The sequence below is a fragment of the Crinia signifera genome, chromosome 4 (genome assembly GCF_055691185.1).
Source record: "Crinia signifera chromosome 4, ASM5569118v1, whole genome shotgun sequence".
Taxonomy (NCBI): domain Eukaryota; kingdom Metazoa; phylum Chordata; class Amphibia; order Anura; family Myobatrachidae; genus Crinia; species Crinia signifera.
The window spans coordinates 192,400,709-192,542,652 of record NC_139220.1 but is presented as its reverse complement, the minus strand read 5'-3'; the positions used below and the strand labels follow the sequence as shown (position 1 = coordinate 192,542,652).

The 141,944-nt window shown below is 44.8% G+C and overlaps 2 protein-coding genes across 4 annotated transcripts; one reads left to right on the top strand and one right to left on the bottom strand.

Annotated features, from left to right (window-relative positions):
* Positions 1 to 25,480: 25,480 nt before the first annotated feature.
* LOC146074800 (carboxypeptidase A2-like) lies at positions 25,481 to 88,672 on the bottom strand. Of its 3 annotated transcripts, none has more exons than XM_083183309.1 (11): positions 88,528 to 88,672; positions 64,271 to 64,352; positions 62,176 to 62,310; positions 56,514 to 56,612; positions 54,991 to 55,092; positions 50,382 to 50,480; positions 36,333 to 36,443; positions 34,230 to 34,320; positions 31,529 to 31,728; positions 31,238 to 31,322; positions 25,481 to 27,230 (listed from the first exon to the last, which is right to left on the bottom strand). In XM_083183309.1, exons 1-11 carry the CDS (start codon positions 88,563 to 88,565, stop codon positions 27,043 to 27,045), a joined length of 1,230 nt encoding a protein of 409 aa, XP_083039435.1. In that variant the 5' UTR covers positions 88,566 to 88,672; the 3' UTR covers positions 25,481 to 27,042. The 3 variants fall into 3 exon arrangements, with proteins under 3 accessions (XP_083039435.1, XP_083039434.1, XP_083039436.1); XM_083183308.1 differs by lacking the exon at positions 88,528 to 88,672 and adding an exon at positions 67,677 to 67,795; XM_083183310.1 differs by lacking the exon at positions 88,528 to 88,672 and adding an exon at positions 67,141 to 67,268.
* A 345-nt stretch (positions 88,673 to 89,017) lies between these two features.
* TMEM209 (transmembrane protein 209) lies at positions 89,018 to 133,070 on the top strand. Its single transcript, XM_083183307.1, has 15 exons — positions 89,018 to 89,374; positions 90,003 to 90,144; positions 90,349 to 90,407; positions 92,343 to 92,474; positions 93,300 to 93,541; positions 94,966 to 95,170; positions 96,071 to 96,246; positions 106,776 to 106,847; positions 107,097 to 107,193; positions 109,302 to 109,427; positions 115,994 to 116,091; positions 125,504 to 125,618; positions 127,074 to 127,171; positions 128,464 to 128,537; positions 132,027 to 133,070. The coding sequence occupies exons 2-15, from the start codon at positions 90,005 to 90,007 to the stop codon at positions 132,082 to 132,084; spliced, it is 1,692 nt and encodes a 563-aa protein (XP_083039433.1). The 5' UTR covers positions 89,018 to 89,374; positions 90,003 to 90,004; the 3' UTR covers positions 132,085 to 133,070.
* The last annotated feature ends 8,874 nt before the right edge of the window (positions 133,071 to 141,944 follow it).

The following is a 141,944-nucleotide window of genomic DNA, read 5'->3' as shown; positions in this document are numbered from 1 at the left end:
TATTAAAATATTCCAAAATACGGAATAATCCGTTATCCAAAATTCTCCTGGTCCCGAGCATTTTGGATACGGGATACTCAACCTGTAGTAAAATTATATATTTTTTTCATTGTACATATGAAAAAACATTGTGACAAACAAAGGTTTTATATATATGGTAACTTCCATAATACTTGAAATTGATAATCATACCAACCGCTCATCAAATACTCACCGGCTCACTAGTTAGGAATCAGTGACTCTCTGTCTACTACACAAATATGTATAATATAAAAAATGTAATTCTAAGAGTTTTTAAAAGATCCAAAATCTAGAAAAATATGAAGCATGCATCTACCCAATAATTAATATCACTTTTCAAGAAAATAAGCTAAGCATCCAAAAGTATTGTAATAAAAAATGATACTACTGGGTTACATAATAGTATTATTTATATTACTGATATTTTGCGCTTCACTCTGGTGCTAAAATAAATGGCACACTCACCCAACAAAAGTCTTCTGGCTACACACAGCCACTGAGACAATGCTCAGAACAAGCAGGACCCTCATTTCTGCTATGATCTAACTGGAGTGAACTGGTGACACAGATGCTATTTATTCGTAATGCTCCTTTTGAACCTCTATCAAGGTCTTTTATATCAGTGTCCATTACTCATTTCCATGTTACAGTCATACGTACTACACTGATAGGTGATGCCCCAAAAAGTGTTTTTTTCTTTCCATATGAATTGTAATTGGTATTACTCATGTATTTATTTGTATCATAATTGCATTTTTTTTGTAAAATATAATTTATTGGATTTTACAGACAAAATATTTACAAGCCAAAGGTATGAAATGATCAGCCAACAATATTACACATCGGTTCATAGTATAAAAGAAACAGAGTCGGTCCGTATGAGTCCATAAAATGCAGTCCTCCTAGCGGTTCTGAGATAAATGATAGACAATGTCTAGGTGGACAGTCACTATGTCGACCATTTATGGTCAACAGAGATTAGGTTGACTCCTTAAAAATTGTCAACATGCACTAGGTCAACAATGACACAAGGTTATCACAAGCAAATAGTAGACGGTATGAAAAAGTTGGTTGACAAAAAAAATTCCTGAGGAGGTTTGTTGAGGAAAGGGAGGGGGAGTACATAGGGGTAGATGTATGAAGTGGCGATAAAGGAGCGAGGAGAAGTGATAAAGTGCCTGGTATCACTGGCCAATCAGCTCCTGACTGTTAAGTTACAGGCTGGGTTTAAAAAGGGACAGTTACTAGCTGATTGGCTGGTGATAAAGTACCAGGCACTTTATCACTTCTCCTCCCATATCACTGCTTCATACATCTACACCTGAGTGAGGAATAACTACTGCAGTAAATTCAGAAATAGTTTACAACACTCTATCGGTTATATTAAGTCTGTTGCCTGTCCAATGAAGATAGAGTGGATTTATATAACCATCCATCTGTCTTTTCAAAAATGTTTAAAAGTTGAGATTGCACATGACTATCTATTGGATGTGTACACATGGGGCAATTTACCCTCCGATTTTGACTATATAGATCGAATCGGGATCGCATAGATATTGTATGGAGCTAGAACATGTTTTTATGCTTTCTATCCTGATTCGATGCCGATGCGCGCTCCTGTTCAGATGAAATCAAAAAGCCAAATAGACATTGCAGCAATGACTATATAGTGCAGACTGAATGTTGATAGTATGAAATGTATGTAAATAGCACAAGAGTTAGCAAAAATTGCATAGCAATCAAATCTTATGCTGTGTACACACGGTGAGATTTGATATTAGATTTTGGCTATATAGTCAAAATCGCATGCAGATCGCACATGTTTTTTACCTTGCGATACCGATGTGCGCTCCCATTACAGCACAAATTGAAACCCAGATAGACGGGGCAGCAATGACTATATAGTGCAAATCTAATGCAGATAGCATGAACTGTATGTAAATATTACACAGTTAGCAAAGATTGCATAGAACTCGAATCTTAAGTAGAATAGCAATGGAATCTCACCGTGTGCACACACCATTTGGCAGGGCTGGCCAAACCTGTCCTCAAGATCTACCAACAGTTCATGTTTCCCAGGCAACCTGTGGATCTATAGTAGGAATGAATGCAGCAGGTTTGAAATGTGACAGTTATTAATGCACCAGCTGGGTGATTTGGAAAACGTGGACTGTTCATATATCTTGAGGACCAGTTTGGCCTGCTCTAATCTAAGGCATCAAAATAGGATCCCTATTTTCTGTAAAAGAGGATCACTCTTTTCTCAACACTAGGTAAGGGAGATTGTCATAGTATAGAAATGAAAGAAGTAAATCATTTACCGCAATAAGTGAGGGAGGAAATCTCAATATCCAATGTTTAAGAATGATTTTTTTTGTTGTCCTAATAACTATTATTATAAGCATGAATGATCCCAGCATGCATTTTTTGTAACTGCAAAGAACGCGGTATACTCATTGTCTTATTATATAATGTGTGATAGTTTGTTCATCAAGGTCTAGAAAGTGCAGATCACACTTTCAAGCTGCACTTTTATATTCCCAGACATTATCACTGGATGTATTTAATAAATCCAGATATAACTATCGGGTTCTGTAAGTGCTTTTTCTAAAGATTCTCAATAGTTTCAATATGGGATCATAAATCCCTACTAACTTATAAACATTGCTTGCAGAGTGTGTTATCTGTAGATAAGCATATTTGTATTGTTGTGTTAAACTATAATGCTTTAGTGCCCCAAATGAACACTTCCTCCCCCCTGGACCAAAAACATCTTCTGTTAAACTAATTTCCTTATTTCTCAGTCTGGCAAATGTGCTATCTTTCTTCATGTCTTCGAAACCTCCCGCTTGACAAGTAAAAATAAGTGTCCAGAAACAACAGGTCTTTTTGGGGGGATTTTTTAAATTTAATTTAGTAAATAGCACATCGTAATCTGTTCTAGCTTTGATATAGCTCAAATTAGTTGACTGGTTTGGATATGAGTGGTATTTTTGATATGCCTCTTGATATGCCTCTTATACTTTGTTAGGCAAGTAAATTATCAGCGGAGAGAGTTTTCGAATGAGCCATGACATAAGATATAATAGAAGCTCTTATTACTACTTTGGTTGCATGCCAATATATTTAAAGGATTGTCATTAGAGAATGTAATGTTATTTTCTTTATACTCTTCACACTCTGCCTCAACCCTGTTATGAAAACTAGGTGATTGGGAGAGTCCCAAACGGAACCTCCAGACCTTATAAGGCCCCATGTCTAAGTCAGTATGGAGCATTACCATGTCAGAGAGTGTTCTGATATAGTTTACATTTTGGGATCTCTGGGAACAGAGTAGCGGAGAGATTTTCTGGGCAGGGTGCCATGTGCTGCCCATAGGAAAATGAATTCTCTGTCTACTAGGTGGAATCCCCTCCAGATATACAATAACTGTAACAGCCTCATAAAAGTAGAAATTACACATTTTGGTAATTTGTTAGAATCTTTTCTTATGGAATTGTCTATCAAACTGAGTAGAGGTAATTAGATTGAAATCACCACAAAGTATAAGTTGTATGTGCATATAAGGATGCAAGACTGGCAACAATTTTTTAAAGAATACCTTAGATTAGGTATTTGGGACATATCTGTGCCAGTTTTACCTCACAAATATCTACTTTCAGTGTCAGTGACAATGGATAGCAGTTCTACAGAGACATGGCTTTTCATTAAAGTAGTCACTCCCCTTTTTACATAAAAGAGGCAGAGCCTAATTCTAACTAAGTTCTACGTTTCTTGAGAGGGCAGATGTGTCTCCTGTATAAATGTAACATCCAATTTCATTTTATTTAGGTATAATAGTATCTTCTATTTTTTGGGGGTGGGGAAGTTTATACCCCAAAATTCCAAGAACCTAATCTGAGATTTACCATATTAATCAAAAAAGTTGGTTCCTTTGTGGGGCTCGTTTTTATGTTTAATTGATGGTGTGTATTGGTTTAAAACTTAACTTTAATCCTCCTACCCTTAAAATATGTATACAATAAATTTAACATCACATTGGTAATCCTATCACCTGTATTTAACATCATCACATTGGTAATCTTATTATCATTAATATAATAACAAATTTATTCCAACAAATTTCTCATGGTGAGAATGATTTAAACTCCTCACAGGATTTAGTAACACTTTAGTTTTTTCATTGGTGTGTTCTTTTGGGCTTTCTGGGTTATGATGATTGTTTGGTGTTTAAGTCCTTTTATATCACAATTATGTTGCTCTTTAAAATGTATGGAAATGCTGTGCGTTTAAAAACCTTTCTTCACATTTCTTACGTGTTCTGATAAAAAAAATTCAACATTTTCCCCCTCCTTCCTTTTGAGGTGATACAAGTAGTTCTTTTTGTGATAGGGAGTGCACTATAAACTAGAACATCACAAAGGTTCCTAGCCTTTCTGTATTTAAATTTTGGTTTATAACCTATACATTCTTTCAAAGATGCATTTCAGTTAAGTAGCTCCAGTATTTTCTTACAATATGTTCTAATTGTTTATATTGGGAGGTATATTTTGTTATAAATCATATATCCTTATTGTATACAATATTATTTTTACTTTTAGTTTTGGTATTGGATCTTTTTCCTGTGTTTAGCACTTCAAACCTTTCTTAGTTTTACTTTTTTCTTTTGCTGTTTTTATTATTTTTGTTTGTTCCTCAAAGACATCTATATTAGTACAGGTACTTCAGAGTCTTTGGAACTGACTGTTAGGTATGCTTTGTATACACTTCTATTGTGATTACGAATGTTGTTAATTTAAGAGTTATGATTGGTAGGTTTGGTGTAGTTCTTTGTTGAAATACCTCAATATTCTACATAAATCATTTAAATCTAGAAAATTTACATTGATCATTTCAGAGGACGGGTCTATTTGTCAATCTCATTTAAATACTGTCAGAAAAGGTCTAATATAGATCTCTCTCCTCCGTTTTAGGAACACATCATCTATATAACGTATCAGGAGCTCTAGGCTGGCACTCCATAGAAGACCCATCCACACCTGTTGATCTTCCCAGTTTGCCATAAAAAGGTTGGCATACAGGCTTGGTTTTAAATATGACAGTTAGGAGCTGACTGGCTGGTGCATTATCACCTTCCACTTTATTACTTAATAAATCTGCCCCTCAGTGTCTTGTAGCCTATGGGTGCTTTGGTCAATTTTGCTAGTGATATCCGTAGATTGCATGGCTTGGAGTGGTTTAACTGCTTCCCTGAAAGGTATCCATATCCCATAATTGAACAAGGTGTCTGGGGCTGACAGTGTTCTATATGGAATAAAGGGAGCTTAGGGAGAGTTTATAGGGTCCCCCACATCATTACCCAGCTCAGTAGTACGACTGACCTGATCCCCATTATGCTTCATAGAGTTCTGGTGTCCGGCACCAGTTTGGATTACTCCAAATTTGGGTCATGGGAGGCAGGAGAAACCTGTCCATACAGAAGGCAGAAGAGGTGACTTGGCATGGAGGCTTATAAAGCCATAACAAGGATGAGTTTGACTGCGGTGACGATGGAGGTGTTCTGATGTGTGTCTCCCATGTCAGGCTGGAAAGGCCATAATTGCATTTTAATTATAATTGTTGTTTTTGGACACTTGGTGTACAATTAGATGCTCCCACTCCTTTTTCTTTGGCAGTGGTCATTTATTTTACTTGTCAACAAATGTAGGCTGATATTTGGGGGAAAGCCTCACAGGCTCAGAACTAATGTGACTGATTTCATGGCCTGACTGTGACAGGAAATTACTGGGTCTTACCTGGGAAAGTAACCGTTAATATATGTTAATGCATAGAACCTCAAAACCAGGCAATTTATCAGGGATTTTTTTGGGGGGGGGCTGCCTTCAGGGCTAATTGACTACCCCTCTGCTTGAATAAGTGGTTAATTGATCTCCTCCCTTGTCATCTGACTGTTTACTACTGTAGGTCACATTATTGATGTGTATATATTGCAGATTTAGTGGTTTCTGCACAGGCCATAATAACAGCAGTCCTAACTAATGCGTACTTTTTTATAATAAGCATCGCTATAATTTAGCCAAGATCATTTACGTATGAATAATTTCTTTGACTGCAGTTAGATGGACATGAATGAATGCTGGCTCAACTACAGATAATGCATTAAAGTTCCCTATTTCTTTTCTGAGAATCTGTAAAATCAACCACAGCTGTTCCCTTCAGACACAGAGATAACACTGTACTTTTTGTTCACTCATGTGAACCTTTAATTTGTTTGCTATTCCATTAAAGGCTACTAATAATAAAGATAAACTAAATAATATATTAAAGTTAGCTAGCTGCAAAAAGCTAGTTGAGAGCAAGACTCCAGGGGACTGGTTTAAATATTCCACAGTATTATCATTTTATTATATAGATATATATATATATAGATATATATATAAAGAAAAAAGGGTATAGAGGTGCGCTTAGATGTGTTTCACCAACATTAGACTTTTCTTAAAAATAGAATATGTTTATTCGAGACAATAAAAAGTTTTCATATAAAATATATATAAAATAAAATACAGAATACAACAATTTTCCAGTAAGTGTTTTCACATGGGTGTATAGATTCCTGATTCGACCTCAGATGTCTATTGGTCTGAGAAACCCTACGCATTTCGTCCCCTAGGGACTTCTTCAGGGGTAATACACCAAGATCTATAAAGGTGAAACAATGCCGTGAATGGATAATGTTTTAATATTCAATGAAAGAATAGGACGGGAGGAAGGAACATACGAAAGAAAGAAGAGGGAGGAGAGTAGAACCAGTGATCTTTACCGTGGAGGATGGAATTGGACGGAAAGAGATGAATGAAAACCAGGGGTGACATTCTATGGGATGAGATAATCTGACTTTGGCGAATTTTATCGCAAAAACGGCAGTTTTCGCACTTTTTCCCTAATTCGCATATTTAATGAGATGCGAAAATCGGCAAAAAGTGCGGTTTTGCCGCGAAATCGCACTTTTTAGAAGTGTGATTTTTAGTTTTCGCCAGAACTCGCATCCAGATGTTTTCACATTGAAAAGTATACAATTCGCATATTTAATGAGATGCGAATTTGAAAAATGTGTCTAAAAATCTCAAAAAAATCAGACCAGGTTCTGATATGCGATTTGGCCAGAACCCTGCACAGATCATAGAGATCTGTGCATGGCCCTGTGTTAAAAAATGTGGAAAAGTGTTTTTAGACATAGAGACAGAGGTAGAGGTGGCATGAAGACCAAGCAACAGTAAGGATGTAGAGGCAGAAGGGGCATAGACAGTGACAAAGGGGGCATGTAGACAGATGCAGAGGGGGCATGGATGTAGAAACAGGGATGGCATGGAGAGTGGCAGAAAAGCAGGGTGGAGGGTAATGGAGACAGATGGGGGCATAGAGGCAGAGGAGGCATAGAGACAAAGGGGGCATGGACACAGGCAGGGGAGGGGTGTAAAAAGGTGGATGGGAGTATGGAAAATGTTGAGGGGGCATGGAGACAGGTGGGGGGCATGGAAATAGGTGTATGGGGCATGGAGACAGGCATTGGGAGCTGGGAGGACATAAAAGAGGAGAGGGACCACTGCACTCCAGCTGTACTTTGAGGAGACAGCTATTAGGAGAGGAAAGGGCCATGTATGGTTCACTGGAGTTATATAGACACTTCCCCTGCTGCTGCCCGGCCCAAACCACAAGCATCCTCGGCCTCTAGTGCACTAGTGCAGTATAAAAGGGGTTGATCGCGGTCAGGGACTCTGTGGATTACTCACCAATGACCCCGGCGCTGCCGCTGCAGACCACACCGGGGAGGAAGATGGGAGGCCTGAGTCACGGTACAGTAGAGAGAGCCGCTGCGGAGCTTCCTCCATTCTCGCGAGATCATCATCTCTGGCTCTCTCGCAACTCAGTTATAGGCACTTTCAGCAGCTCCGGAGCCAGGCAAGTTTCACTGTGTGTGCGTGACAGTAGCACGAGCGGGCTGGGCGACGCTGTTCAGGCAGTGTAGTAACTACAGAGGGTGCTCTATGCAGCTGCTATGGGGCCCCCCAAGCCCCCGGGCCCCATAGCAGCTGCATCCCCTGCACCCTCTGTAGTTACGCCACTGGGGGTCCCCCGTATTTCTGAAACCAGCCCCGGACTCTTGGACCGGTCCTGGTTCCAAAAATACGGGGGACAAAAAATCTGGGGGTCCCCCGTATTTTGAAACCAGCACCGGGCTCCAACAGCCCTCGGTGTCATGCCACAGCCGGGGGACACTTTTTATATAAGGTCCCCCGGCCGAAACATGAGCACCGTGGCTGGTCAGCCTTGGACGGGGTACCTGGAGGAGTGGGGACCCCCCCATAAAGGGGTTCCCCCCCCCCAGGCTTCACCCGTCCAGGGCTGAAGCCCGGGGCTGTCACCGGTGTCCGTGGCCAGTGGACGCCGGCCTGATAGTGTTAAATCTTCCATACATAACATTGCTTGATACAGAAGAACTACAAGTGCCAGCAGACCTCCCCCGCATGCTGGGACTTGGAGAACCACAAGTCCCAGCATGCGGGGCATTAATGGGCCCGCTGGGACTTGTAGTCCACCTGTAAAAAGAATGTTAAAAAACACACACACAGAGAAGTAAAACTTTATTACACACACACACACCTCACTTTTACACCCACATACTCACCGATCCAGGATCCAGCGCTGGTCTCCCTTCTGCTGCAGAGCCGGCTACCCCCGCACTGACAGCGGGGACAACCGGCTGTCTCCGATGCCGCTAACAGCCTATGTAGCGCTGTCCCAGCGCTACAGAGGCTGAGAGCGTGATTGGCCGATGCGTCTCCATGGAGAAGCATAGCTCAGCCCTGATTGGCTGAGCTATGCGTCTCCATGGAGACGCATAAGCCAAAGACGCTCTCAGCCTCTGTAGCGCTGGGACAGCGCTACATAGGCTGTTAGCGGCATCAGAGAGAGCCAGTTGTCCCCGCTGTCAGTGCGGGGGTAGCCGGCTCTGCAGCAGAAGGGAGACCAGCGCTGGATCCTGGATCGGTGAGTATGTGGGTGTAAAAGTGAGGTGTGTGTTTGTGTAATAAAGTTTTACTTCTCTGTGTGTGTTTTTTGTAACATTCTTTTTACAGGTGGACTACAAGTCCCAGCGGGCCCATTAATGCCCCGCATGCTGGGACTTGTGGTTCTCCAAGTCCCAGCATGCGGGGGAGGTCTGCTGGCACTTGTTGTTCTTCTGTATCAAGCAATGTTATGTATGGAAGATTTAACACTATCAGGCTGGCGTCCACTGGCCACGGACGCCGGTGACAGCCCCGGGCTTCAGCCCTGGACGGGTGAAGCCTGGGGGGGGGGACCCCTTTATGGGGGGTCCCCACTCCTCTAGGTACCCCATCCAAGGCTGACCAGCCTCGGTGCTCATGTTTCGGCCGGGGGACCTTATATAAAAAGTGTCCCCCGGCTGTGGCATGACACCGAGGGCTGTTGGAGCCCGGTGCTGGTTTCAAAATACGGGGGACCCCCAGATTTTTTGTCCCCCGTATTTTTGGAACCAGGACCGGTCCAAGAGTCCGGGGCTGGTTTCAGAAATACAGGGGACCCCTATGCTTTTTGTCCCCCGTATTTTTGGAACCAGCTCCAGCTCAATGAGCCCGGGGCTGGCTATGCTCAGGAGGGGGGACCCCACGCCAATTTTTTTTTTGGGATGAACAAAAAATCGCACATTTCCTTAAATTCGCACATTTTCATGCCTAAAATTCGCACATTTTCATGCCTAAGATTCGCACATTATCGCACCTAATCGCACTTTTCATTCCGGAATTCGCACCTCATTAAATATGCGAATTCGCGGCAAAAATGCGATATTAAAAAAGTGCGATAATGGGCGATTTTGAAAGTGCGAAAAAATCTCATCCCAGAATGTCACCCCAGAGCTTTACACCCAAGTGTGGCTATCATATGTTGGTGGATAACATACCATTTGGTTTAAGCGGTTATCACTCATAGATATACTGTGAGAGGAACCTTAGAGATGTACACGTTAAAGTGTGTCCGAAGTAGGTGTTCGTGAGTCACGAAACGGCTAGTATTCGGTATCACAAATATTTGCGTTCTCTGAAATAAGTTAACAAGGTGTCAATAAGCATAATCCTCAGATTAGCCCTTGTTCGCGTCATAATGGGTTAAAATGTTTACCATGGCTATCTCGGTATTAAACCGTTTAAATAAAACTTCCAATCTTAAACAAACAGTTATTCAATTTACAAAAAGACAAATTACAGCTGGACCAACACTAGCATTCTTCCGATCTAAGTGTAAGGAGGATAACTACGTGATTCAACATATAGGAATTATTCACACTGTGCTATTTTCAATTCATAGTGGTGCAGAATATAACATCAGATGTTTCAGTCATTACCAGGGCAGCCAAGAGGAATGCCGGGCCCCGGTAAAATTTTGGGGGCGTGGCCTAAGTGTGTGTGTTGTGGGAACCTCCCACACTCAGGCCACGCCCCAAAAATGTTTAGAGGAGGGTGAAAGAAAACTCTAAAAACTGTAATCTCAGAAGTAGCACACATCTACAGCATGTGCTGTGCTGACTGCAGGCTCAGCATGACCTCTCACGCTGTCAATGAGACACTCATGCTGAGCCTGCTGTCAGCACAGCACATGCTGTAGAAGTGTGTGCTACTGTTGCTACCCGGGAGGGATGGAGGGGGAAGGGAGAGTTCAGACCAGGGCCCCTGCGGGGCCCCTTCAGCAAGCGTGGGCCCGGGTAATTAGTACCCGCTCCCCCCCTCTCTCGGCTCCCCTGGTCATTACAGAATATACGTCTAATATTAACATATCTTTGCCTGATAGGAATGTTCACAGACTTAAGGTATCGTATCATAATTGACTACCAATGCAAACTGTATTAGAAGCAAAATGTACATACCAGAAACGAACAACAACAAAAACACCTCTCCTGCTGTGTCCTTTCCAATTCGGTATATTCTAAAAAGATGATGGTAATAAATACTGGTCTATTAGGGTGTAATGTCACTCTTTTAACTTATAGTGGGTTGCGGTTAATTTTGCACATAATATATAATAAAAATAGATGTACATTTCTAGATCAAACTGTTACATAGAGTCCAATATACCACAGAGAGTATAACACTCCACAGGTGTGACTCTTTTCCTTAATGGCACAAAACTACTGAAAGTGTAACTAATTTTATGGTTACATCGTGATCCATAACATGAACCCTTCATATAGTTACATAGTAATATTAAGCCATACCAGAGATATCTACATGGAACCATTACTCAGGGTCATAGTACACATTAAGGGTAATTCTAGAATTGTAATTACAAAGTGGTATCCTTTCAGAATGGAATACCTTCCAATATATAAGATCAACCCAGTGCACCCTACCAGTGTCTATGTCGAATGTGGTGTCCGCAGTCCAGGAGGAGAGATAATCCCTGTCTGATCTGCTGGGTTTAAATACCCTAGTGGGGCTGACATATATATATATATATATATATATATATATATATATATATATATATATATATATATATGTATATTGTCCATGAGTCCCCAAAACACTGCCATCTGCTGGCAGAGCGTGAAACTACATCTCTTTCTAACACATGCACAAACACACAAGGTAGCAGACTAGTGTTCAAAGCTATTGCTTCGAGCAGGCTTACTGGTCTATGTATAATTCTAAAGATGATGTACAGTATTTAACTCAGGTTAACTGTGGGGGTTATTTAGACCTGATCACAGGGCTGCTAATTCTCAGGCTGGGGGATTATCAATAGACTGCGCACGCATACTGATTGTAGTGTGCATGTACAAGGCCATCCAGTGATAAAATCATAACCATTTATTTTAGTCACTGGCTGTACACAGGAATCTGCCATTTTTGGGTGTCCCCCAACCAATTTTCTGGGAGTCTCAGGGAAAAGGCAGGCATGCCCACGCTTTTGAGGGGAGAGTGTGTGATGTCAGCTCCAGCCCCGATCCAACTGCTTCTATAACAGTGGTTGCAGGTGACAGACTGACTGCCATTCTTTTTGGTCTATATTTGTTGCCCTTGTAGTGACTCCTAAAGGGCATGAACCAGGTGCAGAGTTAATTTTAGGATTTTCTCTCTCACCTTCGCTATTATACAGTACATCTGGGACCGCCATGGGTTCTAATTTAGCACCGTGATTCGCTAACCTTTATATGGCGGCATATGGGACTATGCACATTTTGAACAGGTATAGCACAAACATCTTACATTACATGCAATTTATTGATTACTTATTTGTGGTCTGGAAGGGTATGGAGGGATCTTTCTTCAAAATGGTGACCCAATTGAAGGAGATTGACTGCCCTATCCGCTTTACAGCAACAGCGGATAGATATAGCATGAACTTCTTGGATGTGATAGTGATTGATCGGGGTACATATCTCAATTATAACAGACAGAAAAATGACCAACCTCCCAGCTTCTAATACCCTTCAGAAAAAATTCAGGTACAGAAGTAGCAGAGAAACAGTTAAAGGAGTGTTGTGCAAGATTTCATGTAAGGGGATATCAGAAAACTGACATCCGGAATAGCCTTAAGTGGGCAAAATAATCCATGATTCTCCGACAGTAAAGATAAGTGCATAAGTGAACGCATGAAAGAGGTGATGAAATGTGACACGAGATTGAATACAGTTGAAGGAGCCATAAGAAAAAATTGGCGCATACTGGGAACCAATCCGGTAATAAAGAAGGTGGCAAAGACACCACCATTGATTGGTGTCCGGCTTGGACAGAGTTTGAAATATATCCTCCTCAGACCAGATGTAACACCAAGTCCCACTACCAATAAAAGGTGGCTACAGGTCAAACCAGGTTGTTAAAAGTGCCTTAGTTGTACAACCTGTAGAGGCTTAATATGTTGTACTTCATTCCATCATCCATACACAGGGTGCAAAATCTATATTCGCCATAACCTGATGTGCACTTCTGGCAGTGCGTTCCAACTAGTTACTCTGACAGCTGGGCAGAAGTGCTGGGAAAGTTTGAGACATGCAGGTCCGCATGGTATATGGGTCAGTTATAGACTTTAGGAGACGGTAGTGGGGGCCTTGAAAAAGGTCTGAAGGCAGACCAAAGCATCGACATTTAATGTAGACCATAAAAAACAATACACAGTATAACCAAATAGGACTCATACCAAGTTAAAAACAGCTGTGGGCTGGTTACCACAAGATACAAATTTTGTAAACCCTGGCAAGCTCCTACCACCGTCCGGGGCACTGCAGAGGATTAGGCACCAAGCCATCGGCCACATAGAACCCCACAAGATCAATGCACATCAATGCACATCATATGTACACATAAAGTATAGAATGCAAAAATATATTAAAAAACACTATTATTAAAAATGGATTACCACAGTATATATGGATCATTTTCAACACTCAACATTAAGTCCAAAAATAAAAAAATGTTACTTTAAAAATTTGAGGTAAATTTTACATTGTTAATATTGAGCGCTAACATAAATTAATAAAACTTGTCCTCGTTACCTGTCCATATCTTCTATATAGTGGCAAAAAAAGTATATTTTAGAACTCCAATCTCCAACAAGTTACTTGGTTTCCCATTCTCCCATGTAGAGATTAGTTGGGCTTTGGGCCCATTGCTGTCCCCTATATTTGTAGAAACCATTCCCCCCAAAATTCTAAATAATTGTGTGTCAGTACAAACTCAAAACAATCACACACAAATTCTCTAATCGATTGGGAAATCTGTGGGTCGCGGGCTAGGACAGTTCTAATAGCAGCCATCCCCCCCCCCCCCCTTCATGAGGGATTGCCATATACAAGGAACTGAACAATGATTCTGGCCCAATTTAAACCATCTACCCACTCAATATTTTTAACCATTTGTAGCATCTGTGTAGAGTCCCTTCTGTGGGATTCCAATTTAGGTACATAATGTTTAATAATCAAGTCTACAATTTCTGAGACTCTTGATGTCAAAGATCCAATTCCGGCTACTATTGGGTGTCCGGGGGGGGCTTTTCTAGCCCCTTATGGATTTTTGGTAAGTGGTAGAAGGTCGCCAGCAGTGACGTAACTACAGAGGGTGCAGGGGATGCAACTGCTATGGGGCCCGGGGGCTTGGGGGGTCGGGAGACCAGCAGGCTATCCCCTGCACCCTCTTACTTTTGTTTTACAGCTTTTGATTTTAAATAGTACGGTGCAGGTTGCAGCATGCACTGGCTGTGCCCATGTCTTGAGTCCCCCTTCAGTGGGAGCAGGGCACCAGGCACTGCACAAGACACCACTAGCTGTGCAGTGGATGCCAAGAAACACAGCGCCACTGTCCAGAGGGAGACAACACTACAACTTCCTGCTCCTCTCTTTCCCCTCTGCATCTTTTTAAACTGATTGGGGTGTTGTTTAATCTGTTTTGGGGTTTGTAACCGTATATTGTTGGTTCCTGACCTAAAAAATTAGTATTGTCACCATCGTCAGGTACCGACCGTAATCTTTCAAACCTATTATTATGCACAAACCCTCTCCTTTCTCTTTCCAAAAATATTTTGCCATTATGAGTATCCCTACCATGACCTTTTATGAATGAGGGTTTCCTATTTCTATAGGGTACTTGTCTCCAATTGTTATCTGAATTGCAATAATTATTAAACTTGGCATTATTTATTTCTATAAGTATCACCAAGGCTTTTCAACAAAGGTCTGTATATCTCAATTTCTTTCTTCTGGATTTTTATGATCACGCTGCCAAGATCTTTGTTGGTTTCATAATCTAATTTGTCACTATGATATTTTTTTTTGTTAGGTGTCAATGACCTTATTCTCAAGGTTAGTGACATTCTTATCAATTTCATATTTTTTCTTTTTAAATGACTCATCATCCTTAAGTTTTTCTAACTCAGGTCTAAAGGTCCATACACACTGGGTGATCGTTTGCATCTGGCTGTGACTTATTGGTGTTGAAGACCGCCGTGTGCCACTCCCCCCCCCCCCCCCCCCACCGCTTGCCGGAGCAAAAAATAAATTGTGGCTGCAAGGCCTCCTGGAGGGGGCACCGGGGCATCTACCACTGGTTTATTGGAGTGCCGGATCACCAATGTATTTATTTATATATATATATATATAATGCGAATAGTCGGCACTCGCTCTCCCGGTCAGCTGCGTGGTGCTCGGGGCAAGGGGGTATGTAGGAGTCGATAACTGAACATGTACAATTGTTGAAGGGAATTAATGTGAAAAGCGCCGGTTGTCACAAGTGCACAGGGTGCACCACTTGCAGCCATATGATCGCTGGAAATTTTTTTCACCATCCGCATAATGGCACCAAATACACAATTAGACATCCCTTAACATGTAGTACATCATATGTGATATACCTGATCAAATGCCCTTGTGGCTTAACCTATGTAGGTAAGACCATACGCTCTTTTAAAGAGCGTATGGCCATGCATAGATCTGCAATAAGAGCTGCACTACTAGGTAAAGGTAATGACCAACCAGTCGCCAAACATTTTTTAGAAAAAAAGCACAATATCTCTTGTCTAAAACATATGGTGATCGATCATGTACCCGATGACCACAGGGGAGGGGATCGTGGTAAAAAACTGTTATGCTTGGAAACAAAATGGATCCATATTCTTGATACCATGTTCCCGAGAGGGTTAAATGAAAATCTGAGTTTCAGTATGTTTCTATAACGCGATTAACACAACATCGATCTGACCATGCTGCATACTGTAGTTAAGATGTACGGCGGTATATCTCAGCTTTGTAGTCACTCTCAGAGACACAATCTTTCAATCTTGGAGCGCAAAGCTCTCAAAGACCTGGGGTCCTACTCTGACATTGTAATAAGAACTGCCGACAAAGGCGGTGCGTTGGTGGTACAGAACACCAGTGACTACAAAGCTGAGATATACCGCCAACTGTCCGAGACATCTGTCTACAGGGAACTCAGATCTGATCCAACCAAGCAATTTAAAATTGAACTGGACTCTCTGCTGGCAACGAGTGTGCAGGCATCCATCATCCCGCTGAAAATCAGCAAAGCCCTCACAGATGACCATCCCAAAATTCCCCTGCTATACACCTTGCCCAAAATCCACGAGGATTTATCACACCCACCTGGCCAGCCGATAATATCGGCCAGAGACTCTCTTTATTACATTGTTTCGCAATTTCTTGACTTATTTCTCCAACCTGTTGTAACCACCCAATCTACGTATCTGAAGGATACCAACACCTTTCTCAATGAACTCATGAAACAACCAGCCCTGCCGGACAATCATTTATTATGTACTATTGATGTTGTATCATTATATACTTCAATTCCGCATCAACGGGGTATTGAATCCGTGAGACGAGCAGTTGTTTCCAGCAACATGTACACTGGCCCTGACACCAATTTTTTCATCCAACTACTGGACCTGGTATTGTCCAGGAACTATTTCTATTTTGACAACAAGTTTTTCCTGCAATGCTCGGGGGTGGCGATGGGGTCTTGTGTCGCCCCCAGCCTTGCCAATATTTTTATGCATGAGGTGGAACGTGATATTTTTTCTCTGATTCCACTACTGCTGATGCCATCAAACTCTATTATCGCTACATAGACGATATATTCGTAATTTGGGCCGGTAGTGAAGCATCCTTTCATGACCTCATGCATTCCGCTAATTCTAGTGACCCTGACATTAAATTTACCTACACCTGCAGCCCCACCACCACTAACTTCTTGGATGTGGCAGTAAGCATTTTACCCAATCGCTAAATTGCCACTTCCCTTTACAAGAAACCCACCGACAAGAATACTATTCTTTTGGGCTCCAGTCCCCATCCCCCCTCTCTCAAGTGGGGCTTACCCTATTCCCAATTCCAAAGGGCACGGAGAATTTGCAGTGACCCCATAACTGCAGAAATCGAAATCACCAAAATGCTTGCTGACTTTCTGAGTCGTGGTTACCCCTACTAGCTTTTGAAAAAAACTAAAGAAAAAGTGTTGAGTCTTGACAGAATGCTGGTACTGAGCTCCTCCCAGAAACAACCACTTGACAACAAAATCATATGGACACAAAAATTTACAACAGCCAGCAATAAACTCATGAAAGCTGCACGTGAATTCTGGCCGGTGATTTCCAACAATAAAACATTGCCCTCCTTAAAAGGTAGCTCGATTCTACCCTCATTCAGAAGGGGCAGAAACATAAAGGACATAGTTGTCCATAATGACATCAGTACATTTACCCCAACCCCCAAATCGTTTTTTTCCACTCGCAAAAACGGCAATTATAAGTGCATAGGCTGCACTACTTGTTCCAGCCTGGAAACTGGAGATCATTTTTTCCACCCACACACAGGTGAAAAAATACCAATTAAATTTCCCTTGACATGTAGTAGCAAGTACGTCATTTACTATATAAAGTGCCCCTGTGGGCTACTTTATATAGGCAAAACTATTACCCAATTCAAAGAAAGAATAGCCAACCATAAAATCAGCATAAGAGCTGCGCTATCTGACAAAGGGGTACTTATGTAGTGACTGGGCTGCCGATTTTGAAATCGGGTCCATCGCATCGCAGCCGACCATATCGCATGCGATGCGATGCGATGCGATGGACCCGATTTTTCCATAGGATTCAATGTTAAAATGGACTGAGTCCATTTTAACATGAAATTCAATGGGAAAAGGGGTTCTTTTCATACCCCTACTATCCAAGTGGGCATGGAGTTGGATATAAACTTGTGGCGAGCGCAGCGAGCCACCGAGCCCGAAGCGTGGCGAGCGTAGCGAGCCCCGCGAGGGGACACAGAATACCGTCCCCTCGCGGGGCTCGCTTCGCTCACCACGCTTCGGGCTCGGTGGCTCGCTACGCTCGCCACAGGTTTATATCCAACTCCATGCCCACTTGGATAGTAGGGGTATGAAAAGGACCCCTTTTTCCCATTGAATTCCATGTTAAAATGGACTCAGTCCATTTTAACATTGAATCCTATGGAAAAATCGGGTCATTGCATCGCATCGCATGCGATATGGTCGTATGCGATGCGATGCGATATCGCATCGCATCGCATCTGATTGTATGCCTTAAGTTAAGGCATACAATCAAAAAATCGGCAGCCCAGTTACTACATAAGTACCGACAAAAGCTCTGACCAGCCAGTGGCTCGTCACTTTAAAGCCCACAATCATCCACTACCATCTATTAGATATAAAATGATCGACTGTATCCCAGCTAGTGTCAGAGGAGGTGATCGGAATCGTCTGCTTCTCAGATGTGAAGCTAGATGGATACACCGTCTGCAGACGGTATCCCCTCTTGGATTGAATGAGCAACTTTCGCTCACTAGCTTTCTGTAACTTCTCCCGTGTCCGTCACGTATTACACCTGAGCTTTGCACGTCTTGCTCAGTGTTTACATACGGCACTTTGACGAGGTTGCCAGTACCGCATTCTGACTAGCTACATTAATTGTTTCCGCACTCATTACATTAATTGTTTCCTTGATAATTGGCCAACTAAGTGGCTGGGTCTTTGCACGCTTATTGATTGCGGCCCCTCATGTACCCATTGTTGCTTTTTTGTGCTCTGCATCCCCCGGACTGTGTTATTCCCCCCTCTCCAATGTATTTGATTATGTATTGCATTTCTGTTTGCATCATAGATATTATCCGCTCATGCCTCATGTTCCCTATTTTAGATGTCACTCATTTTGTCACTATGGTTACGGGTGCACGGTGTTCGGCACGCCCCCTGTGATGACCGGACTGATCGGTGCTAAGGCGCAAGGATGACGTCATAGTACTCCAGGAGGCCAGCGCGAGACTGAGCACTGGGTGGGTTTGTCACTGATATCACCTATAAATGTAAGTACTGTCTTTTATGTTTGTTCTGTCTTGATAAAGGGTCAGAGACCCGAAACGTCGACTGCACCTCCGTGTGTAGACTCTTCTTTCCTGATTGATTGCATTGGTTGTGTATGCGAGTGCCGTCCAGCATCATTTTGTTTCTTATGTTTCCCATACGGGAGGACAGGACACCGCAGAAGTTGGAGTTTGGTTGTGCAGACTGCCGGGCATCATCTTTATTATATATAAAGTATATATATATATATATATTAGGGCGGAGTGAAAAAACTGAAATTGAGAAATTCTAAATCGGCTAGTGTGGAAAAGTTGTGACTTGACTTGAATAAGAAACGTGCAAAAGCATTTTGATCTGAGTCAACATCTTCTGTTCTGGCAAAAGGCCTAAAGTTTCACTTTTTTGGTGAAAATGACGAAAACTATGAAGATGCTCCGATCTAGTTAAAATTATGTCAGGATGTCTTAGAGTGGTTCATTAATATACTTTAGCATAGTAAAAGAGAGTACGAGATTGTCCTAGTGCAAAGTGACTGACTTTGGTGGGAGAAAAAAATCCCTAATAATTGACCCATTTTCATGGTCACAATTGTGAATATTGTGTGTTTTCTCCTGAACGTGTTTATAATAGAAGAAGCACAAATACTCTAAATGGAATTTCGGTGACACTGTGTGAAATATAACACTGCATAATAGCCCTTAATCAGACCTGATCCCAGTACAAATTTGTTCTCAAAATGGGCAAAACAAATGCTGCATTGCAGGTGGGGCAGATGTAACGTGCTGAGAGAGTTAAATTTGGGTGGTGTGTGTTGAAACTGAAATCTAAATTACAGTGTAAAAATAATGCAGCAGGTATTTACCTTGCACAGAAACAAAATAACTCACACAAATCTAAAGGTGGCCATACATCTACAGATCGATTGTCAGATTGGGCCGGTTGGAACAAACAGCTAGTAATATCTGAATGACAGTTTTTCAGCATTTCAAAGCAAATGGTCAACTGTCATTTGCTCTCATCTTTTACCAGGATTTTGTTCCAACCAGACAGATCGGACAATAAATCTGTAGATGTATGGCCACCTTAAATCTCTCTGCACATGTTACATCTGCCCCACCTGCAGTCCAGCATTTTTTTGCCCATTTTGAGAACAAATTTGTACGGCGATCAGGTCTGATTAAGGGCCATTATGCAGTGTTATATTTTACACATTGTCACTGAAATACATGAAATTGAATTTATGCTGCTCTCTTTGCAGTGCATATACAAAGATAGACAATCCTGTGTACATAAATAAGAAATAACTGTTGCAGTATGTTATTGAAAAACAGTAACTGTTACAATAAGTATTACAAGTAACAGTGTAAACTGTCTAATGTATCATTTTACATATCACTTCTGTTTATAAGAAACTGTAAATAAATAAATAAACAAATACATCTAATGTTTAGGGGGAAAAAAAAGGGTACTTGTTTCCTAGCACGGCCACAACGATTTAGATCGTTGTGGTCGTAAGATAAAAAATCGGATCGATCGCATCGCATGCGATTTGGTCGCATACGATGCGACCGATCCGACCGACCGATTTTTCACCCGATTTTTTTTTTTTTTCACCAGATTTGTTTCAATTGCCCCCCCAAATGTTACTAAGTGGGCTAGACCCCACGATAGACGTCAACCCGAAGCGTGGCGAGCGCAGCGAGCCCGCGAGGGGCGGCGGTGCGCGTCCTCCGACCTTTTCATTCCCCTACTATCCACTAGGGCGTGGAGTGAGAATAGAATAGTGTGGCGAGCGCAGCGAGCCACCGAGCCCGAAGCGTGGCGAGCGCAGCGAGCCCCGCGAGGGGACGCGTATACCTGTGAAGTTAGACGCGTCCCCTCGCGGGGCTCGCTGCGCTCGCCACGCTTCGGGCTCGGTGGCTCGCTGCGCTCGCCACACTATTCTATTCTCACTCCACGCCCTAGTGGATAGTAGGGGAATGAAAAGGTCGGAGGACGCGCACCGCCGCCCCTCGCGGGCTCGCTGCGCTCGCCACGCTTCGGGTTGACGTCTATCGTGGGGTCATGGCGGGCACATAAAAAATGTGAAATGGGTCATATTGGGCCATTTCACCTTTTTTATCATTTTACCCTATGTGAGATGGACTTAATCAAGTCCATCTCATCTTGTGCCATTATAATGGCACAAGACCGACGCGATCCTCCCGATTTCAATGTTAAAAGTTTTTTTAACATTGAAGTCTATAGAAAAATCGGGTCAATCGGTCGGTCGCATCGCGGCCGATTTTAATTGGTCGCGACCGACCGATTGACCCGATTTCTGTCAATCAAAGTGAAAAAATTGTAAAAAATCGGCCACATCGTGAGGATCGTGTCCCTTAATTAAGAGCCACGATCACTCACGATTGTGGCCGTTCTAGGAAACAAGTACCAAAAAAAGAACATGGATTCAAAAAATAACAGTTTAATCATTTTATGAGTGGTGTCCAGCAGTACATATATGCCAATCACTGTGTTTATTTCTAGGCAGCAGGGCCGTCTTAGCAGTGTGGGCCCCTGGGCAAAGCAATGCACTGGGGCCCTTACCCATTCTCCACTTCTAGGGGTGGGGGGGTGCTATCAGCAGCAGCTTTGATGTCCCAGGAGTGGCAGGGGGTGCTCTATCTTCCATTCAACATGTAGGACCTGGAGCAGTAACTTCTGCTAATTACTCCTTTACTGCACAGGTGGTGGGAGGGTGAACACTAACGTCTGGAAGGGGGCACTGCGCTGAATGAAGGGACCCTTGTAAATGACTGCCAGGGAGGTAGGGGGTGTTTTATACACAGGGGACGGTTGGATAATGGAGTGGGCTTAATATTCGTCATTTTCTGGTGGAAGTGCAGCTTGTTTGACTGCAGATATCGCCATTATCTGGAAATAGATTTCTTAGCCTAGTTTAAAAACCTAGAGTCCCAACTTTCAGGAGGTGCTGGGAACTTGGGGATCAGAGATCAGGGGTGAAATGTAATAGGATGAGAGATTCAGAAAGTGAGAGATTTGGTAAGAAATCTCCAGGTTTTTTAAAGCGGAAATCATTTACACTTTACAATCAAACTGCATTTGAAGTGTAAATGATTGCTGCTTTAAAAAACCTGGAGATTTCTTACCAAATCTCTCACTTTCTGAATCTCTCATCCTATTACATTTCACCCAATGAGTCAGAGCAATCCATTGACAAAAATATAAAACTACACCAGACGTTTGGAGCTGGAGCAGGGACCGGCTGCTGGAAGGCTGATATCTCTGGTTCTGGGTATGATAGACACAAGCCGCTAGTGTCCCCAGAAAAAGGAGAGGGGGGAATATACTCGCAGAAAAACTGTACGTTAGAGAGAACCTGAAAAATATGACTGGGATTTGTAATGAACAGGTCGGATGTGGACTGCTGCTTTGAAGTTGGATATCTGCAGTTCCCCAGGGCCGATTTTCAAAATTCTGGTATCCCTGGAAAAAGGGCTATCAACATACAGCCCTTATACGCCTGGGGCCCCTGGGCAAGTGCCCATTAAGCCCATACAAAAAGACGGCCCTGCTAGGCAGGATTGATCAGCAATACTTATTACAGCATAATGCACTTTAATGTATTTAACTGTTAATATATTGGCTTATCTTTGGCATAATTATATGCTGTAATGCAGCTGCAGGTGGGGCAGATGTAACATGTGCAGAGGGAGTTAATGTGGCCATACATCTACAGATTTATTGTCCGAACTGTCTGTTTGGAACAAAATACTGGTAATGGATGAGAGCACTTTGCTTTGAAATGCTGGAAAACTGCCAAAAACTGTCATTCAGATATTACCAGCTGTTTGTTCCAACCAGCCAGATCTGACAATCGATCTGTAGATGTATGGCCACCTTTAGATTTGTGTTGAGTTATTTTGTTTCTGTGCAGGGTAAATACCTGCTGCATTATTTTTACACTGCAATTTAGATTCAGTTTCAACACACCCCACCCAAATTTAACTATCTCAGCATGTTACATCTGCCCCACCTGCAATGCAGCATTTGTTTTTCCCATTTTGAGAACAAATTTGTACTGCAATCAGGTCTGATTAAGGGCTATTATGCAGTGTTATATTTCACACAGTGTCAATGAAATTCCATTTAGAGTATTTGTGCTTCTTCTATTATAAACACGTTCAGGAGAAAACACACAATATTCACAATTGTGACCATGAAAATGGGTCAATTATTAGGGATTTTTTTTCTCCCGCCAGTCAGTCACTTTGCACTAGGACAAGCTCGTACTGTTTTTTACTATGCTAAAGTATATTAATGAACCACTCTAAGACATCCTGACATAATTTTAACTAGATTGGAGCATCTTCATAGGTTTCATTATTTTCACCTAAAAAGTGAAACTTTAGGCCTCTTGCCAGAACAGAAGATGTTGACTCAGCCGATTTTGAATTTCTCAATTTCAGTTTTTTCACTCCGCCCTAATATATATATATATATATATATATATATATATATATATATATAAATATACAGATGGAGCCCTCTTCATCTAGCCCTTTAATAGATTAAGTGAGTAATAGGATTACTGGTACCTGTGTAGTTTCACGGCGCCAGCATGGCGCCGTGCGTCTGAGTCCCCTTGCCATGCTGGCGCCGTGAAACTACACAAGAACCGGATTACTCTGCTAATCCCCTACTGTAGTAGTAGTAGTACGTTTATTTATAAGGCGCCGCAAAGTGTCTGCAGCGCCGTACATAGCAAACAAAAAAACAAATTACAAGGTAACGTACAGGGTGTGTTGAAAAATACAGAATGAATAGGGGTTTAGCTGGTAGAACTAAAATCAGCATCAGTTCAGAAGTAGGTGTCAAAATTGTCGAGGAGACTGAAGATGAAGTAGAGGAAGGGAAGAACAGGGCAGGAGCACAGGTGAGGTAAAGAGGTAGGGTGAGTACGTGAGCAAGGAGGACCCTACTCATAAGAGTTAACATACTAAAAAGTTGTCCATGTTGAGCTACGACCTAAGGACACACACAAACATACATACATAGGGGCAGATTTATTAAGCTTGGAGAAGAGATAAACTGGAGATAAAGTGGAGAAAAGGTAAAAGGAGATAAAGCACCAGCCAATCAGCTCCCAACTGTCTTTTTCATACACAGCTGATTGGCTGGTGCTTTATATCCTTTTACCTTTTCTCCACTTTATCTCCAGTTTATCTCTTCTCCAAGCTTCATAAATCTGCCCCATAGTTTTAACTTCGTATAGTTAGAATTCTCATGCTATATATTCAGGAGCAAATAGCTCCATCAGTTAGGTGTCTGCTTCTAGTCATGGGTTCTAATACTGTATATGACACTTATTAAATGTATGTTTATAATAAAGCAAGTGTGACGTCTAAGGTGTGATGGAACAGAAGCTATAGCGATAGCTATCTGTTAACTGATTGAAACGATTGAACGGCAAGAACTTGGTGGCAGATGACTCCATTGTCTCCCCCAATTCCATTTCTGCTAGTTACTAGATCTGTGTGTGTGTGTGTGTGCTTGTGTGTTAAGAAGTGTTAAGTTGGGTACACACTATGCAATATATGAAAATGATATGCACAATAAAGATATTGTTAATGATATTATCGTGCATATCGTCTAGTGCACAGGTTCTCAAACTCAGTCCTGTTTTGCAGGTCTCCTCACAGAATCAAGTGAAATAATTAGCTCCACCTGTGGATCTTTTAAAATGTGTCCGTGAGTAATGAGTGTACCTGTGTACCTGCCAGGTGTCCTGAAAAATGTGAACTGTGTGGTGTCCTGAAGACTGAGTTTGAGATTCCATGGTCTAGTGTGCACCCACTATATTGTTAACTTCCCCGGGTGGTTAACGACCACCACACACGCCTATATAGTTAACAACAGCAGGTTAATCGGGGGGCCGGGTGACTTCACTAAACAACATTGTTTAGTGTTTAAGCTCTATATCAGGGGCCGCAAACTATTTTGCTCTGGGACCCCATCAGACAATAAAAATAATTACGGGACCCCAGAAAGTTACTGCAGAAGGTCATCACATCACATGTGTAGCAGACAGCACATACATGGCAGCACTGTGGAGGCACTAAATGATGGGAGGAGTCTAAAATAACAGATAATTCAACAGATATTCAGACTCCTTGAATCACTGACTGAGATTAGAAAAGTCATTAGCCTGATGGTCAGCAACATGGAGTTGTGACCCACTTTGGGGTCAGGACTCGGGACCCACAGTTTGAGAACAGCTGCTCTAGATTGTTCATCCGGGGACCAACCCCAAAATATTAACAAACTAGTGCAGTGTGTACCCAGCTTTAGGCTTTTATTATATTGGATTTATTGAATCAGTTTGGTCTCAACAATAACCTAGAAACTGGCAGCATCTCAGTCACTTAGGATAAATATACAATTTCATTACCACCAAAAAATAATGTAATTTCTCCAAACAGATATTAATATTTCACATTTATTTACACAGTTATGTGGCATTGATCTCACAGCCTTGGAAGTTCAGCAAGAAACTTGGAGAATATGACAAATTAATGTTTTTAATCCAAAAAATATTTCCAAGGTATGATTAGAAAAAAATATTACAAACATAGACATACAAATTATATTGCAATTCGTTTCAAAAATAAAGAAAAAATCATAATCGTTTCTATTATGGGGGGTTTCAGAAGGATAAGAGATATGAAGCATTCCCAGCTTGTAGCTGATCCCCAAAGAATGAAAAACTTTCTTCATTTCAACAGACATTTTATCCCTGAAGGAGGCTGCAGCCTCGCAGAGCCCTTTTGTTCTTACAACACAGGGTCTACTTGGCAAACTATCCTGGTGTCTTATCACTAATATCATTACAGGTAGTTTTTATGGTTTGGTCAGGAGATTTGCCTGGAAACAAGTTTGTCAGATCTCTCCTCCTCAAGACATTTTAGAGGTCATTCTGGTTGACTCGCAAAGCTGCAAATTTCACAGCTTTGCGCGCCAACTAAAAGCCGTCAGCCGCCCGCACGAACGTCACCCCCCCCCCTCTCACACTGCTAATATCCCCAAACATATGCGAATGGATGTTTTGCATAAACATCCATTTGCAGCCTTGCATGTGATGATTTCAAATGATTTCTAAAGCATTCGCAAAACTACAGATGTGTCCTCATACATCGTGGCTGCGTACCTCATAGTGGGCGTTATGCGAATCGCGCCAGCTCCTTGCGCTATAAGTCCCATTATAAATCGCATTATAAACATAATATTGTAATTGTAACCTGCAATACTACTTTGTGACCACCAGATGTCACTTTTCCTAAACAGTACAGCGCATGCCTCAATGGAGCATTCCTAGCGCTGCCTGCTTATTGGCAGACACACTTTCTGGTGACTCAGATTTGCGGTGCCCTGGTACGTGATCAGGGCGGGCAGCTGACATCCAGTGAGGTCAGCTGCCCGCCCCCGGCACCTGTGTCATGAGCAAATTACCATGGTAACGCCCAGCATTTTCATGGGGACGCCCATGAAATGCTGGGCATTCCCATGAGCGTGACCCGTGCCCACCTCCACGTTCCCCTCCTGCACTGCTCTGTGCAAACGGGACAGAAAACGGAGCCTGAACATGCGCATAAATGCTCATGCGCAGTAGCAAAACATTGCTTCCCTGTCCGAATGACCTCAGGGGCCACAGTCAGTGGTGTCTGATGGAGGGGCCTTGGTCAGCTGCTCATATATATGATTTAGTAGTAGAATATCACGAAATACAATTATGTTGTTGTTTTTTTTTAAAACATTCAGTATTGTGATGGCGGTTTGTTTTTGGTGATTTTAATGACATCATTCTTATAGCAATAAAATCTAAAAATTCCTTATTATTTCTAGCAGTATTCAGTCCAGATCTGCAAACTCTAGAACAGAATAGGTTTAATCATTTACACATTTTGGAACATAACTGAAATTTTAAGAAAATTGTAACTATGAAAAGAATAGAAATCTAGAAGATTGTTGGTTGCATGAAATACACAAGAAAAACAGGATGAGTATTTTATTGATGTTTTGGTACAGACGGTGACAGGCACTTTGCAATATGGCATCGTGTTTAGTAAGGGTTGTCACGTATGTGCTCCATAATCTTCATCAGCGCCAGCCAGGTCTCCTCTGCTGTTGGGATGATCTGATCGGCTGGAAGCAGAAAACCATGGACTCCAGTGTCCCTCAACTCAAAGGCAAATGAGTATTTGATTCCGTATTCATAGCTCCAATCGATACTTGAACCACTAGCTTGGTCTGAAAGAAGGAAAACAACAAGATACAATTCTTATTACCAACAATGCAATTATCTGAAATGTTTCAATAAAGCCTTAATGTATCTCAAAGTAAGCTAACGTGCACACAAGCACCCGACATAGGGCTGTGCTAGTGTCACTGGCGATGATGCACCAATAGTGGCATTTCAAGATGTACCGATGGTGCGAAGCTGGCCATACACTAGAGGGACACTTTTATCCGATTTTGACAGATCGGTCCAAGAAATTGGTTGAAAAGGTTCAAATCATATGTGTTTTATCGCCGATTCCGATGTGCAGTCCTGTGCGCAACGGATCGGAGTCAGAGATCGGAAATGCTGCACATAAGATATGTCAGATCGAACAGCCTTCGGCAACAGTGAATGGGATTGCATACGATATATCAGATGCAAAAGGGCTGCATATGATAAATCGTATGTGAACCAGCCGCTGCAGAGCTGCCTGGTCACTTGTCAGGGTATTATATGTGATTCTTGTAGCATGCAATACCTCGGCTTAGTTTATGGAGGCTTTTACAGTGTGCAGAGATGCAGAAAGTGGGACACTCAGTGCTTGCACTTTCAAGAGCATGGATGTACACAAGGGGAAGGCCTCCTCAGTGAGTGGAGGAGCAGCATCACAGTGCTCATCATAGGACAGGGACAACCCACAAATGCAACTGAGAACATCCTAGATTGCCCTCTGGTGGCAACAGTGTCAAGCATTGCCTATACTTGCTCTCTAGCACCTTCAAAAGCAACATAGGTTTTCTTATTAGCAGCTGCATCCTTATTCAGAATAGAATTTTATAGTGTATTCTACATTACAAAACTAATACTGTAGTGCTGTAAAAAAGGATACTAGTCAAATGAACAGGCAATCTTAGTTTTTAATGATAGTATTATTTTAGATGTTACAATATACATTTTAGAAACTTTTTCACTACAGTGAAACAAGCTTTAAAAAGTAAAGAATACCCCTTTCAGACATACTACCTGGGATTTTAAACCCGGTTTAACCCCGGGTTTTTAGTTGAATAAAATCCTGGGTAGAGCCATTCAGACATATGCTAGTCCTGGGATTATGCGTGTGTCCCGGGATTTTTGTGTATGTCTGAAAGGGGTATTAATGTCTCTTTACAATGTTACAGTAGCAATGTATATTATAGTGCACCATATAAACAAGGCATGATACGGTGTTGAAGACAGCCCTGGATTATATATACTATTTTTTTCTTTTATGTGAAATTATAGTGCAACATGTCAATGTAACTTTCCCAGAGAACTATAAATGGAATGCATTCTGAATCCCAGCAGTTTAAACCCTAAAGGTCAGGATGCCGACAGTAGCATCCTGACAGTTCCAGACAGTAAGTGCTGGGGATAGGATCAGGGTAAGAGTTATGCGGGGAAATTTAATAGGATGAGAGAATCAGAAAGTGAGAGATTTGGTAAGAAATCTTCAGTTTATTTAAAGCGGCAATCATTTACACTGCAAAACAAGTTTGATTTGGAGACACAGGAGTCATCGCTCCATGGTCCACAGCCGGAGGAGACACAGGTGACAGGCTTGTGCCGCAGAGCAGACCAGAATGAAGGTAACAGGTGCAGCTGCAGATGCGATCGCGCACCGTGATTTGTGACACAAGGCTCCCTGGTGAAAACCATCGGTGAGTTAGACTCCGCGCCCCTGTTCCTGGTCTCCTCTAGCCCTTTGGTACAAGCTGTTCCCTGGTGTCCCAGTGTATGTCCTCACAATAAATAAGACAACCTTGTTTCCTGTTTCCAGTACCCTCCACTGGCCCACCCAGGTCACAGCCGGGAACACAAAAAACAGGTAACTTATACATTGCTGGCCTGTAACTTATACATTGCTGGCCGGAGCTAGAGCTCCGTTCTACCTACACCCCTAATACTGGCATATAAAGAAATGTGCACTGGTGGGCAGTGGTGCCAGTACTAAATACATTGCTGGCCTGTGCCAGCAATGTAAATATTACTGGCATAAAAAGAATTGTGCATTGCTGACCAGTGGTGCCAGTAACATACATTGATGGCCTGTGCCAGCAATGTATACAGTATTTTACTGGCTTATCAGTAAATACCACATTGGTAGGCAGGGCCGGCGCCACCACTAGGCAGCATTAGGCATTTGCCTAGGGCGCCGGCCACTGGAGGGCGGTAATGAGCAGCACAGAAGATAGCATCAGCAGCAGCTGCAAAGCTTCGAGTCCTGCCGAGGAGAGCAGGAAGAAAGGAGCTGGGAGCAGGTGAGTGGGATGAACCTCCACCCCCCCTGGAGTCTGACCCCCTGTGCTGGTCATAGTCACTGTCCCGCCCCCTCCTCCGCCTCATCTCCCGCCACCAACTCCCATCCCCCCTGTTAAGCGCAGCGGCGGATGCCGTATGACACCCCCCCCGGAGTGCAGCGGCGGCCGCATCCTCCCCCCCCCCCCAGAGCGTGTGAGGGCCGGGGTGCTCCGGTGACTGGCACCAGCCCTGTTGGTATATAGTGTACTAGAATGGTGGTGCTGCAGCGTAGCAGGGGGACAGAGCGGGTGGCCTGTACTGTGGTAAGTATGGAGCAGGGGAGGAAGAGATCGGGCAGCATGTATTGTTCTCCGTATGGAGCAGGGGAGGGAGTGGCTGGATACTGACAGCCAAGTTGGATGGGGGGAGGGAGGAGGATGGACCACAGGGACACTGGTATTCTCCGCCGGGCTGGCACTGGTTCATATTTCAGCCATCATCACGCAGCGCCATACACACTGAGCGATGACGGTTGAAAAATGAACCATCATCACCCAAACATGCTGGTGAAACCAGCAGACTAACCACTTTGCTAGCGTCTGGAAATGGGGGTAGTGGGAAGGAAATATTGCGCTAAACCTTCGCTGAGGGATATACTGGAAAGTGTGGGTCACCTACTCACACCAAAAAGTGAACAAATTGGAAAGAAATTACCAGTTATCCCCTTAGCGCTGGTTGGAAATAAATTTCTTGTTTTCTTATTGGTTTACCCAAAGAGCAAAAACAGAAAAATGGCACAATAGTGTAATACAGTTATTTTTCCAGTGATATTGATATATATGACACCGGTGATTGAACTGACTCGTACCCTTTTCTTATGTCTACTAACATGTAGACATTAGCGTTTTTGATAGGGGAGCGGTCACGTCACCGACGAATAGAATCTTTATCTCTTGCTCATAGAAAAGAGAAGGTACTGGATAGTGTAATACAGTTTTATTCTCTATGACATGGATACAATTGGTAAAAAGGTAGCAAGGTGGACTCTCACCGAAGCGTGTGGTCCACACACGTAAATGCAGACAAATGCGCAGATGTTACAAATGTTTGTGGAGGGTCAAGTGAGCTGGAGTGAGGAAGCTTGGTGGGACTACATTGCTGGGAGACTGTCAGGGACGCCTGGGACCCTCCACAAACATTTGTAACATCTGCGCATTTGTCTGCATTTACGTGTGTGGACCACACGCTTCGGTGAGAGTCCACCTTGCTACCTTTTTACCAATTGTATCCATGTCATAGAGAATAAAACTGTATTACACTATCCAGTACCTTCTCTTTTCTATGAGCAAGAGATAAAGATTCTATTCGTCGGTGACGTGACCGCTCCCCTATCAAAAACGCTAATGTCTACATGTTAGTAGACATAAGAAAAGGGTACGAGTCAGTTCAATCACCGGTGTCATATATATCAATATCACTGGAAAAATAACTGTATTACACTATTGTGCCTTTTTTCTGTTTTTGCTTTTTGGGTAAACCAATAAGAAAACAAGAAATTTATTTCCAACCAGCGCTAAGGGGATAACTGGTAATTTCTTTCCACTTTGCTAGCGTCGATGCGGGAGCGCGCATCATCGCTAGTCGGGATCTCTGGCCCATACACACTTGCTGACTTTCAGCTGAAAATCTCTCAAAACGGTAGTTATTATAGGCATAGAACTAAAACAGAAGGTCAGCGTTATGTTACATATTTACTTACAGATCGTATTGCAGATTGTTCCAACTGTGTATGGAGTGCCATACAAGGAGGTCAGTGCATTGGCTGCGGCAATACCAACATTGTTCTAGAAAGATAAAAATAAATATGCAGTTTATAATAATGAACACTTCCCAATCAGTGTATAACACACAGAGATAACAGCACTGCTTTCTTATGTTTTTTCCTTAGATTCGAATTTCATATATGGGGATGCCCATATTATTGGCTGCAAACGTAATGCCCAGGTATAGGGAAAGGAAGATCAGGATCATGAGACTTCTACTAACTCACCAGTTCAGTATAGTCCTTAGGGAGGTCGCACGTGTATCCATAAGGGAAGAGAAGGTACTGGTAGTAGTTGTGGATGCTCACATAACCTTTGAAATTGCCATGTCTCCTAATGAAGTCTGCAATGGTTTTTACTTCCAGCTCAGACTCAGCTCGAGGCCCATAGTATGTATTAGAACATGGATCAGAGCTGGCTCCAGGTCCTGCAAAGAATTCATATATGAAAAAAGTAGGTGATAAATCTAAATTACTGCTATGTATGTTACACTTTAAGGGTTCACAAAGAGAAACAATATACCTTAGCTTTGAGAACACTTTGGGGTAGATTTATTATAGCGGCGCTATAACACTTCCTGCTTCGCCTCAGTAGCGAGACGAAGCAGGAGGGGAGAGCGACAAGATCTACTAAGATCTTGCCAGCTGAAGCGGGGGAGTGCAAACTCCACCCTCCGGCGATGCCTCCTCCAGCCGACAGCGCTTCAGTTAACACTGACGCGCTGTCTGCTTCTCCCCGGCCGGCTGGACTGGGCATGTGCGGGATCTTGCTACTCACGCGAGATCCCCAGCGCAGCTCAGAGCCAGCAGCATGGGCAGCGCTGTCCCTGCTGTAGGCATAGCTGTAAAAGTCGATAGCTGCAGGAGGCGGAACGGTCAGCGATGCTGACCGTTCATAAATCAGACAGGAGGCAGGCGCGCACTACAAAATATTGTAGCTGCGCTATGCCTCCTGCCCCACACCGCCACACATAAGACACCCACTCAGCGGGTGTCATAGATCAGGGGAAGCGCTATCCCCTGTCATAAGGCACGGGGATAGTGCATATTCCCCTGATCGTCACTTAATAAATCTACCCCTTTGTGAAGTATAAAAGTATAAAAGTTAGGACATTAAGGGGGTTATTCAATCTCCCCTCGCTATTCCCGATGGGGAAAATAAATTAGTGGCGTGCCCCAACAGCACTGAACAGGGATCTCGGCAGAACGGCCCCGACTTTAGAAGTAGAATGAGAACGGCCATGGATTGTCGAGCTCCCAGGCTGCAACTCGATGATCCATGCCCGTATCTAGCACCCACGCCCCCTTTTCGGCATTCGGCAGGCGGGACATTGAATCCCATCTGTGGATTGCCAGTCAAGCTAGACAAGAACAGTCATGACCCGGGATTGAATATCCACCTAAATATTTTTGATAACCATGGATGGAGGGAAAGTGGAGGACATGGATCCTGGTTTACACCATTCTATGTGGTAAATTTACTAAAAATCCTTTCATCAATCAAACATGGGAATGTACTATTTTCCTGTGTTTTAATTAATCATGTATTCTGTATTCGTGTTTTGCTGCCAGACATGAAGCATGCACAGATCAGTAAGTTATAGTGTGCGCGGCGGTCGGTTGGGGGGGATGTTTTTTTAATTAAGGATGCCAATCCTGGGATTGAGCAGATTTCAATCCCAAATCTGGGATTGATAAAATGTCCCTGGATTGGCATCCCTAGTGTTGACCTAAGGCCTATCGACCTTCAGTAATCGGCCTTATGAATGGGGCGCGATATAACATCCCGACGGTCATTAGCGCAATGTCAGAATTCCGACTGCGGGGACTCAGACAGCGGGGAGATTGCAACGAAGCCCCTTGCTGGCTCGCTGTATTCACCACGCTGTGGGCGTTATCGTCGTGGACCCCAACGAGGGAAAATAGTCGCTGCCCGTGTGTCCGGCTTTTAGCAGTCAGGATTCCAACGTCGGGGTAATGACTGTCAGAATCCCGACTGCCGGTGAGTCCTCCGGTACCCAATGAATGTTGGCCTTCCTGTAGTCAACTCAAAGAACCCAACCCTTTGCTACACCACTAGATGGCTACCTCCGGAGTGTGCATCAGCAACGATTTTGAGTGTACACATTAGACTTTTTTTAAAAGTGGTCTTTTGTGTATAGGGCTTAAGTTTTGTTTCTTTAACTGGCTGTAATACTAAATCTATATACTATGTTTAATATCGGTAAAACGACTTTGAGTCCTATGGAACAAAAGGGCTACATAAATAAAATTATTATTAATAATTATATTATTAATTTCCACATTTTTTCTGTAGGATTTTACTCATGTTTATTTTTAGCTACAGTAATTATTTATTATTCTAAGTATAAGGGGTAAATCTAAGTATAAGGGGTAAATTTACTAAGATTCTTGTTTTAACTAAGTTGGGTCTAAGTTGGCGATTGATGGAAATTTACTTTGAGTTAGGTTTATCAGAATTCAGGGGGATAGGGGTGCCAATTCTCCAAAGAGTTTAGGTACTGTTTTGGGCTAGGATGCATGAGGTGACTGTTCAGTTTAATATGATTATATGACATTTGTATAATTTGAGTCTGTATACAGCGCAGAACAAAGCTTGTATTGAAAAAAGCTGCGGATGCTACAATGTATCACTTTGCAGATTTAGAGACTTCATATGGCACCCTGAATGCCATAAGACTGGAGATGGTGTCAGGCAGGGCCGGCTCTGGGCAAACTAGGCAATTGCACAAGCCTGCAGCAGGATGGAGTGTGCAGCTGCTACTGCAGGAAAATAGATAGTCCATTATTATTACTTTTTATGAACTTAAAAACAGTATACTCAGGTAACTAATATAGGCAATACAATACATTGCTTGTAGGGGATTAAAGGGTGAATAGGAGCCATGTCTTGAACAATAATATTTACCCCCAAATCCTGCATCAAAGTTTCTGTTGGGGTCAACACCAAAACATCTGCTACTGCTATGAATGGAACGGGTTTTACGCCACATCCGGTCCTAATAGAACATACAATAGGTAGATAAAGTAACAAGAATTCACAACATCTGGTAGGTTTATCATTATACGAAAGTTTCATAAATAGTCTATATAGACATTATTGGGGCTATTTCAACTAGCACTGCAGACCTCAGAAAATCACTAAAAGGCAATTCCCGGGGATCTGAGCATGCACGCACGTACCCCATTGTGCAAGCACAGAAACTGCAGTCATGCTGCAACCAGAGTTGCCTACCCTCCCGCATTCAGCGGGAGGATCACGGTTTTTACCAGAGCCTAACGCTGCCCCGCTAAGTTCCCCTATCCTCCCAGTTTTTGCCGGGTCCTCCCCAAACATACAGACTGCGCATGCGTGTCCCGAGAGTACTGATGGCATTGTGTGCGTTAGCAACCCTGGTACTCTGGGCATTGTGCACATAAGGGACTCTAGTACTGCAGGCATTGTGGGCGTAAGCGATGCTACTACTGTGGGCATTGTGTCTAGCCCTGCTGTGCAATGAAGCCGTGATGTCAATGTATAGCAAGTACTGTGCTTTGTACTTTCGTTTTTGCTTGCTACCCCTAAGTTACAATAGATACACCCATAGGAATAGGTAGACACACCCCCTCAAATGGACGCTGCACTGTACATTATAATGTGAGTTGTAATCTCCATGAAACAATTTTTCAAAAGTAGGCAAATATGGCTGCAACTCTAGTTTAAGTAGTGACAGGGGGCAGCAACATTGCAACTGGGCGGTGACCAAGTGTTTTGTGGGAATGGTCCGGACAACACAGGTTTGTCCATACCATTTGGGGGAGGGCCTCTGTGTTGTCACATGCAGCCTTGCATCTAGCTTTGCAGCTACAGTAGGCTGCACAGCCAAGAGGCAAGCAGTGATGTGCAAGTGTTTTACTGTATAGCGACAGGCTCGCATAATAGCAATGTACCCACAACATTTTGTGTTGCATGCCCTGTGGCCTCCCTGCTGTGCCCTCCCTGCTGGCACAGGTTGTAAGTTTGTGAGTTTTCACAAAACTACAACCCAAGATGAATTAGGCCGATAATGTGCAAAATGTACTTTTACATCATTATTATAGTTATGTAATACATGAGTGATGTTAATATATCTTTATGAACAGTGAGTTTTGATGTCATCATGTCAGTGCTCATTCAAATAACTAGTGAATTATAACTTACTAGCTAATGCTGGTACTTAAACGGAGCTCAGCTGTGTGCCATCTAGTGGCTGCCAGCACAACATCGAGGTGATTAGGATTTTAGTATATAGAATAATACACCCTAATGTAAATTATTTTGCATATTAGAGGTAACTAACATGTAATAGGCCTACAATCTCATGGTTTTATGTTGGCAGAGAATTTCTAATTTACCTCTCTAATCCATAACATATATAGAAGGCAGCAGTTCATCCTACATCTAGTGCAAGTGATCAACATCAAAACCAAAATCCCAGTGCCCAGAGGTGGAACTACTATTGGTACAGCAGGTGAATTGCACCTGGGCCCTTGAGGTTAGGGTGACCAATCCCTTTAATACAGGACACATATTAATAACACATTTTCTGTGGCTGGCTTTCACCTGGTTTTAAACTGCCACAGAACCAGTGTAATTAATATGTGTCCCGGATTAAAGGGATGAGTTGGTAACCCTACTTGAGGTCTAAGGGGCCCACTGCTGTCCCTGTCATGCTATTCCTGTCACCTACTGTTTTTCCCTGTTACATTTTGCCTCCCCTGCCTCTCCCTGTTACCCTCTGCCTCTCCCTGTCTCCCACTGTCGTGTTGCATACAGTGAACTTGGGTTGGGGTGGAGCAAGGGGGCCCAAAATACATTTTTGCACCTGCGCTCATCACCACCAAGTTCCGTCACTGCCAGTGCCTATATAAGATTCTTCTCTATTGTGCCCTCTCTTTTTAGCTGTACAATATTATGAATAGATTAAACTAGTTTAATTGTATTCAATAAATAAATTAGTAGCAATACTAAGACACAGAACATGACACTTACCGTTGTGTGATTGAATGCATATCCATCAGGGTTTGCGACAATCATGAGAAACACGTCATAACTGTTCAATAGCGATGTTACAGATGCATCCTTCCCATAGTCAGAGGCAAGCTTTAAAAAGAAGATTACTACTTGTAGGCAAAACAGTTTAATTAACCCTAATTGCAGACATTTAAATAGCTCAGGAATAAGCAAATAAAGCTGTTCTGCACATTAATGTCATAATGATGTAAACATGTAAACAAAATGTTGAAAAACGCCATGGACTCCTACTTCCCATTCATGCACATCAGATGGGGTTGACACAACAAACAAAGGTTGACATGCATTGGGTCATCCACTGAAATCCGACATGGGCTTAGGTTGACACCTCAGAATGTCCACACGGGGTTAGGTCGACACAAGCATTAGGTAGGTCGACGCTCAAAGGGTTGACTTTTTCCCCCCGATTTTGTCCCGATTGCCGACACAGTGAACATGGTCACCGTGTTGGTGCATTGCGTCCCCTCGCATAGCTTGCTGTGCACGCCATGCTCCGAGCACGGTGCCTTTCTACAATCACTATTTTATTCATCCTCCACGCCCTAGTTGAGGGTAGGGCATAAAATACCGCCTCAAATTATTTTTGAAAAACCCATGTTGACCTTTTGACTGCCGACCTTGCCCATGTCGACCTAATGACCCTTGTGGAAGTCGTATTGCATCCACACCGCACTAGCATACTATGGCCACCAATTTATTTAGCATATTTACGTAAATAGTGTATAGAAGCAAGTAGGACTATTGTGCTAGCTCAAAGGGCAGCCATACTAATACACATAGACCCATACTCCACGATCACAAATAATAAAATATAGTTATATGGTTTAATATCGCTACACGTGGTATTAATGGAAATACACCATCTCCCCTGGACATTTTTTGTATCAATGTGATCAGTCTCTCACTCGCAATTTTCCGGTGCTTATCTGAAAAGTGCAGCATATACCAGTCAGAAGTTATGGACAATATATATCTTAAATGATGCATTGCCATGAGGAAGGAACTGAAAGAGATCCAGTTGAAACCAGATGCACAGCATGACCCCTGGATATATGATGACAAAGCCTTGTACAAAGACACAGCTGTGCATCTTTACTGTACCAATCAGGAGAAGCGAAACCTGACCTCTTGGCCAATGAAGAACTTTACTGTACCCTATTGTCTGGACCCTATATATTGCTGCGCATGGGCTAGGGACGGTCTACTTGACTGTGCCTTTGTATTGTTGTAAATTGTACTGTAGGTGATTGTGCTTGCATTTTTTCCCCCTTTTCCTTAGTAATTGTTAAGAATTGTATCGAGATTTGTATATGGTGTGATTGTTTCATATTCTGTTACCCATTTGTCCATTAGGGACTAAATACATACGGTGAAGGACTTTGTACCCTTACTCCGAATTTATACCAAGTCTCGTGTAATGTATTCGCAATAAGCGGAAGAGTCTACAGGAATAATACCTGGTACATTGAGAGTGTGTTTAAGTACATAATACTGTGAAGGATACCGCCATAAGGGTATCAGTGTAGCGTGAGATACGCTGAAATGGTACACTATGTGGCGCTACGCATTGGTTCGCCCGTAGTTAGGAATGAAGGGTAAAAGTTTGCGGACACATTATGTAAACTGCAAAACTTACTTATTGTCCATCGATTTGGGATTTACTAGGATTTAACACCCTATCGACCTAACCCCATGTCGAATTTCTGTGGTTGACGCAATGCATGTCGACCTTAGGTGTGTTGACCTAATGACCATACTATCACGTTTAAATATCAATATTAGAATAAATGATCTTTCCATTGTTAATGTTGCATACCCCCCAACTACCCCAATTCAGCAGGACAGTCCAGGGTGTTGGCCACTGTCCCGCTGGCACACTCATTGGCCAAGGTGTCTTGCATGCGGGGTTGGGGTTGTAGGTTGGGGAACCTCTCTGTAGGAGCCGCTCTGCAAGTCTGCATAACTGAGCGCCACTGAGGATGGGGGGGCTGCTCAACAGCTCCCAAAGCATTGGACAAGCCCCATGGCGAGAAATGGGGTTGTGACATGTGGTCGTACACCCAAAACATCAAGCACCAGGGGAATGGTCCTGCAAACACAAACTTGCTCCCCGTTTTGAGCGTAACCACCTGTGGCATGCAAAGTCCCGCTGCTGGGTTTTCAAAATATGGGCGCTATGCTGTCGTATGGTATATTGATAGTATCATTTAATTCAAGCCTATTTCTTATATTGTAGTTAAGGTAGAGACGTGCACCGACCCTCATGTTTTGGTTTTGGATCTGTATTTTTTTTTAATTGATAAAACTACTAAAAGTACATTTTTGCTTTTTCATTTCTACAGTATAATTAACCCACAATGACATTTATAACAAGTCATTTCCATTCAATGTTGACCATCATACAGCTCACAATATCATTTTTATCCAGTTTAGGCCTAGAGATTGCAGAGTTTTTTGGTCTTATACCTAGGCACCATAATTACTTTCTTTTTATCACTGGCAAGAACTGAACTAAATTACACAAACAATATCATTAACATCCTCATACTCCTCATTAGTGTCAGATCTACCCAATTATCCCTCTCATCATGTTTCACATCCACACAAGCACCTCAATTTCTGTTATGTCATCATCACCAAATGTTCTTAAACTGCTCCCCCATGTGCAGATGGTGCATAAATGGTGGAAAGAGGTGAAAGAAGCTTTTCCACGAGGACAGTGCGAGACATGTCAGCAGTGGCGGATTCAAGGGGGGGCACCCGGGCACGTGCCCCCCCTGTCATTCATTTTGTAGATGAGGACCAGAGCTTTCCAACGAGCCTAGCCCCATGTCTCTAGCCCCCCGGGAACCGGAGATATCGCCTGGCAAAGCTGTAAAATGTTTCCCCCATAGGATAATATGGGACCCGTCAATTCCGACCCCCACCCGGTTCCGACAGCTGCCAGTTCCCCCCCTGGCATGACAGGAGCTTGTGATTGATGTTATTCAATTCCAAATCGCTGGGCCTTCAATATGATACCAGGATGGTCCATATCGGTCAATCGGTTCCAGAGATATAGCGTGTAAATCGATTTTTTTTTATTTTTGAAATGTAATTTCATGGCTGTTCATGTTCTTTGAGGGCAGATTACTCTGGAACCAAACGTTCCAGTTTTACTGGACCAAAATCATTCAAAGCCCACTCAAAAGTTCTTCAATATGATACTTGTGTCATGTAAATGGGTCAGTTAGTTCCGAAGATATAGCCGGTTAAATGAGATAACTGGTTAAAGGGGGGGAGGGGTGGTTTTCTCTCCCCCTCACACCAGAAAATGCAGGGACTAGGCTGGTGTAAAAGGGGCCAACCTGGGAATGCATTTTCTGGTGTGAAATGGGTATTATTTCAAATAGCTGGGACCTGCAGTGCTCGGAATACAGCCAGGCTCTGCCACTGTCAGTAGCTATCACTTCTGCCTGGTGGCGGCTGTCCCCCATTTACCACGAGCATGTATTCCCCATTGGCAATGAGCATGTAATCCCACATGGCAACAAGCATGGAACCTCTGGCAATGAGCATGGAACCCTTGGCAATGAGCATGTAGATAAGTAGCACTTACTGTATGTAGCATAATTTTTAATAGGCATTATGGTGTTTGGCATAATACATAATGGACATCATGCTGTGTTACTTAACGTGTAATGGACATTATGGTGTAAATGTTTAATGCGTGCCTTTGGTAGACAATGTCCCTGTTTATGAAGCGTATTGTGAATTTTGTCTTAATCTGTGTGGCATTATGTGAATTCTGGCTCAATCCGTGTGACATTATGTGAATTTTGTCTCAATCCGTGTGGCATTATGTGAATTTTGGCTCAATCTGTGTGGCATTATGTGAATTTTGACACAATCCATTTGGCATTATGTGAATTTTGGCTCAATCCATTTGGCATTATGTGAATTTTGACACAATCCATGTGGCATTATGTGAATTTTGGCTCAATCCATTTGGCATTATGTGAATTTTGACACAATCCATGTGGCATTATGTGAATTTTGACACAATACATTTGGCATTATGTGAATTTTGACACAATCCATTTGGCATTATGTGAATTTTGGCTCAATCCGTGTGGCATTATGTGAATTTTGACACAATCCATGTGGCATTATGTGAATTTTGGCTCAATCCATGTGGCATTATGTGAATTTTGGCTCAATCTATGTGGCATTATGTGAATTTTGGCTCAATCCGTGTGGCATTATGTGAATTTTGGCTCAATCCATATGGCATCTTATGAATTTGGCTCAATCCGTGAGGCATTATGTGAATTTTGGCTCAATCCATTTGGCATTATGTGAATTTTGACACAATCCATGTGGCATTATGTGAATTTTGACACAATACATTTGGCATTATGTGAATTTTGACACAATCCATTTGGCATTATGTGAATTTTGGCTCAATCCGTGTGGCATTATGTGAATTTTGACACAATCCATGTGGCATTATGTGAATTTTGGCTCAATCCATGTGGCATTATGTGAATTTTGGCTCAATCTATGTGGCATTATGTGAATTTTGGCTCAATCCGTGTGGCATTATGTGAATTTTGGCTCAATCCATATGGCATCTTATGAATTTGGCTCAATCCGTGAGGCATTATGTGAATTTTGGCTCAATCCATTTGGCATTATGTGAATTTTGACACAATCCATGTGGCATTATGTGAATTTTGACACAATCCATTTGGCATTATGTGAATTTTGGCTCAATCCATTTGGCATTATGTGAATTTTGACACAATCCATGTGGCATTATGTGAATTTTGACACAATCCATTTGGCATTATGTGAATTTTGACACAATCCATTTGGCATTATGTGAATTTTGGCTCAATCCGTGTGGCATTATGTGAATTTTGACACAATCCATGTGGCATTATGTGAATTTTGACTCAATCCGTGTGGCATTATGTGAATTTTGACACAATCCATGTGGCATTATGTGAATTTTGACACAATCCATGTGGCATTATGTGAATTTTGGCTCAATCCAGTTGGCATTATGTGAATTTTGGCTCAATCCATGTGGCATTATGTGAATTTTGACACAATCCGTGTGGCATTATGTGAATTTTGGCTCATTCCATTTGGCATCATGTGTAAGGGGCAAGTATAATGGGGTCTAGTATTTTGTTGTATAATGTGTAGAAGTTGTATATGGTGTTGTACACTACAGTCAAGGACATGCCCCCTGTTGAGTGGCCACACCCCCTTTTCCAGAGCGCGCCTTCGGCGCGCGCACAACTACATCCTTCACTTTTGTTGCCATGGTGGGCCTGCGTACTTTAAAAGCCAGGGCCTATTTTTAATCCCATTCCCACCCTCTCTCTGCCGCTCTCTTAGCATGTACACTGGCACCACTAACACTGGCCCTCCCCCACCTAAACCCTCTTTTATCATGGTGCCCCCCCTGTCATTTTATCCTGGATCCGCCCCTGCATGTCAGGCTCACTTGTACCCAAGGAATCTCTGTTTAAACATTCACACTAGAACTGCAGCCAATGCTGCCTAGGGATGGCCATCGACCATCGGCCATTCCCTCCATCGATGGAACAGCAAAACTGATGTTTTGCTTATGCTTTTTTTTCAAAGTGCTGGGACACAAGGCATAGCTCCGCCCCACCCCCATCTTTTGATTGTCCCACAGGTCAATCAGTCAATAAAATGGATGACCATCAATATGTAAAAACGTTGGGATACTGTCGTAGTGTTGACCTGACTTAGGTCGGCAGTCATTAGGTGGACACCGTTGGGTCGACAGGCAACAAGGTCGACAGGGTTCTAGGTCGACATGGATGAAGGTCGACAGGTGTCTAGGTCATCATGGGACAAGGTCGATGCTGTTTTAGGTCGACAAATGCGTTAGGTCGACATGGGTTAAGTCGACAGGTCACAAAGTTGACATGGGTTTTTTCACTGTTTTTTGAGCCGACATGTGCCGACAGACGGTATTTCATCACTAGGGCGTGGTGGGAGAATAAAAGGTACTTGTGTATTATCACGGCGTCCAAGTTTCTTACGTACGGTATCGTAGGAAAATCGCATCGCATGGGCCATTTTAACGGCCGTGCAATGCGATCCGATTTTCCTATGTCATTTATTCACTGCTCTCTTAGCCCCGAGGGATCGCATCGCATCGCACCTCCCGCATATATATGTTGTACGATGCCATTACATTACCTATACAATTATATCATTGTATGACATACAATGAGGTTTTAGGCACCCCCCTCCCACTATCCACGCCACCCCGAAGCGTGGCGAGCGGCGGCGGAACGCGTCCTCTGACCTTTTCATACCCCTACTATCCACATCGGCGTGGAGTTGATTTTATATAGCCCGAGCCCGAAGCGTGGCGACCGGACGTGGATTACTTTACAAATAGCTTAGTGGGCACTGAAGTATTGCAAGCATAGAGAGCGATGCGAGGGGCTGCAGTTGACTTCCAACTGTGTCCATGTCGACTGTGTCAACATTCGGGTCAAAAAACTGTAAAAAAACCCATGTCAACCTCGCAACCTGTTGACCTAACACATTTGTCGACCTAAACCCATGTAGACCTAGACACCTGTTGACCTTCACCCATGTCGACCTAGAACCCAATGGTGTCGACGGTCAGGTCGACAATACGATCCACACCCAAAACATTGATGGTCATCCATTGTATATTTTAACACTATTGATGACCAGTTGCACTATTGCCATTGCTGGCAATTGCAATGATGGCCATCCCTAATGCCGCCTAGAGCTCTTTTCTGGACTGGGACTGTGAGGGTTAAAGCCCTTAACTGGTTGCCAGGCAACCAATGCAGCCTGAAAGAGAACCTGGAGGTGTCGTTTCCCTGCAGAGTGGGAAACCCAACAAATGCCCCGATTGGTGGAAGCATGGCATGAAACGAAGGAGGTGGACTCGACACCGTGGGAGGAGACTGAGAAGGTCCAGTCTTAGAGAGCAGCAAGTCAGGCACGTGAGGTCATGTGAAGTCGGAACTGGCAGCAGGCAAGTAAACAGTGTGGTGCATGGAGAACACTATTATATTCCCCCTCCAGGTATACGTGGACCCAGGCATGATGGGAAATGTCAGAATACTGAAGTGGTTCTAGCCGCAAGCAAGGAGAGCAGCTCACATAGAGGTCGCCTTACAGTGGCGTAACTACTGTAAGGCAGCCCCAGCTGCTGCGTGGGGGAGCAAGCCACATTGGGGTCTATGTGGGCGCCAGCACCTGCTGGACACACTGACAGCCGCAGCGCAGGTGCACCACAACATTTTTGGCAGGGTGGAGCAAAATTTATAGTTACGCCACTGTCGCCTTAGTAGGAAGACACGGTTGACCACAACACCATGGGAAGCATACTCTCCAACATCTGAGGGTCAGAAATTGGTGCAAAAAACTCGTAGGGGCATGGCTACGGGAAACCTGCCCTGCTCCTTGTCCCCCGCCCAGCGCTGGTCCTCTCCTGCTGCGCTGTGCTTCATTGTCCCTGAAGCCCTGCACAGTAAACACTCCAGCATGACGTTTCTTCAACAGTCTACTCTATCCCCAAGCAGGAGGAGGCGGGCCTGCCGTGCCCCCCCTTGGTGCACCTTTGGAGTTGTAGTCTTTTTTGGCAGCTCCCCCTCAAGCTCCCTGGGGAACAGCCGACAGTGTCTGAAACGACAGCTCCCAGAGTCCGGCCTCCTCTGAGAGATAGGTGAAGGAAGGCGGCGCCTGTCAAGCGCTGCAGCTAAAAAAACAGTACAATCTGTACAGGGGAATTTAGCCAGTACAGGCCATTAGAACACGGTACTGTAACGGATAAATCGGTACCATTGGAGGGTATGCAGAAGTAAAGGTGCCCATACACGTTATAATTATTGTATTCAATATTGTATACAATATCGCATCTCATCGCATCTCGGTTTTGCAATGAGATGAGATCAGATCAGATCTAGTACAAAAGGTATGTGCTGCACATACTTTTTGTACTAGATCTCATCTCATCGCAAAACTGAGATGCGATGAGATGCGATATTGTATACAATAATTGTATCATGTATGGGCACCTTAGTCGCAGCAAACAGAGTCCCCACACTGGTGTGTGCAGCCGGAACAGTTAGGAGAGGTGAACAGCAGGAGCCCGCGTCTGACTCAGGTGCCATAAGGCCACACGGCCGTTGCCGGCCCCCAGAGAGACTGCGTAGCCTCCACCCATCGGCGCCCCACAACACACCTGGAACCCTAATAGAGCCCAACAGGCCGAACTGACCCCCTTCTTGTCCTAAATCGTGTGACATCCCTGTCAGGTACTCCCTGCTAAGCCTCCCACAGGATGGTGGGACTCCAAAAGAGGGACACAGGTCAGGGACCTTTGTGGTACATCTTAGGGCAGGCTCAGTTACATAAATTCACAAGCTGCTATTGAGCTCCGTGTGGGGCTATATTGACCACAAGACCTACAGGCAGGCTACATAGGGCAAGGGAATCATACGACTCCGTTGAAGTGTATAATTTACCCCTACCAGCTGCCAATATAACTTTGTATGAACTGTAATTGTTGTATGCATACCTAGTGGCTTGTACCATGTGACTGCATTTTCAGATTGCTACATTTCTTGGAATAACATTGTTCTTTATAACTTTCAATAATCATTAAAGCACATACTGTAGCTCTGCCACGTGAACCTGACTTTCACTGGGTATAAATTCACTGATCAGTCTAGTATAAAACCCGGAAACCCCTTTTTGCAAGTATTTATTGGACACATTGATATTGTCTCAGTTACTCGCACTTGATGAACAGGACCTAGTAGATAAAGACACTAATACTACTGCGGAACCTAAAATGCAGTAATTGAACATGCTTACTTGGTGTATAACACCACCCAGTAGACAGTTTGGATATTATGCCAGTTTTAATGATAATATACATTCCTTGCCTTTACGTTATTTGATGCTGATGATTATCTTTAAATGTTTGTTAGCGTAAGTGATTTCTGCCATTTGCCAAACACCTTTTTTTCAGTGCCTTTTTGACTATGTAAATTTGATTGCAAACATTGAGACTACGATTATCATTAAGTAAGGTGCTAATGTTTATTGTATGTGTTTAACCTTAACTCCTATTGGCTTGCAGTGGTGATCAGATAATAAATATTATGAATAATAAATTATTGTCATTGTCACTTTGTGTAGTATTCTATCTGTGGTCAGCGGTGTAGCTAGGTGCTATGGTGCCCGGAGCAAGGACATATTTTGTCCCCCCCCTCCCCCCGGTAATGAATTGGGGGAGCGGCTAACATGTGTTGGCATGTTACATACGTAATCTGCTGCGCTATATAAGACGCTGTAACGGAATCTGCTGCGCTATATAAGACGCTGTAACGGAATCTGCTGCGATATATAAGACGCTGTAACGGAATCTGCTGCGCTATATAAGATGCTGTAACGGAATCTGCTGCGCTATATAAGACACTGTAACGGAATCCGCTGCGCTATATAAGACGCTGTAACGGAATCTGCTGCGCTATATAAGACGCTGTAACGGAATCTGCTGCGCTATATAAGACACTGTAACGGAATCTGCTGCGCTATATAAGACGCTGTAACGGAATCTGCTGCACTATATAAGACACTGTAACTGAATCTGCTGCGCTATATAAGACACTGTAACGGAATCTGCTGTGCTATATAAGACGCTGTAACGGAATCTGCTGCACTATATAAGACACTGTAACGGAATCTGCTGCACTATATAAGACGCTGTAACGGAATCTGCTGCGCTATATAAGACACTGTAACGGAATCTGCTGCGTTATATAAGACACTGTAACGGAATCTGCTGCGCTATATAAGACGCTGTAACGGAATCTGCTGCGCTATATAAGACGCTGTAACGGAATCTGCTGCGCTATATAAGACGCTGTAACGGAATCTGCTGCACTATATAAGACACTGTAACGGAATCTGCTGCACTATATAAGACGCTGTAACGGAATCTGCTGCACTATATAAGTTGCTGTAACGGAATCTGCTGCGCTATATAAGACGCTGTATCGGAATCTGCTGCGCTATATAAGACGCTGTATCGGAATCTGCTGCGCTATATAAGACACTGTAACGGAATCTGCTGCACTATATAAGACGCTGTAACGGAATCTGCTGCGCTATATAAGACACTGTAACGGAATCTGCTGCGCTATATAAGACACTGTAACGGAATCTGCTGCGCTATATATATATGTATATATATACATACAGATAAAGAATAAAGATAAATACAGCACACAGCATGGCCGGGGTGGCAGCAGAAGCCAGAGAGATTCACTCTCTCCCTCTCCCTCGGCTCCCCCCCCCCCCCCCCCGCCCCACGAATCCCAAACCCCAAGTTTATTATGTTTATTTCTATTTTTAAATACATTAATTAGTGTTTTAAAAAAAAAAAACCTTCATTAAGGAGTAACAGGGCGGCAGCAGCAAAACTTCTCCTCCTCCAGGGCGGCTACAGCCAGCTCTTGGTAAGGCTGATTACGCTGCTGTAGCCAGGGAGGAGGGGGTGAGTCTGGGAGGAGTCAGTCTTTGGTGCTGCTAAGCTGCGCTGCCCGGAAGCCGGACAGGGCAGCAGCAGCAATTTAGAAGATAGAGGATTCAGCCCGCCGCCCGGCCTCACCGTCCGTGACGCTTGGCGGCAGGGGCCGGGCGAGCAGGGCAGGACGGAGGCAGGCGCCGGGTAGGGCAGGGCAGCCGCCGGCGCACGCTGCCCTACCTGGCATACTTGAATGCGTGAAGGTATCATTTGCGAAGGGGGGGCGGGCCGGTGGCGCCATTCCACCAATCGGCGCCCGGAGCAGGAGCTCCGGTGGCTCCGCCCTCCCTACGCCTCTGCATGGGTCCTCAGACTGCGGCCCTCCAGATGTTGTGAAACTACAATTCCCAGCATGCCTTGCCACAGTTTTAACACTCCCTTATAAGAAAACTGTGGCAAGGCATGCTGGGATTTGTAGTTTCACCACATCTGAAGGGCCGCCGTTTGAGGACCCATGCACTACACCATGACAGGGGTGCTATTACACATGTATAGTTAAGGTGGACACCCCTATACTCTCCTCAAGAATGTGTTAGCAGCTCTCTTTTAGCGTAGCCCCGGCTCCCACATCCAATAATCCAGGGGCTGCCGAATCCCAGCGTTTGTCTAGGGATGGTGCATAAAAACACGCAGGGGGTGATGGTTGTTGTCACTTGCTGCTTGGCAAGGAGGACAACGGAAGACAGCGGCATCCCTGGATAACTAGTAACTTCAGGAAATGATTCTACATGCAGCACTTCACCTGTCAATAGTTTTATAATTAAATACCTGCCCCCTCTGGGCCTCCTGTGATTGGTGGTCTTTAAAATCCCCATCTGTTCAGCACAGCCCAGCCGGTTATAGTTGGTGTTTGACACTCCTGTTGCTGATCCGTGGCCGTAAGGTTACCTTTAGTATCCACCGGGTTACTCTGTTTGTCTAACTGCAGAACCACCACAGAAATAAAGGCAGATCTTTTCCCACCACTGCGTGTGGTGAATAGAATGTTGAGAATTTTATGTTTTTCTGTAGCAAACTTTTCTTAGATATGTTTTCTCTATTTCCAAGTAAAATCGTATTTTTATTTTATTTCAGATGCCGTGACTTATATCATCTATGCCCTTGGGCATCGGCATTAGTTGATGACCTTGAAGAACTAGTATCATCATAAGTGGTGGCAACAGTGCTAGTATTTGGTTGCTGCTCCTGCTCCTCTCTTGACTGATCATTAGCATTATCCATACTGGTGAACACACATAAGTTGTAAACTACATTTCTCATACTTTAAGAGATGACAAGCATGTCTTATATTTATGTGAAGTTGCGAACATAGCAATGCGATACAGAATGTAGCAGCTGTACAAATAAATTAACAATTTTTTTTTTTACTTTTTGCCACAATACTAACTGCATTGCAGTGTGAAGTTGCAAACAAAGGCACTCTAGTACAAAATACACACCAGTTCCCATTATAAATAAACAATATTTTTAACTGTCTTTTGTAAACAATTGTTCACACCGTGTGGAGTCAGTGTGGACCTCAGTGTAAAGGGGTATGGCCTGTGGAGTTACTGTGACGCACCAGTACAATAGATGTATAATATATTCCTGCACTATAAAAAATAATAAAAAATTTGCTAAATGTCAGTACTGTAATAACCTATCTCAGACAATATTATACTAAGGAGTCTGAGGGAACTGGAGTCGACGTAGGTCAGCTCAAAAAACTGGACAGGATGACATACATGGAGTCACCACAGCAGCCAGGAGTGGGTAGAGACAGCATGGAGTCAGCAAAGCAGCCAGCAGTGGATGGACACAGCAGGAAGTCTGCACAGCAGCCAAGAGTTGTACACTACACACAACATGGAGAGACAGTACAGCAGCCAGGAGTGGATGTACCCACACTGCGTGGAAAGACAACACACAAGCCAGAAGTACAGTAGATGCACATAGCCTGAAGTCACATAAAATGGTGCTAAATTACTTATGGGGTCACAGCTATAGGATCCAAAACCTTTGGCAATCTACCCCACTCCCATAGACAAAACCTTTAGCTAAAAAAAAATATATATTTTAAATACATGCTAACCACAGGGGGCCCTAGATAGAGAGGGGCCCATGGGTACTGACCCTCTGAGCCCCCTCCCTTGATCTGGCCCTAACTGGACCACATGTTTACCCAGCGACATCTTGCATAATGGGACCAATGCTGCATTCCACAGCATGGCTCACACTAACAATATCATCCGTTGGCCGGCAAGTACTGATGAGAGGATGTCGCTGAGGACGCATGGGGGTGCATACACACTGGATGACATATTTTGTCTTTCTGACTTGACAGAATCAGCTAAATCATTTTAAAATGTCATCCAGTGTTTCCCCAGGATCATTGAATAAGTCATCCCTGAAAAAGTGTCTTTCACTGCACAATATGCATTAGAATGGAGACTATGGGTGAAATGTAATAGGATGAAAGATTCAGAAAGTGAGAGATTTGGTAAGAAATCTCCATGTTGTTTTAAAGCGGCAATCATTTACTCTGCAAAGCCAGTTTGATTTTGAAGTGTAAATGATTGCCGCTTTAAAGAAACTGGAGATTTCTTACCAAATCTCTTGCTTTCTAAATATCTCACCTTATTACATTTCACCCTATATGTAATTAAGATACAACTCCTGCAGGATGCAGCAGAGCCAGAGTGGCAGCCACGGACAGCCTAAAAAGAGACACCCAGGCTGAGGAATTCTGTTGGCCACTGGAGGTTGGGAAAGACACTGTTGGCCACTGGAGGTTGGGAAAGACAGGGTGAGCATATAACATATTGCAGGACATCCACCAAGCATTTTCTTTTTTATTTTTATATATTTATTGGGTTTGCAGGTACAATGGTACATACAAAATACAAAGACTTACACGTCAGGTACAAAAAGGAACCAACCATTTTCGTAAGAGGAAATTGTAAACTACTGTAAGAACTAAACATTATTTGTATAGATGCCACTCATTTAGCTAATTCATACACATAATTGAGAGCTCTTGTGCTATTTTATATATGTACCCAGCTTAATTTGATATATTGCTGTTACTGTAATCACTGTTGCTAAGAAGTGGAATAATATGTTTACATAATAATTATGTAGAATACATACCTCCCTTACATGACCCTCTCCAGGAGGGACACAATGCTCTGTTTCTGGACTTCCCTCTTAATGTATGATTGCCAGCACCTGTTTTAAACAGGTTCATTGATAAGAAAGGTGCTCACACAGGTGATTGTAACCATAAATTAAGAGGGAAGTCCAGAGACAGAGAAATGTGTCCCTCCTGGAGAGGGTCACATTGGGAGGTATGAGAATACTTTTCAGCACCTTCACACGATTTACCCAACTCAAGTTATTTTGTAATAGATGACAATTACCTTGTGTGCACTCCACAGTCCAGTAGCCTGGGTGACCCATTCACGGGAATGAATGCCTGTATCAATCCAAATAGCAGGTCGATTGTCGCCAGTGCTGAACTGTAAAAGCAAATCCAACATATTAATAATGTAAGCAGTCCATAATATACAAATGATGCTTATATAGATATAAACTCCTTTAAGCAACATCTGTATAAACATTGAATTCTTATGTTTTGGTCATTATTAAAGAAACATTTGTATTACAATAGGTAATGAGGCTCCTAGTGTAAATATTATGATTATTTTTAGTCACTTTGGATTTATGTGACATGTAGAAAAGCATGTGGCAGCTAATCAGTGCTTCAGTGATTTCTTATCCAATTGTTTTATACCATGACCTTACTTGTTATAAGCCTTGGAAATTAAAGTGTCCCATGAATACCATATACTGTAGGAGGGGTGAACGGTAAATGAATCTGGGGGCCTTGATAAGGTTCTTGTACATAAACTAGCATATGGAACTTAACCGTAGACATGACCAGAATGGATTAGAAGGTATTAGTGAAACCAATCTTTTAGTAAGCATGCAGGTGATGTAACAAACAGCAGCAGATGGTAATGAGACTTGGCAATTTAATATTACAAATAAAATGCAGAAAGGTAATCACGTGCATCAAGTCATAGGCAATGCTGTAACAACATTAATGTTGAGATGCAATATAGGTGCAGTGTGAATACACTAATGAAGCCCCAATAATAATGGAAAAAGCTGCAGAAGACTCAACGGATAGTTGGCAATGTGTTACTGACCGTTGTAGACTACCACGATACAGGTGCTGATGGGTATTGATGGCAGGACACCAACCAATAGAGGTGAGTATCAAGGGCAGAACACAGATGGGGCAGAGTAACGATGGTAGAATACAGATGGAGCAGAGTATCGATGGCAGAACACTGATTAAAGTGAGTATAGATGATGGAACACCGATGGAGCAGGGTATCAATGGTGTAACATGGATGGAGCAGAGTATCGATGGCAGAACACTGATGGAGCAGAGTATCAATGACAGAACACAGATGGAGCAGAGTATTGACAGAGCAACACCTATGGAGCCAGGTTGTCACAAACCTGACTTGGTTTACATTTGTTTTCTGATTTCCAATGTTTCCAGGTTTGTCTGTGTCCATGCTGCTGCTACAGCTGCTCTGTATTCCTCCTTGATTAAGCTCCTGGCTTCAGCACTGGTCAGATGATCCAGGTGTATTCAAGTAATCCCACTTCCTGGTTGTGACCTACTTGCTGCTGCGGTCAGTAGCCAATCCCTAGCTACTTAGGGGGATATAAGGACTCACTTGAGTTGTTCAAGGCTCAGGGCCTTGAACAACTAGTCTGGTCCCTATGTTCATCCAGAAGTCAGCATCCCAAGGCTCCAGGTTCCTGTCCAGAGTCCTTGTGGTTTTCTGTGCACTCTGCTGCTGCTACCTACTGTTACCAAAGCTCCCTGGCCGCTCCACCTGCCAGGTTACCTTCCTTGCTGTTACCATCTATAGCTCCCAAGGGAAGAGGATAGAGCACTCCAATATCTCACAGCAGAGTTTGCTACTGGTCTTAAAGGGCATCAACGTCTTCGACGCCCTAGTGGACACAGGCGTCAACTCTAAACCTCACTCGTCATTCTCCTCAGAGTTTCCCAGAGACTGACTCCAAGGCTCCTGAGTACCTGTTACAGTAAACCTCTTCCTGTTGCTTGCCTGGTTAATTCCACCTGCTGTAGCTGCTGTTATATTATCTCATACTTGCCTACCTGACCCTCTACTTCAGGGAAAAAATGCTCTGTTCCTGAACTTCCCTCATAATGTAGGATTGCCAGCACCTGTGGGGAGCTAGGTAATTGACGATAAAGGTGTTTCACCACAGGTAATTGACTCTCAGGTCGACGCTGCCGTCATCGACTCTCAGGTCAACGCTGCCATCATTGACTCTCAGATCGACACTGCCATCATCGTCTCCCAGGTTGACGCTGCCACCATCCCCAGCTCACAGGCTGAAGAATACACTATTGGTTCCCTGACCGACAGTGCCCCCCTGGCTCCTAGGCCAGATAGACTCTCCAATGGCTCCCAGGCCAATGTACCCCCCTCCAGGCTCCTAGGCCGGACAGACCCTATTGGCTCCCAGGCCAATGTACCCTCCTGGCTCCTAGGCCAGATGGACTCTCCAGCTGCTCTCAGGCTGTCAACTGCCCGTGTTGGCTCCCAGGCTGTCAACTGCCCGTCTCGGCTCCCAGGTCGTCAAACAGCACGTTGACTCCCAAGCAGCCAAACAGCATGTCGACTCCTAGGTCGTCAACACCCATCCGGCTTCCAGGCCGTCTACAGTCCGTGTCGACTCCCAGATCATCAACACCCCCTCGGCTTCCTGGCCGTCGACACTCTGTGTCGACTCCCAGGCCATCAACACTCTGTGTCGGCTCCCAGGCCATCAACTTCTCGTCGGCTCCCAAGCCACTGTCATCTCTCCTGACTCCCAGGCCAACTCAGACCAAGTTCCAAGTTCCTCAGCTCCAAGCTCACTGCCACTAGTCACCGTCCATCTCCCATGACTGTCCAGTTAGCTGTGGGGAACTCAGGTCAGAGAGCCACAACCTTGCCACTGAATGCAGCAGAGTCCAAACCTCCTTGTGGGGATCCGTGGTGAAAGCCGTCGGTGGTGTTAGACTCCGTGCCTCTGACCAGAGTCTCGTCAACTCCCCCACACCTAGCTGTGCCCGCAGTGCCAGTGATCCTCGTATGAACTGTCCTTGCCTCTAACCCCCAGTGTTCCAGTTCCCAGCGTACATCACTGGCCCACTGCTGCCACAGCCGGGAACACCAGAGACCAGAGTCTTGACACAGGTCCTACTGCAAGTTGGAAGGAGTACAGGTCTAGGGATGGAACAGAATCCACAAGAGCAAGGCAACCTGAAAACTGCTAAAATCAAGCAATACAGAGTGGGACAAACTTAGCATTGGTGATTTGGTAGTTCTTACCCAGGATCCTTATAAGTAGCCAGTGTGTGGTGATTAGCTGGGGCAATGAACTGGAGAGAAGGTCACAAGGGATTGGCTCAGGTGATTGGTCCAAGCATGGATGGGGAAAGGAGGGAAAACCTGTTTGTGTGAAAGAAGCACCGCCCCAAACCAATGTTAGAGTGGTTTGCAGAATTTTGGCACTGAGGGTGACATGTGTCCACCATTACCAAGGACAATGTTGCTTATGTGTGGACCATAGTTGAGGTGGAAAGCCAGGGTGACTCATTGGATTTCATACTCCACGAAAGCTTGGCCTGAGCAAGGTTTCTGCATGCTGGTGTTGCCCCATCAGCTGACTCCAGAATAGAAGAAGGCCAGGGTGACAATGCCGTAGTTTGATGGTAGGTACTCAAACTCTGGGAAATCATCAGTGGTGATGAATCCTGGATCTAGTTTTAATGCAAGGGGCATTTTTTATTTCTGTCTGGGCGGCTACTTTTTGATTACAGGCAACTGCTTTTTCTCTAATTAGCAGTCCTTGCTGAATTGTGGCATTGTAAATTGAGAAATCTTTCAAAAAGTCATATAAGAATTAAAATATAAAGTTCTTGGTTCTAGTCAGTATGGTTGGCATCATTTCTGTTATCTACAATATCATGAGAGTAACTGGATGACTATTACATAGGGCCCAATTCGGACCTGTTCGCTGGGCTGCATGTGTCTGAAGCCCAGCGAGCAAGTTAGCGCAGCCCCGCCCCCCTGCGAATGCATGCACCCCCGCCGACCGAGCCAATCCATTCACATGTGGCCGCACAGAGGAGAAATCACTCATTGGAAACTTACTGTACCATCAAAGGATTACGTTTCCTCTGCACAGCACCCGCAGCTGCCGCACAACCCAGGAGTCACTCGGCTGCTGCTCATATGGATGCAATTTCGGGGTGGGCGTCGACGTCATGCGCCCACCCTGAACAGACAGTGGTACACCTGCGTTCGCTGGGGCCTGCCCAGCATTTCTATGGGTGCGCCCACCGTTATTGTGGGAACCTCGATGAAACGTTGGGGGTCCATCCCAGAACACCCACCGCCTGTCAGTCACCTGGCATATGGCCAGTGAAGGCTACCCTTCGCATGGTCCATACACAAGGGGACACCGCACATGCACACAGCGTACCGTGCTCATGCATGGTTTATCAATGTTTGGATGAGCTGTGAACTCTCAACCCTCCAAACGGGTCTGAATCGGGTCCATAGTGTCTGTGTCTGTGTGTGAGTGTGTGTGTGTGTGTGTGTGTGTGTATATAGGCATGGTAAAGAGCCTTGCTTAGTAGTAAGCATGTGTTACATGTTTACTTATTGATCAGTGATCACCAGAAAAACATGGTAAAAAGCTAAATGTTTTATTCTCCTTCATACAAAGCTTTTTATGAAAAAAGTATTAAGCTCATTCAAAGCAAATGCTTCGAAAGCTAGTCTGCTACCTTGTGATTGCTTCTGTGTTTGTGCATGTGTGAGAGAGAAAGAGATGTAGCTTTGCTCGCTGCCACCAGATAGCAGTGTTTTTGAGACACACAAAAGGACACTAGACATATAGATGACATTTATGCATGTTTACCTTAAGGACATACAAAGGGCGCCCTTCATATGAAAACCCCAACTGATGTTTGCTGACTAGTGGCTTGTAATCCAGTACAATCGCGTCAATAGCTCTGAAGATCTAGGATTGAAAAGAATATATCTTGGTAAGTTTTTCACCACAAAATTCACATTAACACCCCCCCCCCCCCCCCCCTACACACACACACACAAAAACAAACAACAAAAAAACTGTATTCATGCCTCTGTCTATAGTTAAATGTTCATCAATTGATGGATCCCTTATTTGCCTAACCAAATATGACAGAGGCACCGGTGAGCACAGGAGAGGGTGAGCGCTTACCTCCAGATCCCAGTGGGTGGCTTCACCTTTCCAAGCGGTCAGCTGCTGTAGGATGCTGTACCATCTTCCATCCTAGGACCTTATTCTGGTCCTTTTACTCCCCTGCGTATTCGTGCAGGGGAGCAATGTTTTGCAATGTTTTGCATGTGCAGACGCTTTGTGCGGTAAACTGCTTCTTCACCGTCCCGCTCGCACCTAGCAGTTCCCAAGTAATGCTGGGTGTTCCCATGGTAATTTTGAGGGTGCGGGCAGTTGAGATCGGCAGATATCAGCTGCCCGCCCGTTTCCTGCACAGGGCGCTCGCAGATGTAAGACATCAGAGAGGTGTCTTACATCTGCAAGCACTGTAGAAGTCATTCGATGGTCAGCGACCATCAAATGATTTTCTCCCCGCGCGCAAGCTGCCAATGGATGTTTATGCTAAACATCCATTCACACGCATATGGGGGAACTCAGTGTGTGAGGGGGTGGGCGCTTCAATGCCTCGCAAAGCTGCGAAATTCAAAGCTTTGCGAGTCAACCAGAATAAGGAAAGGTGATGCTGCCCAGAAGTATGTGCTCACCTGCATAGATGTGGATGGTGCATGAGCTCTGTCGGTCAGTGGCGTAACTATAGCACTGCAGCCCCCGCGGCCGGGGGGGGGGGGCGCTGTGCATGTGGGGGCGCTGGGGGGCTGCGGTGCTATAGTTAGCCCCCTCCCATCCGCCGCTTGCCTGCCTGCCGCCCGTCCATCGCCCGCCCATCCGCCGGGCGCAGCCTTACCTGTCTTCAGTGGTGGACGGTCATTCTTCTGCTAGTGAGACGGACCACAATAAAATGTCCGCCCCATATAACAGACTGTTCTCTGAAACTGTCTGCTGTATGGGGGCGGACATTTTGTGTTGGTCCGTCTCCATAGCAGAAGAATAAAGCCAGCAAGGGTGCCGGGACCAGCAAGACAGGTAAGGCTGCAGACGGGGGAGGGGGATGCGGGGGGGGGGGGGGGGGCGCGGCGGGGGGGTGCCTCCCCAATTCATAGTTACGCCACTGCTGTCGGTGTGTGTGTGTGTGTGTGTCTATCTGTCCCACAAGCACTGTCTAGTGGCTGCCAGCACAGGGTTAGGCTTTTACTATATACAGTAGGATATTGTCAGCCATATTTTGGGATCCAGCATAATATGAGTGATAGATCTGGGTTTGACGTGGATGTGATTCTTACATTTTCCAGAGTATGAAATGCTCCATAGTTGAATTCTCCGGAATTGCGTTCCTTACTTTCATTGAGTTCCATCTCCTGTTTCTCTGCATTAATCACTTCCTGCAACACAATATCAAACAATTATTTGGTACTTGTTTCCTAGCACGGCGCCCATCGTATGCCATCGCATACCACTAATTAAGGTATGCGATGGGACCTGAATTTCGGGTCCTAAGACCCGCACTGTACAATTTTACTATCGCGATGTATCGCATGCCTTTTCATACCCCCACTCAGGGGCAAACACAGGATTTTCAGAAGAGGGGGTTCCAGAGAGGGGCAGAGCAAAGCATGGAGATGGACACTTAGGTGACTTAGTAGATGCCGGTCAGTTAAAGTATTAGAGATAGACCAAATGTATATAAATAATAATAATTATATAAATATATATATATATATATATATATACATAACAGCAGAGTAGACCCCTGGGCATAGCACTGTATTGGGGCACCTACCTATCCTCCAGTGTTAGGGGAGGGGGTTGCTAGGAGCGGAAGCTTTTATGGCCCGCGGGTGGTAGGGGGTATTATATCAACCACTCAGCATGTAGGGCCTGGATCAGTAATTTCCTCTTATTACCCCTTTACTGTACAGATGGTGGGAGATGAGGTGGGAGAAGGGGGCATTGGGCTGAATGAAGGGGCCCTGATACATAACTTCAAGGGTGGTAGAGGATGTTTAATATGCAGAGGAGGGGTTTATAGTGGAGTGGGCTTATTATTCATAATTTTCTGTTGGGAGGACTGCTTGCTTGACTGCAGATATCTCCAGTTCCCAGAAATAGATTTCTTAGATTTTAATGGAATTAAAAACTAGATAATCCCACCTACCAAATTGGGGACTAGGGGATCAGAGTTCAGGAGGCAGAGCAATCTGCCAACCAGTATATTAAACTACATACCAGGTGTGTGGAGCTGGAGCAGTAACCAGCTGCTGGAAGGCTGATATCTCTAGTTCTGGGAACAGTAGAGGCAAGCTAGTAATGTCCATCAAAGGGGGAGAGTCCCAGCTTTTGGAAAAACTCTAATGCTGCTTTCAGACCGCATAACTGGCTTTGACCCTGTATTTGAAAACGTTTCCAAAAACGGGTCTGCCAGGTTTAACCCCTTTCACACCGCATATCTTAAACGGTATATTACCGTTTAAGTGCCGTTTTTTTACCTGGCAGACCCGTTTTTGGAAAAGCTTTCAAATACAGGGTCAAAGCCAGTGCAGGCAGCCCCCCCCCCCCCCCCCCACACACACACTTCTGTTCCCCTGCTCCTATTTGAGGAGACCCGCTGTGCAGTGGCCGGCAGCGGTGGGACCAGTATACAGGTGTCCGTCCGTCCCCCCCAGAACCCCCGGGCTGCAGCGTCCACCCCCCCCACACACACACACACTTCTGTTCCCCTGCTCCCATTTGGGGAGACCCGCTGTGCAGTGGCCGGCAGCGCTGGGACCAGTATACAGGTGTCCCGTCCCGTCCCAGAACCCCCGGGCAGCAGCGTCCACACACACCCCATCGCAGCCAAGCCTGAGCCGCCTGTCCCCGCTCACCTCCTCGGCTCCCCTGTCCATTCAGCCCCCCTGCCGGTCACTGCCCATCATGCGCCCTCACACGGAGCTGGGGGGCGGCGGCATGATGGGCACAAGAGGAATCTTCGCCCAATTCCCTGCGCTGCCCAGGGAGGGGGGGGGCGGCACTTTTCACAGGGGCTGCTGCTACTGCTGGCGCCGAGGAGGTGAGCGGGGACGGGCGGCTGTCTGCCCTGACTCACCATCAGCCTGTAGGTTCCGGAGCGGGGCAGCAGCGGAGTGCGGGCAGCGGGAGCCCGATGTGGATGTCCCGCTGCCTCCTCACCCTCTGGGGGGGGGAGGGTGGTGGTGGTGTGGGTACCACTTTTCACTATGATCGGAGAGACACAGGCAGCAGCAGCGCAGGGTGTGCTGATGATGAGAGGGACGGAGAGCAGCCAGCGGTGCTGCTGATGCAGAGCGGGCAGGGGGGCACATGGTGAGGTGATGCCCCCCCCCCTGCCCGCTCTCCATCAGCAGCACCGCTGGCTGCTCTCCGTCCCTCTCATCATCAGCACACCCTGCGCTGCTGCTGCCTGTGTCCCCGGAACCTACAGGCTGACGGTGAGTCAGGGCAGACAGCCGCCCGTCCCCGCTCGCCTCCTTGGTGCCAGCAGTAGCACCAGCCCCCACTCTCACCCCGGACACTTGCAGGGACCCCCTGCCCCCAGCGCGACCATTCCCTTCCCTGCGCTGGGGGGGGGGATACCGTTTCAGACCCGTTCTAGACACCAAATAAACAGGTCTGAAACGGGTAGGACCCTCCATATTTACAGTTTCCAAAAACCGGGTTTTTGGAAACGGTAAAATCACTTTGCACCTTTCAGACCGCACACATTACCGTTTTGAAACTGTTAAAAAACGGCAATATAACGGTTAATAAGTGCGCTCTGAAAGGGGCATTAGTCAGACAGAAACTGAAATATCTGAGTGGGAGAGTAATTAACAGTCTTGGATGGGGACCACTACTTTGAAGTCAATTATCTCCGGTTCCCTAGGGCCGATTTTAAAAATTCTTGGTCCCTTATATTCCTGGGGGGGTTGATTTCATATAGTGTGGTGAGCCTGAAGCGTGGCGAGCAGACGCGGAATACATGTGAAGTAATCCGTGTCCCCTCGCGGGGCTTGCCACGCTTCGGGCTCGGTGGCTCTCCACCCTATATAAACTCCACGCCGACAGGGATAGTGGGGGTATGAAAAGGTCGGAGGACGCGTACCGCCGCCCCTCACGATGCGATCAAAACGATGGCATAAGATGAAAATTGTGGGCGCCGTGCTAGGAAACAAGTACCAATTATTTTAACCAATTTAACTAATTAATCTGTTAAATGTTTGAAAGTCCTCCAGCCACACTCCTGCCCTGTTTAGCGTGCACGCATATATAAGTGACTTTTCAGTTACTTACATTTGCGTGTACGCTGGCGTGGATATGGGCGGGCAGCTGACATCCGGTGATGTCAGCTAACCGCCCCCCACACCCGCGTCACTGCCCCCATGGAACGCTGGGTGTTCCCATATGGTGATGGGGCAGCCCGGTGCCCCCCGCCGATCTCCGGCCCCCTCCCCCACGCCGGCATGGGTGCGTGCACCCGGCGACCCGAAAGGTCGCCGTGGGTGCACGCACCATACGCCTGCACATGCGCAGATACCCGCCTGCGCATGCGCAGACGTGCAACATCGGTCGAATGGATCTGAATCAGGCCCTAAGTCCACTACACTCATGATTAAAGATATTATTGTAGCAAGGTCAGCAGATACAGATAACACAAAATTGTGCAACGTCCCAATTCAGGCATCTGTATTTTACACTGAGGACTGTAACATGCAATATGTCATTTTACTCACACATAAGGCTGTTTACCAAGCGAAACTAAAGGCCCATACACACTGGGCGATTTTGAGCTGACAGCAGTGCACTTCAACCGTTTGAGCTCAAAAGCTGCCTAGTGTGTATGGCCGCGCGATGAGTGGTGAGCAGTGATGCGCGCTCCCACATCATCTGCTAGTCCTGCTAGTCCATTGTTCATCTGCTAGTCCTGCTATGGAAAGCCATGCACCGTGGGGAAAATCGTTTGGATGGGTGAAAAAATTGTTCAGTGTGTATGCAATGAGCGATTTTAAGCCCAGCAATTTTCCCCTTTATCGCTGTGCATACATGCTTGGCAAAAACACCCAGTATGTATGCACCTTTATATACATCTCTTCACTTATATTAAAATATCTCACAGCACTGTTATCACTCACCTTGGGCCTCTTGGTATGCTCTGGGTACCACCCAGTACCAAAACTGTTCACAGCTATAGGAATTTTTCTGGATGCACGCACAATAAGAGTTAAGGTGCCCATACACTGCTGCGATGTGTCGCAGCAGTGTTCGGACACCCGATACCCTGCAATCCGCCGGGACCTTCCCGGCATCAGGAACGCATGCGTCTCCTTATCACCCTTGCATTTATCTCTTGTTAAGGCTTAATACATCTGCCCCATTGGGCAGTATTCAATGCCGATTTTCGGCATGTGCAGCGAATCCTGTTTAAGATTCGCTGCACATTCGCTGCGTTCCAGAGGGCTGGAGCATTCGTGCCAGCCCTCCCTGTCGCCCTATTCAACGCCACAGGGGCTCGCTGCCCCTGAAGGCGAATTTTAACAGCGGCAGGCAGGGAGATGTAAGTCTCCCTGCCTGAACCGGAATGTGTGATGGGAAGGAGGGCTCCCAGGGACACGGGCAGCAACAGCTGCCCCCCCAGAGAGCTGGCAAGGGATGCGGGTAGGGAGCCTGAAGTGAATACATAAGTATGTAATGAGCGGCTCCCGGCCACCTTAATTTATTTACTTAATAAATGTATTATTGATATACAGCGCAATGTATTATTGATATCTTTGGCTCTCCGCCACCTGCTGGCTGTTATGTGTAAAAAAAATTATAATAATAAAAATATATACATAGTCATGTGCAGCACGCACATGAATAAAAATAGCATTCCCCTTCACAGGAAAAAATTACTGATTGTTTTACACCAAATTAAAAAATATATATATATTTTAAAAGATAACATTCCAGTTCACCTTAAAAAGATGGCAATTGCTACATGGTGAAGCATGGCGAAAATTACGCTGAAAGCAATGCTGAAAGTGATCTTAGCACTGAATACATTCAAGGTGAATCATGGTGAAAAAATCCATTGGAAAACAGCAGCGAATTGCCATCAGTGAATTTTGAGCGTTGAATAGGGCGAATCACTTTTTCAGTCAAAAGATACGCCGTGGAGCACGAAAATAGCACACATTTGCTGTAAAAAGTGGTGAATCAGCGGCATTGAATACTGCCCCTCTAAAAACAGGAGAAAGTGTACATTTTTTGGTTATGGTATAAGTCATAGACAGACTCATCATAGACAGTCATATGGTCGACCACTAATGGTCGACAGGGTCAAAAGGTCAACAGGATCTTAAGGTCGACATGGTCTTAAGGTCGACAGGTAAAAGGTTGACATGGTTAAAACATTGACATTGAAAATGTCGACATGGTCAAAATGTCGCCATTCAAAAGGTCAACATGGGAAAAGGTCGACATGCACTTTTAATGGTGTCTATGTTGACATACTTTAGGTCGACATGTAAGTGTAACGCGTCCCCTCGCATGGCTCGCTATGCTTTGGGCTCGGTGCCTTGCTGCGCTCGGCACACTATTTTGATCTCCCTCCACACCCTAGTGGATGGTAGGGCCGTGAAATACCGCCTGTCAGCACATGTCGGCAAAAAAAAAAAATTGTACAAAAAAATGCATGTCGACATTTTTCAAGTCGACCTTTTGACCATGTCGACCTTTTCTTTGTCAACCATTAGACCCTGTTGATCTATTGTGTGTTAAACTTTTGACTGTCGACCTTTTGACCCTGTCGACCTTGTGACTGTGGACCATTAGTGGTCGACCATATGACTGTCTATGATGAGTCTGTCTATGACCAGTCCGGATACCGATTTTTTTCACCTGGTGACTACCCCCTTGTGGGAAATTTGCTGTTTACAAATATATACACTGTATACATTTTGAGTGTCTTGCCTGCAGATCTTCTATCATTACGGAGTACTCAATATTGTTGGATTCCAGGTAAGCCTTTACTGGTTGGAGACTTTCATATGGAACTCTGATGTCGACTGGTTTTCTAGGGCTGGAAGGTCCTGCCCAGAAATCAAGCTAGAAACAGACAGAGATGTTGTGTAGTTACTGTTAGTAACAGAGCCCATACATGCTCCGATAGCGGCGTGCGTTCTGGGCTTAAATAGCATCCACAGATCGCAATGCGATGCGATGTGATGAAAAGCAAGTACAAAAAGTATGTGCAGCACATACTTTTTGTACTGTGCTATGAGGTGCCGCGGGAGCACGCACCCCAAAGCACACATCGCATCGCCGCTATCGGAGCGTGTATGGGCTCCTTCAGTCTTATACACATTGGCAGCAATGGACCCTAGGGTAACACATTCAACATTACATACATTCCCAAATCTGATTGTACCTCCTCTTCACTACCTCTGGCAGTTGGAGTACCACAAGGCTCAGTCTTAGGTCCTCTCTTGCCATACTAATCAACTCTTTCGGATTTCAGTATTATCTGTACGCTGATGATACTTAAATCTATCTATCCTTTCCTAAATTGTCACCATCAGTATTGCTCCCTGTCTCTGAATGCCTTTTTGCCATTTCATCTTGGATGTCTTCTCGCCACCTCAAACTTTACATTTCCAAAACAAAATGAATTATATTCCCACCAGCCATCATCAGAAACATTGTACAAGCTGCACATGGATTAAAGAAAGTCTCTGAGTGCCACTTTATTCCTTTATCTACAGATGGAGCGCCTCTCGTTCAGAGCCGGTGCTTGCCAGAATGCCCCCGCTGGCGAGATGGCGCTCCATCTGACTGGGACACGCAAGCAGATGTCAGTGCAAGCAGCGTCGAAGGGTTCTACTGTCGCTTCCGGGGAGGGGGGTGCTGCTGTTAGTGCTGGGGGAGTTGAGGGTTCAGCACATCCTGGCACATTGGGCCTGATTCACACGACGGCAGTGGCACACAGCGAGTCAGTCAGACTCAGCCACACACAGGTGGTGCACAGTAGACGGCCGGGCCGCGAGGGTCACTGACAAGCCAGCTAGTACAGGCAGCTGCCATGACAGAGCATGGAAACCCCAGGGCCCTTCAGATCACTGGGGCCCATCACACTTGTCCCCCTTGAGCCCCCATGTCGCCTGCCCTGCATGTCAGAGCAGTGATGGTGGGCAGGTTGGGGTGCAGGGACTGCTGCGGTCAGTGATGGGTGAGGGGTACAGCTTTCAGGTCAGTGATGGATGGGGAGGTACAGCTGTCAGGTTAGTGATGGGGGTGCGGCTGTCAGGTCAAAGCAGTGATGGTGGGGGTGGGTCCAGGTGCAGGGCCTTCAGCAGTCAGTGATGGGTGGGGGGTACAGCTGTCAGGTCAGTTATGGGGGTGCAGCTGTCAGGTCAGAGCAGTGATGGGAGATGTCCGAGTGCTGGTGTGCAGCTTACTGATCGTCTGACACTGCTGGTCTACTTATCGGGCAGTTGGGAGTTTTTCCCATCTAGTTGGTCCCACCATTTTGGTCTGTTTATCAACGTTTTTGGCCATGTGGGAGCAAATGACTGACCACACACTATAAAGATTATCATTCCAACTAGCCAAATAGTTGGCTGGTGTATGGCCCAAATTAGAAAGTGCGGAGCAAATTCAAGTATCCTGGAAGTGTTCCTACTGAGGATGACCCTGGTGCTCTCCCCCCACAGCCCCAGATCACCATGAGGAGTAGGCCTGGGAACAGTCCTGGTGTTCTCAGCTGGAGGGGTCGTGGGCCTGGTCCAGGTATTCTCATGTCAGAGGTGAAGAGAGGCCACATAATGATCCTGTGTTCTTTTATTGTAATGCAGTCCTTCTGTAGTAATGTGTCCATCCTGATTACTACCCCACCCAGCAAATCTCCCCATATACTATAAGCCTGAATTAAACTGGGCACAAATGCTGCAGTGCTGCCAAAATGAATACATCTTGCGATGTGTACAACTCAGCATATGGGTGTAAATATTCCATGTATATATGCAGAATAAATGTAATCCCATAAAAGTGCAAGTTAAATATTTTGTACCTGGAGATGTGTGAGCGATTGCAGAGACTGTAGCTGAAGGATTTGTTCATTGTTGCTGGCTTTGATCCGTAGCACTTGCTGTCTGAGGAAGACAATTAATAGTTCCAGAAATTTGTAACAAAAAGAAAATTGCACAGCACCGAATATGGATACACTGTGAATGCCTACAGCCTGTAGCACGCATGCGCAACACCTGCTATTGAAGAAATTCTGCTATTTTTCCCCTTTTATATCCGTTTGCAAGGTGATTGAAGTAGGATTTTGGACACTTTAGCTCAGCTGCGGTTATTCACTAGACACACATCGATTACATACACAATAATAGGCAGGATTCTCCTGTGTCTCCAATCATCTTCTGGACCAGGCAGCATAGACATTGAGAGCCCCTTCATTTACACAGGCACTGTAGGAGCTGCCACTGACTATTAGCCATAATGTACCTGAATGGATCTTGCAGTTTATTTTTTCTCCTGTACACCAATTGTCAATTATGGGGGAACTTTGAATACTTTTTCAACAAAATTCTGAGTAGATTTTTCTTTTTTTTAGGAAACAGAAAAATATATTTAAATCTTTTTTTAAATTCTTTTAAAATTGCAAACATATTTTATACAAAATATCAGTTCTGTGGTGTGACTCCCATCAAGGTATCTTTGTATCACACAGGATTGATCGTAAAAACTATTTTTATTGGAAATACTAAGTGTGAGAATGTCAGGATGCTCTGTGACCTATATGAGATACATTGATGACATCTTTTTCCTGTGGTGAGGAAATAGGAACCAATTAAATACCTTCTGCAGTTTCCTTAATTGAAACGGTCAAAATATTAAATTGACATAATGGTTTACATCAAAGATAACATTATCACACTTTAAGAACTTCACTGACTCAGGCACATACATACATACATACAAAATAACAGTTGCCATCATAGAAACTGGTATTACTTCTGTGTGAAAGGTGATCAAGGACAACGGTGTAAGACCCTGCAGAGCCCTGGGGAGGGGTTTCTGCCTATAACAGCCACCCTCAGATGACAACAACGTGCAAGCTGAGTGTGACTGACTGGGCTTGTGGATCCACTCTGGGTGGCTGATCAGGTACTGGTGGGTTGACTGGAGTAAATTTAGCTGGGCGAATATATTGCCTAGATGGAAGCCCAAATGTGTTGGCTTAACTTGCAATCATAGGGGCGGAGTCTAGTCGAGCAGTGGTTTTCACCAGGAACCCCTGCAAGGGGATTTGGACTTTGTGGCATCTGCCTGGCAGGTCGCGGCCCTCCGAAGGAAGTACCTTGGGAGTCCCGGGCAGCAGACATTACTGTGACTGTAGCGAGACACACTTGAAATAACTGAGACAGCATACTTGTCGTATTATGAAAACTGTAGTAGCCCAACTGGTGAGTAGGTCACTTGACGTAGAGATGTATACTGAAGGCGGCCCTCTTGGCGATAATACGGGAACTACAAGTAGCACAGTTAGCAGAAACTGAAGGTGGCTCTCTTGGCATAATAATGGAAACAAAAGGTAGCACACTTGGCATAAACTGAGGCTCAGAACCGTCTGCTGGAGATGGGACAGAAACCTAGCGAGCAAGACTGTAGTGATCCTGCTGTGAGGACCCACAAAGGACTCTGGGAAATTATTCCAGCAACAGGAAGCTCCTGGTCCAGGAGTTTTATACCTCCTGCAGGGCTGCAATTGGCTCCAACAACTACCAGAGGTCAGAAGAGACCCAGAAGGCGAGCTCCCTCCTCAAGCTCAGGCAAGATGGTGGCGCCCATACCTGGAGCCGGCAGGAGATGCACCGGCCCCACAAAGAGACACCTCAGCCACCTGCTAACTGCCGAAGACTCACAGCCGCCTGCTGAAACAGCAGAGGGACCGGAGACGCCATATGGGTAAGTATGGGAGTGGCCCTCTACGGCGGGCCGTGACACTGAGTGCGGAGGAGGATGAGGAAGGCAGACAAGAACTTAAAAATTTCAGAGCAGGACAGGAATTCAGGTGAGGTACTGATGGAATAGCTGAAAGGCAGGGAATGTGGCAGATGGTATAGTATCCAAGCACGGATCACAAGTTCACACCAAGGTACAAAATATAACTGTCAGGGTCTAGCAGGACTGACTGCCTTTTAAAAGACAAACCAGGAGAGCCAGCGAGTATAGGCCCCTCTTAATAAAAACAACTCTGTGCAGCTGCAGAGCTGCATGCATACACTCCCGGCTGGCAGAAAGAGAGGCAGCTGCAGCATTCCCTGAGGCCACGCCTCATAACACCTTCCCTTTTTCTCAATAAATAAGATTACACAAAAAATGCTGTATACTTTTTAAAAAGTGAATATGTTCCATTCCTCCCAACTGTACCAGTTTTAAAGGTATCAGTGTCTTGCGGTGGGGGTAGGGGGGCAGTTTGTATACCCCCTGTCACTCGATTTTGCAGAGCAGTAAGGAATAGATGGTGTGCACATATTCATGGGCAACAGAGGGGCTGGGGGCATGCAAGCAACTCACAAAATCACTATTATTTGAGAGTTTTGCTACCTAGCAAAGCACTTGCATCACAGGAGGAGCCTCCTGGCTGCGAAGGGGATGCAGTCAAAATCCCGATGGTCAAAATCCCGAATGGGTTATAATACCGACAAGGACAAAATCCCAACATTTTAAATACCGACAAGGACAAAATACCGACATTTAAACTGAAATCAGCCGTGAGAAGTAAAAGTATTTTCACACCAAGTTCACGAATAACGAATAATGATGAATTGAATAGATTTCAGTAATGTATAAAAAACATTCCACTTAGAGCTCCCTCTCTTTGTCTCCATCCTCAGACAAAGCTGGTTATATAAAAATATAATAACATACTTCTGCTGTGGGTTAACCATACTCCTTTCATATACAGGAATATAGGGCCTAATTCAGATGCATTCGCAAAGCTGCTATTGTAGCAGTAGCGATCTCACTTGAACCCTCTACGTCCTGGGAGAGCAGCTCAGCCTGCGTGACTACAGGGGTTCTCATATCATATTCTTTGTTATGGCCATATTAGTAACCATGGTACCGATGTTTCAGCAGTTATACGCGGTCGGATGGAAATGAAGAGACAACAGTGGGCGTCACTATGTTCAGGTTAGTTTCTGCCAATATTAGCATATAACTGCAATTGCGTATGGCAAATGATAGCAACAGCAATACAAAGAACAACCACATCTGAAGTAGTTCCATACTGTAATACTGATACTGTGTATCTTGGAGAAAAAGAAACACTTTCAGGACAAATGTAACCCAGTGACTTGATATCACAAAACAGTCAATCGCATGGAAACACTGACATCTTACATTAACTTTTGGGTACATCATATAATATGAAAATGTAGCAAATATGAAAGCTGTGTACGTACCCAACAAACTGTTCTTCAGACAGGACACTTGCCACCAGGGCAGTGAGGAGCAGCAGAAGATTCATGGTACTGTAGATGGGATTTCTGCACAGTTTGTGTTTGGTATTTATAAGAACAGAAGTATAATGCTATGACTGCATTCAGTACAGTGAGAAGCTGCAGATGGTCAACTTTATCTCAAGGTAATGTGCTGATATGGGACTTCATTTCTCAACAGTTGGTGTTCTCTCTTTTTTGTTGCTGGTATAATGCTGGGTACACACTTAACGATGTGTGTATCCAGCGATATCGGAGTTAATTGGACCTGGCGTGATGTAGGCATCAGAAAGTGCATACACTCGCAGTGCCTGATTAACCAATAGGCTGATAAGGCTGCAGTCATAGGCATGCACAGCCCATTTTCTTAGGAGGTGCACCATTTCTAGGGGAGTGTCCATCACCACCTACTGGGCGTGTCCATCAACGCCTATTTAGCATAAATGCAAACTAAATAGAAGGTGACTTATTTATGTATATGCACTCCAGAATGAATTATTCCCCCCTACACATATCAGAAACAGGTACAGTGTGCGCTGCAGTCACGCTGCAAAAATATAGACTATTAGACCATTACGCATATTGCCACACATTGTAATGGCAATAACATATAATGCCCCTCACACATAATGCTACACACAGTAATGCCCATCACACATAATGCCACACACCGTAATGCCCATTACACATTATGCCTTGACAAATTTTTGAAAATTAGGTACAGTGCGCACCGAAGGCATGCACCAATAATGTACACCGTAGTGCCTATTACTCGTCACACAGCCATTACATAGTATACCACATGCTCTAATGCCCATACACGTTATACCACACACAGTAATGCCCACGTAGTGATGCCCATTACACCTCACTCCGTAATGCCAATTACATATTAGGCTACACACCATAATGACAATTACCTATTATGGCCCACACTGTAATACCAGTTACCTATTACGGCACGCACCGTAATGCCAATTACATTTTACACCCCACACCGAATTGCCTATTACACATTATGCCACATGCTGTAATGTCAATTGCACATTATGCCACACACCAAAATACCCATTACACATTATACCACATGTATATGTATATATATATATATATATATATATATACACATTAAATATTATACCACACACCATATTGCTCATTACACATTATGTCACACACCATAATGCCCATTACATATTCTGCCATATAAGTGTGCTTACCTACATGCTCATTGTCAGGAGTTATATGTTTTATGCCAGGGTTTACATGCTCCTTGTGAGGCGGTTACATGCTCCTTGACACGGGGGGGAGTGTTGCATGCGCATTGCCACAGGGATTACATGCTTGTTGCCCAGGGGGATTACATGCTCATTGTCTGGGGGATTACATGCTTGTTGCCCACATATAAGGCCCCCCTTAGTTCTGTATACAAATAATGCCCCCCCCATAGTGTTACATGTATAATGCCAACCATAGTGCCACACGCATAATGCCCCCTGTAGAGCCACACGCATAATGATCCCCGTAGTGCAACACACATAGGGGGTTATTCTGCTTGCTACGGTGGGACCGTAAACGGGCGGATCAGTGTTTTTTTTGTTCTGCGCATGCGTAGCTTTCGCAATGCGCAGGCGCGCCAACTTTACACCGCTCACGGATGGGTCTTTCCGTGCGAAAAAAACTGTCTGCAAGAGTATGGTCATTGTGGGCGGCATTGGGGCGTGTTGAGCCGAAATAATGAGGAAAACTGGGCGTAAACATGGGCGTACACGGGGGTGTGCACCAAAAATGTACGGTGCTACAACCAGTCGATCGGCGAACGCGCCGTGCATTGGGGCCAGAAAACAGGCGGACGCCAACGATACCTCCAGACCACCCCTAGAGATACCGTATGAGAGCGGACGCCTGGGTCTGCTAATTAACGCTGATTACTACTCAAACTCATACAGCTGAATGTAATAAGCAATGCTGCAGCCTATTAAGTCACAACCATTATTTCACTACCTGCAAGCCACACACAGCCCACAAACACATTGGAAGCATATCTTTCTACACTTCTCTACATGTAAAGGTTGGTTTAATTGTAGGTAAGATTCATTTTAAGACCTGCTTATATATGCCAAGGTAGTTAGTTTATAACCATTTACACACAATCAGTAAGTGTTTTTATATACTTTAAACAGCAGAACATTCAATTTACAGAAGTCGACATGTGTCAACTTTTTCACTGTGGGCCTTATTCTGGTCAGTGCGGTCCATTCCGAATTCTTTCGGAGGGCGCGTTTTAGCCGTCTGTGCATGCGTAGGCAACGCTATGCGCATGTGCCACGCATGGTCTCCGTACTCGTTCTCACTAATACCGTACAGAAATGTGCACCGAATTGACTCGGGAAATATGGGCGTAATATGGGCGTCATTTGGACCTACACATGGGCGTGGATTCAAAGTGGGAAAAACTGGGCGTAAATACTGGCGTACACGAGGGAGTGCACTAACCATGGTAGGCGTGCATTTGGACAGCACATCGACTGCAAACGAACCAACACGCATGAAATATGCGGTCTTCATAAGCAAGTTTCACTTTGCGGAGACCACTTGTTCATGTGCTAGGCATTCGGTTCGCCTAATTAGTACGCCCACACCTGAAGCACTCTCAGCTGAACATAATACAATCCACTCCTCTACTCATTATTGCTTAATTACCCTCTTTTCATAGCTTCAATTTCAAAAGCTGAAAACACCACTGCATGCTTGCTATTTTACACACATTTACACTGCAAGCAATGGACAGAAATTGGTACCACTAATATAATTTTACATGTCACTTTTACATTCAGCAATAACAGCACACATTTGGGGGTAAAAATAACATTTATTAAATTTGTGGAAAATATATGAATTTTATAGCATGTTATTTGGCACATGCCAAAAAATAAAGGTAATAAATGAATGAATAGCACTTCACATGATGTAAGGGTTAATGTAAAGTGGTAGTAATGCAATTAGGAAGTGGTAGTAAGTATCAATTAGGAATTAATTGATTACAATCAAAAAATCCTTTTTTTATGAGGTTGGCTAATTGCATAAGTGTGTCATGTGGCAGATGTATGAGTTCAGATAACAGTCGTGAGTTTTGCGGAAATACCCCGCATCGGTGCGTATGGGCAGCTTCCCGTCCGTTCTGACGCTGTTAGACTGTGCAGAATCTTTGAGTTGCCACCGCACACGCACGGTTTGGTTGTTGTCCGAAAACACACCCTCTTCTTAGAGAGTGAGTCCGTCCGAATGCGGAGGACCTGTGGGCGTTTGTTATTACAATCTCTGAACAGCGTGGCGTTCGGTCAGCTCCAAAAGAATTCGGAACGGACCGCACCAACCAGAATAACCTCCTGTATCACCAACATAACTTTATTTAAAAGTAAAACCAAAGTGGGGACACATAGATAGTGATTAAAATGCCACATTAGAACATAATAAATATACATGTAATGAGGGTTAAAATGTTGTTTAATTTGGTTGTTCATTAAGGTAGACAATTGAGGTAATAGAAAACAATAATTGAATAAAAATTAGAATAATTAATTACTTGTCTTAATTATAGTTGAAAGGCTAGATTAGCAGGTCCATATATGTGAAGGGTATGCCACCGTGCACGGACGTACGCTCACTCTCACGATCGGTGACACACGCTGAGTTTTCCATTGAAAAAAAGCGAGACCCGTCCGTGCACTGTGGCGTACGCTCAGATATACGCAAGATGTCGGTGGGAAAACGGACGAAAGACATCCGTAAACGGTGGCGTACGCTCTGTTGTACGCCAGTTATCGGTGTCTAAGAGGAGATCCGTCCGTGCACGGTCAGCATTTGAGCGTACGCCACTCCCCTTTGTTGGTGTTTGTGACCGTCCGTATGCGGATGTTTTGTGGGCGGACTTTCGCTCACCGTCCGCGTACAGGAAACGTACAGTGAAACGGACCCTGCGTACGTTTGGCCGACCGAACCAGAATAAGGCCCATAATGCTGACCCTTTAGTGCCACACACAATTCCCCAATAGTGCCACATACATACTGCCCCCCATGGTGCCACACACATAATGCCCCTGTAGTACCACACACAAAATTCTCCTGTAGTGCCACACAGATAATGCTGACCCTTTAGTGAAAACACACAATGCCCCAATAGTGCCACATACATACTGCCCCCCATAGTGCCACACACATAATGCCCCTGTAGTGCCATATGCATAATGCCCCCTGTAGTGGCACACACATAATGCCCCATATTGCCACACTTATAATGGCCCCATAGAGCTCTATACACAGGAGCTGCCTGGAGCCTTCGGAGGGAGGGGAGAGCTAGCTGCCACTGCCGCAGTGTGTGGGGACCAAGCTGCAGCTGCCAGGCGGGGGGAGAGAAGGAGGCTACCGCTGACGGGCGGTGGAGGGGGGGAACTGTCATTGCCGGGCAGGGGAGAGCATGCTGCCGGTCAGAGGAGGGACATTTGCAGCTGCCGGGCGGAGGGGGCGGCAGGCAGCATCTGGCCAGCACTCAAAGGGGAAGGATGCGGGGTTGGTGTCATTAGGAGGTGCCTGTGCACCTCTGGCACCCCCCGTGCGCACGCATATGGCTGCAGTGTAAGGTGCCAGGGCATAGGGGGTGACTTACAGGGGTGTGGTACAGGAGTCCGACAGTCGGGATCCCGACAGTCATTAGCCCGACTGTCGGACCCCTGTACCATAGCATGGTGAGCGCAACTAAGCCCCTTGCGGGCACGGCTCCCCTCCTCGCTAATGACAGCCGGATTCCATGCTGTCACAGCGCTATACAAGCACTTAGCCGTGATTGGCTCTATGCGTCTCCATGGAGACGCTTTCAGATAATCTGGGCTACGAGGCTTTCCCTTATTGGCTGAAAGCGTCTCCATGGAGACATATAGAGCCAACCACGGATGATTGCTTGTATAGCGCTGGGACAGCGCTATACAAGCTGTCATTAGTGAGGAGGAAACCAGCTCACCCTGCAGCCAGTGAGGGGGTGAGCTGCTGCGGAGACTGTCACAGCTGGAGCCTGGAATGGTAATGTATAGTGGTGTAAAATGAGTGTATGTTTATTAAAGTTACAGATGGAGTGCCTGTCATGCTTGTATGTCCTGGCGATTCTATCAACCAACTGCCAGGTCCCGCCATCAGACAGAAGGGGGCGCACGAACACGAGATGCTCACGTGCCCCGTTCCATCTGAGCCCAGTGCCGCCCTCCGCCACCTCCCCACCGCTACCCCGTCGCTGCCTGCAGCCCTCCGCACCCCCCCCTAACCCTGTCCATCTCCCAGAAGCAGAGACGGGCAGAGATTCCGCTCCCTACTGCCGAGTGATGGAGAAGCGCGATTGCAGGGTCCCCACTCCGTCCAGGGCTGACCAGCCACGGTGCACATGGTACAGCCGGGTGACCTTACGTAAAAGGTGTCCCCCCCACCCCCTGTGGCATGACACCACGGGCTGTTGGAGCCCAGTGCTGTTGGAGCGGTTATGGACTGAGCAAAGCGCGCCATGCAAGATTACACTAATTGGGTATGCACATTCAGGTGTCAACATTAACACCCAAAAAATGTGAAATTATCCTGTCAATATTTCCCTGTGTTGATCTTCTGTGTGTCGACCTTATCCTGTGTTGATCTTTTCGCAGTGTCGACCTTGTGCATGTCAATCTTCTGCTGTCGACCTCGGCATTGTCTGTGAGCTACATCACAACAGTCACAGAATGTCACTGCCACAGAATAGCAAGTAAAAATAATATACTGTTTTGCAGAAGATATTTATTTTATTTTCATCTATTTCACCTTGGCACTAGGACTTCTCCTAGCTGACCTGTATTACAGGATTCTGTTGTGTATATTCTCCCCATGCTTGAAGCAGGAGAACGCCCAGCATTTTATAGGCACACACATAGAAACACTGGGCGTTCCCCAGTGAACGCAGGTGAATCGATGCCTGCTTGGGACGGGCGGCTGATGTCATATGATGTCAGTGCCCCCACCTGTTTGTTAGGCAGGGAATATAGGCTGCCTAGCGGACAGGTCTGAATCAGGCCCATTGATTGTCAATAAATAAAATAACTAATTTGCACTTGCTGGATCATGGCATGCAGTCCAATGAGGAAACATACTTTACCAGGGACTGGAAGCCCACAGCTTGTGGCCCTATATCTGCTACACAACAGTGTAACCTGGGATTTGCATGTGGAATGTCAGAGCATCTTATCAATACATAAGTCAGGAATATATAGACAGCAGAAGCCAAGAGTCAGGGTCACAGATATAGATTCATTAATAGTCACTCAGGCAAAGGTCAGGAGTACAAACAAACTTTCCTTTACGGATATTCTATTGGTATCGCCTATTGGTGTATAATCTGGGTGGTATAGATACCAGCGGAAAGTTCAGTGGAGTTTAATCCACACAGAAGATCCTTCACCAGGTTTGGAGGTTTAATGGTAGCAACAGTAAAACAGAGGGGTTAATAGTGCTGACTAACGCGGGGTAATAGCAGTAACAGGGTAACGGGTCTCACCAGTATGAGCACGATTGCAGTGCTGTGCCACCTCTATACAGTGGCGTGAGCCGGGTCGCATCTAAGCAGTGGCACAGCAATGAGAGTGCTGGAATGCACTCTACACTGTAATTTTGCTCAGGACTGTCTCTGATTACATTAAAAAAAATTAAACTTTTACTTACTCCTTGGTACAGCATACCTCCCAACATTCCAGACAAGTAAAGAGGGACAGCTGCGTTGCTTAGAGACAAGGGACATGGCCTACAAATTGCGTAATGCCTGTGAGGCTATCCCCACAATTTTGCCGGTGTGGGGGCCTGAGTAGCGGGCTCTGTAAACTGCTGGCCAGCCCCCAGCCTCTCTACTGCAGGAATAGATGGGGCAGATGACAGGGGGGAAGCCCAACTGCCCCCCTTCCCCCTCCAGGACACTGCCGGCACGCGGAGGTGACCCCAAAAACCGGGAAGTTCCGGTGGTAAGCGTGACAGTTGGGAGGTATTTGTAGCTAAATTCACAGGATTGTGCCACAAATCAAATCTATTTTCTATCTTCCCCTGTTACAAGGGTTATTCTAAAAAAAACTGACCCGATTGCTGGGCTGCAAATTTGCAGGCTGAGAGATTATCGAATGACCACGCATGCACACAGTACGCAGTGCACATGTGCAGGGTACCCCTGTGAACTAAGCCAGCAATGGTTTGCCATCACTGGCCACTCACAAGGTGATTGACAGCCGGAGGCTGCTTGTGGGCGGCACGCCGCCGGTTTCTGATAGTGCCCCAGAAAACACAAGCATTACCCCGCCGTTGCAAGGGAGAAGCGGCCTCCTTCTTCCCATGCCCATTTCAGCGCTGAGTAAGTATAGACATATTCGGTGCTGCAAACTTAGGGAAAACCATTTGATGGTGAGTGATTGCGAATACTTCTCCCCCTGTGTGCACGGCTGTGAATGCATTGGCAGCCTGTGCACAGGGGCAGGGGGAGACCTTGGGGGGTGATATTTACCTGATGGCTGATTGGTGCCATCTTCAGTCCGCACAAGAAATTCAGACAGCACAGATGTGTCCATTCAAATAGTGTTTATTCAGGTATTATATTATCATTATATATTTATCCTTATTGCCTTTTAAGTTATAAGACTGTCTCCGAGTCTTACTATTCAATTGTATACATTCTTGAATGTTTTTTTATTGTATACCTTCCATGTGTGGGCAATCACTCTTTAACGAGGTCAATCCAGACCAATTAAGGAGGGTGCTTATACCCAGACCAAACCTTGTGGCAGTCACCTTGAAAAAGCTGTCCTGGAGTGACAGCGAAACGCGATGGTGTCACCTCAGGGACCTGTCAGAGATTTGCCAACCCCATCCTGCTGAATTTTCTGGATCTGCACCAGCACTTTCCTGGCATTTGGACCAGCACATTGCACTTTATTGAGGAGCATATACCGACCAGTCAAAGCAGACTGTGAACCCTCTTGAGAGCAGTGAGGAGAAGTAACATTTGGGAGTGCCATCAACAGGCATAACAGTCTTCTAGAGAGGATCCCCCTTATCCACAGCCCCAAAAAGGACTGGGACATCTCCACTAATTGCTTGGATTACAAACTTTGGACTCCACCATTCTCCTCCTGTACCAGTGCCGGGACTCTATCAGTGACCAGAGCAGGTTATATCCATAGGCGAATCTAGGGGGTGGTCCGGGGGTGCACAGGACCACCCATTAGCACATTTTGTAGCTGAGGGATGGGGCTTTCCAACGAGCCCAGCCACGTGTCTCTAGCCCCCTGGGAACCGGAGATATGGCCAGGCAAAGCTGGAACATTTTCCCTTTACGATAACATGGGACCCGCTAATTCCGACCCCCACCCATTTCAACGGCTGCCAGTTCCCCCGTCGGCATCACTGAAGCTTGAGGTTGATCTCAGTCAAACCCAAATCGCTGGGCCTTCAATCTGATACCAGGCTGGATCCATATGGGTTCATTGGTTCCAGGGATATTGAGGTTAAACAATTTTTTTAATTTCTTAAATGTAATTTCATGACTGTTTATGTTTTTTTGAGGGCAGATTTCTCTGGAACCAAACAACCCAGTTTCACGGGACCAAAATCATTCCAAGCCAACTCAAAAGTTCTTCAATATGATACTGGTCTCATGTAAATGGGTCAGTTGGTTCCGAAGATATAGCTGGTTTGTTAAAGGGGAGTAGGGAGAGGGGAGTGGTTGTCTCTCCCCCCTCACACCAGAAAATGCATGATCCTGGGACCATATTCCCGGGTAAATCCCTGCATTTTCTGTTGTGAAAGGGTTATTATTTCAAACAGCCGTGACCTGCAGTGCTCTGAATACAGCCGGGTAGCCCCCTGCTCTCTGCCCAGCTGTCAATGACTGTCACCCCTGCAGCTTCCGCTACAATTCTTCTCCCCGCTTTCACCTCAGCCCGCCCCCCCCCCCATTTAATCATGTGGTGCCGGCGCCCGGCGTGCTCCCCCGACGTCACGCACAACAACAGCGCGCACAATATTTCAAGGGATGCTACAAGTGACAGTATGTGGGGGCATAACGCATAATGTGTGGCTTAATGTGTAAGGGGCATTATGGTGTGCAGCATCATGTGTAAGAGGCATTATGTGTGCAGCATCATGTGTAAGGGACATTATGTGTGCAGCATCATGTGTAATGGGTACTATGGTGCGCGGCATCATGTGTAATGGGTACTATGGTGTGCGGCATCATGTGTAATGGGTACTATGGTGTGCGGCATCATGTGTAATGGGTACTATGGTGCCATCAAGCAAGAACCCCCTAGCAATGAGCACGTAGGTAAGCAGCACTTGTGTGGCAAATATGTAATGGGCATTACGGTTTGTTATATAGTATGTAATGGGCATCATGATGTATGGCACAATGTGTAATGGACATTATGGTGTGTGGCCTTATGTGTAATTGGCATTACGGCGTGTGGCTTTATGTGTAATGGGTATTACGGAGTTTGCTAAAATGTGCAATGGGCATTACTGTGTATGGTCGAAAGTGTAATACATGAGGCCACACCCCCTTTTTGCCATGCGGCTACGCAGCGCAAAGGTCCCCCTGCTATTATGTCTAGAACTGGGACCACCCATTACAATAATTCTAGATTCGCCTATGGTTATATCACCCCCCTCATTATTCTGTTGACAGGTCCCCCCCCCCATTTCTTTTATAATTGCCACACCGTACTATATATACATTTTATATTATATGTGATCAATAAATTGTTTTGTTATATTTTTATCATATTGTGTCATTAAATCAGCGCTGCAATTCTTCTCTTTTTGTTTACATTTTAAGGGTTTGACTAGCCCTCTTTTGCAGCAGCTTACATTGGGTAAACAGCCCAGATCAAGCGCTCTACACAGTTTACTGTATTTCTTTAGATGTGTCCATGCTGTCTGCAAAGACGGGAAAGCTATGGGGGCTCAGTAACATAACTATAGCTCCGCACCCCCCGCGGTGGCGGGGAGGCGCAGAGAAAGCGTGGGCGCCGGTGGGGCTGCGGGGCTATAGTTACCCGCTACTGTCTGCCGGTACCTGGCCTGCCGTCACGGTCCCATCTCTCCCAGAGCTGGCTCCTGCTGCTATAATGAAAACTGACACTTAGAAAATGGCTGCCCCCATACTGCAGACAGTTTTTGAGGATGCTAGAGGAGCTGGCGGCCTCCTCTAGCATTCTTAACTGTCTGCAGTATGGGGGCAGCCATTTTCTAAGAGTCACTTTTCATTATAGCAGCAGGAGCCGGTGCCGGGAGAGACGGGACCGTGACCACAGATGCGGCCGGGCAGGTACGGGCATGGGGGGGCGCGGCAAAAAAATTTGCGGCGGGGTGGCGCAAATTAGGTAGTTACACCACTGTGGGGGCTGCAGGGTGAAAATCTAACTAATGGGGGACAAACTAATGGGGAACAAACAGAATCTGCCTAACTTAATGGGGCCTGCATAAGGGGGAAACTGTATTGATGGGGAAACTAAAGGGTACATCTACTAAGGGGGAACAACTGAACGGGAAAATAGTAGGCCAGGGTACAACTACTGAGGGGGAACTACTGATGGAGGAACTGTGTACAACTACTAAGGGGGGAAACTACTGTATACTAAGGGGGAACTACTGAAGGTACAATTACTAAGGGGGCATTACTAAGGCTACTATTATGGGGGGTACTACTTAGGGAGGCTGGTATATGGGACTGCAGTGGGGGACAACTAAGGGGCTCTCTGAAAAAAAAAATTAAATGTTTACTACAGGGATGCCTCGTATCAGTACAGCTGTGCTGCTCAGTGTCCCATATCAGTACTGATTCCTAAGTCTAATTGGGCCAGATGTATCAAGCTTCAAAAAGTAATAAAGTGAAAAGTGATAAACAATTTCCCAATCAGCTCCTACCTGTCATGTTTCAAACCCAGCCTGTAACATGGCAGGTAGGAATTGATTGGCTGGCTGTTTATCACTCTACATTTGATCACTTTTTAAAGCTTGATACATCTGACTCCAAGGGGGGAATTTACTAAGATTGAATGGCTACGAATGCCCATATTCGCAGCCATTCGATGTCATATATGGCATATACATAAATTAGTATTTTCCAAATTTACTAAGGCCAGTATATGGGTGTTCGTATTCTTTTACGAACAATATAGTCATTTGTATTTTGATTTACAAATAAACAGTGGCGTAACTATAGCGCCGCAGACCCCGCGATGGCGGGGAGGTGCTGACTAAGTGTGGGCGCTTGGGGTTCGCGGGCACTATTGTTACGCCCCCCAGCGCCCCCCCTTGTGGGTTAATCGTCACAGGCTAGGTGACAGGCCTGCAGGGAGAGGCAGGCAGAACAGGGGCGGAAGGAAATAGCAAGTAAATAGCAGGAAGGGACAGGCAGTGCGGAGGTGCAGCGTCAGCAGGAGCAATGGCACATGTGGGGCGTCCTGCACTGGCTGTAAGAAGAGTCAAGGGGAGAGCGGAGCTAGGAGGACGGCGAAGCAGACCCAGTGCCTATGCAGCAGTGGGGACAGACCTGATGAGCAGCGAGCATCCAGAGCCTCCCACCCACGGTAGCTCCGGTCCCAGCACACAGCGAGCATCTCTTCCCAGCGACGCACCATCCATGCCCGTACCTGGGCAGTGTAAAGCCCCAGCGACGCAGTGTCTGGGAACTGAAGCACTAAGAGCAGACTCTGTGGATGGACAGTGGCGGCCGAGACACTTCACGCTGCCCAGGTACCACCTCACCTCCCCTGCCTGTATCTGTCCCAGCCACAGGGGGGGTGCGCCAAAATTTTCCCGATGGGGGGGCGCATCATTTGTTGTTACGCCGCTGCAAACAAATATGCCTTTGAAAGAATACGAGGCTGGTAATTGCTGGGCGGGGAGCTCATGCCGGGTTTTTCTTTTTTAGATAGATAGATACATAGATAGATATCTACCCACTCTCTTGCACTGAGCACTTTATATCTCACTGTTATGGTGGAGTGATCCCATAAAAGATTTTCTCAAATACAAGACCGGTGAGTGTCCTCGTTTTTTCTACATATTTTGGTTGAACTGGGATTCTGGTACATCTCAGCTGACACCCCGGCAGTTGATTTTTCAATATTTGTGGAGAGTGTGATCCCAAAAACCTGGATATTTTACATATATTTTATACAGTCTAAATTTAATGTCTTTACAATGATATTTTATCAGAACAAAATTTGCTTTTAAAGAATACTTCCTGCTTTCCCTCATTAACGAGGCGAAGTAGGAAAGGACATTGACAAGATTTATTAACATCTTGTCCGCCTAAGCGGAGAAGCACAAACCCCCCTCTCTGGTGATGTCCCCTTGAAGAGACAGCGAATCAGTTCACACTGACACACTGTCTCCTTCCCCATGGCCGGCTGTACTGGGCATGTGCGGGATCTCGCTACTCACGAGAGACGTCCAGCGCAGCCCGAAGCCAGCAGCAAGGACAGGGATGTCGCTGTTGTGGGGATAGGACTTTGCCACCCTGCAGCCGTTGAAGCGGATAGTGGCAGGGGGCGGAAGGGTCAGCGCTGTGGACCATTCATACATTTACCTTGCATATCGGCCTGTGCACACCGGCTCCTTCTTACATGGGGGGGGGGAGCGATATCAGTGTACATAATGGGCCCCATACATCAGCAATTAATTGTGACAATCCTGAGATCTGGAGATGATTGCCACAATTAATTTTAGATGTGTGGGCTCCCCTTTTTGGCAATCCCAATCAAAAATGAATAGGGATCGCCAATCGATTGCTTAATCAGATTTTTAAACATGCTTAATAATCTGGTATTATCTGCGGATGTTTTTTATATGTGTGGGCATTCCCAATTCGTCTTCTTCATCTATTTACATTATGAACAGCTAAAATGATAATCGATTGGGCAATTTCCAGATATGAAGATGCAATTTTTAGATGGAAAAATCTGCCGATTACTGAAATAAATCTGTAATGTGTGGGCAAGTCAAATAGATTGTAGAATCCATTTATCTGGCCAAAAAATCCCTGGATCTGGAAATCCATTAATTGTGATTGCTGATGTATGGGGCCCATTACATAACATGCGCTGATACCCCTTCTTCCCCATAGTGCACCTTCATACAACTGCACCAATATGAGATATTTTACTTTCATTTTTTCTCTAAAGAAAAATCTCAAGTGAACATTGTCCTTTGTACGCACTAAGAAATATTTATTGTAAAAGTGCCCATACACGATGCAATAGGCGCTGTACACAACCAGCAGACGGCAACAGCAGTGATACTGAGAGTCATTACCTTTTCTATAACCCTAGTTCTCACCCAGCGGCGTAGCTACATTTGGGCACCCCCCCCCCCCCCCGCCGCCCATTCAAACCCCCCCAATCCCCCGCAGCCTTACCTTTCGCGCTGGTCCCAGCGGCTCCGTTCTTCTGCTGAGGACCACCACAAAATGGCCGCCCCCATACAGCAGACAGTTTCAGAGAACTGTGTGCTATATGTGGGCGGCCATTTTGTGGTGGTCCTCAGCAGAAGAACGGAGCCGTCGGGACCAGCGAAATAGGTAAGCCTGCGAGGAATTGGGGGGAGGTGTAACTATAGCACCGCAGCCCCCGGCGCCCCCATATGCACAGCGCCCCCCCCCCCCCGCGCGGTGGCGGGGGCTGCGATGCTATAGTTACGCCAGTGTTCTCACCTGTGTTTGTCCCTTATCTCTGTGCTCGATTTTCAGCGCAATTTACCGTTTTAAGGCTGCAGTGGGAAAGTGCCAGAGTTGAAATACCGTTTAAAGCTAAATGGTATTTCAACTCGTTTTTAAAGCAGAGTCCTACATGTTAAAATAACGTTTAAGAGGCAGTGGGAATGCCTCTTAAACATTATTTAGCCTCCAGGCAGTCCCAGTGCCTGATGAGACCTAGTAGTTCTCACTTTGTGCATGTGTAATGAGTGCACGTGCATAATAAAGAGCCGCTCATTACATATGCGCATATGTAATGAGCGGCTTATTATTATGCACGTGAACTCATTACATATGCGCAAAGTGAGAACTACTAGTTCTCATCAGGCACTGGGACTGCCTGGACCCTGCATGGACCCCCGGTGCCTCACCACTGCCCTGCATCCCCGTACAGGTAAGTACAAGGGGAGGGGAGGTGGGGGGACAGGGCAGGTACGGGGGTTAGGCACTCTTTACACTTGGGGGGGGGATTAGGCACTCTTTACACTGGGGGGGGGTTAGGCACTCTACATTTTACACGGTTCACTGCAATGGGAATGGTACTTAAATGGTATTTAAAACGGTAATCTGCTGCAGTGGGAATGCTAATACCGTTTTAAATACCATTTAATGCCCCTTTCCCACTGCAGCCTTAAAACGATATATTGCCGATTTTTGAGGGCAAAATACCGTTTAAGGCTGCAGTGGGAAAGCGCCAGAGTTGAAATACCGTTTAAAGTTAAACGGTATTTCAACCCGTTTTCAAAGCAGTGTTTTAAACGGTAATCTACCGTTTAAGAGGCAATGGGAATGCATCTTAAACGGTATTCTTAAGGCCCATACACACTTGATGATTTTCAGCTGAAAATCGCCTAGTGTGTATGCCTCAGAGATTGCCGACTAGCGATGATGCGCGCTCCCGCATCATCGCTAGCAAAGTGGGCAGTCTGCTGGTTTTACCAGCACATCTAGCGATGATGGCTGGTTTTTCTGCCATCATCGCTAGGTGTGTACGGCCGCCGGGCTGAAAGATAAGAGACTTTCAGCCCAGCTGACCGCCCTGCACACTCCCTCCCTCCCCCTGCTCCATACTCAACGCCGCTCACCAGCGCCGCCCCGCTCGTCCGCACAGCCCCGCTCCCTCCCTCTGCCAATACTCACCCGGCCCCGCTCCAACGCTGTCTGCTCTGGCTCACACTGCTGCATGGAGAGCAGGCATCTGACAGGTCACCCCGCCCCCCCAGCTGACTGGCCGCTCCCTCCTCCTCCCTGCTGAGTATAGACACAGCCACTGCCCACCAATGTTTTTTAAGGCAGTAATATATACATTGCTGGCACATGCCAGCATTGTATATATTACTGAAACAACGTTATTAATAAGCCACTGCCCACCAATGTAATGTATATGCCAGTAATGTATACATTGCTGGCACATGCCAGCAATGTATATATAACTGGCACCACTGCCCACCAACGTTATGTATTAGCCAGTAATGTATACATTGCTGGCACATGCCAGCAATGTATATATAACTGGCACCCCTGCCCACCAATGTATATTTTGTTTCTACCTATGTGCACCGCAGGAAATGAAATCGCAGCCGTGCAGGTGGGTGGGATTTCACTCTGGCGGTGCGGCATGGGGTGGTGTTTACCCAGGGCTGTGCCATACACCGCAGCGCCCCAGGCGGGGGAGAGGTGGCCTCGCTTCTCACCGGGGGAGGGGGGAGAGGTGATGCGGTGGCCAAACATAGCAAAAATGTTGACGGCTGCGGGATTTGTACGCACCACTGGCCCCTCCCCCTCCTTTTTTTATGAGAAAACAACTGTGGGTGTGCACCTTTTTAACCCTGAAAAGCCCATTGAAGTCACAGGCACTCATTTGTGCTGTAAAAACGTTTTGAAGAGCTAAAACGTTTTATGCTGCTTTCCCACTGCAGACCAGTTTAAAGTACTGGTAATCTTAAATGGTATTTAAAACGGTATTAGCATTCCCACTGCAGCAGATTACCGTTTTAAATACCATTTAAGTACCATTCCCATGGCAGTGAACCGTGTAAAATGTAGAGTGCCTAACCCCCCCCTTCCCCCAGTGTAAAGAGTGCCTAATCCCCCCCCCCAGTGTAAATAGTGCCAAACCCCCCCGTACCTGCCCTGTGCCCCCACCTCCCCTCCCCTTGTACTTACCTGTGGGCAGTGGGGAGGCAGCGGGGGTCCATGCAGGATACAGGCAGTCCCAGTGCCTGATGAGACCTAGTAGTTCTCACTTTGCGCATATGTAATGAGTGCAAGTGCATACTAATGAGCCGCTCATTACATATGCGCATATGTAATAAGCGGCTCATTATTATGCACGTGCACACATTACACATGCACAAAGTGAGAACTGCTAGGTTTCATCAGGCACTGGGACTGCCTGGAGGCTAAATAACGTTTAAGAGGCATTCCCACTGCCAGGGCAGCCGAGAGGGGGGGGGGAGCGGGTACTAATTACCCAGGCCCAGGCTTGCTGGAGGGGCCCCGCAGGGGCCCTGGTCCGACCCCTCCCTTCCCCCTCCGTCCCTCCCAGGTACCAACAGCAGCACACACTTCTACAGCATGTGCTGTGCTGACAGCAGGCTCAGCATGAGTAGTAGTAGTAGTAGTAGTAGTACGTTTATTTATAAGGCGCCACAAAGTGTCCGCAGCGCCGTACATAGCTAACAAAAAAAAACAAATTACAAGGTAACGTACAGGGTGTGTAGAAAGATACAGTATAAATAGGGGTATAGCTGGTAGAACTAAAATCAGCATCAGTTCAGAAGTAGGTGTCAAAATAGTCAAGGAGACCGAAGATGAAGTAGAGGAAGGGAAGAACAGGACAGGAGCACAGGTGAGGTAATGAGGTAGGGTGAGTACGTGAGGAAGGAGGGCCCTGCTCATAAGAGTTAACATACTAAAAATAGGTGGGTGGACGAACGAAATACAATAGGATAAGTAGGAACGGAGGGGAACGGAGGCAGGATAGGAGGATCAAAAGAGGTTAGGAGGAGGGATAGGCTAGTCGAAAAAAGTGGGTTTTGAGGGAGCGCTTGAAGGAGGTAAGGGAATCAGATAGCCTGATGGGTGGCGGGAGGTTGTTCCAGTGCAGGGGGGCAGCGCGAGAGAAATCTTGGACACGGGAGTGGGAGGAGGTGATTAGGTGAGAGGTCAGTCGGCGGTCAGCAATGGAGCGAAGAGGACGGGAGGGAGTGTGGATAGAGATCAGTGAAGAGAGGTAGGGAGCTGTGGAGGAGGAGAGAGCCTTGTAGGTGGTGGTGAGGAGTTTAAAGAGAACTCGGAAAGGAATGGGGAGCCAGTGAAGAGATAAACAGAGGGGGGAGGCGGAGGTAGAGCGGCGGGAGAGGAAGATGAGCCTAGCAGCAGCGTTAAGAATGGATTGGAGAGGTGCGAGGCGGGTGAGAGGTAGCCCAGAGAGAAGGATGTTGCAGTAGTCAAGGCGGGAGATGACAAGAGAGTGAATGAGAATTTTGGTCGCGTCAGTGGAGAGGAATGGTCTGATGCGTGAGATGTTGCGTAGGTGAAAGCGGCAAGACTGTGAGAGAGCACGAATGTGGGGGGTGAAAGAGAGGGAGGAGTCAATGATGACACCGAGGCAGCGCGTTTGGTCGGTGGACGTGATCTCTGTTTCACCAATGCTGATGGAGATAGTGGGAGAAGAGGGGATGTTCGGGGGATGGAAGACTAGAAGTTCAGTTTTAGCCATGTTTAGTTTCAGGAAGCGTTGGGTCATCCAGGCTGAGATGGCCGTGAGGCATTCGGAGACCTTGGACAGAAGTGATGGGGATAAGTCGGGGGAGGAGAGATAGATTAGGGTATCATCAGCATAAAGGTGGTAATGAAAACCATAGGAGCTGATGAGGGTGCCCAGAGAGGTGGTGTAGAGGGAGAAGAGGAGAGGGCCAAGGACTGACCCTTGGGGAACACCGACTGGCTGGGGGGTAGTAGGAGAGGAGGAGCTCGGAGTGGAGACGGAGAAGGAGCGATCGGAGAGGTATGAGGTGAACCAGGAGAAGACCGTGCCAGTGATGCCAAAGGAGCGGAGGGTGTTGAGCAGGAGAGGGTGGTCAACAGTGTCAAAGGCAGCCGACAGATCAAGCTGGATGAGGATAGAGAAGAGGCCTTTGGATTTAGCCGATAGTAGATCGTTAGTGACTTTGGTCAGGGCAGTTTCAGTGGAATGTAAAGGGCGGAACCCGGATTGGAGGGGGTCTAGAATGGAGTTAGCAGTAAGGTGGCTTAGGAGACGATTATAGGTCAGACGTTCTAGGAGTTTGGAGGCAAAAGGGAGGAGGGAGATGGGCCTGTAGTTAGATGGAGAGTTGGGGTCCAGATTTGTTTTTTTGAGAATTGGGGAGACAAGAGCGTGTTTGAAGGAGGAAGGGAAGATCCCAGAGGATAGGGAAAGATTAAAGAGGTGAGCCAGGTGAGAGCAGACTGATGGACTGAGACGACGGATAATATTTGAGGGGATAGGATCAAGCGGGCAGGTGGAGGGAGAAGCGGATTGAAGGATAGAGTGGACTTCAGCAGCAGTGGTGGGGTAAAATGAGGACAGGGGTAGGAAGGAGGGGAGTGGAGATGTAGGAGGGGAGGAGGGAGAGGGTGAGGTCATGGCAGCAGTGATGGCAGTCCTGAGAGAGGAGATTTTGGTTGAAAAGTAGGTAGCAAAATCAGCGGCTACGATGGAGGACGGAAGAGCTGGAGGAGGGGGGGAGAGCAAGGAGTTGAAGGTGGCGAAGAGCCTGCGGGGATTGGATGATTGGGAAAGGATGAGGGACTTAAAGTAGGATTCCTTGGCCAGAGCAAGGGCAGAGCTGAAGGAGGAAAGAATGAATTTGAAATGGAGATAATCCGCAAGGGAGCGTGATTTCTTCCAGAAGCGCTCAGCAGTGCGAGAGCACTTTTTAAGGAATCGGGTGATAGGTGAGTGCCACGGTTGGGGGTTGGAGCATCGAAGGGGGATAGAGGAGGGAGGGCAGGCAGAGTCCAATGCCGAAGATAGGGTGTCATTATAGAGGGAGGCAGCGAGGTTCGGGCAGGACATGAGGGCGATTGGGGCGAGAAGAGGACACAGCGTGTTTGAGAAGGCAGCAAGATCAAGTGTGTTGACGTTATGCCGTGAGACAATGCGCTTGGGAGGGGGGGTGGGAGAGGGGGAAGCAGTGAGGGAGAAGGAGATGAGGTGATGGTCAGAAAGAGGAAAAGCTGAGATAGTGTAGTCAGTAAGGGAACAAGAGCGAGAGAAGACGAGATCGAGGGAGTGTCCTTGGATGTGGGTGGGAGAGGTAGTCCACTGAGATAGGCCAAGAGAGGAGCAGAGAGAGAGGAGTTTGGAGGTGCCAGGATCAGCGGGGTTATCCAAGGGGATGTTAAAGTCACCAAGAATGACAGATGGCAGGTCAGAGGAGAGGAAGTGTGGAAGCCAGGCGGCGAAGTTGTCAAGAAATTGGGAGATAGGGCCAGGGGGGCGGTAGATTGCAGCGACACGGAGGTGGTAGGGGTAGTATAGACGGATAGAGTGAGACTCAAAGGAGGAGAAAAGAAGAGAGGGTTCAGGGTGAATGACACTGTGGGTGCATGAGGCTGAGAGGAGAAAACCCACACCGCCACCTTGGCGACCGTCAGGCCTGGGAGTGTGAGAGAAAGAGAGGCCACCGTGGGAGAGAGCAGCTGGAGAGACAGAATCAGAGGTGGAGAGCCAGGTCTCGGTGATAGCAAGGAGGTGGAATGCTCTAGAGATGAATAGGTCATGGATGGCAGGGAGTTTGTTGCAGATGGATCTGGCGTTCCATAGTGCACAGGAAAGAGGGGGGGTGGGTTGTGTATTTATGTGGATAAGGTTTTTGGGATTGCAGAAGCGAGGGGGGGTCATTGGGAGGGTGGGGGTGCGGGGGCGAGTGGTCAGGATAGGTATGGGATGGGAGGGGGGAGGAGCAGTTGGAGAAAGTGAAGTTGAGAGATTAACAGCCATGAGGAACCGAAGGTGAGAGGGTAGGTTAGTGAAAGCAGACAGAGGGATTTGGGAGGACAGACAGCGTCTGTAGTAAATTTGGTAGAAAACAGAGTGAGAGAGAAGGTAACAGGCAAGGAACTACTGTCAGAGAGGAGACCAGTGGGTAAAATCAGGTTGATTGAGTAATCCAATTAAGTATGAAACAACAACAAGTGAGAGGATGAAGGGAACAGAGAAGGTCAGAAGTGAGGCAAATGTGAGCAGGCGTGAAGAGGGAAACAGAGTGCAATAAATGTGTGGCAAAGATAAGAGAAAATAATAGTGAATGAGTAAAAATGACATACAATGTTGGAAAAATATAGATACAATGAATTAAATGTCAAAATTGAGCAACAGGTTACAATAGGATAGAAAGAAGATGAATCTATTACAATAAAACAGAATATGAAAATTTAGACTGTGTTCAAACTCACCTTTTTCAGTATTCTAACTCACCTGCTTCAGTTTCCAACTCACTTAAGTAATCAAGTAATTAACTCGCTGTCAGTGAGTGTCTCACTGACAGCGTGAGAGGTCATGATGAGCCTGCTGTCAGCACTGCACATGTTGTAGGTGTGTGCTGCTGCTGGGATGACAGTTTTCAGAGTTTTCTTTCACCCTCCTCTAAACATTTTGGGGGCGGGACATAAGTGTGGGAGGTGCCCACACCTCCCACACTTTGGACACGCCCCCAACATTTTACCGGGGCCCGGCATTCCTCTCGGCTGCCCTGCCCACTGCCTCTTAAACGTTATTTAGCCGTATAGGACTCTGCTTTAAAAACGTGTTGAAATACCATTTAGCTTTAAACGGTATTTCAACTCTGTCACTTTCCCACTGCAGCCTTAAAACGGTAAATTGCGCTGAAAATCGGCAATTTACCATTTTTTAGCTGCAGTGGGAAAGGGGCATAACCTGCAATGGGAATGGTACTTAAATGGCATTTAAAACTGTAATCTGCTGCAGTGGGAATGCTAAATACCTTTGAAGATTACCTGTAATTTAAAACGGGTCTGCAGTGGGAAAGCAGCATTAGATTACCAGTACTTTAAACTGGTCTGCAGTGGGAAACCAGCATCACTGAATTACAGAGAAAAACAACATCAAGCCCAAAATATAACAAGCCCAAAACAAGCTACTGAAAAAAAATGATAATATCGATAGTAACATACTATGACGGATGACCATCGATAGTTTACCTATCCAAGTCAGTTTATAACAAGCGGATTTGGGACTTTTTTTTTCGTGAGTTGCATATTTTTTTGATGGTTGCTTGTTTTTGAGCTTATCAGATAAGCTCAAAAACAAGCAACCATAAAAAAAATATGCAACTCACGAAAAAAAAAGTCCCAAATCCGCTTGTTATAAACTGACTTGGATAGGTAAACTATCGATGGTCATCCGTCATAGTATGTTACTATCGATGTCTGGTTGCAGTATAGCAAACATCGATGGCGGCCGCACCGACGGCCTTCCCTTCTACAACGGTCACATGATGCAGCCGTTGACGTCCTGCTGAGAGGGCGGAAGACAGCTACTGTAGTGGAGCGGAAGTAGCTGTATCGCATGTGTGTCTGTATGGGCAGCGGTGGGTGTGTGTGAGTGAGAGGCTGTGCGGTGACAGGGAGCGAGCGGCGGGAAAGCCGGAGAAGTTACGGCTGTTACATGCGGGAGGTGATGTCTCCGGGCAGCCGGCTGCGTATAGTTGTCCCTTCTTTAGCGCTGAAGGCTACAGACTGCTGACACATACATGTACACATAGCTGCCAGCTGGGCTGTGATCTCTGCCGGTCCCTTCAGCGCTTCCACTGTTTCCTGCTTTCATCTCCCTTCAGTGTTTAAGGTTTGTTGTAGGAGGACAGGGAATCTATGTGCACAAGCTTTCAAATGTGGAATTCCAGGGACTATGTAAAAACCGGACCCGGACTACACTCCGGACCGCCGGACAGGATATCAAAATCTGCAGACCGGAGCTTGTCGGGTCCCGGGGGGTGTCTTGTCCGTGGGGGTCCCTGTGATAGCTATCTCCAGGGACATGGGGGAGGGGTTATTACAGCCTCCCCGTGTGGTCCGGACCGTCCGGTTTTTGCTACATGGCCGGATCATACAGGGAGGCTTTATTCTACCCCTCCTCCTCTACCTGGTGACAGGCAGCCCCCCTGGACAGGACACCCCCGGACAGGACACCCCCCCCCCCGGACAGGACGCTACAAGCTCCAAAATGCAGAGTTTGATGTCCGGTCCTGCGGTCCGAGGGTTTTGTCCTGGTCCGGTTTTCACCCATACCCGGAATTCCATGTGTAGGTCATTGTCATATGCAGAAGCGTGGATGCAGGCCAGTACACAGTATAGCTATTTATATACAGTGCACCCTGGCAACCGTACACTCGCTTTCATTTAAATGAGTAATGTGGGGTTTTAGTTGCAGGAGCAATAGGAGGTATGCTTATTTTCTTTATATCTTTTTCTAGCAATGAAGACTGAGGAGCAAAATACCAGTATGTCCTTTATTGACACCGCTATCAAGATGAGGCGAGAGGCACACGACCGAAAGGTGGTTCTAGCATGGGCTCTTCTGAATGGCTCTTTGGCTGGGATGATTTACACTGAAATGTGAGTTACTGCAAAGGTCTTTGGTACCTCTACCTTCCCACTGTTAAAGAGTTTGTTGGTTATTCCTTGGCATTCGGTGATGTATGCTTAGATGATCATTCTTTGTATGGTACTATATAAGGAGACAATCATAATATTGAGGTGATGCGGTTGAGTGGACACCTTACTGGATCGCTGTTTATTGTAATGCTTATTTCTTTTCAGGACTTGTAAAAAGATCAGTACTTATTATAACATTTCAGACTGGCCCTTGTGGTATATTGGTAAGTTCATATTTTCATTAAAAAATACTGCAAAATTTTGAAGTTTTCCTAGTTTTTTTGGCTAGTTAAGTACATTGCTGTAGAAATAATTAACCAAAACAAATGTTTTCTTTTTATTTATATGTTTATCATATTGTGCCTATGTTATTTGCAATATGCAGATAGATGTGCACTAAAATGTATAGGTTTGCGGGTCAGGATGGCATTTGCATTGGCACATGATGGATAGACTGAGGAAATGCCTGGTATGTTTACTGAGCCGCACAGAACCAATAATTCATTTTTAACTTCCAAATTTGGTAAAGAGGCAGCATTTTAGGTGTCTTTAGTGCTTTATAGAGGTGTATACAGCCATTTCCATTATGCAGCAGTCCAAGCTGCACCATGTTCCAATTTGATAGAGCAATGACCATCAAACAGCGTAATAACAAAGGTAGTGGCCCTAGGGTCACTCAGGAGCACTGGTTAATTTAGAATAAATCCAGCAATTGAAATTAAATTAAACTGCGCAACACTGCTGCCCTTACAAGGATGTGCACCTTTAACGAAAGCCAGAAATGTAATGTAGCAACGGCAAGAGTCACTGCTACTTTTAGAGGCACAGCTTTGCTCAGTAAATTAATACAATGACTACATTTCTTTTTTTAAACACATACATTTATTAAAATATATTTTTCAGAAAAAGCATATATAATTCTTGAAGTGCACTTCATATAAACAATTATTAGACATACAAAACTGACAACATAAAAACATATAATGCATGCATTCTATTTCAATATAGATTTTATGAGGCTTATATGGTGGCTCAATGTTCTAGAGGCATCAAATTAATAGTGAATGTCTGTAGAGGCAATAATTGGTGTACAATAGTTACCAGTCCCGCAATCTCCAGTGGCTCTACTGATAGGACGCTTTTTTCCTGAGATTTTACAGTTGGCTGGTATCAGGATAAGTCTCCATTTATTTACCAGAAATAAACTCCAGATATGAATTTGGATAAACTGCCACCACAATATAAGGAGGTTCTCCTTGTATAATCAGTGGTACCTATTAGTCAGCAGGGTTTGGTGGTGGGGCTCACAACGCGTTTCTCTTCCTGTGTACAAAACTTAGCGGCTTCCTTAGTAGGGGTCAACACACTTAATGGACCCATGTTGTTGTTGCCGCAGAATAAAAGTTAGCTCTTAAGTTTGCCAAATAAAAATATCCACATTCAAATACCCTTCTACCAACACTAGTCAAGTTCCAAGCAAAAGCAACCCCGTTTAATGACCGCTTGTTTGACCACAATATTATATCTACAGTGGCACCAATAGATTAGTGAAAAATTCACACTGGTTCAAAAACTGTAGCTGGTAATGAAAATATGATGGTAACAGTAGAGCAATTGCTAACAGCTGCAGCATCATCAGCTTCAGTGGAAAGAATATTTTCCACATTTGGTTTGGTGCAGTCAAAACTGAGAAACAGCCTAGGTATTGATAAAGCTGCTAAACTTGGGGTTTTAAGGCATTCATCAGATGGGATGCAGTTAGAATCCCAGCGGTCAAAATCCCGACACTTTCTCCCTCTATGGGTGTCCACGACACCCATAGAGGGAGAATAAATTAGTGTGCTGAGTGTAGCGAGGCACCGGGTCCGGTGGGTGGCGAGGATCCCTTGTCAGGATTTTGGCGGTCTGGATTCCGACTGCCAGGATTTCGTACCAATCCCCATAAGACCTAATGTGTATGCTTATTGAGATTTACATATCGGACAAGTCCATTTCTAACTATTGTAACTTAACATCATTGTTTTCTTTTGCAGTTTGTGATTTGTGTGTAGTTATTTGTGTCCGTGATCATTTTTATAACAATCTTGTTTTTATTTTAAACCATGTTAACTTATTGACCATGTCATCTATTGATTGTCTTGATTTGTTTTTCTTATCAGAACTAGCACTAGCTTCGCTGTTTAGTCTGAATGCATTATTTGATTTTTGGAGGTATTTCAAATCCACAATGACATCACCTAGTCATATGCTGAGCCCGTCACAGCAAAAGCTTCTAGGTGTACCTTATTCATGTAAGTATATTCTGGAAATCTACTAAGCACTGTAGTTTCTGTACTGATATATGGAGGCATTACAAGATATTGTATGTGACACATAAAGGTAGACTGAAGGGGTTTATCAAGGTTAGTTGTATAATCTATATGTCTAGTGTCTTTGTGACTAGGAAACACTACCATTAATTAAGTGTTGTTTGTGCAAGGTAGCAGACTAGCTTTCAAAGCATTATCTTCGATCATGCTTACTAGTAGGTCTATAAGGGGCCAATTTACTACTGAATATTTGAAGCAAATTCCCTGGTTTGTCGAAAACATTAAGTATGTCCCAAATGTAAGACTGAGGGACCCCAGCATTAATCTCTGATCCTTCTTTCCCCACTCACAGCAACTTCCCCATAGATTTCTATGGGGGATGCGATGCTGCCCGATGTACCATTATCAGGCAGTATCACATCAGGTCCTGGAGCTACCCCCTTTCTCAGATGGTCGCTCAATGCAGCCTCTGGGCTACTTAACTGCGCATTCGCAGACTCCCGGGGTAGCAGATCGCATTGACAGGCTCCTTTCAGAGCACTTATCTGTGCGTCTGCAGGGACATACATTTCGCAGATAGGATGACCTATTGCAATGCTATCCGCCCAGATTGTATATGCGATCCTATGGTAAATGGGCCCCTAATACTGCACAAGATTGAATTGATCTATTGCAGTTATTGAAGTTAACTTTACATAGCATTTGCTTTTATCCTGAAAACAGACCATTGTTAATGTAACACCTGTTCATGTAACATAATTGCTAAAAATATTATGTATATATGAGTTTATCATAACTGTTCTGCAGCTGTGCCGTCTACTCCACCCACTGATCACTTGAAAAGTACGGTCCCAACAACCACTCCGTCTCCTAGCATGCAAGGGCAAAGTGTACTAAGCTACAGTCCCTCAAGTTCGCCCAGCACCAATCCCAAGTTCTCTTCCAGCTTCATCAGTGGGTACAGCCCTCAGATACAAGCGATGTTACCAAGCAGTGGCAGTTCGTTTGCTTCTGCTGTACCCTACTCGCCTAACAGCAGCTACACCAAGGTAAGAATTGCCGTTTTTTTCTATAATTAACAAATAAGTGGCAATCTACTTAAAACCCACACCTGAATACATTATCGATAAATTAATCGTTTTAATGGGTGTACGTAAGTACAACAAGGATGATGATGAGGAAACTTTCTCAATGTGATAATACCATTGGTGATAGAAAATCCTTCCAGATGCATTCTTCATATTCTGCAAGGCTGATAGCTGGTTCCCTCAAGATCCCCCTGGCCTGTGCTGAATGTGGCACAGTCTGTTGTGGCATCCACGCAGCATGGTGATGAGGAACTGCAAACTACTTTAGCTGAACATGCAACAACTGACAACATGCGTCTGAGTTGGTTTGGGTCTAGTCTAATACCACTAGAGAGCATCGTAGGGGGCCTCAACAGCTATTATATGCAAATGCCAGAACTCCATCTGGGATCTAATATATAAAAGTAAGGGGAGGTTTTCTTGTGGGTTCATGAGTGTTTGTCTGTCAGTGGGTGGGTGATCTGCATGCAGTTATACAAGCACTGAACTTCAAAAATAGTGAGAAGTCAAAAAAGCTCCAATAATAAGTTTAAAAGGAAACTAAAAAGCGTAGGCTTTGTTTTTTCTCTTCATACCTAGTTAGGCTGGAATTAGACAAGGTCCTTAATCAGGATTTAGTTTTTTTGTATGTGTGAGTGTACTTAAGAGGTAATTGGCTGAAAGGAGAAACGTTATGTGCCAAGGTCACAATTCTCTGCTCCTTATGGAGGGTTTTTGATAAGACCTTCTAGGTTTATGAAGAAACCAATCCCCCAACTTAGTTTGCATGGTGGATAATTACAAAGCTACGGCTGTAGTAGAAGAAGTCTGCTTTACATGGATCAGTGGTTTGGTTGCACTCTGATCGAGTCTGACGCCATGCACCTTCCAATAAAATGCCTGGGCATGCCTGTTTTTTTTTTTTTTCTTCTCTTGACCCTCCCCAGAAAACATCGTTATCACCCCAAAAATGCAGAATTTGGGGGGGAAAGAGCAGTACCCTGCAACTTCGGAACATACCACCTATAGAGATGGCTTTGGTATGCGCACGTGGTAGCAGTTGTCACCTCCAAAATGGATAATTGGCAAATCCTATGATTTTTGTTTGTTGAGTGACTTAATGCTCAGTTTTGTTAGGATGTGGAACTGTTGCTATTTTGCTCAATCATGTGTATTTGTTTGTGGGGTACTGTTTTATGGGGTTCATTTTAACTGAAGTCCCTGCTTGGTCCCCCACAGAGGAGGATCTGAACATCTACTAGAATACCTGGAGAACTAAAATCTATGTCCAAGCTTCTATACTCCATGATAGAAGTGTACACCTGTAAAATCAGAGGAAAGAGTTAACTTAAGTGTACAGTAGTAATGCCTTTCACATACTCTACCTAATATAATTCTGCTTCCAGATACAAAACTACAGCCCCACGCTAGGATCACCACAATATCCTACTAGCATTGGGCCAGTGGAAAGCAGTGGCTTAAGATCTCGGTACCGTTCTTCACCATCTGCCTACAGCTCCCCTACAGGCAATGATGATTACATAACAGATCTTAAATTACTGGACACATTCCTTCGTTGTGAAGAAGAAAAGCAGCAACGTGCTCAGCTAGGTAGGATGCTTAAATAAAGTCTGATATTTCTCTTATATAAATGCATTTACCAATGATTTTGCAAATCTGTGATGTTTATAGCCCCTCCCCCATGCGATTACATTGCTTAGCAGAACAGCCACTACAGCTTGAGGTGGTAACTAATGCTGCAGTGTTACTATGCTTCTCTAGAACTTAGGGGATTATTCTAGTTCACTCTTTCTGACAAATTATTTCTTAGATGGAGAAAACCATGTGCACTGCAGGTGGGGAAGATGTTACTTGTGCAGAGAGAATTAGATTTGGGTGGGGTTTTACTTCAAAGTGAGATCTATATTGCAGTGTAAAAATAAAACAGCCAGTATTTACCCTGCACAGAAACCAAATAACTCACCCAAATCTAATTCTCTCTGCACATGTTACATCTGCCCCCCCTGCAGTGCACATGGTTTTGTCCATCTAAGAAGGATTTTGTTTGTTTTATTTTCCTTGTGCCACCGTACTGCTCAGACCTGTATAGGCATTACTGAATATACATCAGTCCCTGCCCAATGGAAATTTTATAGTTAAAAAAAATCTCTGAGGTAATTTATTTTATCTGCAGCCAGTTAGCCTAGGGTGTGTTTGGGGAAAACTGGGGCACCCCGATTTAAGAGCATACAAAGTGCACATATACAGTATATGGCCATAACCCTAACATGGTGAGGCAGCATTGCAAACTATTTGCAGAAATTTCTCTGCACTCTATAATAGTTTGATTAGTTGAATTATCTTAAATGTCTTATGACTGATTCATAAGACATTTCAATAGACAGTAAGTCTATTGAAATGGCCGTGTACTTCATGTGAAGTTACATATACCAACTATGGCAACTGAGTGCCTGAGTATTGTGTGAAATCTATTGCTTCTTGTGTGTTCAGGGAGTCCAGAATCCAACTCGTCATCAAACAGCCCCACCTTCTGGAACTACAGCCGGTCAATGGGGGATTATGCACACACTCTGAGGAAGTATCAGTACCAATTGGCATGTCGGTCTCAAGCTCCTTCTGCAAACAAGGATGAAGCTGACCTTGGCTCCAAGCAGGCAGCAGAAGAGGTACAGTAGTATGGGCTATTAATACTTTTCTAATTCATCCTATATAGGGGCTACTGCTTTACATTGGGGAGAAAGCTGCGTAGAAGGTCTTTGGTGACCCATCTGCCACGCCTGGCCCTGGTTGTCTGTCAGATGGAGGATTGCCCAGTTAACTAGGGCAGTGGTTCCCAACCCTGGTCCTCAAGTTCCCCCAACAGTACAGGTTTTCCAGGTCACCCAGCAGGTGCACAGATTATTCAGGCACATTTTAAAAGATCCACAGGTGGAGCTTATTATTTCACTGATTCTGTGTGGAGACCTGCAAAACGTGCACTGTTGGGGGTACTTGAGGACCAGCGTTGGGAACCACTGAACTAGGGGGACCTTGACATGCTCAGATGTTCTTGACTGTGATCTGGTTGCTGTGGCCAGAATTACAGAGTAGACTCATCTCTGAAGACATTTAAGGCCCCCATACACTATGCGATTTGGGCACGATTTCACCCGATTCGGATGAATCGGGCCTTGAAATCGGCCCAAATCGCACTTGCAGACACCCCGTCCGATCCGATGCGCAGTCCCGTGCGCATCGGATCGGGGTCGGACGGGCTGCACATAAGATTTGCTAAATCTTATGTGCAGCCCAGCCCCGGAGCCGTGCGGGGGATGACAGCGGGTGGGGGATGCCGGCTATAAAGAGCCGAGCAGGGGGAGGCTGCATAGGGAGCCGGGCAGGAGGAGGGTGACAGTGGGAGCAGCGTGCCGGGCAGGAAGGATGATGCTGGCTGCCGGGCAGCAGCGGGAGCCGGGAGGAACACACTAACTTGGAAAAAAAAAAAGCCCATACAGATGACAAGCAAGCCATTGATTGGCTGAGACCTCTCTCAGCCAATCAGCGATTGGCTGAGAGAGGTCTCAGCCAATCAATGGCTTGCTAGTCATTCTGTATGGGCCTTTTTTTTTTGTGTTCCTCCCGGCTCCCGCCGCTGCCCGGCAGCCAGCGTCAGACTCCCTGCCCGGCACGCTGCTCCCGCTGTCACCCTCCTCATGCTTAAGAAATTACCCTTTTTGAATTGCTCCTTGAAGGTCTTGGTTCCTGGCCATTTTCAGCATCTTTTTTCTTCCAAAGAAAGCTAGCTTTCTCTGACATGCAGCAGGGACCACTGGAATCACATCGGGTATTAGAGCTGGGAATGCTGGGAGCTAGGCACTTCTTAATAATAATTAGGGGATACTGGCTCCTCCCCTCTAAGACCCACAATACCCCAGTGAGAAAATTGTGCCAGGGAGTTAGGTCACAGTTTTTTCTGCTCCTGCACATTTTTCTAGTTTTTGCTATATACATAGATTTTTACATCTTTCGCTTGATAGCAGTGTGAATCCCTTCCCCACTTATTGAAAGGTGTGGGTCCGGGCATTCAGCGCCCCTGGAGTTCCAGGTCGTCAGTCAGGACCTCGCTAAAGGTACCTGCCTGCACGGGTTCCGTGCTCCTGCCGCCCCTCCATCAAAGGGGACGCCAGTCACGAAGGAGAAGCCTCCGGTGGTGAGTAGGGCGCTGAGCACACTTTCCACTCGCCGTCCCCTGCTTCTCCGGCTGCCGCGCTGTACGCGGGTCTCTGCAGCGTTGTGAGGACGCCGCCATCTTGCAAACGGCGCGTACCTGTGTGCTAGTCCCACGCGGCAGAACTAAGTGCCGGAGGCATTACACGCAGTGAGCGCTAGCAAGCGGGTGGCTCTGGGCGCTGTCAGGACTGCACAGGCTGGCTAGGTAGGAGAGAGAGGGGACACGCTGTTACACGGAGGCGGGCATGGCGCGGCCATTACGCAGATACACAGTAAGGCTGACTCTTTCCTGTTCACAGGTGACTGCAGCTTAGAGGGCTCTGAAAAAAAAAAAAAAAAAGTTTTATTACTGACACAGTGTTTTGCACTGTATTGGTCTTGGTGTAACAGGGCTCATTCTCCTCCAGGTCTCACAGAACCCTGAGGTTTCTGGCTTGTGAGAGGTGTATCTGTACTCAGTGTGTGTGTGTGTGTGTGTGCAAGATCCTGTATCGCACGCTGTTGTTGGACCGGGCGAGCAGGGATCATGACGGTCCAAGGCCTCTCAGAAGGTTTTCGCTTGTACTGTCTGTACAGCAAAGTTTTCTCAATACACAGCTGAGGGCAATGCCACTGTTTGTCAGTCATGTTCAGGTGCTGAATCTGCATCACTGGCGGGGTCTCCGGCGCCCCAGTGGGCCTCAACCTTAGTGGGTACTATGTCAAAACTCACTTCTGAATTGGCGCTGGCTCGCAGAGCAGAGCCATCTTGGGCTACAGCCCTAGCAAGGTCTGTGGAGGGGTTAGCTAACTCCATGAACAGACCAGAGAGGCCTTCTGCATCCAGCAATAAGCGTCCTTATCAGGCTATTATTGTGGAGGATGATTTAGAGGAGGAACAGGATCCATTTCACGAAATGGAAGATGGTGAATGGGAAGAGGTTCAGGATGTCATTCCTGAGGGAGAGCCTACACCTTTAGGGATAGAGGCTCTTATTATGGCGGTAAAGGAGGTTCTTCGTTTACCGGACGATCCCAGACCAGAGCCGCAGGAATTTGATCTGTTTGGTGGGGTTCAGAAAACATCAGTGGTCTTTCCCTGTCCAAATCAGGATCAGCTTGTGGCTGCATGGAAGAACCTGGACAAACGGTTTCAGATTCCCAAACGTTTTCCTTCTCTGTATCCCTTTGAGCCAACCGCCTTAAGCAGGTGGGAGACTCCACCTCCTGTGGACACCTCAGTTTCCCGTCTGTCCAAGAAGACAACTCTGCCAGTCCCGGGGGCTTCGGCCTTGAAAGACCCCTCAGATAGAAAGATGGAGGCTACTCTCAAGGCCATTTATGTAGCAGCAGGGACTCAACTCAGACCGGCTATAGTTTCGGCCTGGGTAAATAGGGCAAATGTAAAATGGGCGGAGCTAATCATTGAAGGATTGGAGACAGGTATGCCCATGGATGAGATTCGCTGCTTAGCTGAACACGTTAAGGAGTCTGCTATGTTCTTAGGAGAGGCGGCTAAGGATGTATCCTTGATCTCTTCTAGAATCTCAGCAAGCGCCATTTCTGCACGGAGAGCCCTCTGGCTTCGCTCTTGGCAGGCGGACGCGGAATCTAAGAGAGCTGTGGAGGGTCTTCCCTTTTCCGGGGACATCCTTTTCGGACCTGAATTAGATAAATGGATCTCACAGGCGACGGGAGGAAAGTCGGCATTTTTACCGTCGGCAGCTCCTCCTCCTCCTAGACGACAGTTCGCAGGTCCGTCTTTTCAGTCCTTTCGGACTCAGCGCCCCTTCCGGGGCAGAGGAAGAGGTTTCCAGTCGACCAGAGGTTCCAGAGCCAGAGCCCGACCTCAGGCTGCTCCAAGAGTCCAGGAACCTAAGCCCCAGCAGAAGCCGGTGGCATGACGGTTTACCAGCTTCCGTCAACAGTTTACCCGTAGGTGCCCGTCTGTTGGCCTTCGGAACCCAATGGTTCTCCCTTTCGGAGGATCCTTGGGTTCGCAGGGTGGTGTCAGAGGGGTACCGAATTCAGTTCGATTCCACTCCTCCGGTACGGTTCTTCACAACGGCTCTACCAACATCTCAGGAAAAGAGAACGAGCCTGTTAGAGGCCATTCGGATCTTGCTGGAGGCTCAGGTCATCATGCCGGTCCCAGCAGCTCAGAGGAACACAGGGTTCTACTCAACCCTCTTTGTAGTCCCCAAGCCGGATGGGTCAGTCAGGCCCATTCTCAACCTGAAGCCTTTGAATCTGTTAGTCTCGTATCAACCATTCAAGATGGAATCAATCCACTCAGTGATTGCTTCGTTGGAGCCAGGGGAGTACATGATATCATTGGATATCAAGGATGCTTACCTACACATCCCGATTTGGATCTCTCACCAGGCCTTTCTTCGTTTTGCCATCGGTCGGGATCATTTTCAGTTCAGGGCTCTGCCTTTCGGATTATCGTCAGCGACCAGAGTATTCACCAAGACTCTATCAGTAGCCGTCGCATACCTCAGATGTCAGGGGGTGACAATTATCCCCTATCTGGACGATCTCCTAATCAAGGCTCCAACGAGGGAGTTACTGGAGAGTCAGGCGAGGTTAACTACTCAGACGCTCACCAGCCTGGGGTGGATAATGAATTTCAAGAAATCCTCTTTAGTTCCATCCAAGAGGATCTTGTTCCTAGGTCTTTGGCTAGACACGGAGTCTCTGAGGGTCTTCCTGCCAGAAGACAAGATCCAGGCTATCTTGCTCCTAGTTCAGAGGATCTTACTTCCACAGAGGATCAGCCTCCATTTGTGTACCCAGCTGCTAGGGAAGATGGTGGCAGCCTTCCCAGCTCTGACGTGGGGACGTTTCCACTCAAGACCGTTTCAGTGGGATCTTCTCAGAAAGGGTGCGGGCTCGCACCTGAATCTGCACAAAAGGATCCACTTGTCGGCCGAGGCAAGACATTCTCTTCTGTGGTGGCGACACAGAAGGAACTTAATAGAGGGTCGTCGGTTTGCAGTCCAGGACTGGATTGTGTTGACAACGGACGCAAGTCTCCGCGGCTGGGGGGCCGTAGTGCTTCATCTCTGCCTCCAGGGCAGGTGGGACCTGCAGGAGAGTCGCTTGTCCATCAATGTGTTGGAGATCAGAGCCATATACAATGCTCTGTTGGAGGCTCAGGAGTTCCTTCAGGGTCAACACATAAAGATAAGGTCGGACAATGCCACGGCAGTTGCCTACGTGAACAGGCAGGGCGGCACGAGGAGCAGCATGGCCATGAAGGAGGTAAAGAAGGTTCGGTACTCTTTACTTAGAAGGGCGCCCACGATTTTGATCGTGGGCATCGTTAGTAAAAAATCTCGGGCATCTCGGGGATTGAATGCACTAAAAAATCGGGTGAGATCAATCGACGAGATGCCCGAGATTTCCCATAGGGAACAATGTTAAATGTCTCAATTGACCCAATTTTCCTGTTCAATGCCTCAATTGACGCGATTTTTCCATAGGAAACAATGTTAAATGGGCCACAGAGGCCAAATAGGCACCCGATTTATAATGGCCACCCGAATTGTTAACGCCACCCCACGATCAACGTCAACCCGATGCGTGACGAGCGCAGCGAGCCCGCGAGGGGCGGCGGTACGCGTCCTACGACCTTTTCATACCCCCACTATCCACGTCGGCGTGGAGTTGAGAATAGAAAGTGTGGCGAGCGCAGCGAGCCACCGAGCCCGAAGCGTGGCGAGCGCAGCGAGCCACCGAGCCCGAAGCGTGGCGAGGGTACGCGGACAGCTGTGAAGCCCGCGAGGGGACGCGGATACCTGTGAAGGTATCCGCGTCCCCTCGCGGGGCTCGCTGCGCTCGCCACGCTTCGGGCTCGGTGGCTCGCTGCGCTCGCCACACTTTCTATTCTCAACTCCACGCCGACGTGGATAGTGGGGGTATGAAAAGGTCGTAGGACGCGTACCGCTGCCCCTCGCGGGCTCGCTGCGCTCGCCACGCTTCGGGTTGACGTTGATCGTGGGGTGGCGTTAACAATTCGGGTGGCCATTATTCACTTCAGGGTGCCTATTTGGCCTCTGTGGCCCATTTAACATTGTTTCCTATGGAAAAATTGGGTCAATTGAGGCATTGAACAGGAAAATCGGGTCAATTGAGACATTTAACATTGTTCCCTATGGGAAATCTCGGGCATCTCGTCGGTTGATCGCACCCGATTTTTTTAGTGCATTCAATCCCCGAGATGCCCGAGATGGGCGCCCTTCTAAGTAAAGAGTACCGAAGGTTCTTCAGTGGGCAGAACGGTCAGGAGCAATTCTGCTGGCAGTGTTCCTTCCAGGTCGGGAAAATCTAGAGGCCGATTTCCTCAGCAGGGAGGACCTTCACCCAGGCGAGTGGTCTCTCAACCCCGAGGTATTTCGGGAGCTCACCGACAGGTGGGGAGTTCCCGAAGTGGATCTGATGGCGTCTCAGAAGAATCACCAGCTACCAGCATACGTGGCACGTACAAGAGACCCTCAGGCCATAGCGGCGGACGCTCTGTCGACTCCGTGGGAGTTCAGTTTTGTCTACCTGTTCCCACCACTTCCACTTCTGGGCCAGGTGCTCAAGAGGCTCAAGAGGGAATCAGTGCAAGCTATTCTGATAGCGCCCTGGTGGCCTCGCAGAACGTGGTTTTCAGACATCCAGATGTTACTGGCAGACGAGCCAGTTCGGTTGCCCCTCAGACCGGATCTTCTTCTGCAGGGACCCTTCTTCCATCAGAATCTGCCACAGCTACATTTGACGGCGTGGCTGTTGAGACCGAGGTCTTGCGGGAGAGGGGAATTCCAAGAGCTGTAATCCCTACGATGTTAAGAGCTCGAAAGCCCGCCTCAGCAGCGCATTATCACAGAATATGGCGCTCATATGCGGGTTGGTGCGAGTCTAAGGGCTGGCCATTCCGAGTATTCAAATTGTCCCGCCTTCTGTTGTTCTTACAGAAGGGGTTTGGATGGGGGTCTGAGACTGGGTTCTCTTAAGGTCCAGGTTTCAGCCTTGTCTGTTCTCTTTCAGAGGAGATTGGCCCTCATTCCTGAGATACAGACATTTTTTCAAGGGGTGCTTCGAGTACAGCCTCCCTTTGTACCTCCCACAGCTCCTTGGGATCTGGACTTGGTACTAGCCTTCTTGAGGTCTGAGACCTTTGAGCCACTGAACAGGGTGGAACTGAAGTTCTTGTGCTGGAAGACAGTACTCTTGCTAGCCCTTGCCTCAGCTCGCCGGGTTTCGGAGCTGAGTGCTCTGTCCTGTAAGCCTCCGTATTTAATTTTCCACGAGGACAGAGCAGAACTGCGTACCCAGGCCGGGTTCCTTCCGAAGGTGGTATCCTCATACCACATTAACCAGCCTATCGTGGTTCCGGCCTTCCAGGGAGATTCGCCAGAGCAATCCTCCTTGGACGTGGTCAGGGCGCTTCGGATTTACGTCAAGAGAACCAGGTCTATACGCAAATCGGATTCCTTATTTGTACTCTATGACGCCTTCCGCAGGGGGTGGCCTGCGTCAAAACAGACAATTGCACGATGGATCAAGTGGACGATCCGTAGTGCTTATCTTCATGCGGGACAGGTGCCTCCTGTTTCCTTAACGGCACACTCTACCAGATCGGTGAGTACGTCGTGGGCCGCTGATAGAGGGGCCTCTATCTCTCAGCTTTGCAGAGCGGCCACTTGGTCGTCTCAGAACACGTTTGTTAAGTTTTACCAGTTCGATACTTTTGCAGCTTCGGCTTCAACTTTTGGTCGTCTGGTTCTACAGAATCCCCAGCACTCTCCCTCCCGGGGCTTGGTCTTTGGAACCTCCCCGATGTGATTCCAGTGGTCCCTGCTGCATGTCAGAGAAAAGAGGATTTTGGTACTTACCGGTAAATCCATTTCTCTGAGATCAGCAGGGACCACTGGACACCCGCCCGGCTGTTGGATTCTGCCTGTTGTGGTTGCTGTTGCAGCCCGGTCCGATACCTGCGTGTTGTATGTATGGTTATGTTGTTTATGGTTTTTCTGTAACCCTTTCCTCTGGTGGGCCAATTTCCTCACTGGGGGATTGTGGGTCTTAGAGGGGAGGAGCCAGTATCCCCTAATTATTATTAAGAAGTGCCTAGCTCCCAGCATTCCCAGCTCTAATACCCGATGTGATTCCAGTGGTCCCTGCTGATCTCAGAGAAATGGATTTACCGGTAAGTACCAAAATCCTCTTTTTTCTTCAAAGGGCAGACCGTCTTCTTAAACTATGCGTACCCAGCTTTTCTCCATCCCATTTAATAAAACCGTGGCATCAGTCTAGTGCTGACAGCTTTGTGGCACTCTTCTTCCAGTCCTGGAATTTGGGGAAGTTGGAAGTTTTATCTGAAATTCCTGGGTTTATTTTTTTTCTTCTCACTTTCCACACCTAGGGAGTATTTTCGCACTCCTTCCCTTCTTTCATGAAGACAGGACAGTCCTTCCATTCAGCCCAAAGTTGTCTCCACTTCCTTTTCTAATAGCATTGTATTCCTGATTACCCTTTTCTTCTTAAAGTCTGAAGTTTGTACGGACCTTGAAAACCTACAGTATGTTCACAGAACTACAAAGTGAATAAGACAAATCACTTTTGGGTCCACTGTAGTGCCCACAGGAGATAGTGGCACATAAAAACAGACCATTGCGAATATTTTGCCTCCAAAAAGCCGGGATTTTCAATAAGTAAAAATGCGGGGTGACCGGGGCGTTTAAAAAAAAAAAAAAAAAAATTATTTTGGGAACTCAATCCTGGGATCGAGCATTTTTCAATTCCCAATCCCAGGATTGAAAAAATGCCCCGGGATTGGCTTCCCTAATTGTGAAGATTGCGAAGTGTAGTTTTCAGCTTATGCATTTGTGCAGTATAGCTGGTTCTCGAATATTTGGTAGTACATTATACTTTATACATTATACTTTGTTATGCTGACATCTGGCTTTAATACACATTCATTAAAATTTTACAGATTTTGCCTTTTTTTTTTTATATATATATTTTTGTAAAAAAAATTGTACTGGATGTTAAGGTGCTCTACACCAGTGGTTCTCAACCTCGGTCCTCAAGGACCCCCATCAGTGCATGTTTTCCAGGTCTCCACACAGAATCACAGGTGAATTAATTAGCTCCACCTGTGATCTTTTAAAATGCCAGTGATTGAGTGCACCTGCCAGGAGACCTAGAATATGTGCACTGTTGGGGGTCCTTGAGGACTGAGGTTGTGAACCACTGCTCTACACCACAACTTGTGAGCATGCCTTCCCATACACCCAGATTTAGGATGTACTGTTTCCATTGTTCCACCTGGGCGACTGTGTGAATGGTATTTTTATACTTGCATAAAATTCTTATCTCCCACTTTGAGAGACACTGGATACACACCCTTTTTATTTCTTTTTTTCCATGTTCTTCAATGTAATCATTGGTAAGGCTCTTGTAACTTCTGGGAGAGAACAGTGTGTTCTTCCTTCTTACTCTCCTCTAGTTGAGAGCAGGCTGTTAAGTCTGACTGTTGGATTTCTGCTCGCAGTCCAAAACTTCATCTGTTATGCGGTTTTGTGCCCTAGTGTGCAGAGAATAGCATTGTGGCGGGGCACTTAAGTTGGAGAATGCCAGTTCTTGCAATTTAACACCCATGTGTACTTGCATTTAATTCACTGCACTGGATTAAGTCTAGGAGCTTTCTCCCATTTACAGCATGCGGAATTGAATTGACCCCAGTGATTTCAAGTACCAAGATTTTCCAGAAGTATACAAAAAAAAACCAACACATTTTCAGAGCTTAATTTATACTCCTTGGCTGATGTTGAGCTCCATACATAAATCAGTGAAAATAGGTGCAATTTACAGGGAAACCATAATTATGTCTTCTAAGGGCTTAATTTAATAACCCCCAGGTTCAGCGGCAGTGCGGAATGCTGGCCGATCGCTGACTTAGTAGACTTGGTGTTCCTTTTTTCTAAATACTGATGTTTTATTTTCCAATAGAATATTATATGTGCCAAAATTAAATTGTCAGTGTGTTTAAATTTCCACCATCAAAATGTACCTGGTTTAATGAAACCAAAATCGCTGTCTAGCCAACGACATGACTGCTGGAACCAGACATAAGCAGACTGCTTGAGCTCAGAATGAAGGTAGTCTTTTTTTTATGCTTGCGGCTATTCGCTGTTTTTTAATGGAATTTTCACTTACATTCCCCGTGAATGTATTCAATGCTCGGATGGCGAATTGCTTTCAGCATGATTTTCGCCGTGTGTCACTGTTTACTAATCGCCATCTTTTTAAGGTGAACTGGAATGTGATCTTTTAAAATAAAGGTTTATATTTTTTTCTTGCCCCACTGTCTGAGTCCAGCCAGTCGGGCTAATGACTGTCGGGATCCCGACTGTCTGGACCATATACCAAACCCCTTTGTTTACCAATATAAATTGTTTTGGTGAAATCAGAGCTCTTAAGGGGTACATACACGGTACAATTATTGTATACAGTTTGGACTATATCGCATTGCATATATTTTGCAATGAGATGCAATCTAGTACAAAAAGTATGTGCAGCACATACCGTTTGTGCTGTGTGCTATTATGTGCATGGTAGCGCGCATTGCACCTGTTAAATTGTACCGCGTATGGGCACCTTAACCGAGACCGTTAGAGCTGCTGTGCTGGATCTTTTCTTTCTATGTAGAGGCACAACCTTTGCTAAAATAATCAGGCACATCCTGGCTATATGGCAGTGTAGTAACTAGATTGGTGCAGGACCACCACCCCAGAGACCCCTTCCATTGAAAGTAATATAGTTGAAAAGAAAGTTTTTATATGGGGTTTATTTAAAGAGCAAAATATATTTGTTTCCATTTTACAAATGCGTACACAGTAGAGCCAGTACTATGTGTTGTCCACCCAGGTCTGAAGTGTAAACCTGATATTCTTAAAGGATTCTCAAGTCGCATATGAAAGTAATTGGAAATGTGTATATTTCATCTCTACAGATTTGGGCAAGAATTGCAATGAATCGTCAGCTTTTGGACCACATGGATTCATGGACAGAGAAATTTCGAAATGTATGTTTGTGATTGTTTTTTTTTTATTTATTTTTTTATACCAAACCTGCGTTTTTAAAATATATATATATATATATATATATATATATATATATATATATATATATATATATATATATATATATATATATATATATATATATATATATATATATATATATATATATATATATATATTAAAACATCAGAGGACTTTGAAATATTTTCTGCCTACATTAAGTGATGGTTTGTATAACACTTCTGTTTCAGTGGATTAATGAAACCATTCTGGTGCCTTTGGTTCAAGAGATGGAGTCTGTGAACATGCAGATGAGGAGGCTAGGATGTCCTGAGTTACAAATTGGAGGTAATTTCTACAGTGTACATACTTGTAACAGTCACCTGGATTGATGTGCCATGAAGTTGGTGTCATTTAGTTTCTGGCTGATCAATGTTTTTTCATACTTCAGAATTAATTTAGCAGGTTCTGCTTCTCGTGCTGTAGCTGGAATCTTACATGAGTGGGTATCTTTGCGTAGACCTGGAGTTTTGTGTTTATGGGGTGTTTTTTGCTTTTGCCTTTTTCCTAATGACCCTGATACCCCGTCTACCAACCTACCATATGTAAGTCCCGCAACTGTTGCCACTACATTTGGGGCTGCTCTAGAAAGTATAGAAACGATTTGAGCGGCTCCAGGAGGTGAGAAAATCCAATTGGATTATATATAAATATATATAATGAGCTCTTTTAAGGAAAATAGGGGGGGGGGGGGGGGGGGGGGGGGGCTTGTTTTAAAAATAAGTAAGAAAGCCCAAAAACCTTTACAACTGTGTAAAGTAGCGATGGTGGCAGAGCAGTCCGATGTGCTTAGCCGGTAATGTAGTAGTGGGCGTGAACCAGTTCCCGCTGTGGTAATAGTGGAGGCTGTGCTAATGAACCTTTTCCCCCCCCAATCTCTCAGTTTAGTTTGCCGGCCAGCTCTAGGAGGAGTCCTGGTGGTTCCGAACTTCAATTTATTTATGGAGGCCACTATGCTCATTGGGACCTTCAAAGCAGCAGATATTTTTCTATACCCTTTCCAATCCTGTCTCAGAGGTCTACAGACAATTCCTTAGTTTATGCTCTGACATGCACTGTCAAGTGTGGGACCTTATATGAACAGGTGTGGGTCTCTCCAAATGTCCATGTCCAATCAACTGAATTTCCTAAAGTTGGACTCCAGTTAAAATGTAGGAACATCTCAATGATTATCAGCGGTAACAGGATGCACCTGAGCTAAATTTTGAAGTTCATGCCAAAGGCCATGAAAACTTGTATACATGTGATTTCTTCATTTTTTATTTTTTTTATATTTCTTTTGGTACTTGTTTCCTAGCACGGCGCCCATCGTATACCATCGCATACCACTAATTAAGGTATGCAATGGGACCCGATTTTTCTGGTCCTAATACCCGCACTGTACAATTTTAATATCGCATGCCATTACAATGGCATGCAATTTTTAATTGTACAGGTACCCTGATGGGTTATTACTATTTTAAATGCACCCACGTTGTTAACGCCACCCCCACTATCAACGCCAACCTGAAGTGTGGTGAGCGCAGTGCGCCCGCAAGGGGCGGCGGTACGCATCCTCCGACCTTTTCATACCCCCACTATCCACGTCGGCGTCGTGGCCAAATCGTACTCCTAGAATAAGTCCTTAATAGAAACTCTAAAAATAAACCCGAGATTGGAATCATAATAGATGCTCCTTTATAATAGAAACCATAATAGCGACCATAATTTCAAATATAGATTAAGACCATATCTTCAAAAGAGATGGTATACTAAAAGCAGGCAGATAAGACCGTCGTATGGTGTTAAATCACTTAAATTAAAAATCTGCATTCCGCTCTCTTGAAGCTAGGTATTTTTTATTTGTATATCCATTTCCTATTTCGCCATATTTGTTTCTTCATCTTTTTCTTCAGGTGTTAACATGTTCAATAGCCATGAAGTTTGATTCCTCCTGGACACAATTGTACATATGGTTTATCGCATAATGTGCACACACCTTAAGTGTGGATTAGATGAGCTGTTTCTCCCAGTGAGTTGACTGCTAGATAGCATAAACTGCATGGTTTTTTTTCTGAGGTGTAATACTAGTTTCTCTATGGACTGATCAGTTGCTTTAAGTGTTCTATAGCAAAGGAGAAATTCATTTCATTAATGATATATATATTTAATTCCACTTTTCTTGATGTGCTATAGACTGACACTAGTCGTTTTTCTAGTTTTTTTTTTATTTATTTTTTATTAACCATAGGTTAGAGTTGTCTTTTTTAAATGTTCTGGAAGCTACAGTATATACCCATCACCAGCACTGTTTTTAGAAATACAGTATGTACTTTTCCTACATTCAAATTAAGTGAGGTTTGTTTAATGGAAAATATTTTTTTAATTAATTTTTTTTCTTGTCTCTCCATTTCTAGAATCCAGCATTAGCAGTTTAAAACAAGCAGCTCTTGTAAAGGGTCCGCTTATCCCTACATTGAATGTTCTAGTGCAATATCTGGATGTCACTCCAAACCAGGAATATCTCTTTGAGCGTATAAAAGGTAACTTATAATGGAAAGATCACACAGAATAAAAAAATATATTAAACAGCGCTAGAAATCTGGTCTATTTAAAAAAAAAAAAGATAGATAGATAGATAGATAGATAGATATATATATATATATATATATATATATATATATATATATATATATATATATATATATATATATATATATATATATATATATATATATATATATATATATATATATATACACCAAACACAACGGTGCCAAGAATATATATATATATATATATATATATATATATATATATATATATATATATATATATATATATATATATATATATATATATATATATATATATATATATATATATATATATATATATATATATATATATATATATATATATATATACAGATGGGGGGTGTCCAGAGTGCGCTCAAGTGATACCACTTAGCCACAAAATATAAGTCCAAAATAGATGTGATCCTGGAGTCACTAATATTCAGACGGAGTTTTTGTAAACTTCAGAAATGAAACCGAAGACCTCGAGTGTAAAAACCAATTCTTTATTGGAAGCCCAACGCGTTTCGTCTACACGACTTCATCAGGGGCATGGCTAAAAAGTGGTAAAGAGAGGGGGGGATGTTGGCACAAACTATGCACAAAACAAATTTCATATATATCTGATGCACAGAAATTTTCATCATATACAATTTGTACATACCATGGCCAAATACGGGCCAGAAATCCAAAGAACTATGGCAGTAATGGACAATTTTCCTTTACACGTACAGTCTGTTAAAATCTGCAATAATGTATTTAAACATACAATCACTTTAAAACTTTAATCAATAAAAATAAAAATAAAAATAAAAAACAACAAATAGAAAAAAGGAGCAAGCAATGACCGATGAATAAAATACACATACCAGGGTAGGTAGGGACGGAGAATAAAACCAAGGATAAAAATCCAGGGTTAGGGATCCGGAGACACTTCCTTCAAAGGTGAGCAAAAAGGTGTCTATAGCCTACAGGTAATAAATATTGATATATAAATTCCAGAAAGTCGAGGAAGATGGACTAATTACATAGATAAAAGTAAAGAGGGGGATAATCGTACATACCCAAAGAAGCGGATATAACCTACAAGTTTGAAGGTAGGGACTTCCTTTCTCACATTCAGTAAAAAATGGTAGTAAAATCCTACAAAGTATAGTATACATATACTCCATTAGTAACCTCCTGAGGTATATTAGAAATATATATAACAAGAGACGGAAACAGGCCAGGGGGCGGAGTAACCATTATATAGATGTCATAGGTAGGTACATAATAGTAACAATGATGGTAACAATGTAATACAGAATAAACCGGGCACGAAAAGGAAAGCTCAGACCATAAAGCATTCCAAATATTGGTACATATATCATTAACATGCCCATATAATGAAAGGTCTTTAACATGTCAATGAAATAAAAAATTATTTCATATATTTCTAAGTCTCAAAGAAACAGATAAAAAATCATTTCATATATTTCTAAGTCTCAAAGAAACAGATAGTAGTAACACCAGGCAATATGAAGCAAGAAATAAAAACAGAGCATGCTACTAATAACAATACACTTTAAAGTATTTCAAAAAGTCCTCCAGATAAAAAAATATAGATGTCACAATAGTAAAAAAGTTCACATATGCACCCAAACTGTTAAACACTTACCACAGTATGGGAGTGTAGGTGCTTACTCCACTGCAGCCAGGATAGACTAAATGGACACAAGCTGCCTTCTTATATAGGGGAGGGATTATACCCCATATCCGGTCCAGGTCAGACCATAATTAACCTTTTTAAAATTATATAAGGGGCGCTATAGGTCTTATACGGCAGGGGAGGTCTTCAATGATATTCGATATATAAAGATGTAGGAAAAAAACCCTATTTAAGAACCCATAATAAGTGGTGCGTGTATAAACAGGTGGTGGAACGCATAAAAGCTATCCATGCGTTCCACCTAGCGCTTTCCGGATGCGGAAGAGACCTGTAATCAGTGAGGTACAGAGTGTACATGGAACGCAGGCTTCCGCTATCTGCGTTCCATGTCAATGCGATACCCGGAAGTGAGGGAGCGCCAACAGATGAATGACGCGTGGAACGCAGGCTACCGCTGTCTGCGTTCCAGCCTGTTAGAATGGCCACCCGGAAGTGCCGGGACATTGACAGCCAGTGGGGAAGCGTCAGCTGATGAAGGATGTATGGAACGCAGGCTATCGCCGTCTGCGTTCCAACCTGTCAGAGTGGTCACCCGGAAGTGCCGGGATAGTGACAGCCAGAAATCGTGAGACTAGAGTCTTTTAAAAGTATGCTTGTCAGCTAGACAACAAGGGGAAAAGATTGTAATGTACTAATGGGACACAGATGGACAATTCTCAGTATTCCTATAAAAAAGTAATAAAGTAATAGATAGTACCATATATAATGGAAAAGTGAAATGTGAGAGCCCCTATATAAAGGGCAAAGGTGATTTATGATACTTAAAGGTGGGGGTGGAGCCTCTTATAAAAGTAATGGAACTGTGAAATTTTTTTTTTTTTTTTTTTTTTTTTTTTTTTTTTTTTTTTTTTTTTTTTTTTTTTTTTTTTATATATCTTAAAGATAAGGGTGAAGCCTCCTACAAGTGAAGCATAAGGTTATCATAGGATTTATAATTAATTAATTATTTAATGAAAAAGTGCTCAAATGGGAGCAAAAGTGGGGGTGTAGGGAAGTACCCTAGATAAATAAAATGAAAGTAGGGGTGTGTAAACCCTAAATGTGTATGGTTAAGTGACCAGAGAAACTGGGCAAATAGAAAACAGTTTGGGTGTACATTTACAATAATCGTAATTAGAATACATTTGTGTACAATAAAAAAAGTTCATATAGTAGATGCGATATACATAGTCTCAAAATAGGATATGGGACATAGTCCAGAGCGACTAAGTGAATATACAGAAAGAAAATCTATTAAAAGAAAATCTATTTCAGCTGAGCTACAGAAAAGAGACAATATCGATATTCTCGTTTAACCCCTCGGGAATCAGGGTATTAAGGGTGTAAATCCAGTAACTTTCCCTTTTAGCCAACTGGAGTTCCCTATCCCCTCCTCTGGGGTTGACTTTAACATGCTCTAATACCGTGAAAGAGAAATTATTTTTCTCCACTTTGCTATCATGTTTAGCAGAGAAATGTCTTGACAGGCTATGCAGGAGGAACTTGTTTTTGATGTTGCGTAGATGCTCCTGAATTCTGATTTTCAGAATTCGTTTGGTTTTACCCACGTAGGCTAACCCACAGCTACACGTGATTCTGTACACTACAAAGTTCGTAAGACAGGTACAACTTGACCCTAATTTGTAGATGTAATTCGAGGGAAGTTTAAAACTGAAGGAGTTTCTTTCCATGTATTTGCAGCATATGCATTTATTGCACGGAATACACCGGTTGGATAAGCCAAGGAAGGTGTTTCTAGGGGCATTACTACTGGATGTCTTTAGTTTACTAGGTGCCAGAATATTTTTCAAATTATTAGCCTTTCTAAAAATTAATGCAGGTTTGGTAGGTAGAGTGGGTCCCAATACTGGATCCTTGAGTAGTATATACCAGTGTTTCTCTATATATATATAGTTGATCGGGATGTGCAGCACTCCAGTCAGAATCATTCGAAAATCAGCTTTATTAAGAAACAACAACGTTTCAATATCAGGTCGATATTGTCATCAGGTTAACATACATAGTGAAACAAACACATTAAATAGACAGTGAAATCAATGTCAGCTGGAGCGTGCAGGAAACTCGCGCCAAACGTGTCCAGAGACAACGTCAGCGTCTGTCTCAGACACACACCCCCACTGACATAGTACGCATTACATCACCAGTAGCCATGGAAACAACAGTAACAAAACAAAAAAGCCATTCGGAATATAGCACATTCTAAAATCAGCCATAAGAAAATAAAAAATTGAATGAAAAACATAAGAGCATAAAGAAATCGTGTAAGAAAAAAAGACAATCGGTAACAAGTGCCTGTGGTAAACAACATACACCAATTGACAACAGTCGACACGATGTCGACATAAATCTAATTGCATAAAATAGAAAAATACATATATACAAAATCAAGGTGAAGCATATAAGCAATATTACAAAGCACCAGGAGAGAAAATATCGGAGGAATTAATACAGCAATAAAAATTTAGAATATAAAGCCATGTAACAGCATGTTAACAGCATGTCTTATAGTGATACCATATAGCGGGTCAGCCACCTTACAAAGAAATAAATTAAATTAAATCAGTAGTGAGGAAATGCCGGATTGCTCGTTGAGCCCATTCGGAGTCAGGGTCCCCAATCGTGCAATCCAGCGTGCCTCGCACTGAAGTAACATAAGTTTTCTATTGCCACCTCTAATCGGCACAGGAATATGGTCAATCATGCGATATCTAATGGTGGTCACACCATGTCTCGCCATCACAAAGTGCCGCGCAACCGGCTGATCGCTTAGACCGGTTGCTAAGGCTCCCTTGATGGCCGATCTGTGGGCAGCCATCCTGTCTTTAAAAGGTCTTTCAGTCTTACCAATGTAAGACAGCCCACACGGGCAGATAATCTGGTAGACAGTGTAGCAAGAGTTGCATGCAACTCTTGCTACACTGTCTACCAGATTATCTGCCCGTGTGGGCTGTCTTACATTGGTAAGACTGAAAGACCTTTTAAAGACAGGATGGCTGCCCACAGATCGGCCATCAAGGGAGCCTTAGCAACCGGTCTAAGCGATCAGCCGGTTGCGCGGCACTTTGTGATGGCGAGACATGGTGTGACCACCATTAGATATCGCATGATTGACCATATTCCTGTGCCGATTAGAGGTGGCAATAGAAAACTTATGTTACTTCAGTGCGAGGCACGCTGGATTGCACGATTGGGGACCCTGACTCCGAATGGGCTCAACGAGAAATCCGGCATTTCCTCACTACTGATTTAATTTAATTTATTTCTTTGTAAGGTGGCTGACCCGCTATATGGTATCACTATAAGACATGCTGTTACATGGCTTTATATTCTAAATTTTTATTGCTGTATTAATTCCTCCGATATTTTCTCTCCTGGTGCTTTGTAATATTGCTTATATGCTTCACCTTGATTTTGTATATATGTATTTTTCTATTTTATGAAATTAGATTTATGTCGACATCGTGTCGACTGTTGTCAATTGGTGTATGTTGTTTACCACAGGCACTTGTTACCGATTGTCTTTTTTTCTTACACGATTTCTTTATGCTCTTATGTTTTTCATTCAATTTTTTATTTTCTTATGGCTGATTTTAGAATGTGCTATATTCCGAATGGCTTTTTTGTTTTGTTACTGTTGTTTCCATGGCTACTGGTGATGTAATGCGTACTATGTCAGTGGGGGTGTGTGTCTGAGACAGACGCTGACGTTGTCTCTGGACACGTTTGGCGCGAGTTTCCTGCACGCTCCAGCTGACATTGATTTCACTGTCTATTTAATGTGTTTGTTTCACTATGTATGTTAACCTGATGACAATATCGACCTGATATTGAAACGTTGTTGTTTCTTAATAAAGCTGATTTTCGAATGATTCTGACTGGAGTGCTGCACATCCCGATCAACTATCTAATACCCCCCAGTGCGGGCACCCACACAGCAACTTTATCGGAGGAAGTGCTTGGCATTCTGTGATAGATAGATAGATAGATAGATATATATATATATTTTTTTTTTATTTTTAAAAATAATAATAAAAAATTATCATATTATAATATATAAATGCACACCGGCCAGTGATCCTAATAACACACAAATCAAAGGTATCTTATTAACATACACATGCGTCCAACCACAGGAGTTAATATAGTGTTTAATAAGCAGCTTTTCAGGGGCTAGTTGCTTTATATATTCAGTCTCTGGCTTTCCAACAAATGGTTAATAAAAGGGAGTCTGTCCGATTAGCAAAGCCAAATAGCCATTTACAAAACAACAAGATAGGTTAATCAGAGGTTTAGGTGTGTGGTATGTTTTTGCCACATTACAGAATTGATTCTATAGGTGGCATGCTGTAGGAATGCAGCTTGGCTAAAAATAAAAGGAAGATGGTACTTACAGTAGGAGCTAGTTTCATCTTTGCTCCTTTGGCCATGGCTATTCTATTGTTCTCAGCTGCAATACGTATTGTATTGCAGCTGAGAACAATAGAATAGCCATGACCAAAGGAGCAAAGCTGAAACTTGCTCCTGCTGTATGTGTTATCTGGACTCCCATGTTAAATGCACCCCATTTTTTCATACCCCTACTATCCAACTACGCATGGAGTTGATTTTATATAGTGTGGTGAGCGCAGCGAGCCCCGCGAGGGGACGCGGTCTCATAAGAAAAACGGGAGTCCAGATATTACATAAGTACCGGAAGATTGCTATACATGCAACAGTGGTTTACATATAACTATTTTTTTAGTTCACGTGACCATCCTATCTTAGGCTGGTATTTGTATGTATGTCTATATATAAATAAATAAAAAATAATAATTTTTATCCTCAGAATTATCCCATGGAGGATGTATGAGCTCTTTCCGCTGGAACAGAGGTGGAGACTTTAAAGGAAGGAAATGGGATACTGATCTTCCCACTGACTCTGCGGTATGAGCTTCCAATATTGAATTTACTACTTTTATTTCTAATAGTTTGCACAGACCTTATATGCACATAACTTGTTCCTGACATTTGAGCAGCACTTATCTAACAGGTGTGTCAGGGGCATATATTTTTAAGTGATGTATAGTAAGGGTGTGCAGATGCGAGTGAAACTCCCCCTATTTTAGGTGTGGTTTATTTTCAGTTACAAGTATCCTATTTACCTACCAGACTTCCCACAGCTGCAACAGTTTCCAGGTGATTGTCACTTATTTTTCTTTCATGCCACTGGGACAGTGGGGTGTGGGTAGAGCTTCAGCTCCATGCACCAAGGAGATAGTTTCTTTGAGTGCAGCCTAGGCTCCTCCTCAGCCATGCCCCCCTACAGACCCCAGTTTTTTTTTTCTTGGTGCCTTAAGGTACAGGTTACAGCGAAGGTCCATCGACTCAGCCGGTGGGGATGCCGTTTTTGGCGTGGGGGATTTGCTGCTAGCCTTGATGTCGCTTGGGGAGGGGTGCATCCCCCTGGCAGCAGCACCTGTTCATTTTCTCGTGGACACTAGACAACCAGAGACGCTGAGTTCTGGGGAGTGCCATTTTACGCCCAGGTCTCTAGTGGTTTCCAGGAGGGAAACCAGTTCTCTGTTCCCACCCCCAGAGCTGGTGTCTGTACTAGGTTTTTTCCCACTCTGGGGACAGAGTTCATGTGCTATTGCTCCAGCAATGCTGCAGGGAAGAAGGTCTCCCAACTCCTCAGGCCTCTCCCTACAGGACCAAGTTTCTTCACTTTGATGCCACACTATCTTGGTGTCGGTACAGATCTTCAATGTGCCTAGCATTTTTCCATCTGTCTAGTTAGCATAAAAAATGGGGTCTAATATGGGGGCACACGCACACACCTACAGAGGGTGTTGCAGTTTAGCTGTGGATTTACACTTTGCAGTTAAAGTTGTACTGTTCACTGTTACTTCTGCGTTGCTTATATTGCATTATACTGTGAGCATGACCATAGTACAGGGAATTTATAACTTGTATGTGCTGTGAGTGTCACAATGTCCCATAAGGGGTCCTTTACTAAAGCAAAACCCTTACACATGTACTAATTGTGAGGAGAATTTTTATTCCTTAGTCCAGGATCATACAGGTGTGTGTGTGTGTCTGCTACTCTAGGTAGGTTGACCTGTCAGTTGAGCCTCACTGGGCTGCATCCTTCTCCTTAGCAATGAAGGAGTTGGCCTCTCAGCTTGTAGCTGCACGGACACCCTTAAAGCCAGTGGAGATGGCAAGTATCTCTGAACAACCTGCTGCCTACAGATGAGTATTTCCAAGTGAATCTCCTCTGTCCTTGTTCAATGGTTGGTACAGGTGTCTAATTCACTCCAAACTATACTGGTGCCTTCCTCTAAGTGTAGGGCCCCAGGACTTTGTCCCGCAGCCTCTGCTGTATCTGAAGTTTGAAGTTTCAGAGCCTGATGAGGATTCAGAGGGGGAGGTATTGTCAGGCCTCAAGGAATCTGCATTCTCTAAGGAGCGTCCGATAACTCAATCCAGGGTAGATGCTTTAATTAAAGAGGTGATGATCAGCCATCAGTATGGTGTGATGTCTTTGGCACTAAAGTTTGCAGTGGTCTAAATATATGTATATTAGCAGCCACTATGAGGAGGTATGCCAGCCCCCAAACAGAGCAAAAAAAAACAATATTCAAGTGGCGCTTAATTGGAATCAAATATTTTATGTTTCCATTAAAAAATACAATTAATGCACAATATCATAATATAACACAAAAATAAATGAGTTAATTAGTCAAGTATCATACTAATACAAGCATCACCAAAAGTTTAGGTTTCCAGCACTTAATTGTTTTTTTGGTACTTGTGAGTTATCCGGGCTGCCGATTTCTAAATCGGGTCGGATCGGGCACATCGCATCGCATCGCATGCGACCATCGGATGCGATGCGATGCGATGACCCGATTTTTCCATAGGAATCAATGTTAAAATGGACTGAGTCCATTTTAACATGGAATTCAATGGGAAAAAGGGGTCCTTTTCATACCCCTACTATCCAAGTGGGCATGGAGTTGGATATAAACCTGTGGCGAGCGTAGCGAGCCACCGAGCCCAAAGCGTGGCGAGCGTAGCGAGCCCCGCGAGGGGACACAGAATACCGTCCCCTCGCGGGGCTCGCTTCGCTCGCCACGCTTCGGGCTCGGTGGCTCGCTACGCTCGCCACAGGTTTATATCCAACTCCATGCCCACTTGGATAGTAGGGGTATGAAAAGGACCCCTTTTTCCCATTGAATTCCATGTTAAAATGGACTCAGTCCATTTTAACATTGATTCCTATGGAAAAATCGGGTCATCGCATCCGATGATCGTATGCGATGCGATATCGCATCGCATCTGATTGTATGCCTTAACTTAAGGCATACAATCAAAAAATCGGCAGCCCAGATAACTCACAAGTACCGTTTTTTTTTTCTTCCTTACAAATAATCCAGCTCACCAAATGGTAGTAATGTTCTCAAAGTTCTTCATCCAAATGGAGAGTAAGGAGGTGGGGGTAGGATTGCGGGCATTTATTTATTTATTTACAGGTTCTTACATAGCGCAGCAGATTCCGTTGCGCTTTACAATAGTAGACAGTGATAAAACAAACTGGGTAACAACATACGGTACTTATGTAGTATCTGGGCTGCCGATTTTTTGATTGTATGCCTTAAGTTAAGGCATACAATCAGATGCGATGCGATGCGATATCGCATCGCATGCGACCATCGGATGCGATGACCCGATTTTTCCATAGGAATCAATGTTAAAATGGACTGAGTCCATTTTAACATGGAATTCAATGGGAAAAAGGGGTCCTTTTCATACCCCTACTATCCAAGTGGGCATGGAGTTGGATATAAACCTGTGGCGAGCGTAGCGAGCCACCGAGCCCGAAGCGTGGCGAGCGAAGCGAGCCCCGCGAGGGGCCGGTATTCTGTGTCCCCTCGCGGGGCTCGCTACGCTCGCCACGCTTCGGGCTCGGTGGCTCGCTACGCTCGCCACAGGTTTATATCCAACTCCATGCCCACTTGGATAGTAGGGGTATGAAAAGGACCCCTTTTTCCCATTGAATTCCATGTTAAAATGGACTCAGTCCATTTTAACATTGATTCCTATGGAAAAATCGGGTCATCGCATCGCATCGCATCGATGGTCGCATGCGATGCGATGTGCCCGATTCGACCCGATTTAGAAATCGGCAGCCCAGATACTACATAAGTACCCAACATACAGACTTGGAGGTAGGAGGGCCCTGCTGCAAGCTTACAATCTATAGGGATATAGGGGGAAACACAAGGACAGGCACCAGTAATACCATAGCAGTCCCACCAAGTTACAAGTCCAGAAGGGTAGCTATATAATACAGAAGTGCCTCAGAGGGTTATGCATGTAGAACTTAAACATTATAGGCTTGCCTGAAGAGGTGAGTTTTCAGGGAACGCTTGAATGTTTGGAGGCTATTGGAGAGTCTTATTGTGCGTGGAAGGGCATTCCATAGGATGGGAGCAGCCCGATGAAAGTCCTGTAATAGTGAATGGGAGCTGGTGATCCGTGCAGAAGAGAGACGCAGATCTTGTGCAGAGCGGAGTGGTCAAAATGGGAGATATTTTGTGATAAGTGCAGAGATATATGCTGGTGCAGTATGGTTAATAGCTTTATAAGTTAGTAGAAGTGTTTTGTATTGAATACGGTAAGATACAGGTAACCAATGGAGGGACTGGCAGAGCGGATCAGCAGATGATGAGCGTCTTGCAAGGAAGATCAGCCTAGCAGCAGCATTTAAAATGGATTGTAGTGGTGAGAGTCTGTTCTTGGGAAGACCAGTCAGGAGACTATTGCAATAATCAATGCGGGATATAATGAGTGCATGTATAAGAGATTTAGTAGTGTCTTGTGTGAGATACGGTCGTATTTTGGATATGTTCTTTAGATGCATGTAACATGATTTGGAGACAGATTGAATGTGGGGAAGAAAGGACAGGTCAGAGTCGAGGATGACCCCTAAGCAACGAGCTTGTGGGGTAGGGTAGATGGTCGAGTTGTCAACAGTGATGGAGATATCAGGATGGTAACTGTTCTTAGTTGGCGAGAATATAAGTAATTCTGTTTTTGAAATATTGAGTTTGAGTTGGCGGGAAGACATCCAAGATGAGATGGCAGAGAGACATTCTGAAACTCGGCCCAAAACCACTGGTGACAAGTCTGGGGTTGATAGATAGATTTGAGTATCATCCGCATATAAGTGATACTGAAATCCGAAAGAGCTTATTAGTTTGCCAAGAGAGGAAGTATAGATGGAGAACAGCAGAGGACCTAAGACTGAGCCTTGCGGAACTCCGACTGACAGAGGTAGTGAAGAGGAAGTAGAGTCAGAGAAGCGAACGCTGAAAGAGCGATCAGATAGGTAAGATGTGAACCAGGAAAGGGCTGTATCATTAAGACCTAGGGAGTGTAGTGTTTCTACAAGAAGAGTGTGATCCACAGTGTCAAATGCAGCAGATAGATCTAGAAGAATAAGTAGTGAGTAATGGCCTTTAGCCTTAGCAGTTACCAGATCATTCACCACTTTAGTCAGTGCTGTCTCAGTGGAGTGTTGAGAGCGGAAGCCTGACTGAAGCTGGTCTAATAGGGTGTGAGAGTTAAGAAAGTTTGTGATGCGAGAGTAGACAAGTCTCTCCAGTAGCTTAGAGAGGCATGGGAGCTGAGAGATAGGACGATAGTTAGAGAGAGAGTTAGGGTCAGAATTCTGTTTTTTTAGAATAGGAGTAATCACTGCATGTTTGAGCAGAGATGGAAAAGTACCAGTAGCAAGAGAGAGATTGCAGATGTTAGTTAAGGTTGGAATAAGCACAGGAGATAGATTTTTTTATAACTTGTGCAGGTATAGGATCAAAGGGAGAGGTAGTAGAGTAGGAGGATAAGAAGAGTGCAGATACTTCCTTTCCATTTGTGGGCTCAAATGAAGAGAAAGTGCCAGAGGGTTCAGGTAGGGAAGAGAGCGGGTTAGAGGTAGTAGAAGAGCATACCATTTCATCTCGGATGTTATCAATCTTGTCCTTAAAGTAGGAGGCAAGTTCTTGTGCACTGATGGTAGCCGGTGGGGGAGGAGGGGGAGGGTACAGAAGAGACTTGAAGGTGTTGAAAAGTCGCTTAGGGTTGGTGGCATGAGAAGAGATGAGAGATTGGTAGTATGTTTGTTTGGCCGTGTCCAAAGCATTGCAGTAGGAGTAGTAGCTAGTCTTATATGTGAGGAAATCAGTCATATTACGAGATTTACGCCATTGGCGTTCTAATTTACGTGACTGATTTCGTAGTTGTCTTGTTGCTTTGGAGTGCCATGGTTGGCATCTAAGCCTACGTGGGGTATAGTGGGTAGCTGGAGCCACTTCATCAAGGGCTGTTTCAAGAGTCTGGTAGAGGTGGGAAACAGCAGAGTCAGGAGAGGTAAGTGTAGAAATTAGTGAGAGCTGTTGTTGCAGGGAGGTGGTAAGTTGTGAAAAATTTATAGCTTTAGTATTTCTGCGGGTTAGAGTAGGCATGCATGATTTCTGTGTCAGTGAGCTTGGGGTAATGGAGGAGAGCGAGAGGGTTATGAGATTGTGAACAGAGAGAGGGAAGGGAGTGTTAGTAAAATCAGAGACTGAGCATAGCCTGGTGAAAACAAGGTCCAGGCAGTGACCTTCCACATGAGTAGCGGCGTCGGACCACTGGGAGAGGCCGAGAGAGGAGGTTAGAGAGAGGAGTTTGGAAGCATGCACAGATTGTGGACTGTCAATAGCAATATTGAAGTCACCCAGGATGATAGTGGAGATGTCAGAGGATAAGAAATGGGGAAGCCAGGCAGAGAAATTTTCCAGAAATTGAGATTTGGGAAGCCCAGGTGGGCGATAGATAGCAGCCACACGCAGAGAGAAAGGGGAAAAAACCCTAATAGAGTGAACTTCAAATGATGTAAATGTGAGTGAAGGAACTGGTGGTAGAACGGAGTATGTGAAGTCTTGTGACAGTAATATACCAACTCCACCTCCTTTGCAGTTACCAGGCCTGGAGGTGTGAGTGAAATGGAAACCTCCATGTGACAGTGCTGCAGGTGATGCCGTGTCTAATTGTGTGAGCCAGGTTTCTGTAATAGCCAGCAGGTTGAAATTGTGAGAGATGAAGAGGTCATGGATGGATGTTAATTTATTGCAAACAGAGCGTGCATTCAATAGGGCACATTTAAGTTGTTTGGGGTGTGGTGGGAGGCATGTGATATTTATGAGGTTTGATGAATTTCTAGTCTTAGAAGCAATTAAATCTGAATGGGACAGGTTATTGGGGCCTGGGTTTGGTGATATGTCACCAGCTAATAAGATTAAAAAGGAGAGATAGATATAGGTGGATGATTGTGGTTTTTTGTATTGGCGATAGGATGTGGATGTGAAAGTACAAGTAGAGAAGTAAGTAAAGAGCTCATGAGTGCTTAGAAGAGGGGAGTGCATAATGGAAGAGGCAATGTGCACAGAATTGTGAGTATCAGGGAGATTATAGTATGGTTGAAGTTTGGTGATTATGCCGTGCATGGATTGTAGCTGGGATAAGTATCCTTGGATGTACAGGAATTTTAAGTTGGTTAAGCCATTCCGGCTGATCGTGCGCACTGTGGTGTTGTAAGAAACCCAGTATCAGTCTATATTCCGTTGCAGGATTATGTCCAGCATTATATTAAGCATCCTCCTTATCACATTGTCTTCCTTATTACAGCTTACATGGCCGGGGCTCAATAATGGCCAGAATTGATTGAGGCTGCACCCTGCATGGCTGCTGGTATGGTTGATGCGCCATGCCTTGCCATCTGCAGTTATGCCAGGGCAGATATCAAGATCTTTGAGAGCTGAATGTTCCTCCAGCTCCTGGAGTGGTGGCTGAGATGTTTGCCAGAGCCAGTAGATTTCAATCAAACACCAAAAGTTGCAAGGGCGGTAGCAGTCACAGTCCTGGGTGCACAATTGATCTCCTTCAACGCTTTTTACTGTGCTCAGGGTGGCTTTTTCAAAAAGCAATTGCTATTGCACCAACTTTCAGTGTTTGAGTGAAGGCCCTTCTGTGGGAATTCCTCACGCACCACAGTCTCAGTTCACCTTTGCCTGAAGATCTTTGGGAATATGGTCTCATGTTTTAACATGGAGTTTGCCCAGCTGTTCTCCAGACCTCCTTTAGTTGGAGATTCTTCGTCATTGGAACCACTCTCCTCTGGGGATCAGATCAGACATTTCTCCTTTCCAGAAGGGTGAGAATCTCCCTCCATTGGTGGCTTCATGCCTCAAATCTTCCCAAGGGTCGTCTATTTACTATCCAGGACTTGGTCTTTCTAAAAACGTGTGCCAGTCTCAGGGGCTGGGGGAGCAGTTTTGGGCAGATAATTGTTTCATGGATGCTGGTCTCGGGAGGAGTCAACACTCCATCAATATCCTCAAGCTCAGAGGCATTTACCCAGCCCTGGTCAGTGCTCAGTCTCTTGTCCACTCCACAGCAGTAAAATTCCAGTTGGACAATGCAACTGCAGTTGCTTACATAAATCATCATCGTGGGACCAGGAGCAGGGCCGCCTTAACGAAGTTGTTCCGATCCTCCATTGGGCAAAATGTCGCCTATTAACCTTTTCAGCATTACATACGCCAGGAGTGGAGAACTGGGAGGCCGATTTTCTGTGCCAGCAGGGCATTCATGCAGGCGAATGGCCTCTCCACCTGGACGTCTTCAAAGCTCTGGTCGACCGATGGGCACTCCCACAGATAGACCTCCATTGCCTCCTGCTTCATCTGCATGCTTCCATGCTACGGACCCCACACCAGATTTTTTTGTAGACATCCTGTCCGCCCCATGACCGTTCTCTATGCTGTACATTTTCCCTGTGGTGGCCTTACTCCCTCGTCGTCTTCGGCAGCTCAAACAGGAGACAACAATAGCCATTCTCCTGGATCCCCCCTGGCCTTGGAGGGCCAGGTTTGCAGATCTCCTGACCAATGTCAGTAGCGCACTTGTGGCAACTCCTCTACGGCCAGATCTTCTCACAGGTGAAGTGTCTTAACCCAGACTTTCCCCGGTTGACTTAACAGCCTGGCTTTTGAAACAGCAAAACTGAGAGCAAAGTGTGTTTCTCCTGATGTAGTTAGAACATGATTGCGGCAAGGAAGCCCTCACGTACCCGTATATACAGATGTAGCGCCTCTCTTCTTTGCCCGGCAAAGATAGGGACTGGGACTTGTGTGCGTCTCACCCTTTCATTCGTGGTCATAGATTTAACACGTTCGCCACGTCAGATTCTGCTTTTTGGTGCCATGTCCCCAATGCAGCTCAGCCTGTGAGGGAACAGCTTTGGGATGTTCCACTGTCCCATTGTCCACCAGTGGCATTAACCTCTTCGGTGGTATATCTAGAAATTTCTCAGGCTGAGCTGCACTGCAGGAATGGGAAATTTCCAAGCATGCTACTGATTGTTACGTGTGTGAGCACATACATCCCTTGCGACCCCCCCCCCCCCATCGATGCCAGGCCCAGTTTAGGAAGTTCGGGCCGCTTGGGAACCCAAACACCCGAGTCCAAGGCCCCAAACTTCTGCAAAAAGCCAAAGCCAGACGCAGCAGCCCCAGGGGAGCAGCGGCTGCAGTGCAGCTTGAGTGGTATTTTTGGGGCAGGACAAACCTGCCCCAGGTAAACCCACCACTCAAGGTTAAAGCAAAAAAACCTGGAAAATCCCTTTTTTTTCGGAATCCGTTGTGGACACTGGGCGCCTACCCATGCGCACCTGGCTGACCAGGAGGATGATTTCAACATCTTTCTGTCTGTTTCTATTTCTTCTCTTCCTGTACCTCATACGGCTAACTGTATAACAAACAGGGTCTGTAGGGGGCATGAAGGAGGAGCCTGGGTGCACTTAAATAAACCACCTCTTTAGTACCTGTATCTGACACTCAACCCACACCCCACTGTTCCAATGTCCACCATGGGTTCAGTAAAAATGGATTTTCCAGGTAAGCCAAAAATCTTTTTTTCCCTCTAGAATGTAGATCAATAGATTTCAGGTTGCACATATCTTATGATGCTTGTAACGCATAATGCGATCGTAAATATGCAAGAGTGCAGATGTGTAGTTGCGTATGTACAAAAACGATTTGTCCCTGTTCACTATATGCTCTTTGTTTTCCCATTTTATTTTTTGGTTGTGTGTGTGTGTGTGTGTGTGTGTGTGTGTGTGTGTGTGTGTGTGTGTGTGTGTATGTGTGTATGTATGTGTGTATATATATATATATATTTATTTATTTATTTATTTATTTTTATTATTATTATTATTATATAACGTAGGTTTGTTTTCCACCCCTTTTAGATTGTCATGCATATGTTCTGTACATACCTTGACTCTCGGTTACCTCCTCATCCCAAGTATCCTGATGGGAAAACCTTCACCTCTCAGCACTTTGTACAGACACCAGATAAACCTGGTAAGTATTATGTGTGTGTGTATATATATATGTGTCTCTGTCTCTGAAGAGGCACTCACCCAGGGCTCATCAAAGCAGTTTTTTATTCAGGCATCTGAAGTAGTAATACAACGTTTCGGTCCTATCAAGGACCTTCCTCAGGTAGAAACCTCTCACAACAAGACAGGACCAGTGGGATCAGCAGGCTGTGTGTGTGTGTGTGTGTGTGTGTGTGTGTATATAGTGTGAAAAGCCATCTTCTGGCAGAGAGTGAAACTACACCTGTTTCTCACACATGCCCAAATACAGAAGGTAGCACACTAGCTTTCAAATCTTTTGCATCGAGGGGGCTTACTAGTAATGTATATAACTCTCGGAATGTGTGTGTGTATATGTACATTCAAGGAGCTTATAACCACAGATACAGCAAAAGGGATAAGCAGATTAGAAAGAAGTAAATCTGTGTTCCCTAGAGGGGCTGATCCATCTGATTCCATATTAATGTAGGGATGTCAAACTTGTTTCATCACTTTAGGTCTGACCAGAAAGCTTGCTAAAATCACTTTGGTTTATGGCATGATTTAAACATAGAATGGTTAAGAAGGTGTTTTATGACCCAATGTCCTGTTTGACAAAATATACAGAATTGTAACCTCTGCTATAACTAGAATACAGTGGGGGCACGGATTGTTGACGTCAACGTACTACTAGAGGCTGGTGTATGTTGTATGTGGACGAAGATGGTCGATGAGTATGTGAGAGCTGTGATTGAAATGTGAAGAGAAGAGGGCTTTGACAACAGGAGGAAAGTGGGCCCTGCTCTGAGGAGCTTACAATCTAGTAATGGGAGACAAACAGAATACATGAGGTGAAAGCAAGTGGGAAGTGGCTTGATAGCAGGATGTAAGTAGGCAGAGATGGTCAAGGCATGAGGCAGGGGGTCGGAGGACCAGCCTCAGGACTAGGTTATGCAGTGGAAGGGTACGGTTTTATGAATAGGTGAGTTTTCAGTCCCCGCTTGAAGCTTTGCAAGGTTAGGGAGAGTCTAATGGAGCCAGGGAGTGCATTCCACTGAAGGGGTGCAGCACGGGCAAAGTCCTGAATTTTAGCGTGGAATTAGAGATGGTCCTATATGTGAGTGTGAGGTGTTTGAAGAGGATTCTGGAGGGGAATTGACGAGCCAGTGCAGATTTTGTTGAAGGCGAGTAGCAGGAGTGGAGTCCTTCTTTTCACCCAGGTCAAATTGCAGGGTTAGTCGACCCGGGTTGTAAGGTGTGGTGCTTTCACACAGCACCTCTACCTTGGTCAACCTGGCAATAATCTGGGTTTAAGGGGTGGTGTGAAATAGGTATTAGTGTTGCGTTATAAAACTTGCATTTATCATAGTCTAGTACTGGATGTTATTTCTTTGAAATGCAGCAACATTACCATAAGCCACTAATTAATTATGTGTGGTATTTGCTTTTCTCTGATTAGATACCACAAATGAAAATGTATTCTGCATCCACCAGAGCAGTATTAATCCTCCCCACTATGAACTGGTCTACCAGAAGCACATCTACAACTTGCCAAAGGTAACTGTTACACAACCAGGTGGTTAGAAACTGGTTGTGCTTGCACTTGTGTTATAGTGTGTACACGCGGTCCGATTTCCTTTCCGATGTTGACGATCTAGTCAACATCGGATCGGAATCGGATGCCGATCGCAAGGGTTTTTACCCTTGCGATCCCGATCCGATCCCGATGCGCGTTCACGTATCGGAAACCAGAAAGTCTTGGCTGCCTTGTCTATATAGTGCAGATCTGCACTATATAGTCAAGATTGGATGCAAATTGGATGTGCCTTAAGATCCTATCCACGATCCTACCTGATCGGATCGTGGATAGGATCTTAAGGCACATCTGACCGTGTGTACACACCATTAGAATACATGTTACACTTTGTTTTATTTTTGAACTGCTTGGGCAGAATTTGATTACAGCAAGCCAAAATTTCTTAACTGGTTACGTGGCTATTGCCTGCAACACAACCTCTGTAGGTTACACGTTTAAATATAAACTGTTTCTGCGGACTTTCATGCACAATTACTGTTTGCCATTGAGTTTGTGGAGATCAGGTTAGGAAAGATTTTCTCCAACCCATGGACAATATTTTTTTGCAGTGAAGAGCTTGTTACTGTATGATAGCGTAATATTCATACATGATATACAAACTAAGACGTTCACCCACAGATATGTAAGTACTGTATTGCAAATTAATCTGCTCGTTCTTGTGAAGCTGTTTGTCACATCTGAATGTGACTAAGGGTACACATTAGTGCAAAATACTTTTGTCTAGCTTTTCCTTGACCTTTTGTGAATGTCTACCTATTTGCATGTTGATTTTTTTTGTCAATGTTGACCTACTGACTGTAGGACCTTTTCCATCCACACCCATTTATTTTTGTTTATTTGCTCTAAATTGTCTTGTCTGCATATTTGCCCTTCGGAGTTTACTTTGCTGTATAAGACACTTGTAAAATAAATTGTTGGTGAAGAGTTGGAGCTGTGGGCAAGCTTGACACTTTAAAATGCCTGCACTGCTGGTTCCACCATTATACTGCAGCAGCTCTGGGGTCACTGTCCTCAAATGAATTTAACTTTAGTACATAAATCTTCCTTTATCACAATGTTGTCTAAAGATCTGAAGACCCTCAGTCTGGCAGATATGAATGAAGAGGACCTATTCCTACCGTAGCTGTCATATGTGTATGTTTATAGCTAGATATCACTAACCAACATATATGGATGTCTGTTTTGGATGGGAGAATAATGTGTAATGCACATGCGACTAATGTCCTTTTTTCTTTATCTCTTGTATTTTAAGGGAAGAAATAATTTGTTTCACACATTACTTATGTTCCTGTACATAATAAAGACCAAAGAATCTGGGATGCTTGGGTAAGTTACTGTAGAATTCCTTGTATGCTTACACCGTTTTACTCCTTACTTCCACACACTTAATATGCAGCAAAAATCTGTGGAAGATTATGGACGGCATCATATAGCATGCATTTTAGCATATGTCCAGCATGCAATATTGCTGTATAGAACACTGAGGGGTGTGGTGGGGTTTGAGGCAGAGGGTGACTGTAGAAGCAGTGGGTTTATTTCATAGGGTACAAGGACAGGCAGAGGATGATTGGGAGATGTTGAGGGTGACTGGAAGATACAGTAGGTGAGTGTGGCAGGCAGTGGGTGACAAACACATATTTGCTTACCTAGACCCGAGGTAGAAGTGCAGCATGTGGAGGTCTGCTCCTTAGGTTTTAAATGTTGGTGCTGGTCATGAGAACCTGTCAAAAGCTGTGTTTGGACTAAATCTCCAGGCATGCTGTGCATGTGCTCTGTAATCTGTGTGCTCTGAGGGATGGGCTCTTCCTTCAGCTGAACCAGGTGTGGCATTCCTTATTTAGGAACATAGTGTCACAGCACAGCAACGGCCGCAGACTAACTCATGCCACCTACTGTAGACCCCTTCATTGTATCAGGCCCCGGTGATTTGCATCAGCTGCACCACTGAGAGTTCCACGCTGTGCAGCCTATTTTCAAACCAAATTTTGTGGTTCTTATTCAAAATAAGACTTTCACATACAGATATGTAAGTATTGCACATCATAATTAGGGCCAGATTCTCTAAGCTTCAAAAGTGATAAAATGGAGAGCAAAGCCAGCCAATCAGCTCCTACCTGCCATGTCACAGACTGTGTTTGAAAAATGTCAGACAGGAGCTGATTGGCTGTTTATCACTCTCCATTTTATCAATCAGCTCCTGTCTGACATTTTTCAAACACAGTCTGTGACATGGCAGGTAGGAGCTGATTGGCTGGCTTTGCTCTCCATTGTATCACTTTTGAAGCTTAGAGAATCTGGCCCTCTATCTGTTAATTTTTGTGAAGCTGCTTTTGTCACCTCTATGTGCAATACTTTGTTCTGTGCGATGAGGTGCCGCGGGAGCGCACACCTCAAAGCACACATCGGACAGCCCGCATCGCAGCGTGTATGGGCTGCTTAAGAGTTGGGTACACATTAAGAAGACCAATTGCAGATGGTTGAAGATTTACCTTTGCCTCGAACTATGCAAGATTGCTGGTACACACCAGGAAGGCTTAATAAATAACCGAATGATATCTGATCTGTTCTTTATTTAATATGCACAGCATTGTGTGCAATATCGTCTGGTTAACAGTGCAGCATGGGAAGCGCAGGAGTGCACAATTCAGCATACACATAAGACAATATGCACAATTAGTTGTTCAGATATGAGAGGGTTTTTTTTATTTCTTTTTTTGATCAGCCTAAGGCGTACCCACCCTACCACACACACACACACACCGCTCACTTCTGTCCAAGCATTGAGAAACTGTATTAAAAAGGTTTGCTTGGCAATTTTCACACCTATTTTTCCTTCAGCATATGGTGTCTCACTGGGACCATGGGTCCACAGACCGGGCACCAACGAGGCAAACTTCTGGAGTGCAGCAGGGAGAGGCTGGTCCTCCTTCATACCCAGCCTGCCCCAGGCCAGTCAGTTTTTTTTTTTCCAATGGTGCCTCAGGAAAGGGCACACCTTTAGGAGCAGGGCGTTTTTTAGCCCTGATTTTAAACTTCATTTAATTTTTTTTTTTCCTTTAATTTTCAAGCTGCTGGGGTTCTGTTTTCATACAGCGCACCCGTCTGCATCGTTACAGCTGCACTGTGCCAGGTATCTGACCTCCATGGCCAGATATCTCGGAAATCGGAGAGCTGTGACGGCGCAGGAAGTTGGCTGTACGGTAAGCAGACTCCCTCCAGGAGGACCCCCGCTCCTACCTTTTTAACTGCATTTTACTGCTGGCTGCAGAAGCAGCGGGGGTCTCCATCATTCAGGCTCCCCACTAGGTCACCAGTGAATTATCTATAGTTAAAATGATCTATCTCTGGGCTGGGGGTTTTCTCCATGGAACATAGCTCCGTCCCCACCTCCTCAGTGCAGGTCTCTGTCTCCATCTTCCCGTCTGAGGAGGTCTACTCTCCTCACTTCCCAGCTTATGGTCCACATTTACTATTGAGTTTGGAGAACATATTTAACCTGGTGCTCCCAACAAGGGGGTCGTCCCGTCCCCCCCTGCCAGTACTTTCTCCCCTTTTGGCTTTCTTGCAGTCAAACTTGAAGGGGCACTGCACCTGGCATCCCTTAAAGTTCAGGTATCGGCATTGTCTGTTTTGTTCCAGAAGAGAATTGCTCCGTCTTCTGCTGTTAGGACCTTTTTACAGGGTGTTTTGAACCTGTAGCCACCTTGTTTCACCAGTTCATCCATGGGATTTGATTGTTGTACTAAAGGCCTTACACGCACCCGATTGGACTAGCTTCCTAAAGTTGTGTTTCACATTGACCAGGAGATAGTTATTCCTTCTTTTGCAATTTCCGGTCTTCCTTCAGAGGACTCAAATTTAGCGACACTAAACTTGATACCTTTTCGAAAGACAGACCCCTTGTTTATCTTGTATGACATGCATAAGAGAGGCTGGCCAGCCTCTAAACAAACCATTGCACGGTTGATCAGGATAGCCATTCTTCAGGCTTATTTGCTGTTGGGCGTTACGTTTTTGGTTCTGGCCCATTCCACTTTGCTCGGTTGGAGCTTCTTGGGTGGCAGGCCGGGGTGCCTCTCCTGAGCAGATTTGCAAAGCAGCTACTTTCATACATTTATCCATTTTTTTACAGTTTTGACTCATTTGCCTCTGCTGATGCAGCGTTTGGCCAAAGGGTCCTCCATGCAGGTCGGGAGCGTTGTCACCCTTGAGGGACTGCTTTGGGACGTCCCATGGCCTCAGTGAGATACCATAGGCTGAAGGGAAAAAAAGGATTTTTGGTCTTACCTGTTAATTCTGAAACCATAGTGGAACACTGGGCTCTATCCTTTTTTCATACTGTTCTGTATGGGTGTGTTTTTTGGTCTGCTTCTCTTTTCCCTTACTTAGGTTTTTTTAAGTAGTAAACTCACTGGCCTGGGGCAGGCTGGGTATTGTGGAGGAGGAGTCTCTCACTGCTGCATTCCAAAAGTTTAACTCCTTTGTGCCCAGTCTGAGGACCTGCAATACCCATGGTCCCAGTGTTGCACCGATGCTTCTTAGTGTAGGTGCATCTGCTTTGTAATGCTGTGTGGTTATTATGGGCCAGATGCACGAAGCTATAAAAGTGATAAAATGGAGAGTGATAACCAACCAATCAGCTCCTAACTGACATTTTTCAAACACATGATGTAACATGGCAGGTAGGAGCTGATTGGCTGGCTGTTTATCACTCTCCCATTTTATCACTTTTGAAGCTGATGCATATATAGCTGTGTGTGTTACAATGGCTTAACAACTCCTATATTCAAAGCTGTTTTCTTTTTTTATTCCCAGGAGAGTCAATCTTGGTTTATCTGGAGTGAATATATTATGGATATTTGGCGACCTCTAATGTTTCATACTACAGAAGTTGAAGATTTAGTTTTGTTGTTTTTTTTTTCTGCAATTCTACTGACACTTCAGCTGCCTGACATGTAAATTAAACTGAAACTGCCTTTAGACAACTTTGTATTATGCAATTCATTGTCATCCCCATGTTCTAGAACAGCGTTGTCAGTATGTAAATATGGTAGAGGGCCATTCATAAGCAGTAGGCTTGAATCTTAAGAGCTGATTGTTTGTTCCACACATCATTGATTCCTGGCCCTACTGGTTGCATTGAGTAATTACCAACAAATGTAATACCATATTGTGGGGATTGTGTTATCATTGTCAATCTGAATTTTATGCATGTATTTGCCATATAAGAAACATATTGTACTGTGTTATAGTACTGCATCCAAAGTACTTTTCCCTTGGTTGTCAAAAAAATACAATAAATACTGCTAATTGTTTAGCATAGCCACTGATCAAGCATTACTATGCTAGCAGTTACAACCCCTAACCACACTATAGACGGTCACTGGTGAATTGGCTAGGCTTTTAGAAATGCTTTTTTTTATTATTATTTTTTTATTCTATTTATGCACAATACCTCTCCTTTGGATATTTGTACTTCCATTTCTCCAGGACTAGAATAACCCAGGCAACGTTCTTTCTTTGTAATCTTTAAGAATTTAAATACTTTGTTTAAAAAAGTATTATAAAAAATGCCAGTGTTCAGTTTATTTATAAGGCATCTTCTATATTTGTGAGGTAAAATGCTTGCTGTAAATAACAAAATGCCATGGACTTATTTTTCTAAAATTGTGGCAAATATATTTTGGTATCTTCCATTATATTTCCCCCAATGGTGCCGTTCCTGGCAATAACCATGTGGCTTGTACCCTTGTTTTAGTGTGTAATCCTCTTTATTATATTATAGATAATTTGTTACTTCTTAAACAACTGTAGGTGTTTTATGTGGAACTCTTTATATAATAAATCAATCAAATATTATGTGACTTTTTTTTTTTACCATGAGAAAATATAGTACTACACAGTGTCCACCTACCTCTGGACATAGAAACCAGCCCTGTTGGTGGTTAAGCACACTTTTTTTTTTTTTAATGGGAATGTAATATTGGGGGATGTGATTCACAACCATGGTATTAGTCGTGTGGTCTTAATTGTAGAATTTCTGATCTAATCCTGTCAAACACTATATACAAATAAGTAGGGTAGGTTGTTGTCACAAGATCATGTTATAAGGGTTCATGACCTAATAAATGTAACCACCTTGTGTGCAAGGGCATTATGTGTAGTGTGGCCAATCCCGGGATCGGCGGGATCCCGGGATTTGGCCTAGAAAAAGTCCGGGATTTCAATCCCGGGATTGGAGAATCCAATCCCGGGATTTCGGCTGTTCCCGTAACCTGACCCGGCGTGCGGCCTGCGTAGCATTACAGTAGAGGTCACGCTGCGCAGGCCACACGTCACCAGTGACCGCCTACCCGCCTCTTCTCTGCCGCCGGCCTGACTCCGCCTGCCCGCCTCTTCTCCACCGCCCGCCTGCCTCCGCCCGCCTGCTGTCTTCTATGGAGGTGCACTTGCCGGGAGGCACCGTGCACCTCCAAACCCACTCCCGGCCACCCGCCCGCACCCTAATGTAAGTAGATGTGCGGGTCCTATGCTAAAAATGTTTTTTTTTTTTGGTGGGGATGCCAATCCCGGGATTGAGCATTTTTCAATTCCGGATCCCGGGATTGAAAAAATGACCCGGGATTGGCATCCCTAATTATGTGTTACTGTCTGTGCAGTTTTACAGGGGAATGAAATCCACCTCTTAAAATGGCTCAGATGTTGCATCCCCCATAGCTTTATCTTTAGGGAATTTCGCGGTCTTATTTTAGTCATGCATTTCACAACATGGGTAACAATTGCTTTTTGGATTTTAATAAATGAGAAATCCTCAGTAGCCTTTAAATGGTGCTAAGTTGCGCAGTTGCCGTTTACGGACTGCTGCGTGTTTTTGCAGTTGCTCAAATGAGGCAAATAGTGCCAATTCTGTTCTCCTGTGGTGTGTTCTGACATAGGCAAAGTTCACTGTGGGTATGTGATTTCACATGTATCCTTTGGACCAAGTACAGACTTGTACATATATATCAAACTACATATATATCAAACTAATCACACAGATAGTTGTCGGCACACTGCATAATTCAGGCCACCTTTGCTTATGGGCTATAATAACCATTTCTTTTGCACACTGATGGAGGAAAGAAGTCTGTTATGTTCAACTCTGCACCATATGATCCCTAATAAATTATTAGCTGAAAAGTGGCAATTTAAATTGTTTAGCAGTGGATGTATCCGACAGTTTAAGAATGGACCTCCAATTTCTAAAAGATAAGTCCCAAATAAACAAAAAATAACTATTTGTGGGGGAGGAGAGTTAAATATAAATAAAATTACTAAAAGCCAAATGCTTATGGTGGATTTGATGACTGCACATACTGTAGTTTATAGCTCTGTGGGTCTCAGGGATACCATTTAAAACATATTGGCGGAATTAATTCTGCTTACGTTCGGGAGCAGTGTGGGATGCTGGCCGAACGCAGACATTTTTTAAAGGGGCATTTGATTACAAGGCAAATCATTAAAATTTTGACTGAGGTATTTGGTCTATGGCCAAATATGCTGTACACCAGGGCTGGGCAACACCGGCCCTCCAGATGTTGATAAACTACACATCCCAGCATGCCTTGCATCAGTTTCAGCATGGCCACATAGCAAAACTAATGCAAAGCCTCCTGGGATGTGTAGTTCATTAACATCTGGAGGGCCGGTGTTGCCCAGCCCTGCTGTACACAGACATAGCCTGTGCAGGCAAAACAATTTTGACTATCTGTACTTTTGTCAACTTACTATTTTGACTGAGGTTCCATGACCCTCCACCATGTTTTGTCAGCACTTTGTTTTTGGTCTAAGACAGTGATGGCTAACCTTGGCATTCCAGCTGTTGTTGAACTACACATCCCAGCATGCCATGCATCAGTTTTAGCATGGGCAAATAGTAAAACTGTGGCAGGGCATTCTGGGATGTGTAGTTCAACAACAGCTGGAGAGTGTCAAGGTTAGTCATCACTGGTCTAAGAGGTTCTTATGTATTACATGGTGACTTGAACTGTGCCTACATATGGTATATTCTGCCATGACTAACCTTTCAGTCTTTTATTGTATGTATCGACCCTTTGGCTTAATATTTTTTCTTTTCTTTGTTTATGCTCTGACTTTGCATTCTATCAAAAGGACATGTATTGGCCTTCATGGTCCCTTTCTGTTCCTTCTTTCTTTTTTGCCACTGTATCTACAGAACTTCGCCCCCTTCAAACAATCAACCACTTTGAAACCCATTTCTGTTGCTCCTGCTCATACTTGAAAGGCAGACTGTTTGACATCTAATTTTTTGCTTCTGCAGATTACAAATGGCTTGTTTGGTATCCTTAAAGGAGTATCGTTCACTCACATTAAAGCCGTTTCTCCCACTTCCGGGAACTTGGTCTCCTTTAGTCTTTTGTTTGTACAGCATATGCTTCCAACACTTTCTGCTTGAATTAGAAAGAGATGGGGAGTGAAATATGTTCCTCCTGTGGTCTCCTTTAATGTACCACTAGGTCTAAACTGTATCAGTGATTCATACACAAACTGCAACCTGCCAAACACCATCCTTTTTACTTTATTTTTTTTCCTAAGTGGGCATAGTTAGATTATAATAGTGTGCTGAATGCAGCAAGTCACCGTGCCACAGCACAGTAAGCTATGCGAGGGGACATGGATATGCTGTCCATGTCGTCCTAAGTAGATGGAGACACCAAAATCTATAACCCATTAGGATTTTATGCACTGGAGGAGGATGGGTATATGGTCTCCAATCTGCCCCCCCCCCCCCCCCCCCTTTCAAATCAAGTCCAGATTGGAGACCATATACCCATCCTCCTCCAGTGAATAAAATCCTAATAGTGACTTTCCACTACAAATAGGAGGTGCCCAAATTGGGTATTGAGCCAAATAAATCTTTTCCAAACCGACAGAGGGACTCCAGAGGGATATAATACGGACATTTCTCCATCGATTCCTCCAGCGGCATTAACAACCAATCCGTAATAATAGAGAAGACCGGTGGACTGCCCCCAGCACAACCCCTTGATTCCTGTTTTCCCAATACAGCAGAAATATTAATGGTTAAGTGCACTTTCCATTCGGACTGATATCCAATTTGGGCATTGGCCCCTACAGATTCCGATCCAATCAGAGTGAGAACTTCTTTTTATTATATTCTTCTTATACATTTTATTGTATCATGTTAATATGTATTATTGTATGTAAATGTTTATTTTAATCTGCTATATAAAGTAATTTCTCACTTTAAACTGGTCAATCTTTTCACTGTAAACCCAGCGCTGCTTCCACGACTCTTTTGTTTTGCAAATTTTTTGTAAAAAAAACACAGGGAGTGACTAACCCTGTACCCCAGCAGCGGCTTGGAAAAACACCTCATATTATAGGCGCCCTTTACTGCTCTCCGGTAGAGCAGCCTCTCTCTTTTTTCCATAATTAACACGTGGAGGCTGCAGAACTAATCCAGCACTCATGTACATGACATGTTACTAGAACTGGTTATATCCTGGTGGAGGAGCATGCATGCACTGAAGATAGTCTAATGATCATGATCTGGACCTTTTTGACTTAGCCAGACAGAATACTAACATGTATCTCCTGCCTTTGGCACTTCTCTTCATTTCCTTTTCAAGGAGATGAATTTCAGCCCTAATTTAAATCTAAGTGCATTGGCTCCACAGCTACAGTAAAAGTACTACAGCTATGGTATAATTTCTGGAGTCTCACTATAAAAACACTGAAATGTAAGTGCTCTGTCTTCATAGATAACTTGCTTTTATTTCCAACCAAGGCAAGTCAGGATCCAGTTATAGACAAACTGCAATTATTTTATACTATCCCTGGGATTAAGATTACCATGGTTCTGTTGAAGGTGATTGTGCTGAGCAATAGACCATCCAGAACTGGTATATGGTCAATTGGTCAATCCTACTAAGGTTGACCTTGACCACTGAAGGTCAACAGGCCTTAGGTCTGCATGGCTAAGGTCGGAAGGTCAACACAAGCATAAGGTTGACAAAGGGGCCTTTTTAACTTTTTTTTTTTATGACAGGAGGTATTTCATGCTCATCCACTACGCATTGGGAAAATAAGTGTCCCGAGCACAGCGAGGCACTGTGCCCAAAGCATGGTGAGCGTAGAGAGCCATGTGAGGGGATGCAGTACACTTAGACGTGTCCATGTTGACAATGATGACATTTGGGACAAAATAATGTGAAAAACTCATGTGGACCTTGCCATTGTCAACCTAATGCTTGTCAACCTTAGCCATGTTGACCTATTTCAGGTGTTGTCCATCAGTTGTCAACCTAAATTAGGTGAACCCAATGACCCGTACCCTCAACACCAGAGCAGGGCTCACTAGCTAGAGATGGATGAGAAATGCCTGGACACTCTGGGAGGCTTTACATACTGCAGGGTACATAAGCCACAGCCTCCTTTAGATGCTCTGAGTATCACTGCAGAAGTGCTACTGGCTGCAGCGTGCTGTTCCTGGCACTCAGCTGCTGAATTCAGTGACCGTGCGGTAGCAATGGTGCCATAACCACTGCACTGCTTGCCAACCTTCCCCACTGCCCTAAAACCATTTCATCCTCCAATGCTGTGAGAAGGTTTAGTGTTGGCTATCTCTCAGGGTGTGAGGAAGGCTCTGAGGAATCTGAAACGTGTTGGTGGTACAGGAGTTTGCGATTACAACCGTGGGGGAACCTGGATATTTGATGTGCTTGCTGACCGATATTTGGATGGCGCTACACGGGTAGTAACATCCACCACCTATATACGATCACAAATGCCTTAATATTAGAAGGCCCCATATGGTACTAAGAATTTTTTCTGTTTTATTGTATTATATTGTTTTGAATAAAGTGTTTAAAGTTTTAAACTATGGGGTTTTGCACCCTCTCCTTTGTTTCGGAGGTAACCAAGGAATAAGGATGGAGATCTGCTTGTTTCTTGTCAAAAAGAACGCAATCAAGCCAGGCTAAGGAAAGGCTCCCTTCCGGTACGCGGTTACTTCATTTGGGTTGTTTTCATACACAGAATATTTTACATTGGTAATGCACCATGAGTGTTTTTTTATTTTATCTTTTGGGAGAAACAAGCCATTGAACCTACATGAGTAAGGAGATGCTTTGAAGAAAAGTACCCGACTACAAGCATATCCTATTGACACAGGATTGATCCAGGTCTAGGAGAGGTCCATCTCTGGACCGGGATAAATCTTGGTGTCAATACGTGGAGGGGTTAAGACATTATAAGAACTAAGGATTCTTGAAGGAAGTATCTTTGGGATTTTCATTGTGGTTTTTAATCATTCCCAATTAGGCATGCTGGTTCCATCTTTTTATTCATTTTGTGATCCTAGTTTTGTGGCAGTGGGTGATTATCACAGGCATCTAGCTGCACCTGCTTTTGAAGCGCAAGAGTCCAACAATTTTTATTTCACTGGCAGGAGAAATCGTTTGGTGGTCGGCGACCATGAAATGATTTCTCCTGTTAGCGGCTGCATGAGAGAGGATGTGTTCTCATTACATATCCCCTCGCATGTTACCAAGCGGATTCAGCGGCGGTTCGGACGGGCGGCATTAAGCCGTTCGCTAAGCAACAAAAGGCCGCTGCTTAGTAATGATCCCCCCCATTTCACCCATTGCTCTTCTTCCATTTACATCTCTGACCTTATCTTTGCTCTCCTGCTTGCTGATTACTTCCTCTCATTCCCATCTCTGAGATTTTACATGTGCTACTCTCTGCCTCAGGAATTCTCTAACTTTCCACATCCTTATTACAGAATGTCGAACAGGCTCTCAAGACCTACTTCTTCATCAAACCCAGTCCTCTCTCATCCTAACCCTGTGTTCCATGCTCACTGTCTATCTGATCTGTGTTACCCTGATCTGTCTGCCCCTCCCTTTTAGAATGTGATCTCTCATTAGCCCAACCCTCTCTCCTCATGTGCTTTTCCCTCTCTTACTTAGACTATCTTCAACTCCATACTCCCTACAACATCACCTAGTCCTCCGCCACCCTGAGATCCGTAGTGTAACTGTATATACTATGCCACCCCCTACTGGAAAAAGTTTCAGGCAGCGCCCCCCCCCCACACACACACACATTTTCAATGGGGAATGTAATAGCAACAGACCCCGCTAACCCTCCAGCGCCTTTGAAGCACTGCGTGGCCTATGGGGGGGGGGGGGGGTTACTACGGCACTGACCTTGACACTTATTACAATGACATGTCCCCTGATGCAGTAATGTACTTGTCCTTCATTCTCTTGCTTTGCTAATATGTTTATGTACTTTGTTGGCGTCGGAGAATCCTTATGATGTCATATACGTAAATAATAAATGGTATTTCGGATAATTCTATACGACAATACCTACTTAAGATTGATAACAATTGTAATGTAAACTATTCCTCACCTACTGGCTGGAATGCAATAAGATGGTATTCGGACTCATGATAGATTGACTCTACGTCGATAGTCATTAGGTTGACCACTAATGGTCCAGAGTGGGTAGGTTGACACCTTTAAATGTTGACATTGACAAAGTCAACACAGGCCAAAGGTCAACATAGACATGGTTGGCACTGAAAAGGTCGACAGGAGTTTTTCATGATATTTTTGTTTACGCCAATTTGGTTCATTATTTACCATCGAAGCGGACATAAAGTGAGAATAGAATAGTGTGCCAAGTGCAGCGAGCATGCCCGAAGCATGAACGCTTATACGGTGTCCATGTCAACAGAGACACTCAAAAAAAATTCAAATCGCATGTTGAGTTTTTCATTGTTGACCCTGTATATGTCGACCTTTTGCTTGTGTCATGCTTCTGTCAATGTCCACATTGAGTATGTCGACCATTTAAAACCATTTTTTACTTGCATGTATCGTTCCCGTTGTGTACTATGTAACCCACTTACTGTATACAATGTGTTTACGCTTAACTATGTAACCATTATGAATAAACAAGCAAATATAAATATAAACTATACATTCCCAAGCTCATCCAGTCATTATGAGAAGTTTGGTGCATGATAGAGCATAGCTCAGCTATAAAAAGAGAATAAAACCATATTTTTATATTATTAGTGTTCCTTTAATTTGTGTTATAAATGTTATAAAATCAGGAGGTTGTACTCCCACTGTAATCTTGCCATGTTGCAGTGATTACAATGGAGCAAATGAAAAGGGCACCTTTGTTTACCCGTGTCCTGTGACTACATCAAAAGGAGCTAGACCCCTTCATGATGAAGGCTATCACATTGCCATCTTGTGCTACTGTAAAATTCATTTGTGACAGCAGAAATATAAAACAATCGGAAGCTTGATTCTGGGACAGGAAGACGGCTACAGACACTTGTGATGTGCTGACTATAATGATAGCTGTAAAATACAACACTGATTGCAATGCTCATATGGGGACGTGGGTGCACTTCTGGTCTCAGATGTAGTTTTGACAGTCTGGAAATAAATGGGTATCTCACCATATGGATGCACTGCGGTGGGCTATACTGAAGATGGAACCAGTCTGCGGCACCACCGCAGTGAGCTTACGTCCAAATGCCTCCAGAGTCCAAGTAAAGTGCTTGTGCGTCTCCAGGAAAGTGCAAGTGCAATAAAGTGTCCAGTGCCAAAGGTGCTTCAGTCAAAAAGTGCAGTGGCTTGTGGTCGTCAGCAACGCGTTTCGAGGACTTCAGTAATGTCCTCTTTCTCGGAATAGTGATTGGCTGATGAGCCAGTCTAAGCCCAGGAAGCAGGTATAAAAACGGCTTCTGGGCTCACAATAAACATACCCAGCTTGAGAAAGAAGACATTACTGAAGTCCTCGAAACGCGTTGCTGACGACCACAAGCCACTGCACTTTTTGACTGAAGCACCTTTGGCACTGGACACTTTATTGCACTTGCACTTTCCTGGAGACGCACAAGCACTTTACTTGGACTCTGGAGGCATTTGGACGTAAGCTCACTGCGGTGGTGCCGCAGACTGGTTCCATCTTCAGTATAGCCCACCGCAGTGCATCCATATGGTGAGATACCCATTTATTTCCAGACTGTCAAAACTACATCTGAGACCAGAAGTGCACCCACGTCCCCATATGAGCATTGCAATCAGTGTTGTATTTTATTGCTTATTTTCTTTATGCATTCTTTCTTTTGTGCATACATTGTATCCTAATAAATCCTGTTGAAATTAATTGGATTTGTGTCAAAATAACATCTTTCAGGTATAGTGCGCCAAACTCCATATAAACCCTTTTGATCCAGTATTTCATCCTAGGGGTGGTGTACCCCCACATTATATTGGAGTTGGCTGCACTATATACCTGATTTATTGCGCTCCACCAACCACAACACCTTTCTACATATAATGATAGCTGTGGCAGTCATCCACGGTTCTTTATACAACTGTCAGAGCAACCTGCCTTACACACAAACTACTGCACATTCAGTTTTATGTAACCATTCATCCAAAAGGAAAATATGCAACTGTGAAACTGCAGAGCCAGAAGTCACAGGCATGTCAGTATAGACATATGTTACACCATCTATTCCTTCTTGTGTACTTATCAGCAAAGCAGGCACTTTTTTGATCCTGTTTCAAAGTTGTACGCAAGCCAGATGGTTTGTGTCTAAGTGTACTTTGGGGATGGGGCAGCAGGGACCCTTTTACAACCCTGGGCCATTTTGCTCCCATTTGTACAAAG

What these genes read in the sequence shown, in the direction of transcription:
- TMEM209 (XM_083183307.1), top strand. Translation starts at nt 90,005, where the DNA reads ATGAAGACTGAGGAGCAAAATACCAGTATGTCCTTTATTGACACCGCT. An exon ending in TCTAGGTGTACCTTATTCAT is followed by an intron (nt 92,475 to 93,299) that starts GTAAGTATATTC and finishes ACTGTTCTGCAG; the next exon opens with CTGTGCCGTCTACTCCACCC. An exon ending in ACATCTACAACTTGCCAAAG is followed by an intron (nt 127,172 to 128,463) that starts GTAACTGTTACA and finishes TTGTATTTTAAG; the next exon opens with GGAAGAAATAATTTGTTTCA.
- LOC146074800 (XM_083183308.1), bottom strand. Translation starts at nt 67,741, where the DNA reads ATGAATCTTCTGCTGCTCCTCACTGCCCTGGTGGCAAGTGTCCTGTCT. An exon ending in AATCGCTCACACATCTCCAG is followed by an intron (nt 62,311 to 64,270) that starts GTACAAAATATT and finishes GTCTGTTTCTAG; the next exon opens with CTTGATTTCTGGGCAGGACC. An exon ending in AACAATCTGCAATACGATCT is followed by an intron (nt 27,231 to 31,237) that starts GTAAGTAAATAT and finishes TCCTTCTTTCAG; the next exon opens with ACCAAGCTAGTGGTTCAAGT.